Source organism: Lactuca saligna, chromosome 5 (genome assembly GCF_052625555.1).
Source record: "Lactuca saligna cultivar CGN05327 chromosome 5, ASM5262555v1, whole genome shotgun sequence".
Classification (NCBI taxonomy): Eukaryota; Viridiplantae; Streptophyta; class Magnoliopsida; order Asterales; family Asteraceae; genus Lactuca; species Lactuca saligna.
In genome coordinates this window covers 139586983-139731161 of record NC_136421.1, presented here as the reverse complement: position 1 = coordinate 139731161, position 144179 = coordinate 139586983, and the positions used below count along the sequence as shown (strand labels likewise).

The window sequence follows — 144179 nt, the reverse complement described above, 5'->3', positions numbered from 1 at the left end:
CTTCATAGGACTTTTGGAGTTCAGCTGTCATTGTGGCCAGCATGATGCAAGCCACCTTGGTTGCATCTCTTTCATGAGTATGAAAGTCAGCGATCTCCTGGGGAGTTGCAGTGGACTCATCAATTTCCTTAAGCTCCTTGTCAAGACATATTCTTTGTCCTCGTAGCGGGTAATCATCCTGATGTTTCTGATCCATTTATTGAAGTTGGATCCCTCAAAGGTGACTTTCCCACACAAACTCATAAGAGTAAAGGAGCCATTAGGATTCGAGCCAGAAGCATTAAATGAAGACATTTGAAAGAGAAGAACAAGTTTTAGTTTAGATTTAAGAGAGTCCTTAATAAAACACCCAAATGTAATATTAAGGCTAGGATCCAATCACAATATAATATAACTTAGAAGAGGTACGCCGTAATCTAAGCTATACCATATTTGAAAGGTAGGTGAATGACGATTCACCAATTTCCACCACGAAAACCAAAATATTAGATATTTAGTTTTTATTGGTTTTAGAAATTCCTAGATTCTTTGAGATCCAATGAACTTTTCAAAGGCATGTTTCAATCTCGAGAGTGCCCTCCAAGTTTTGTGACTGGGATGCCGAGGATCACAAAACGAGGTGTGAAGTAACCATGCAAATCACTTGGTGCCCTTAAAGTTTATCACTCAATCGATGTGCCGGTAAACCACACACGCTCCACCGATACTATAATAAACCTTAAGTCACCCTTTACCTACCTTGTTAAGTCCAAGTTAGTGTGCCGGTTAACCACACACGCTCCACCAACGACTTAGACAAAGTGTAAAGTGTAATTTCATGGATTAGCACCTTATTCACATTTTCCTAAAGTAACTAAGATTGGGAATTTAATAAACATTTAGTTACTTTATTATATTCATCATACTTTGAATGAGAATTTATAAGTCCTTGTCTTACCCGTTCGGCTAACGACCCTCCACCAGTCAAGCGAGCGGTGGGTGAGAATATACACCCATTAAGTCACCATTTTATAGGAAACAACCTTATACCCACCTTATAGACCGGCTTCGTGAATGAGGCGTACTAGCGGTAAGACGACTTTATTCTTATACATATATATATAATTATTAAATCATCATAATATAAGTATAAAGGTTGAAGTTTAACTTTTAAAATTCTAGGGGTTGGAACTTAAAGTTTTAACTTAACTTTACTTGTTCCAAAACTTGAGGGCAAGTTTTGTAACTTTCAAAACTTTTCATTTCTTGTAACTTATGAGTTTAATAGAGTAATAAAATGAAGACTCTTCATTTTTCTAACTCTTGTATTTGTTTTAATGGTTTTAACTCAAGTGTGACTCTTGGTTTTCCATAACTTAAGGATAAGTTATGGACTCCATTAAAACACATTATGATCAAGAATTAATCTACCGAATAGGTTACAAATAATTCCTATGATCATCTAAAACATCATAAGAACAAGAACATGAATATGAACATAATCAAAAATTACATTTAAAACTTTGTAATTTTGATAACTAGTTGTTGTAAATGAATTAGCAAAGACATTACACCACCAAAAACAAGTTTTCAATTACCAAAACAGTTTAGGGTAATGTTTCTAATTCATTTCCAGCAACTGAATCGAAATTCTGCAATCAGTCGACCCTACTCGCCGAGTGCATGAACTGACTCGCCGAGTTGGTTGAAGATACTCATGAACTCGACGAGTCCCCCCTATAGACTCGACGAGTCCATTCGCAGACAGCAAGATTTCCGATTCTGTTTTCAACTTTTAAGCACAAGTAAGAACAAACAAGCCTAGGCTCTGATACCACTGATGGGTTTTGAGCATTCTAACACTTCCTAAGTGTACATGCAACCCTAATAACCTTGGATCTATGTTTGTCTAATTATCATGCAAAGTTGAATTCCAAGGTTATATTCCTATCTAGCATACATGGGGAACAATTTTAACATAAAGTATAGATAGAATAACTTACCTTGTTGTTGTTTGTGTTCCTTGAAAACTTGTGAGCCTAGCACCCCAAGTGTGATGCCTCAAATGCTTCACACAACACCAAATGCTCTTGGAAGAACTTATAAGAGAACACACACTTCTTCAAAATCGACCAAGCCCTCTTATTTCTTAGTGTAGCCGATTTTAGGTGGAGAACATGTTACTTATATAGTGTTGACACATCTAGGGTTAAACCCTAATGTGTCATGACTCTTCATTTCCATGACCCATGGGTTTGTAACTCCCATGGAGCATCCATGGAGCATCCTATGGGTGGAACCCAACTTGATAGTCCATGGAGCCTTTTAGCCCACTATACAAGATATGGATGATTTACATAATCAACCCATATATTTAATTAGTTATCTTTTGATCACATAATTAATTCTAAATTAATTCTTGATCAAACTAATCAAATAATATTATTAATATATTAGAACTTATAATATATTAATAATCTCCAAGTGTTATTTCTCTCATTTAGTCTATCCAATTGCATGGTGCCATGCAACCCAAATGGACCATGCTGGGTCGGGTCGAGTACATACCATAAATAGTTATGGACTTAGACACCTTATCCAGCAAACATTTCAACATAAAAGAGTTAGAAGAGATTACATACCTTTTGTTGAGTTTGGTTCTAAGGAGTTTGAGGGCCAAGCACCAATAGTGTGAATGCCTCAAATGGAATCACAAACACCACAAACTCTTGGAAAACTTTGAGAGAGTATAAACCTTGTATAAAATCGGCCACACACATGCACACACACACTAGTTCACTAGTTTTCTCTTTGGCTCTATTTCATGCTCCATAAGCATGCTTATATAGTGTGCATGGTTAGGGTGAAACCCTAATAACCCATGTCTTTTCCTTTCCAAGGATCCATGGGTTAAAAGCTCCATGGATCATCCATGGACTTCCACATAAGCCTAGCCCATTAACAAATGAGTATTAGCCCACACTATATAAAACAAATAGCCCATAATCTAATTAGTCTTTCTTTTAATCTCTAAATTAATTCATAATCAATTTAAGACTAAAACTAATTAAATAACGTAACTTCATATTAATATATTATAACTCATAATATATTAATAAACATATGTGTATAACTCTCATAAAATTATCCATAATAGTTTGGATGAGATACAACCCAAATGGACCATTCCGGTCGGGTCAAGTATATACCAAATAAGTTATGGACTTAGACACCTTATCCAGAGATGCAACAGTTATCCTTGCAGCTTCAGGAGCTGCTGGGGAAGGGTTTTTTTCCGGCCGAGCAGCTCGCCGTGGGGAGCGCCTATCCTGTTTGTCAAGAATAAGGATGGTTCACACCGGATGTGCATTGACTACCGGGAGTTGAACAAGCTGACGGTCAAGAACCGTTACCCGTTGTTGAGGATTGACGATCTGTTTGATCAGTTGCAGGGAGCATCTTGGTTCTCCAAGATCAATTTGAGGTCTGGATATCATCAGGTGAGGGTGCGAGATGAGGACCTCCAGAAGACAGTGTTCAGGACGCGTTATGGGCATTACGAGTTTGTGGTGATGCCCTTCGGGCTCACCAATGCCCCAGCAGTGTTCATGGATCTCATGAACCGGGTGTCCAGGCTGATATTGGATCGGTTAGTGATTGTATTCATCGACGACATCTTGGTATATTCGAGATCTAGAGAGCAACATGAGGAGCATTTGAGGGAGATCCTCGGAGTTTTGAGATCGGAGAGGCTTTATGCCAAATTCTCCAAGTGTGATTTCTGGTTGCGAGAGGTCCAGTTCTTGGTACATCTCGTTAACCAGGAAGGAATATTGGTCGACCCGGCCAAAGTTGAGGCGGTGATGAGTTGGGAGGTGCTGAGGTCACCCTCCGAGATTAGGAGTTTTCTAGGGTTGGCCGGTTATTATCGGAGATTATCACGGATTTCTCTAAGATCGCAGTGCCATTCACCAGGTTGACCCGGAAGGGTGTCTCTTTTTCATGGGGCCCCAAGTAGCAGGCCTCCTTTGAGACGCTTCGCCAAAGGTTATGCGAGGCCTCGGTGTTAGCCCTCCCGGAGGGAATGGAGGACTTTGTGGTATACTGTGTTGCGTCGATCTTGGGGTTGGGAGTGGTGTTGATGCAGAGAGGGCATGTGATAGCATATGCATCAAGGCAGCTGAAGCCTCAAGAGATGAGATATCCCACCCATGATCTAGAGTTGGGGGCAGTGGTGTTCGCTCTCAAGATTTGGCATCACTACCTGTACGGGGTTCGGTGTACGATATACACGAACCACAAGAGTTTGAAGTATTTGTTGGATCAGCCCAACCTAAATATGCGTCAGAGAAGGTGGTTGGATGTGGTCAAGGATTATGATTGTGAGATCCTGTACCACCCAGGCAAGGCTAATGTGGTAGCCGATGCACTGAGCCGTAGGGCGGAGAGCACCCCGCTGCGGGATGTATGTTTGAGATTGACCGTGATAGCTCCAGTGTTGGATGCCACTCGTGGGGCACATGCCAAGGCTGCGCAACCCGAGATGCAGAAGAAGGAGCGATTCGTTGGATTGATTTCAGAGTTTGTTACCGATGGTCGGGGGCTTATGACATTCCAGGGGCGTATCTGGGTGTCATTTGTGGGGGGAACGCATACCATTTTAATGGAGGAGGCTCATCGGTCGAAATTTTAGATTCATCCGGGGGCACTAAAATGTATTTGGACCTGAGGAAAGAGTATTGGTGGCCCTATATAAAGAGGGATGTTGCATGCTTTGTTAAGAGGTGCTTGACCTATCGTAGGGTTAAGGCCGAGCACCAGAGACCGCATGGGAAGTTGCAGCCGCTGGATGTTCCCGAATGGAAGTGGGAACAGATCACCATGGATTTTATCACCAAATTGCCAAGGACCGCTAGGGGAGTTGATGCAATTTGGGTGATTGTGGACAGATTAACGAAAAGAGCTCACTTCCTTGCTATCAGCGAGAGTTCTTCCGCAGAGAAGTTAGCAGAGATGTACGTAAGGGAAGTGGTATCTCGGCATCGGGTGCCAATCTCGATTGTCTTAGATCGGGATGTACGTTTCACTTCCAGATTCTGGAAGAAGTTTCATGAGGAGTTGGGTACTAGGCTGCATTTTAGTACCGCCTATCACCCCCAGACGGACGGACAGAGTGAGCGGACGATTCAGACGTTCGAGGACATGCTTCGGGCCTGTGTGATGGATTTCGGGGGAAATTGGGATACGTACTTGCCCTTGGCAGAGTTTTCCTACAACAACAGCCATCATTCGAGCATTGGTATGCCGCCCTTCGAGCTGTTGTATGGGAGGAGGTGCAGGACCCCCATTTTCTGGGGAGAGGTGGGTCAGCGCGTGATGGGAAGTACATAGATAGTGCTTCAGACGACAGAGCAGATCCAGCAGGTCAGAGAGAGGTTGTTGACCGCTCAGAGTCGTTAGAAGAGTTATGCGGACAGATGCCGGTCCGAGCTTGAGTTTCAGGTCGGCGACTTTGTGCTCCTGAAGGTCTCTCCTTGGAAAGGAGTGATTCGATTCAGGAAGAGGGGCTAGTTAGGACCTCGATTCATTGGTCCATTTCGAGTGATCGCGATGGTAGGTCGGGTAACCTATCGTTTAGAGTTTCCAGTAGAGTTGGGGCCGATTCACGACACTTTCCATGTGTCGCAGCTATGGAAGTGTATATTCGATGAGTCAGCGGTGGTCCCGTTGGAGGATATTCAGGTGGATGCGAGCCTAAATTATGCCGAGAGACCAGTGGCAATCAGAGATCGAAAAGTCAAGGTTCTGAGGATCAAGGAGGTACCCTTGGTTTTGGTTCAGTGGCCGCATCGAAATGGGTCCGAGATAACCTGGGAGCCGGAACATGAGATGCGTGAGCAGCATCCGGAGTTATTTGCAGAGCGAAACTTCGAGGGCGAAGTCTAGTTCTAGTGGGGGAGAATTGTAACAACCCGTATTTCCAGGTATTATTTTATTCTCGTATTTTTGGTGATTTGTAAGGGGACTCGGCGAGTTAGAGCTCAAACTCGCCGAGTAGGATCGCAGTTTGGATGCGGGTTCGCGTTTGGACTCTGCGAGTCCATGCTGTTTAATGAAACCCTAATTTCCGGGGTATGAGACCTATTTAAAGGGCCTTATGGCCGTCATTTGTGCTCACCGGTCCATAGAGAGAAACCCTAGAGTGCTTGAATGTTTTGAGAAAGAAAGGAAGCATTTCTTGACATTTGTGTGTTGTTTAGCAAAGAAGAGGGAGGTTCTAGCCAAGAGGAAGCAAAGGAGGTTGCTATATTGTGGATTTGAAGCTTAGATCATTGATCTAGATGTATGATTTCGGCTCATCTTCTGTTTTGTGAAGTATAATTGGATTTAGGGTTTCTTGTGGCCTTTGTTGGGTTGATTTGATGGCCAAATAGTCCCTTGCTAGTGATGAGGCTTTGGATCTGGATCCATAGAGGTCCAGAGGGCCTCATTCATCAAGCTTTATGAAGAACAATGGAGGTTATGACCTTGAGTTGTGGTATTTGTAGCTAATTCATCATATATGGTCATATAGAGGTTGTATGTACATCAAGATAGCGACTTTATGTGGTAAATGAGCTTGGAAGGTCTGGATCTATGAGTTAGTGGAACAGATCTGACCTTAGGAGTGAGTTTGAGTCATTGCATGGCATGAACTCACCGAGTCCGAAGAACAGACTCGGCGAGTAGCATGAAGATTTCCCAGCAGCACTCAGCGAGTGGTCTTGTCGAGTGGAGGGATTGACTCAGTGAGTCAGGGAGAGTCAGAGTGGGTTCACAGGTGGACTGAGTCAAGCTGGGACTCGCCGAGTTGTTCTTGAGACTCGCCGAGTTGAGTCGTGGAAGCCCCACAACTCATACCAGGTGACACTCGTCGAATTAGGAGAATACTCGACGTATCAGCTGAGGATTTCAGGGAAATCAGTGTATGCGCTCAGACTCGCCGAGTCGCTTTGGTGCACTCGCCGAGTCCGGTCAAAGTTGACCATTGACCATTGACCAGGGTTAACCAATGTTGACTTAGTAGGGTTAGTCAACCTTAGTCTTGAAAGTGTTACTTAGAGATATGTGTTGTATATAGGAGGATTATAGCTCGAGGGACCGAGCACGAGTGATCCAGGGATTTGCGACTTATCGAGATAAACGAGGTGAGTCTTCTCACTATACTTTACCTTGAGTAGGTAATCAGAGTTATGTGATACAGTGTTTGTATGCTATATATTTTTTATGAGTTGCACTGCATTATTCTATGTGATTTATGTTGTGCATGTTTACAGAGTTAGAACCTGAGGGTTCACAGAGTTTGGGTGCACGGACCCGTAGAGTTACAGCCTCGAATGGCTCATATTTGTTATATGTGGTATTTTGGGGAACTCACTAAGCATTGTGCTTACAGTGTTTGGTGTTATTTAGGGTAAGAGAATAATTATTAGACGAAATATCTAGATAATCATTTAGAAAATCTTCATCAGTTACATCGCTATTTGTGAAGTGCATACCAGCTATGTGTAATCTAAATTGGACAGACCTTCGAATAAGTGACCTTAATTCCAAATTCACACAGAATAGGGGTAAGGCAAAATTATCACAGATTCTAAGTCTATAACATCCTAATTACATGTAGCCTTAGTGTATCCACTTATCAACTATCAACTTAGTAATGAAGATCCCGTTTTAATTCTCAAGTATAAAGTACTTATAGTAACACCAAAATACACCTATAGTATTTTAAATTTATTGTTATGTTCTATTGTTCTCATTGTGGTAGGGTTAGTAAGATTTTAGCATTGTTGCAACCACACACTTAAACTTAGGCACATGCTAGTCAACCCTCGGATAATATAGGTGATCAGGCTATATCTTCCCAGTTTTGACCATATGTCTCTAAGCCTACTTGTGTTGTCCAACAATCATAATTCTTTTGTACTGTCCTAGTGACACTGATTTTAGTATGAATGCAGCACGTATACCTACTTAAATATTTTACTATTTAAAGTATAAACTCTTGGTCAGAGTATTTTTAATCCCTTATGTATTTATAGTTAGTATATCTTTTATGGGTTGATATACTTAATTCACTATAAACAATGCTCTGATACCAATCTGTCACACCCCAAAACCAGGAATGGCGGAAACGTTCTGGGGCGGAGGACGTCATGTATAATATCAACAACAATGTAAAGTAGTAAACAAGCAACAACATCATCCATTGCATTAATAATATAATTATTATACAAATGTGTTCTGTCAAATTTTGATAAACACTAAAGCATAAATCAAAATGAAAGATAAGCCTTGAACAAGCTCCATCTTCCTTTCTCCTTGCATCGGTACCTGTCTATGATGACCTGAGGATACAAGTAATTTTGAAAGCGAGTATCAGCTTTAAAGCTGGTGAGATCATAAGTATTTAGTGTCTTAATTTGTATGTGAGAAAATGTAAGTATATGTACTTAAAAGTATTGAAAGTGTATATGAACTGTAAGTGTTTGAAAAACCCTAGAATCCCTATGATTCCTATTAATAATAAAAGGAGTCTTCTACCAAGACCTAACTGTTTTGAATGTAGTCTTCTACCAAGACCTAACTGTTCTGAATGTGTGTGTCTCTTGTAAGAGGATGTATTTTCCAAAGTATAACTATCATTATTCAAAAATATAGTTTGTACAATAATGTTTAAGTGAGGTTATCACTAAAAATATGTAATGGAAAATCAATGTAGTACTATGGTGTAGTGTCCAACTACAACCGTAATTATTACCTTAAATCTAGGGTAATACTTCCAAGTACTGTAGTATTTAATAAAAACAACTACATCGGTACTCAACTGCCTTATTTAAGGGATAAGGTATAATGTGATGTCTAGATCCCAGACTATACGCTCCCCTATCAAAGGGATTTTGGGACCTACCCACGACCCCTGCATGAACGCAAGCCGTGAGCATCCACATTACCGAATGATCATGTATACTCGATATAACTATCACAATTGTGGTGTGATTCATTAGTATAGTTAGATCCTGAACTGGTTCCGTGCTATAGCACCTAATGACGTCTGTTCTATGTATATGTAAGTGTGATCATGTAATTGTACTCAAGTAAGAGCGATCATGTAATAGTACAGTAGTGTACTGTAACGTTCTACGTGTGCTAGCTGTAATGTGTGTTCTCTCTATCTAGCAAGTATTGTAATGTAATCGTTCTAGTATAGTTGTATATGTTCTCATCCTAGTATAGTCGTATATGTACTGTATTGAAATGTTCTAGAAAGTATTGACTCATGAATGAACTGACTCATTGTATGATATCGCGTTCTAGTAATGGTTCTAGTATCTTCCTGAACTACCCGTATGGTAGCTTTCTAGTAATCTAAGTGTACGTATGGACATGGATGTATACCCTTGCTACCCAAGGGCATAGGATGAACTGGAAGGACCTTTTATGACTATATATGTGTACATGATATATAACTAATATTTAAACGACCTTCGGATGAATACCCAAAATCCCACCAGACCACATCTCAAGGCGCGAAAAGGAAATAGGGTGGATAGCCTTCCTAAGTCTTTTAAACATTTCTTATATAAGTATACATATAGAGGAATGCAATTTATAATATAAAAGCATAAATAAGATTTGTAAGACATTTGAAATATAAGTATTATTTTAAGAAAAGATCGACTTGGTGTTAATCTATAAAACAATTTGAAGGCATAAGTTTAATAAAACAGTTTAAGTATAAGGAAACATTTGTTTGAAACACGGTTGTAAATAAGTTTGAAAGGAAATGTACGGAGTAAGCTGTACAGTGTAAAAAGGAGTTTAAAACATATAAAATGTTATAAAAAGTCATTTGAAGGAAACTGTTTGGTAAAACGGCTAATGAGTAGCCAAATCATTTGATTGCTGTATATTAATCACATGTGATTGATGTAATAAGTAATATAATCCTACTTGCTAATCACATGTGATTGACATAATAAGTAGCATGATTCTACTTGTATCCCCCCCCCCATAAAACATTTAAAAAGAGTTTAAAACATTAGTTAAGGGGTATGAACTCACCTGCGGTAAGTGATTGGAATTGAACGGACTGTTATCGTACGGAAGGATCGGACAAGTGCTTGGTGTCAAGCGGAGACTTAGACACACACAATGATCCTAATTACATATGAAAACATATGTATATAAATAATTAGTGATTATAACACTAATTATACAAGTAATAACATTTAAGCGCGAGGATAACACTTTTGGTCAAGTGCTAGGAGGCTAAAGGGTTGCAACAAAGGAGTGCAATGCCCCTAATGTGAGCTTAAGGTCAAAAGACCATATTCATTAGAGTTTACGGCCCAAGGAAGTAAGTTCCTGGCCGTAAACTCCCAACCAAGGCTTGGGATGGTACTTACAATTACTACAACCTTAGTGGGAATTATTTCAAGGCATATACAAGTGTTTGGGCACCATATTGACTCCTTTGGGGAGTTTACGGCCCAAAGACCCTTTTCCCTTGGAGTTTACGGCCGTAAACTCCCTTGGGAGGGTGATTATGGTGCTATCAAGTCCCTATAATAACTAGGAACAATTCTAGGCTTTTGTACTTGGCTTTAGGAGAGTTTATGGCACCATTTGGTACCATTTCTTGGAGTTTACGGCTATAGAACATCTTGGGCCATAAACTCCCTCAAACATGGGGTTCTAAATGTTTTAGCTAGTCCATAACTCATCTAGGTACTTGTCAAAATTGTCCCTTGGCCTTAGGAAGTGTTTAGGGTGTCATTTGACCCCTTTATGGGAGTTTACGGCACAAGAACCATTCTTGGCCGTAAACTCTTCAATACTTGTGCTTTTCTCATGTTTCTTAGGTCCTAAACACATTAAGGTAATTGCCAAAAATAGAGTCCAAGCCTTTGGGGGTCATTAGGGCACTTTTAGCACTTCAAAAAGGGGTTTACGGCCCAAGAGCTTTTCTTGGCCGTAAACTCCTAGAACTTTATGATTTTGAAGTGTTTCTAGCCTCTAATGTTCATACATAAAGTCCTTAGTTAGATGCCTAACACGGAAATGGGACTAGGTGGCCTTTAGGCTTGATTTTGGAGTTTACTCCCCAAGAACGTTTTTGGGCGGTAAACTCCCGGATCTTGTGTTTTGGACATGTAAATAATGTTATTAAGCATATAACAAGTATTAAAACACATCTAGGGAAGTAGACTCACAATCTGGGATGAAAACCCGAAGATCCGTGAGAGAGAAATGGGCTTTTCTCTAAATGGAATTCAACTAATGAACCAATTTGGTTCAGAATTCTATTTATAGTCTTGAGATTTTTGGCAGAAAATATTTCTATTCTCGGAATGGATTCTAATGATTCTAGGGTAATGGAATTTATAGTGTTTCACAAAATCCTTGTGCAACCACTCTCCTAATACCCCTTTTTGGTGTAAAACCCTAAAACTGCCAAACTTATTCCAAAAGTTTGAATTTTTACTGTAACTGCTCTACCACTATTGGATTGAAATGGTTTGATTTAGAATGGAAATTTCGGGTTGTCACATAAAGGCCAGACCTTTACGTGATTATAGTGGTTGGGAAGGCCATATCTACAGATTAGAGGAACAGATCTGACCATCAGAAGGTCGTTTTAGTGTGAGCATGGAATGTACTCGCCGAGTCCATGAGAGGACTCGACGAGTTGAGTCGGGTTGCCACGCGACTCGTGATCTGTGACGATCCGTGGAGCATAGGGTTGACTCAGTGAGTCAAGAGAGGACCAGGGGCGAAGAGGGTAGTCGTGTACTCGCCGAGTCACCCCAGTGCACTCGGTGAGTCGGGTCAAGTTGATCGTTGACTTTTGTTGACCTGATGGTTCTGGTCAGGACTAATTTAGGAGAATTCAGGAAGGGTAGAATGGCCTTCTACCTAATTATAGAGATGAGATCATGAGGGAATATTGATCAGGATGCTATTTGAATAATAGAAGGAGGCTAAGTCGGGACATTGAGCACGGGAGTTTATCCGGCTTCATTGAGGTGATTCTTCTCAGTATGCCTTACCCGATAGGGTAATTATGTGTGACTGGAAGGTCTTATGAATATGATGTATGTTGATGTATGCTATGTGTGATATGTTGTGATCTGATTATGAGATATGTTGTGATGTGATTATGATGATGTGGATCGGAAGGTCAAGGTGATATGGACCAGAACGTTAGTAGAGTTAAGAGATGGAAATCCCCTGGAACACTTGGATCGGAAGATCCTAGGGCCTATAAGGGCGTATGTGCGGTATGTGGTATTTTGGGGAACACACTAAGCATCCGTGCTTACAATGTTATGTGTTATGTGTTTTAGGTACTAGCGAGGATCGCGGAAGGCGCCAGCTTGATCAGTACACACTTGCAGATGTCATGTTTTCGAGATCTCTGGTTATGGATTATCTTATGTATTTTGTGGAAACATTGGATACTTGACTTTTGGATGATTTAATAATGAAATGTTTTATTGAAAATTAAATGAAAAATTGTTTTAAATTTTACAGTGTTACAAAAATCCTTTTATCCAAGTACCATATTGATTACTCATTATTTATGTTTCGATTAATCAACTTGATACTTGAATTGAAACAATAGTCATGCCATGCTCCAAGCATACACACTATGTCCGTCCAAACAATAGCTATGCCATACTCCAAGTATGCACACTATGTTTACATGTGGTCCTTTCTTTGTGAAACAGATCGATTGACAACATCTCAATGATGCTCATTTCACAATCCTAAATCCTTTACAATAAATGTAAGAACACCAAATTCTTGTCATTTATCGTAATCTGTTAGATTCTACACTTATATGCAATGATCCTCTTGTAATGACTATACACACCAGTCACAAAGACTTGGCAACACACATTACAAAGTATTTCCAATGGAAAGCAATTCCATAGAAATGAAGTCTCAAATTCAAAGTACATTCCTTTGAACATCCTTCTTGCATTAAGTTCTCTAATCTTACATAGATTCAAAGAATAACTTCCACCACAGAAACAATTCCATATTCCCGTTTTGACGATCACTTTTGAACAAGAGTTGCCTCTTTTCAAAACATGTCAATATGGTCCTTACCTATACTTCCAATTGTCCATGAGTAACAAATCTTTGATAAACCTCAGATTTTCCTCGACAATTGCTTAATCATTTTAATCATATCCAGTTCTAATCCCTTTTCCCTTTTTAATGCCCAAAGCATTAGGAAAATTTAGAATGGATGAATATTATAGCACATGCAATCGATCCTATATCCGAAGCATATGGGACACGATTCATGCTATAAAAAAAATTATTTGCCATGTTCTCATAATTCGAACAATGAAGAGGTAGATCGTAATCATAATCAAATTTTGAGAACGCAACATATATAGAATTTCCTTATGTTGAACCATTCCAACATAACATTCATATATATCCTTGACTAACCATGTTCTCATAATTCGAACTATGAAGAGGTATGTCGTAATCATAATCGAATTTTGAGAACGCAACATATATAGAATTTCCTTATGTTGAACCATTCCAAAATAACATCCATATATATCCTTGACTAAGTTGATTAAAATCTCAATCTAAGCTTGTAGAATTGGAATGAAGTATAAAATCCTCTCCCTTAATTATAGCTAAACAACTTTTCAACGAAAATTGAAACTTTTTTTTCTATAAATAACATTGCTTACTTGCAACACTTAACATAATAATCATGCTCCCACTAGCATAATGATTATTATCTTACTAGCATAACACTTATGCTCCCACCAGCTTTGACATGTATACAGAAATCAACTAGACTTCCAGAAATCAATACTTTATTGACTTTTTTACCAAAGTTCATATTTCTGATACTAGATTGCTTTGATAAGGCTTTGTCAAAATCATACACCTTTCCTTAGATAGCTCACATGTTTGTCTAGACCTTTTGCCATTCTCACTAGTTAGTGTGCCGGTTAACCACACATGCTCCACTAACGACATGAGAATGCAAATAGCACAACTGTTATCTACTTAAAATCTACTTAGTGAAAGTGTTTCCTTACCATCATGTCCATGAATCGAAGAGAAACCTTATGACACTTCGATCTTATGGTGTAAGTGTTCCTATCCATGTGAATTTTTCATAACCATAATCACAAGATAAGGTTAGTGACAAATCCAAACTCACATGGACTGAACTTGTTCAATCTTAATTTCTTGCCACCTGGTAGCACAATGCCCACCATTGCTTCCGGGTTGCTATGCAAACAATTAAGAATATGTCAAGATGATAGGCTACAGACCTCAAGTCGTAGGCTAGTGATTAAAAAAAACTCGTGATTAGTTCTTGAAACTATTTCAAGATCTTTTAAGACTCCCAGTGTCCTCTTGACATATAAGATTCTCTTTGTCAAGAACCATTCCTTGACAAAACAAATATTCAAGAGTTAGTGCGGATTCTTATCAAGTTAAACACTTCTCACAATTGGTCTAAGTTGGTCTTTGTTTTATCCAAAACATCACAACTTACCAATTTCAAATGTACAAGAATAGGAAATATCTTACTCTACATTTGACAAGTGTTAAAAACTAAGTGTTAAAAACTTTCTAAAGACTATGTCACTCAAGTTACAATCTTAGAGTATGACTCTAAGACTTTATTTTGGAACGAAGTATGATTTATCTTTTTATTTAACCATTTCCACAATTTACGATTCCTATCCTTAGCCAAAAATACACTAAGGTGTCCTTAGAGGATCAATTGTGACATGGTTCCATAATCACTAAGATAATCATAAAACAAGATATACAAGTACTCTCCCATCTTTTTAGATTGGAGAAACTTTTATCTTTCTGCCTTATTTGATTTTTCTTATTCATTCTGCCATACATTGAAACTTCTCCAATGTTTTAGAATTACACTTAAACTTGTAAGAATAATCATATTTACTAAACTTTAGTAAATCACAACGAATAATCTTATCAACCTTTATGTTGGACCTGATTAGTGCACAACCAAGTGTACCCAATCCATTAGTCCTTCACATGACTCACACATACATGTGAACAAGGAATTAGTCTTAATTTTACCAAAGATGAATATTCTCATTCATCACACAATATAACTTGCATGATTCCAAGTTTTTATCCAAATGAAACTTGGGTGATGAGAATCTTTCCTTATTTGATAAATTATGACACTACCACAAATGAAAGAATCAAATCCATCTTTTATTTTAAAACTTTGCGGAACAACTTATCCTTACAACCCATATGAAAACCTTGTTGTTATCTATTCCTAAGCAATATGTCTCAACTTTTAAGTAACAACTCAAAATTCTGATCATCGAACCATGCAATCAAAATCCATCTTCGTGATCAGAATCAACATATACTTCCTTTAAGTTTCTTCTCTTTTCTTTGATCCTTAAAACATCAACATGTGACCCAGTCACATCATGCAATAAGAATCTCAGAATAGAAACTTAATAGTGATAGACAATGGACTTTACCTGAAGTAGAGTCAAACTTATTGACTTTACCATCCTTAAGATCTTTCAGGTAAATTTAGCAGTTTGGCAACCAACGTCCTTGTAACGATGTAAATTTTCAAAACAAATTTTTCATTTTCAAAACAATCATTTTTCACAAAATAACATCAACATATTGTTTCAGTTGTATTTATCACAAGGACATCTCCCCAGAATCCAAAACATAAAACTCCTCAAGTGTGTACGGATCATGCCGGCGCCTTCCCATGCTCATCACTGGTACCTAAAACACATCACACAACAACTGTAAGCATAAATGCTTAGTGAGTTCCCCAAATATATCGCATACAACACATACGCCACTCAAGGCTATAATATGATCCTTCGGTCGATATGTCTCAGCGGGACCCTCTAGTGCCGTAGCTCGTTGGACCCTCTGGTCCGGTCATAGCTTGTTGGGCCCTCCAGCCCGATCTGTATCGTTGGACCCTTTGGTCTGGTCTATATCAACATACAACGTACACATAACACATAGCACATAATCTCATACATAACACACAAGACCCTCTGGTCTACACGATATATCACTCTAGGTAATGTATAGTGAGAAGACTCACCTCGATGTCTCGGTAAATATCTGTCTCGGAATAAATGTGATCTAGCCTCTGCCTAATCACACAAAGTAATACACTCATAAATACAACTGCACTCAACCCTAAAGGTCAACAAGGTCAACGGTCAACTTTGACCGGACACGGCGAGTGAACTAGGGCGACTCGATGAGTCTGTACGTGTCCATTGACTCTCTTGGATCCTCCCTTGACACGTCGAGTACTTCTCTGACTCGACGAGTTCCACCTGACATGAATCGCGGCGCCACCACGACTCAACTCGCCGAGTGTCAAGAACAACTCGGCGAGTTCCGGCTTGACTCAGTCTCCTCGACTCACCCTGACTCACTGAGTCGTTCCCTCAACTCGACAAGACCACTCACTGAGTGGTTACGGGCAAACTTCATGCTACTCGTCGATTCTGTTCTTTAGACTCGGCGAGTTCATGCCATGCATAAACTCAAACCCACTTCTGAGGTCAGATCTGTTCCATACAATCATAGATCTGGCCTCCCCAAGCATGATAATCACGTAAAGTCCAAACCCTGATGCTCAAACAACATCTATTTGCTCCTATATGATGTTTTAGCCCCATATCTCATAACCCTTGGTCAAAACTCCCATGAATCCTCATAAAGCTTAAGGAATAAGGCTTCTTTGGACCTCTATGGATCCCATATCAAGCCTCATCACAAATAGGGACGAAATGGACATCAAATCTAACCAATCAAAGGGGTCAAGACACCCTAAACCCCCATGTTCATCATAACAACAAAAAAGGGAGCCAAAATATACCTCCAAAGTGATGCTCTGAGCCCCAAATTCGAAGGATGTCTACCTTCCTTGCCTCCTCTTAGCTAGAATCTCCTTTGCCTTGCCAAACATTGCTTCGAAGGTTAACAATGGCCTCCTCTCTCTCCCAAAACGCTCAAGATCTCTTTAGGGTTTCTCTCTGGGGTTGGTGGCTGCAAATGATGGCCATAAGCCCCTTTAAATAGGTCTCAAACCCTGGAAATTAAGGTTTCATTAAATAGCATGGACTCGCCGAGTCCACTTTTGGAATCGTCGAGTCCAGACGCAAACCCGCATGCAAAACCGCGATCCTACTCGGCGAGTTTAGACTCCAACTTGCCAAGTCTGCTCACATCTCCCAAAAATAAAAGAATAAAAATAATATCTGGGAATCCGGGTGTTACAATTCTCCCCTACTACAATCAGACTTTGCCCTCGAAATCTCACTCTGCAAATAACTCCGGATGCTACTCACGCATCTCACGCTCCGGCTCCTAAGTTAACTCTGACCCTTTCCGATGCTGCCGCTGAACCTGCACCAATAGCACCTCTTTATTCCTCAGGACCTTGATCTTCCAATCTCTATTCGCCACTGGTATCTCAGCATAATTCAGGCTCGCATCTACCTGAATATCTTCTAGTGGCACTACTCTCGACTCGTCGGCTACACACTTTCAGAACTGCGACACGTGGAAGGTGTCGTAAATCTGACCCAACTTTGCTGGCAACTCCAAACGATAGGCTACCCTGCCCGCCCTCGCGACTACCCTGAAAGGACCAATATATCGGGGCCCCAACTTGCCCCTCTTCCTGAATTGAATCACTCCTTTCCAAGGAGAGACCTTCAGGAGCACAAAGTCGCCGACCTGAAACTCAAGGTCGGACCGGCATCTGTCCGCATAACTCTTCTGACGACTCTGAGCGGTCAACAACCTCTGTCTGACCTGCTGGATCTGCTATGTCGTCTGAAGCACGATCTCGGTACTACCCATCATGCGATGCCCTACTTCTCCCCAGCAGATAGGGTTCCGACACCTCCTCCTATACAACAGCTCAAAGGGCGGCATGCCAATGCTCGAATGATGGCTGTTGTTGTAAGAGAACTCTGCCAAGGGCAAAACGTGTCCCAACTTCCACCGAAATCCAACACACATGCTCGGAGCACGTCCTCGAGCGTCTGAATCGTCCACTCACTCTGCCCGTCGGTCTGGGGGTGGTATGCAGTACTAAAATGTAGTTTCATTCCCAATTCCTCATGAAACTTCTTCCAGAATCTGGAAGTGAAACATACATCTCGATCTGAGACAATCAAAATCGGCACTCCATGCCGCGATACCACCTCTCTCACGTACATCTCCACCAACTTCTCCGCGGAAGAGTTCTCACTGATGGCCAGGAAGTGAGCACTCTTTGTCAACCTATCCACAATCACCCAAATTACATCGACACCCCTTGTGGTTCTTGGCAATTTGGTGATGAAGTCCATGGTAATCTGTTCCCATTTCCACTCGGGAATCTCTAATGGTTGCAACTTACCATGTGGATGCTGATGCTCGTCCTTAACCCTGCGACAGGTCAAGCATCTCTCTACAAACCATGCGACATCCCTCTTTATACAGGGCCACCAATAATCCTTTTTCAGGTCCAAAAACATCTTAGTGCCCCCGAGATGGATCGAGAATTTCGATCGATGAGCCTCCTCCATCAAAATGGTACGCATCCCACCCACGGACGGTACCCAAATCTGACCCTGAAATGTCATAAGCCCCCGGCTATCGGTAACGAACTCCGATACCAGCTCGACAACTCGTTCCCTCTTCTGGCTCTCACGCTGCACAGCCTCAGCCTGGGCCCCTCGAATAGCATCCAAAACCGGGGTCATCACCGTTAATCGCAAACATACATCTCGCAATGGGGCGCTCTCCACCCTACGGCTCAGTGCATTGGCTACAACATTAGCCTTGCCCGGGTGGTACAGGATCTCACAATCATAATCCTTGACCACGTCCAACCACCTCCTCTGTCGCATATTTAGGTTGGCTGATCCATCAAATACTTCAAGCTCTTGTGGTCCGTGTATATCGTACATCGAACCCCGTACAGGTAGTGTCGCCAGATCTTGAGAGCGAACACTACCGCTCCCAGTTCTAAATCATGAGTGGGATATCTCGACTCATGAGGCTTAAGCTGCCTCACTGCATATGCTATCACATGCCCCCTCTGCATAAGCACCGCTCCCAATCCGGATATCGATGTGTCACAATAAACCACAAAATCCTCCATCCCTTCTGGAAGAGCTAACACTGGAGCTTCACATAACTTCATGCGAAGTGTCTCGAACGAGGTCTGCTACTCCGGACCCCACGAAAACGCAACACCCTTCCGGGCCAACTTGGTGAGGGGCACATCGATTTTGGAGAAATCCTTAATAAATCTCCGATAATAGCCAGCCAATCCCAGAAAACTCCTGATCTCGGTAGGTGATCTCGGCACCTCTCCCACCTCATAACCGCCTCAATCTTGGCCGGGTCGACTAAAATCCCTTTCTGGTTAACGAGATGCCCCAAAAACTGGACCTCTCGTAACCAGAACTCACATTTGGAGAACTTGGCATAAAGCCTCTCCAATCACAGAACTCCGAGGATCTCCCTCAAATGCTCCTCATGCTGCTCTCTGGATCTCGAATACACTAGAATGTCGTCGATAAACACGATCACCGAGCAATCCAACATTGGTCTGCACACCCTGTTCATGAGATCCATGAACACCGCTGGTGCGTTAGTGAGTCAGAAAGGCATCACCACGAATTCGTAATGCCCATAACGAGTTCGGAAGGCTGTCTTCTGTACGTCCTCCTCCCGCACCCTTACCTGATGATACCCAGACCAGAAATCGATCTTGGAGAACCAAGATGCTCCCTGCAGCTGATCAAACAAATCATCGATCCTTGGCAACGAGTAACGGTTCTTGACCGTGAGCTTATTCAGCTCACGATAATCGATGCACATCTGGAGCGAGCCATCCTTCTTCTTGAAAAAAAGGATAGGCGCTCCCCAAGGCGAACTGCTCGGCCTGATAAACCCCTTCCCCAACAGTTCTTGAAGCTACGAGGACAACTCTTGCATCTCTAGAGGCGCAAGGCAATATGGCGCCTTAGCAATAGGCGCAGCTCCTAGAACCAACTCAATACCAAAATCTACCTACCTCTCCGGAGGAACACCCGACAAGTCCTCTGGAAACACATCCAGAAACTCACGCACTATCGGAACCTCATCAACTGACTTCGGTCTCTCAATATCAGCCCTCGCATCCATCATATATGCCACAAAACCCCTACAACCCTGTTGTAGGCTCTATCTCGCTCTAGCGGCCGAACAAAATGCTGACCCCGAACACGTACCCTCGTTGTACACCGAAAGAACTCCCCCACTAGGGTCTCGAATCGACACCAATTGACGCTTGCAGTTTATCACAGCTACATAATGGCTCAGCTAATCCATACCCACTATCACACACATGTCCCCCATCGCGATCGGGACCAGATCTATCGGAAACTCCACACCGAAGATCTCAAGGACACATCCTTTAATCACATCTGAAGCATACACAGCTCGCTCATCAGCTATGGAAACTCGCAGAGGCCGGTCCAATGCCTCTCGATGGGTACTAATATGCTGACTAAATGTTATGGAAACAAACGACCGACTCGCACCCGAGTCAAATAACACCAATGCAGACACAGAATTCACAAGAAAAGTACCTACGCATATGATCATATAAGCATAAAATCACAACTCAAATAAAAAATGAAAAGAAAATACATACCAACCACAACATCAGGCGCTGCGCGGACCTCCTCCGCGGTCAACTGAAAGGCTCTCCCACGAGCCCTCGGGGCCTCTACCTTCATCGGCCGAGTCTCGGTAACCCTAGCAGTAGGCGCAAATCCCTGCGCTGATCCCTGAAGAAGCTGCAGGCACTCGGCCTTCCGATGGCCGGTCTGGTTGCAATGAAAGCAAACCGAGAATCCCTTGGGGCATTCCCTCGCGATATGCCCCTCATTCCCACACTTGTAACATACCCCAGCCCTGCACGACCCCTCATGCCTCTTACCGCACTTCCCACAAGTGCGGCCCTTCGCACCCCCAGATCTCGAATCAGTGGGTCTAGCCCGCTAAGCTGTCGGCTGAGACTAGGCCAACCGCCGATCCATCCTCTCAGACTCGGCCTCCTCCCTGGCCTGAGTCTCCAGCTAGATCTCCCTCTTCCGGGCATTTGCCTGGAGCTCAGCAAATGTCCGGTAAGTCGAGTTCGCCACGAAATCCTGTATATCTCTCCTCAGAACACCCAGATACCGGCTCATACGAGCCTGCTCAGTCGATACCTGCTCATGGCAAAACATCTCCCTCTCATGGAACTTCCTGGTGATGACTGTCACTGAATCAGTGCCCTACTTGAGGGTCAAGAACTCCTGGATCAACCGATCCCTCTCTACCGGGGGAACATACTCCTCTCGGAACATAGCGGTGAACCTCTCCCAGGTCACCTCAGAAATCTCAGCCAAAGTAAAGTTCGCCGTCACAAACTTCCACCAATCCTTCGCTCCCAGGCGGAGCTGGTTCAAGGCGAACCGAACCCTCAAGTGCTCTGGACAAGAGCACGTATAGAAACATCCCTCGATGTCAGAGATCCACCTCATAGCGGCAATCGGGTCCTGCGTCCCGTCAAACTCTGGTGGCTTCGTGTTCCTGAACTCCCGGAACAACAACGAGTCACCTCCTTGAGGTCTGGCAGCAGCAACAGCAGCAGTAGCTACAGCTGCAGCAGCCTCAGTTAACGCGGCGTACCGCTCATCAAAAGTATCGATCAATGTGGTCTTGATGTCTCTAAACATCTCAGGGATCTCAGCCCAGATGGCAGCAGCCACCTCCTCATGAATCATCTGACGGATCTCCTCGTCGCTGACACCACTAGTCTCAGGTATGTGTGTCTAGTCCTAACCATGATGTCTCTGAAATACAACAAAAATTATCAGAGATTCGATCGAACATGCTCATACTCGATGACGCAACCCTACTTGTCCTCCGTCGTCCAAAAGATTCTTACTTGAAATGCCTATAGATCCGGTGTCTTCAGTAGTATGGGCCCAATACTACTGACCACACCGCACCAGCATTCACTTCAAGTCCTCCTCCTTGGATCTTGGATTACAAGTACTCTATTCTCATGAGCTCCTAACTACTATCACTTGCCCTCAAAGCATCTCAGCAGCAGAAAACTCCTAGGCTAAGGCATCACAAATCAGGCCACTCTTGTCCTAATATGTATACTTAGCCTACTCTAGCATGCATAATATAATATATCTCATAACAGATAAACTAAGGGTACTTTTGGGGAATTCGTCACTCGGGCGCTAGCTGATCGTACACACGGCTCTGCTCTGTTTGTCTCAAAACTCTGTTACTCTTTTCAAAAAATTTATTTTATTATAAAAATTCTCCTCAATTCCTCAGTTTGAGTTCAGATACGCCCGGAGATACATCTGAATCCCTTAAACCAAGGCTCTGATACCATCTTGTAACGACGTAAATTTTCAAAACAAAATTTTCATTTTCAAAACAATAATTTTTCACAAAATAACATCAACATATTGTTTAAATTGTATTTATCACAAGGACATCTCCTCAGAATCCAAAACATAAAACTCCTCAAGTGTGTACGGATCATGCCGGCGCCTTCCTGCGCTCATCACTGGTACCTGAAACACATCACACAACAACTGTAAGCATAAATGCTTAGTAAGTTCCCCAAATATACCGCATACAACACATACACCACTCAAGGCTATAATACGACCCTCCAGTCGATATGTCTCAGCGGGACCCTCCAGTCCCGTAGCTCGTTGGACCCTCTAGTCTGGTCATAGCTCGTTGCGCCCTTCGGCCCGGTCTGTATCGTTGGACCCTTCGGTCCGGTCTATATCAACATACAACGTACACATAACACATAACATGTAATCTCATACATAACACATAAGACCCTCTGGTCTACACGATATACCACTCTAGGTAATGTATAGTGAGAAGACTCACCTCGATGTCTCGGTAAATATCTGTCTCGGAATAAATGTGATCTAGCCTCCGCCTAATCACACAAAGTAATACACTCATAAATACAACTGCACTCAACCCTAAAGGTCCACAAGGTCAATGGTCAACTTTAACCGGACTCGGCGAGTGCACCAGGGTGACTCGGCGAGTCTATACGTGTCCAATGACACTCTTGGATCCTCCCTTGACATGTCGAGTACTTCTCTAACTCGACAAGTTCCACCTGGCATGAATCGCGGGGCCACCACGACTATACTCGCCGAGTCTCAAGAACAACTCGGTGAGTTCCGGCGTGACTCACTCCCCTCGACTCACCCTGACTCACTGAGTCGTTCCCTCAACTCGACAAGACCACTCACTGAGTGGTTACGAGTAAACTTCACGCTACTCGTCGAGTCTGTTTTTCAGACTCGAAGAGTTCATGCCATGCATAAACTGAAACCCACTTCTAAGGTCAGATTTGTTCCATATAATCATCGATCTAGCCTCCCCAAGCATGATAATCATGTAAAGTCCAAACCTTGATGCTCAAACAACATCTATTTGCTCCTATATGATGTTTTAGCCCCATATCTCATAACCCTTGGTCAAAACTCCCATGAATCCTCATAAAGCTTAAGGAATAAGGCTTCTCTGGACCTCTATGGATCCCATATCAAACCTCATCACAAATAGGGATGAAATGGACATCAAATCTAACCAATCAAAGGGGTCAAGAAACCGTAAACCCCCATGTTAATCATAACAACAGAAAAGGGAGCCAAAATATACCTCCAAAGTGATGATCTGAGCTCCAAATTTGAAGGATGTCCACCTCCCTTGCCTCCTCTTAGCTAGAATCTCTTTAGGGTTTCTCTCTGTGGTTGGTGGCCGCAAATGACGGCCATAAGCCCCTTTAAATAGGTCTCAAACCCTGTAAATTAGGGTTTCATTAAACAGCATCGACTCGCCGAGTCCACTTTTGGACTCGCCCAGTCCAGACGTGAACCCACGTGCAAAACCGTGATCCTACTCGGTGAGTTTAGACTCCAACTCGTCGAGTCTCCACACATCTCCCAAAAATAAAAGAATAAAAATAATACCTAGGAATCCGGGTGTTACAGTCCTTCCTTTGGCAATAGAAACATATGGACTCCTTAGAAATGGTACATGGGACTATCACAGACTTAGCCTTTCTCTTTACCATTTGGTTAACCGAGTTAACTATGGCCAATCTCCTTCCATTGGGAAGAGAAAGTTTGTCTGGACTTCCAATGTCACCATTGTCAATGTCCAAATTGGCTTGGGAAGTAGATCTTCCAATCGAATTTGCTTTACCAATGCTCCAAATCATTGTTGATTCAACATCATCAAGCAAATAGATAAAATCATTTAAGGGTCACGTCGTGATCTGTCATCAGGGAGTGACCAAAAAACCAAGTCAATAGCTAGTTACCACGAGACTTCATCACCTGACTCTCCCGGCTTGTCAATATGTGGCTTAATCTATAAGAGCTAAGCACATTTAGATTTTGCTTGCCAATTGGGATTGAGTGACTTAGAACTTATCAAGTCTTGAAACTTGTGGGACAGGGAGAATCATTGGAGGAGGTTGAAGAAGTGAAGTATGATTTCCAGTCCCACTAATGCAGAACAAAGGGATTGATCTCTCACCTTGGTTGCCATTTGGGATATCAACTTCATTAGAAAGCCTGTTCCTAAAGATTTGGGAAGACCATAGCTGTCTAAACTAGACATCTATAATGGGATAAATTCAAGTTAGTTGATTTAAAGTCCTTAATATAACACCCAATATGAAATATTGAGGCTAGGACTTAACAACCTATTTATAATTGGAAGAGGAATGTCGTAATCCAAATTATAAAACAGTTGAAGGTAGGCAAATGGCGATTTACCAATTTCCACCATAAAAACGAAATATTTTATTATTAGGTTTTATTGGATTTGAAACTCCTAGATCTTTTGAGATACATTGAACTTTTCAATGGCATGTTTGAATCTCGATTGTGCCCTCTCAAGTTTGTGACTGGGATGTCGAGGATCTCAAACATGGTGTGAATAACCATACAAATTGACTTGGTACCCTTAATAATATTACCTAATCGATGTGCCGATTAACCACACACGCTCCACCGATCAATAATAAAGTGAAGTTACCCTTTGCCACTCTTACTAGTCCATGTTAGTGTGCCGGTTAACCACACACGCTCCACTAACGACTTGGTAAGGTACAATGTGTAATTTTATGGGCTAGCACCAATTTCACATTTTCCTAAAGTAACTAAGATTGGGAATTAATAATGTAAAGTTACTTTATAATTCATTATACTTTTAATGAGAATTTAAAGTCGTATCTTACCCGTTCGGCTTACGACCCTCCACAGATCAAGGAAGCGGTGGGTGAGAGTGGACACACATTAAGTCACCATTTTATAGGCAATAGCCTTATACCCCCCTATAGACCGGCTTCGTGAATGAGGCCTACTAACGGTAAGAATGACATATTCTTATACATATCTATATAATAAAATTATAATAATAGTATAAGTGTTGATTATTAAAAAATTTAAAAATCTAAGGTTTAATTTGGAATTAAAGTATTAAAGTGTAAGACTTTACAAATTGCAAAACTTGACGGCAAGAATTGAAACTATTCCAAGTCTCTTCAATTTGTAACTTATGAGTTTTAATGGTTTATAAAAGTGAAGACTCTTCATTTTATGAAACCTCTTTAGTTCATTAATCACAACTTAAAGAAGTGACCATTGGTTATCCATAACTTGAGGACAAGTTATGGACGCCATCATTACCAGTAAGATCATGAATTAAACACACATGGAGGTTACACATAATTCCTATGATCTTCTAAAAACTCATAAGAACACAAATTCATGTCTAGTAATTTCAAGAAATCATATAAACATATATAATACTTGAAAATTGATAACATTCATGCAAAATGGGTTAACATAATCATTACCACTTTGAAAAACAGATTTTACAAGTCCAAAACAGATTGGGATAATGATTTTAATCCATTTCCAACAACAAAACTCGAAACACTGACCAGCACGCTCCTACTGGTCTAGTGCAAGAACCTATTCGACGAGTAGGATGAATTTGTTCATGGGCTCGGCGAGTCCTCCCCATGAGCTCGGCGAGTCCAGTCGTCAGAGTGCAGAATTTCGACTTTTTCAACAGCTTTGCATCAAGTATACAGAAAACAATCCTAGGCTCTGATACCACTAATGGGTTTTCAGCATTCTAACACTTCCTAAGTGTACATGCAATGCTAATAACCTTGAATTTATGTTTTCTCTATATACATGCAAATTTCTTTTCAACAATCGTAATCCTTTACCACATCCAACCATCTCCTCTGGCGTATATTCAGGTTGGGCTGATCAATCAGGTACTTCAAGATTTTGTGGTCCGTGTATATGGTACACTGAACCCCATACAGATAGTGACGCCAGATCTTGAGGGTGAACACCACTGCCCCTAACTCCAGATTGTGGGTGGGATACCTCGACTCACGAGGTTTCAGCTGCCTCGATGCATATGCTATCACATGCCCCCTTTGCATAAGCACCGCTCCCAACCTTGATATCGATGCATCACAGTACACCACAAAATCCTCCATCCCTTCCGCGAGTGCAAGCAACGGAGCTTCGCACAATCTCTGGCGAAGTGTCTCAAATGAGGTCTGCTGCTTCAGACCCCATGAAAAAGCAACACCCTTCTGGGTCAACTTAGTGAGTGGTACGCCGATCTTAGAGAAATCCTTGATAAGTATCCGATAATAACCCGCCGACCCAAGGAAAATCCTGATCTCGGTAGGTGACCTCAGCACCTCCCAACTCATCACCGCCTCAATATTTTCCGGATCGACCAATATCCCCTTCTGGTTAACGAGGTGCCCTAGGAACTTGACCTCCTGTAACCAAAAATCACACTTGGAGAATTTGGCGTAAAGCCTCTCTAATCTCAGAACTCCGAGGATCTCCCTTAAATGCTCCTCATGCTGCTCTCTGGATCTCGAATACACCACGATATCATCGATGAATACGATCAGTGAACGGTCCAAAATCGGCCTGCACACCCTGTTCATGAGATCCATGAACACAACCGGTGCATTGGTGAGCCCGAAAGGCATCACCACGAACTCGTAATGCCCGTAACGAGTCCTGAATGCTGTCTTCTGGATATCTTCATCCCGAACCCTCATCTGGTGATATCCCGACCTCAAGTCTATCTTGGAGAACCAGGACGCTTCCTGCAACTGATCGAACAAATTGTCGATCCTCGGTAATGGAGAACGGTTCTTGACTGTCAACTTGTTCAACTCCCGGTAAACAATACACACCCGGTGTGAACCATCCTTCTTCATGACAAAAAGTATCGGCGCTCCCCAAGGTGAGAACCGGAGCTTCGCACAATCTCTGGTGAAGTGTCTCAAATGAGGTATGCTGCTTCGGACCCCATGAAAAAGCAACACCCTTCCGGGTCAACTTAGTGAGTGGCACGGCGATCTTAGAGAAATCCTTGATAAGTCTCTGCCAACCCAAGGAAACTCCTGATCTCGGTAGGTGAACTTGGTACCTCCCAACTCATCACCGCCTCAATCTTTGCCGGATCGACCAATATCCCCTTCTGGTTAACGAGGTGCCCTAGGAACTGGACCTCCCGTAACCAAAAATCACACTTGGAGAATTTGGCGTAAAGCCTCTCTAATCTCAGAACTTCGAGGATCTCCCTCAAATGCTCCTCATGCTGCTCTCTGGATCTCGAATACACCAAGATATCATTGATGAATACTATCACCGAACGGTCCAACATCGTCCTGCACACCCTGTTCATGAGATCCATGAACGCAACCGGTGCATTGGTGAGCCTGAAAGGCATCACCACGAACTCGTAATGCCCGTAACGAATCCTGAATGTTGTCTTCTGGATATCTTCATCCCGAACCCTCATCTGGTGATATCCCGACCACAAGTCTATCTTGGAGAACCAGGACGCTTCCTATAACTAATCGAACAAGTCGTCGATCCTCGGTAATGGATAACGGTTCTTGACTGTCAACTTGTTCAACTCCCGGTAATCAATACACATCCGGTGTGAACCATCCTTCTTCATGACAAAAAGTATCGGCACTCCCTAAGGTGAGCATCGAAACTTCGCACAATCTTTGGAGAAGTGTGTCCAATGAGGCCTGTTGCTTCGGACCCCATGAAAAAGCAACACCCTTCCGGGTCAACTTAGTGAGTGGCACGACGATCTTAGAGAAATCCTTGATAAGTCTCCGATAATAACCGGCCAACCCAAGGAAACTCCTGATCTCGGTAGGTGACCTCAGCACCTCCCAACTCATCACCGCCTCAATCTTTGCCGGATCGACCAATATCCCCTTCTGGTTAACGAGGTGCCCTAGGAACTGGACCTCCCGTAACCAAAAATCACACTTGGAGAATTTCGCGTAAAGCCTCTCTAATCTCAGAACTTCGAGGATCTCCCTCAAATGCTCCTCATGCTACTCTCTGGATCTCGAATACACCAAGATATCATTGATGAATACTATCACCGAATGGTCCAACATCGTCCTGCACACCCTGTTCATGAGATCCATGAACGCAACCGGTGCATTGGTGAGCCCGGAAGGCATCACCACGAACTCGTAATGCCCGTAACGAGTCCTGAATGCTGTCTTCTGGATATCTTCATCCCGAACCCTCATCTGGTGATATCCTGACCACAAGTCTATCTTGGAGAACCAGGACGCTTCCTGTAACTGATCGAACAAATCGTCGATCCTCGGTAATGGATAACGGTTCTTGACTGTCAACTTGTTCAACTCCCGGTAATCAATACACATCCGGTGTGAACCATCCTTCTTCATGAAAAAAAGTATCGACACTCCCTAAGGTGAGCATCGAAACTTCGCACAATCTCTGGAGAAGTGTGTCCAATGAGGCCTGTTGCTTCGGACCCCATGAAAAAGCAACACCCTTCCGGGTCAACTTAGTGAGTGACACGACGATCTTAGAGAAATCCTTGATAAGTCTCCGATAATAACCGGCCAACCCAAGGAAACTCCTGATCTCGGTAGGTGAGTTCGGCACCTCCCAACTCATCACCGCCTCAATCTTTGCCGGATCGACCAATATCCCCTTCTGGTTAACGAGGTGCCCTAGGAACTGGACCTCCCGTAACCAAAAATCACACTTGGAGAATTTGGCGTAAAGCCTCTCTAATCTCAGAACTTCGAGGATCTCCCTCAAATGCTCCTCATGTTGCTCTCTGGATCTCGAATACACCAAGATATCATTGATGAATACTATCACCGAACGGTCCAACATCGGCCTGCACACCCTGTTCATGAGATCCATGAACGCAACCGGTGCATTGGTGAGCCCGAAAGGCATCACCACGAACTCGTAATGCCCGTAACGAGTCCTGAATACTGTCTTATGAATATCTTCATCCCGAACCCTCATCTGGTGATATCCCGACCACAAGTCTATCTTGGAGAACCAGGACGCTTCCTATAACTAATCGAACAAATCGTCGATCCTCGGTAATGGATAACGGTTCTTGACTGTCAACTTGTTCAACTCCCGGTAATCAATACACATCCGGTGTGAACCATCCTTCTTCATGACAAAAAGTATCGGCACTCCCTAAGGTGAGCATCGAAACTTCGCACAATCTTTGGAGAAGTGTGTCCAATGAGGCATGTTGCTTCGGACCCCATGAAAAAGCAACACCCTTCCGGGTCAACTTAGTGAGTGGCACGACGATCTTAGAGAAATCCTTGATAAGTCTCCGATAATAACCGGCCAACCCAAGGAAACTCCTGATCTCGGTAGGTGACCTCGGCACCTCCCAACTCATCACCACCTCAATCTTTGCCGGATCGACCAATATCCCCTTCTGGTTAACGAGGTGCCCTAGGAACTGGACCTCCCGTAACCAAAAATCACACTTGGAGAATTTGGCATAAAGCCTCTCTAATCTCAGAACTTCGAGGATCTCCCTCAAATGCTCCTCATGCTGCTCTCTGGATCTCGAATACACCAAGATATCATTGATGAATACTATCACCAAACGGTCCAACATCGTCCTTCACACCCTGTTCATGAGATCCATGAACGCAACCGGTGCATTGGTGAGCCCGAAAGGCATCACCACGAACTCGTAATGCCCGTAACGAGTCCTGAATGCTGTCTTCTGGATATCTTCATCCCGAACCCTCATCTGGTGATATCCCGACCACAAGTCTATCTTGGAGAACCAGGACGCTTCCTGTAACTGATCGAACAAATCGTCGATCCTCGGTAATGGATAACGGTTCTTGACTGTCAACTTGTTCAACTCCCGGTAATCAATACACATCCGGTGTGAACCATCCTTCTTCATGACAAAAAGTATCGACACTCCCTAAGGTGAGCATCGAAACTTCGCACAATCTCTAGAGAAGTGTGTTCAATGAGGCCTGTTGCTTTGGACCCCATGAAAAAGCAACACCCTTCCGGGTCAACTTAGTGAGTGACACGACGATCTTAGAGAAATCCTTGATAAGTCTCCGATAATAACCGGCGAACCCAAGGAAACTCCTGATCTCGGTAGGTGACCTCGGCACCTCCCAACTCATCACCGCCTCAATCTTTGCCGGATCGACCAATATCCCCTTCTGGTTAACGAGGTGCCCTAGGAACTGGACCTCCCGTAACCAAAAATCACACTTGGAGAATTTCGCGTAAAGCCTCTCTAATCTCAGAACTTCGAGGATCTCCCTCAAATGCTCCTCATGCTGCTCTCTGGATCTCGAATACACCAAGATATCATTGATGAATACTATCACCGAACGGTCCAACATCGGCCTGCACACCCTGTTCATGAGATCCATGAATGCAACCGGTGCATTGGTGAGCCCGAAAGGCATCACCACGAACTCGTAATGCCTGTAATGAGTCCTGAATATTGTCTTATGAATATCTTCATCCCAAACCCTCATCTGGTGATATCCCGACCTCAAGTCTATCTTGGAGAACTAGGACGCTTCCTGCAACTGATCGAACAATACACATCCGGTAATCAATACACATCCGGTGTGAACTATCCTTCTTCATGAAAAAAAGTAGCGGCGCTCCCCAAGGTGAGCTACTTAGTCTGATAAACCCCTTTCCCAGCAGCTCCTGAAGCTGCGAGGATAAATCTTGCATCTCTGGCGGCGCAAGGTGATAGGGTGCCTTGGCAATTGGTGCCACCCTCGGTACCAAGTCGATACGAAACTCCACCGGCCTCTCGGTAGGCACACCCGGCAACTCCTCTGGGAAAACATCAGGGAACTCCCGTACAATTAGGACCTCATCAATCGAACTTGGCCTCCCAGCGGCCACTCGCGTGTCCATCATATAGGCCACAAAACCCCTACAGTCCTACTGTAAACTCTGCCTCGCCCTAGCAGTCGAACAAAATGCTGACTCAGGGCGGGTAGCCTCACCTTATACCGTAAGTACTCCCCCACTAGGGTCTCGAATCATCACCAACTGATGCTCGCAGTCTATAATAGCTCTAAATTGGCTCAACCAATCCATGCCCACTATGACACATACGTCCCCCATCGCAATCGGGGCTAGATTGATTGAGAACCCCACACCGAAGATCTCAAGTCTACATCCTCGAATCACCTCCATGACATACACTGGTCGCTCGTTAGCTATAGAAACTCGCAGAGGTCGACTAAAAGCCTCTCGACAAATACTGATATGACGACTAAAAGCTAACGACACAAAAGATCGACTCACTCCCGAGTCAAATAGCACTAAGGCAGGTACATAATTTACAAGAAAGGTACCTACACATAACATAATATAAGCATAATATCTCAGACTTAAGAAAATAGAGAGAAGAATACATACCAACCACAACGTCGGGTTCTGCGCGGACCTCCTCCGCTGTCAACTGGAAGGCTCTCCCGCGAGCCTTCGGTGCCTCGAACTTTGCTAGCTGAACCTTGGTAGCCCTAGCAGCAGGCGCAGATCCCTGATGTATCTGAGGGCACTCGGCCTTCCGATGGCTGGTCTGGTTGCAATGGAAGCAAACAGAAAATCCCTTGGAGCAATCCCTCGCGATATGCCCCTCATTCTTGCACTTGTAGCATACTCCCGCTCTGCACGACCCCTCGTGACTCTTGCCGCACTTCCCAAAAGTGCGGCCATTCGTGCTCCCAGATCTCGAATCAGCGGGCCTGACCCGCTTGGCTACTGGCTGAGACTGAGCCGACCGCCGATCCATCCTTTATGACTCGGCCTCCTGCCTGGCCTGAGTCTCCAACTCAATCTCTCTCTTCCGGGCATTTACCTGGAGCTCAGCAAATGTCCGGTACATCAAGTTCGATACGAACTCCCGAATGTCTCTCCTCAGAACGCACAAATACCAGCTCATGCGTGCCTTCTCGGTAGACACCTACTCAGGGCAGAACATCGCCCTCTCATGAAACTTCCTGGTAACAATTGTAACAGAATCAGTACCCTGCTTGAGGGTCAAGAACTCCTGAATCAACTGTTCCCTCTGCACCGGGGAACATACTCTTCTCTGAACATGGCAGTGAACCTCTCCCAGGTCACCTCAGAAATCTTTGCTAGAGTGAAGCTCGCCGTCACGAACTTCCACCAATCCTTCACTCCCAAGCGGAGCTGGTTCAGAGCGAACCGTACCCTAAAGTGCTCTGGACAAGAACACGTGTAGAAACATCCCTCGATATCAGAGATCCACCTGATCGCAGCAATCAGGTCCTGCATCCCATCAAACTCTGGTGGCTTCGTGTTACTGAACTCCCGAAACAACAACGAATCACCTCCCTGAGGTCTAGCAGCAGCAACAGCAGAAGTAGCTGCAGCATCCGCAGCCTCAATCACTGCTGCATACCACTCGTCAAAGGTCTCAATCAATGTGTTCTTGATGTCCCTGAACATCTCTAGAATCTCGGCCCGGATGACAACAGCCACCTCTTCATGAATCAGTCGACGAATCTCCTCATCGCTGAGACCACTGCTCCTAGGTGTGTGTCGTGTCCCAACCATGATGTCTCTGAAATACAACATAAAAATATCAGAGACTAGATCGAGCATACTCGTACTTGATAATGCAACCCTACTCATCCTATAATATCCATAGGATTCTTACTTGTACTGCTCGCTGATCCGGTGTCTTTAGTAGTACGGGCCCTATACTACTAGCCACCTCGCATCAGCATTCACCCCAAGTCTTCCTCCTTGGATCCCGAATCGCAAGTACTCTACTCTCGCTATGCATTGGCTACCCTCCGATAGACCTCTCATGAGTTCCTAACTGCTACCTACTCACTCTCAAGGCATCTCATAGCAGCAGTAATCTCCTAGGCTAAGGCATCACAAATCAGGCCACTTTATTCCTAATATGAATACCAAGCCTAATCTAGCATGCATAATATAACATATCATATCTCATAACACATAATGTAAGGGTATTTTGGGGATTCATTGTTCGGGCGCTGGCTGACCATACCTCCTGAGGTCAGATCCATTCCACTAACCCATAGATCTGGCCTCCTTAAGCAAGATAAACACGTAAAGTTTGGATCTTGATGCCCATGTAAAGACCTAATGGCTCTATTTGAAGAAATGGCCCCAATATGTCATCCCAAACTCTTATCTCTCAATGACACTCATAAAGATCGAGGAGTTAAGGTCTCTGGACCACTTTGGATCCAGATCCAAAGTCTCAACACAAGAAGGGACCAATTGCACCACAATCCATACTCTAAAGGGACTAGAAACCCTAAATCTCAATGATTAACACCAAACTGAAGAAGGATCGAAATATATACCTCATTAAGAAGTCCTTAGCATCTGAGATCCACCAAATGTCGCCCTCTTTAGTTCCCTCTTGCCTTGGTCACCTTCTTCTTGCCAAAACACCCACACAAAGATCAAAACTGACCTCTTCTTCCTCACAAACGCTCTGGATCTCTTAGGGTTCCTCTCAGGGGTCTGGTAGCCACAAATGGTGGCTATAAGCCTCTTTAAATATCTCCCAAACCTCGTGAATTAGGGTTTCATGAAACAGTGTGGACTCGCCGAGTCCGCCATTAAATCAGTCTGACCATCTGCGATCCTACTCTGTGAGTCTGAGCGACTACTCACTGAGCCTCTCTCCAAAAACTCAATATAAATGCATAAAATAGGGTACCTGGGAATCCGGATGTTACATTATGTGGGCTAACATCGAATTTGGGTTTCCCCATAAAATTTGGCATGTGGGCTATCCTTAATTCCACACACGCAAAAAGAAAAGATGAGAAAAGAGGAGTTTGGCTCCAAATGGGCTGCTTGAGATTTTATTAGGCTTGTTCGTTTAAATGACCTAGTTTTTTCAATAATAAATTAGACAATCAACCATTCAAGCATTCAAGTATTGCAATTTTATTCAACAAAATCTGATTTTGGAAGGTGTGTTGCGGTCTGCTCCATTCGGCCTTCTAAATAGGAAAAAGAAGGGAGAATACGACATGGGCTTCATATAAATTGGTATGGTCTACCTCCAAAACATCATATATGGGATAATTTTGCAAAAAACACAAGTCGCTCAAAGCTCGTGTGTTGCGAATCTGCTCAACAAGACACATTTTCAGAATACGCATTGCGGTTGGGATCACTCGACATTTTCAAAGAAGGGAGGAAGAAGAGTAGCATCCTACTACTACATCATGAAACATTTTAAAATACGAACGCGATATAAAGGATCAAGGTCTACTTTCTCTCCTTCCTCAAGTAAATTAATGTCATTTATTTGTTATCTCCATTTAGTAAAAACTAAAATATTTACTAAAATCTTTATTATGACAATCGTAGCATGCCTTTACCTTCAGTGAGTTAAGGTATTTATGCAAAATACTAATCTACTGCATAGTACATAATCTTTTTACAACATCTTGTGCAAAAATGCCACGTTTTGATAACTAAATTGACAAACAATTTTTGATACAATCAAACCATTTTGTCATCATTAGTTTGCAACTACTAATTACATACTGCTCAAGTATTTTATACAACGCACAAGTAGTTTTTCTATACAAGTTTAAACAAAGGCATATGTTTTCAACAATTTCCAAAATTGCGTGCACAAAAGCCATTTTAGCTGCCATTATCAAACATTTATTTTAGGACCGTTCACATAGTATGGAGCTAGATAACTTACTATTATTGTTTACAATAGCATGTACAAACGAATGAGGCTTGAACTATGTAGAGGTGTTATTTCTATTTCGAGAAGAGCTGAATTATATAATGAATTGACGTTATATTCGATAGTGCATCCCTGGGAAAGAGTTTGGTGGTATAAATGAAAGAGAAGCTTCATAACCCAACACCAAACATCAACCACGTTACGCAACTATCAACAGCCGCGTTGGCTGGCCTTGGGCGGTCTCACAGCTCAGGTTTCATCAGTTGTGTTGGCCGACATCCCGCAGTCACGTTGCCATGCTCTCGACAGCCACACTATCCAACTCTTGTTAGCCCTCACATCACCTAGCCCTTTCCAGTAGCTATGTATCTCAGTTTTCAGCAGCTATACATCCATCTTTCCCTTGCTTTGCCTCCTCTAAGAAAAAAAAAAGGGAGAGGGGGGAAGGGCTGATACAAGTGGAAGAGTTAAAGTACATGAAGAAGTTGACGCTATGCATGATAGTACATTGCTGAAGTGACATAAATACTCCAGATTGAAAGAGTAGACTTGTAGTTTAACCCTCGGGAGTCTCGTGGCACAACACTCAGTAATTGTGCAGCTCATCTATTGGTATTAGCTTGTTTCCCAATCCTCTGTGGTATGTTTCTTAACTTGTCACACCCCCGAACCAGACGGCGGAAACGTCCGCGGGCTTGTGCGTGACTTCATCTTGAAATATTATTGCAGTGAATATAATTGAAACATAACATCATCATCATCACACATGTAATATTACAACGTTCATTGTTTACATCGAGTATTGTATATGAATACTATATGCCAAAATAGTACGAGTATGATGAGACAAAATATAACACAATATCCATTAGTTTGTTCCGTTCATCCTACCTCAACGGTATCCTGAGAATACAAGTTATTTTGAAAACGGTCAACATAAAAATGTTGGTGAGTTCATAAGCATGTTTGTGAAAATGATTTGTATAACTTTGAAAACCACCAGAAAATCCGATATTTTCTTAAAACTGTTTAGTGTGTTTGTGTTAGATCTTGTATTAATGCATATATGTTTTTGTTTATTTGACTAAAAAGGTAAAGAGAATATAGAGAGATTGAAAGAGTATGTAAAGAGAATATTCCCAGACAACCCGATGTTGTCTGTACAAGAGAAAGTTGCCATACCAACTCCCGAGGTTGAGTACTAGTAAGAGAATGTTTCCGAGTAATCCAAGAGAAAAGAGAATGGTCTTCCGTAAACTTCATAACGTTAGTTCCTATAAGCGAGCCGTCATAACCATACTAAATAATGACAATTTCACCTGTCTTGGCATCGTTGGATGCCGACGAAAAATAGAATAAGGTTTTCGTCACCGTAGACTGAGTTAGTCTAACTGTAGCGAGTAGATCAGGTGTGGGGGTGTCATCCCCGTATAGATCTATACACAAATCCCCGTTCTCCCTCCAAGAGACTCTGGTTATAACTACAGGCTACGATCGTACACTTAATAGGTGCCAACCGATAAGAACTTGCTAGATCCTTAATCGAATTTATGCGAAGTGAAAAGGTATAAACTCATTCCAGGACCAATGATCCATGTAAGTGAACCACTAAGGCGTCGCTAAACATGTATATCATTTCAAGACCTAAAGGGAATGAGATTATATAACATGGGCCCGAAATATATATGAAAGGACAACTAAGACCCATTTCACATGTAAAGTATTTACAGGCTCAAATAGCACACAAATAGAACCCAAGGTCCGTCGCACATGTTAATGGGTCAATAAGGCCCAATAAACATATAAATAGTATACAAGACCTATCACACATAGAAATGGATCACTAAGGCCTAATAACCTAGAAAATGATCAAATTAAATCCATTTGTTGGTTTATCATTGGTTTTAGTTCAAGTATTCACTAAAATAGCATAAAAAGAAGAACACATATAAAACCCATTCCCAGGCCCAATAAACATGTAAGTGAACCACTAAGGCCCACTATACGTGTCTATTATTTCCAGGCTCAAAAGGAATGTGAATGTCTATCCTAAGCCCAATATACACGTAAAAGGACACTAAGGCCCACTAAATATGTATATTATTTCCAGGCCCAATAAGGATATGAATATCGTTTTTAATCCGTTCACTACAAGAAAATTTCTATTTAGCTACGTAAAATTCCGTAGTTAAAGCTGAATAACTACGAAATTTGTTACGCAAATTTTCAATTACACTCCGTAACTTTATTTCTTGTAGCAAATTGTTTAGCTACGGAATTATAATTCCGTGGCAATTTTGCTATGACAATTTCTACGACATATATTTTTTTGCAAATTGAGTTTCATAGCATTTTCGTAGCAAAATCCATAACAATTTTTCCGTAACAAATTTTGTTGCAATGTTTCCGTAGCAAATTTCGTAGCAACTTTTCCGTAGCAAATTCCGTAGCAGCTTTTCATAGCAAATTCCATAGCAAATTTTCCATAACTAATTCCGTAGCAATGTTTCCGTAGCAAATTCCGTAGCAGCTTTTCCGTAGCAAATTCCATAGCAATTTTTCCGTAACTAATTCCGTAGCAATTGTTCCATACCATTATTCAATAAATTTCGATTATTCAATTCGACTTATATCAATTTATATAAATACAATTAATATAAAACCACAAGTAAAAGAGTATTTCTATAGAAACTCAAAAGAAATATCAAATATATCTAAAGATACATATTTCAAAATCAAAAGTAGCTACTAATTAAATATAGAATCCTATCCGATACATAATATTCTATCATTGATTAATAAAACTTTTAACCTATTCACTCAAAGCTTATGCAAGTTTGTTCAAACTTTGCTTGAACATCCATATTTTTCTGTTGAATATCCTCATATTGTCCACGTTGCGTCTCAAATAAGGCAATTTGGTTTGAGACATAAGTCTTTCTTTTTATGATCCTACAACATTTCAATATAATCAGTAAAAACAAGAACAAATGATTAAACAAGAAATTTAATTGTTAAATATTATAAATGAGGTAAAGCACAATTTTTTTTTTACCTCAAAAGCCTTTTTCAAAAACATATGAATTTTTTTCGTATTTTTGTCTAGCAGAACCAAATCCCACTGCAATGACATTAAAAATGGACATTGCCTTTTGAACTGGCTCTTCATATGCTTCTCTCATTGCAGCTTATAGTGATTCGATAGAAGATTTTATAAAGGCTTGTACATTGGTTTATATAAAAATCAAAGAAAATAATGAATCATACTTCCACAGGTGGGCTTTATACAATTAAACATAGAGATCAGTAGCCGACTCATATACCCTTTCACACTCTGCTTCTTCAACACCCTGTAAAATGGAAATAGTTTAGTAAAACACAATAAGAATTAAAAGAAAATTATATAAAACTAACATACCATTAGAAGGTTATTATAGGCACTACACCATTATTAAGAGCATCTAATAAAGACTAGTGATACGTGCAAAATTAGGTTCAGACTATTTCTGTGGCCCCCACTTGCTTGGGCCTAGTCCTCTAAAAAAAACAAACCTTGTTAAGGCATCAAGTCCCACTTTAAACTCTGGCCTCATGTCACCCAACTATAATTCACACAACAAAATTTAATTAATTGATAAAACAAAGAATTAATTATTAACACATTTTATTGTATTAATAATGATTATGTTCAATAAAAATAATCACTGACCGGAATTTGGTCAAGTCGTTGGAGCTCATTCTCATTCTTCACAGGTCTAACAAGAGTGAAGCATTCGGTTTTGATCAGGTGTTGTTGTGTCACTTTGCATTTCGGTTTTGATCAATTCTATCAGCCCTTGGATTGCACCACTTATTATCTTTGGATTCCCTTTCTCAAAATAACACAGATTCCAATTAGTATTTATTATTTATTATTAGTGTCCTATATTATTAGTGAATTGAAGGCTTTAGTGAAAAGTTTACTACATATTTGTTGAGTATTTCAACAAAGAGAGTAACAGGGCCGCTACTACCACATGCAACATTTTCCATTTGACGTGCAACATTTGTGATCTTTAATGTGCATTTAAGGCAAAGGACAACCATGGAATCAGAATGGAATCAAGATTGTGTCAGTTCCGGCAAAAGAAGAATGGTATAGAGAAACCAAAAAGGATAGGAATGGGAATACCTTTCTCCATCCTTGATTCCATCCACCCAAAACAAATGTGAACACGCATACTGTGCTTTAAACCAATCAACTAAAACATTATATCAAACAATTTGAAGGCATGAAATGATGTTACACAATAACACATCATATAAAACCCTCCAAGTGACATAATGGTAACAATTAAGCAATAAATTGGTAAAAACCTGAGCTAAAAAAAGAATTCTTCATTTCAAAGCCTCTTTGACTGGATCCATGGAAACATCTTTGACTAAATTATTCAAACTAAGGAAAAAGAAAACACTTAATACTTAAAACAAGTAAATAAACCGTCTGATTTGTAGATACATGTTAAAAGAACAAAATACTTGGAAAATAAAAAGAATAAATAAAATATGGAAAGATTCAATGTTAAACAAGATAGTGCAATTGACAAAAGAAGCTCAATTAAGAATACCCAAACTTTAAAGATCAGTTTGGAGAAAGTTACAACAAGGCAGTCATTGTTTTATCAATTTTCATTGCCCTTATTGGTTTGATTCTTCTTAAATGTCCATTTTTAGTACTCCAGGTAATGTGATTTTCTTCTTATATATTGTTTTTTTAAGGAAATTGTTTAGTGCACGCTACCTGTTTGATGAAATGTGTGTAGTTGTGTGTAGCTTCTAGAGGTTCGTTTTACAGGGCATTGGGGCTCATGGTTGTAGCATCACCATGTGCACTTATTGTGGCTCCATTGACTTATACTACTGCAATCAGTGCATGTGCTAAAAAGGTAACATAGTCTTTTTCTTTGATAATAATATTAAATTCATAAAACTTGTGTATATATATTTAACAAATGTTATTGTGTGTATAGGGAATATTATTGAAAGGAGGACATGTATTTGATTCTCTAGCTTCCTGCCACACGATTGCTTTTGATAAAACAGGGAGATTGACTACAGGGGAGCTATGTGTAAAATAATGTTATAAGAAAGACAGAAAGAAATAAAAAAAACACATCAAATAAGTTTAGTAATCTTGATTTTGGAGAGATAGAGATCTATCTTAAAAACTCTAGTGCTAATCTCCAATTAAATTTAAACAAACAAACGTAAGTAGACATACCACGCGATACAAAAGACTAAGTGAAAGGAAGTAAAAACGGTGATGTGTTTGTCCTTTGGAAATACGAAGAGCCTAAAGTCGACGTCGCAACGCTACAATGGTGGTAGAGATCTGAAGAGGAGCAAAGATGGAGATCTAACTGCAAAATAGCAACATTAAGAACTAGTAGAAGTTAGGGTTGTATCGAAACTGTATTACCAAAAAACAATAGTATTTTGCTTGATTTAAGAAGCAAACAGAACAGTCTGAACAGGGAAGAAGGTTACCTGGTAGCGACGAAGACGATCGAGAACAAAAGCGGCGAAGAGCAGTAGGACGACGCACAACGGACATGAAGGCGATGAGGATCAGGTAAGTGTGAAGTCCGATGGATAATGGTGTAAATAGAGACCCGGGGGAACTGAGGAATGATGACGGTATGTTCAGTGGTTCACAATCTCTAATTATTCACGTTAAAAACAAAATTAGGTATTATTTATATTTAAAACCCAATTAATTTTGAGGTATTTATTTAAGGTAATAGTCTCATTAATTTATTTAAATTTAAATATTAACATTAATCTCGTTTCTTGTTTTTGATTATTTTTACTTGTCTTATGATTATGTTAAATAGGTGGAAGGCCTTATTCTTGAATCTTGATCATGGAGAGGCAAGCAAAAATTGCCACATCTTAACATGTAATAGGGTATTTTGGTAATTTCTGATGGGGATGGGTTGTAAGGGTATTTTGATAATTTCACAGATAGTTACACTTCCAAGAGGTAGATAGTTGTACTTCCAAGAGCTAAAAGGAGAAACATGGAACCTTTGGTTTAAAATTCTTAATTTAATTTCGTTTTTTTTAATGGTGATAATTGTTTTATTTTCTACTAGTATTACTGAAGGACAAAATGACCGGACAATTGCACAAACCAAAGATGTTGTTATTAGAGATGGTGTGCGATCAATAAAAACACCACTGAAATGAGGCAATTGTTAGAGCAAGAATACACTTTAACTTTTTGACTTTAATTAAATTGAGCTTTATATATGCAAAAATTATATTTTCCACTGTAACAAAACAGTTACGGAATCAAGTTCCGTAGCATAATGATTATGGAATTTCATTTTGTGGCAAAATAGCTACATAATTCATTTATGTAACTAAAATCCGTAGCAAAATAAGTATGAAATATTATGATGTAGCAAAATAGCTACGGAATTTAGATTTCTAGTAATTTCCGTAGCAAAATAGCTAAGTAGTTTAATTTCGTAGCAAATTCGGTAGCATTCTAACTACAAATTACGATTTCGTAACAACTTTCCATAATTAGTTCTAAGTTTGCTATGGATTTTTTTTTCATAGAAAATTTTGTAACACAATATCTACGATACGTTATTCCATAGTAAAATAACTACGGAATTTGATTCCGTAGCACTTTTCCGTAGCTATTCATGATTTTTCTTGTAGTGGTTTGTTATTTTTTTGTTTATTTTAGCTTGATTATTTACAAAGTTGATATAAAAAGCCAACTTTTGTAAAAATGACGTTCTTTGCCCAATAAGCCAAAAATTTAGGATTAAGGCCCAATTTTTGTAAGAATAACACTTTAGTCTCCATTTTGTTCAAAACTTGTTTTGATAACCATTTTGTAGTAAAAATAACATTTTAAAACCCATTTTTGTCAAAAATAACATTCTTGCCTTGATTTTTTTGAGAATACACATTTTCTGGTTTTTTAGCTTTTCCAACCTAGTTGTTTGAAAATTTGTAGAAATATCATCGTAAGTAGAAATTTGGATCCGTAAGCTCTCAAAGTTTAAAATTTTTGTCTAATTTCTTCACAAATTTTCTCATAATTTTTAATGGCTTCTAACAAGTGTGAAATTGCTCATCTTCACAGGTTGGTCCGAAATTATTTCAAATCTGATAGGCAGTTTTGTAAAATTCGCCAAAAATTGTAGAAAAATCGTTTGAAAATGTGCGAGTAGTAATTTTAAAGGTATAAACCTGAACTTTATCCATGTAAAACAGTTTTGAAAAATACTTCCATTTGGATGGTCAACAAAGTCCGAGATTGGACCAAAACATTTCTGTCAAGAGCTGTTTTGTGAGTGTAGTTTATAAATGATGAGATTAAGCTTTCTTTTAATCTATGAAGATCGATTAGATCTTGAACAAGTATGTAAATAATGACGATATGAACACAATAAAAGAACAGAACAAGATTGAATCAAACGTGTCGAATGATTAAAACAAAATCCTCAGAAGAGCTCGATTAAGAACATCAACTGTAGAGGATTGGAAGGTTACAAGAACGATCAAAGAAACCTTTTGTCGTCTGGAAAAATCGTATAATCAGATCTCTAAAACCTTAACCTAATATGCATGCAAGCATTAGCTTATATACAAAGCATAAAAGACTCACGGTTGGACAGGCCCAAACCGGAATATAAATAAAAGCATAAACAGATGAGCCCAAAAGACGCAATCTTCAAAGCCCAACAATCTCCCCCTTTGCGTCAATTTGGGGCGAGACCTTCACTCTCTTTTCAAAGCAGATGACTTCTTAACCGTTTCAAAAAATTTCGGTATCAAAGCCAGAATATGATGCCTGAAGGTAATATACCAACGAAGCATATCTGTAAAGTTCTTTTTATCTGTTGTTGAGTTCTGTTTGCATCGGTGAATGATATTGATGATGTGCTCGAGACACTCTGTAGAGAACAGATGCTTGTCTACCAAAGCAAACAGAAACTTGTGCTTGTCGCCCCTGGTGAACATAACCGTCAGATTGGAAGAATCGATCTGCCCCAACTTCATTTTGTGAACATCTCCAGTCTTGGAAGTGGGCTTGACAGTTGGTTTCTTGTTCATTACTTTTGCTATTTCCTGATCCATAGTGGCGAGCTCATGGACGTAGGAAGCCAACATTCTTTTAAGATGAGAAAGAATTGGTTCATATTCTCTCTGGTTGGAGAGAAGAATGTTGTATAGCAAGATCCAATCGTGAGGGTTCAGACTGGGAAGATCTGCCAGAGAAATAAGATGTTCGGTGTTGGCCGTTCCTCTGTTGATTTTGAAATTGACGTTCACAAATCTCCCAGCCTGGGTTGGTTTCAGTACCTTGACTTTAATAATTTTCTGGGCACTCCAAGTCAAGTACTGCGGTTGACCGAATTTCAGATAGAAATTGATGAGCTCTCTGTCAACCTTCGGGTTTGGATGAGGGACATTAGCAGTGACATCAAAGCAGTGAAATGTGAAGGCTTTACGCGTAATGGGCATGTCGAACTACGAGTCTCTAGAATTTTCACACTCAAAAGATGCAATCGGTTCCAACCAGTAAATAGAAGGAAACTCAATCGCTTGAGTGATGAGTGTGTCTCTGTCCCAATCTGGGAACAGAGTCTTTTTAGCTTGAATAGCCTCCTCATCCTCCCAGATTTTCCTTTCTCTGGCCTCTGCCTCACGAGCTATTTTCAAGGTTTCATCAAGCTCTCTGTGACTTTTCTTGCGTTGAAGAGCTTCAGTAATGGTTTCATCTGATTCTGATTCGCTCTCAACAAGGACTTGTTTACCAGAAACCGAAGCTACATTACCCTTCGGTTCTGTTTTGGACACACCTTCCTCTCCCCCTTGTCTCGGAAGAACAAGCTTCTCCGAGACACCCTTCATTTCACTTAAGATTGTAATTGCAGGAAGGAGTTTTGACTGGAGATGCTGACGAATAGTGAGGGTTAGGAAGGGATCATGGGAGTCAAGAACGCCTATTAACATATTTTTAACGTCACCAGCGCAACTTTGAAGAACTGCCCGCTGAGTTTGAAGGAGAGTGATTTCTTGTTGTGCCTGGGCCAGTTGAACCTTCTGTAAGTCAATAGTCGCCTGGTGTTTGATAAGTTCTTCCTTCAGGGTGCTCTCAGCTGCCAGAGAGGCAAAACGTGAATCCAAAGATTTGAGGAGAGAAGTGGATTCAGTTTTGAGGTCAGCACGTAGAGCCTCAAATTTCCTGGTTTCTCCCTGAAGAGTGGCTGAAAACGAGTCTACTGACGCTTGAAATTTGGAAGCATTAGAGTCAGCATGAGCCTTGAGAGAATCAAGAAAGATCTGAGTTGTATGAACAACCTCAGAAACTTCCTTAGTGGCTTTGGAGCACGAGGCCGCTGAATTCTCTACGGCGTTAGTAGAACGATCCAAGGCTTCGGTGTAAGTCTGGATCGCTGACTCGATAAAGGCCTTCAGCACAGCACCCCCATAGGCTTTACTGTCAGCCAGCAGACTGTCAAGTTTGGCATGAATTTCTTGAAGCTGCTGACTTGACGCAGGGGTATCTGCATCGGTGTCGGTAGGAATCCGGTAGGGGCTGTAATAGATGGAATCGAAATCTTCAGCATCACCCCCTAAGGTAGCACCGGAGTTGGAAGATGGAGAAGGGGTGGATTGAAGGTTGATGACAGGGGTTTCAACCACAGAAGCAGCCCCCGTATCAGATATGTTGACCGTTACTGGTGGTTGGGTAGTGGTGATGGTGACGGATTCGGTGATAATGGGCTTGGAGATGGAGGATGAAGGTTGAGAAACGGAGAAGGGAATAGTATGTTCGGTTGTGGTTTAGGGAATTGATGTTGGAACAGAACTTGTGACATTCTGTTTGGGTGATAGGGTTGGGGTTGGAAATTTTGGGGAAGTAGGAGGAGAAGGTGATTTGGTAATTTGGGGAGATTTAGGTGGGGTGGGTGAGTTAGGAATATGAGGAGAGACTGATGAGGATGGTTGTTGTGGAGACGAAACGGGTGTAGTTTCGGGTTGAGGAGCAGCATCTTCTGTTTCGGATGGTGCATTCGGTTCGGACTTAGAAGAGGGAGATCCTTTGGCTCTTTTAGCCATCTTCTTGATCTTTTTCGATCTGGACTGAGAAGGTGCCTCTGCCTCAGATTTGCGTTTGGAGGACCTCTTCTTTTTCTCCTTTTGGGGTGCGGTTTCTTTCTTCTCCGCCTTCTCCTTTTTGCTTACTCTCTTGCCCCGGTTAGCAGGCTGATCCAGAGCCTCAAGAGCAGCACGTTGTTCCTCAGAAAGAACCCTAGGAGGCAAGGGGGTCCTTGAGCTGTAGTCCGCCATGATCTTGCTGTGTGGCGTGACGCACCTATACATGGACTCAGGGATTAGTCCATAGTGCTGAAACTTACTTGGATCTGAGACTATTATTTTCTTGGTGTGGTAAGTGGCAATTGAAGCCGTAAGAACATCCTTCATTACTGGGATGTCGAGAGAAGTAATAGCCCTTCTGGTGATAAGGGTCCAAAACCTGGCGCAAGAAATCTCGGAGTGCCGGGCTGTAGTGTTGAGACTCTGAACTACTTGAGCCCAAATAATAGACCCATAGTCTAGATTAATGCCATTGTAAAGACCGTACAGGATTGTTAGAAATCCTTTGCTTGTGGTGTCGGAACCACCACATCTCTCCGCCAAACCCTTAATCAAAAGGGTAAGCAATCCGTTCCACTGAGATGGAAGACAGGATTTTTTGACTTTGGCAATAGATGTTAGAACATCTGTATACCCCATCTCGTACATCATCGAAAAGATCTGGGTGGTGGTGATGAAGTCCGGTGAGATGACAGAGGAGTCGACGGCAAGCCCTAGAAGAGAGCAAAACCGTGTTTTGGATACGGAAGTCTTCTTGTCATGAATAGAAAAGAAGATGCGGTCTTTGTGCCTGTCGTAGCTGGCCGTGGTGTAGACTTGGGAGAGCAGGGACATTGGGATGGCCTCCACTTGCGTAAGTGCTAATAACAATGGGGAATATTTGAGACATTCCACCACGTATAGCATGTATGAGTCATAGAGGAATGGAGACATCTCTATGATCATGTTCTGATTTGGTTTGATTGTGAGTAGAGAAGAAGATGCAGATTGATCGTGAGCGGAAGAAGAAGTCGCTATTGTTGAGTTTTGGAAGAAGATGAACAGTGGTAACTTTTTCAGAGAAGTAATGCTTTGAGAGGTAACTGCCAAAGAACACGATCACGTCTTATTTATACCGTTCTCAGGAGAGAGAAAATCGTGATGATGAGGAACCCAAAACGTCACCTGAAAAAGCGCGATTAGAAGTTATGGTGTATCCCAGGAATACGTCAGCACACGTGGGTGTGAAACGAATCCTTTGCACGCGCCCAAATCGTTTTCGTACCGTTTGAAATTCCTTGGGCCCTTGTTTGGTTACAACTGAAACTTAGAACCAGGTGCCAAACAGTAATTAGAATGTTGGGAAAAAAAAAATTTCCGTGCATAAGAGTGTGAAAGACAAGGAAATAAATCAAATGTGTTTGGAAGTGGGTGTTGTCTAGATAGAAGACAGAAAGCAGAAGATTCCGGGCAAGAGTCGCTTCCTTCAGAGCCAAGAGAGACCTGAAGTGTTTGTGTGGTTTCCCGAGAAATACGATCAGTTGTCTTTAGAGAAACAGTGAAAGGCATCTTTTGATGATGGCTAAAGGGTGGCTGAACTCAAACCAAACATTAAGTCTTGACATAAAACTGAGTGTTGGTAGAGTTACCTGTGAGACCGATGTAATCTGTTGAATAGGTAGGTAGGAAGTATTTCGTGATAGGAAGGATATAGACAGAAATCTCAAAAAAAATTAAAGTAGACCTCTTTGGGAAGAAATGTCTTAGGACGTGACAGTTTCATAAAAGATCACTCATAAAGAAAAGGAGATTTCCAAGTAAAAGCTTGAGTTAATTACTCACCGTCAATTCATTTTAGGTGTTGGATTTTGGGTTTCACTCAGAACGTGGTAAACGAATCTAAGATCATAAACACAGATGTTGTGCAACCATAAGCCTCAGTGGTAAAGACCGAGAGCATCAAGGGTTACTTCGGGGAGCGAATGCAAATGAAGAAGTTGAAGAGATGGTTAAGAGACCGAACGTACCTTCTGCTACTGAAATGGGACAAAGCAGAGCAACTCATGTTTCAAATGAGTAAAAGAAGGTAGCTCTAGACCGAGTTTGAGAATAGCCTGATTGGGAAGAAACGATAGGTATTCATCGAATCATTAAGGCATGCTCGAGGTCATAGAGGCTTGAGACAACATACAGCAGCATGCTTCTAGGGACGTTTAACTAGTCGGATAGTAATAAAATATACCTGGATGAACATTACATGAGGAGATGCTTGTATACACTCGAGAAAAAAGTACACATACTAGAAGTTTAAAATGTTTTTGTAATTTTGAAATTTATTAAGAGATAAATAAATACTGAAAAACAAAATATTTTTGTAATTTTGGAATTTTCTAAAAAAATAAAAACAGAAAGAGAAAATATTTTTGGTAATTTGGACTTTTCTGAAAAAGAAATAAAAACAGATAAATAAGTTTGTACGAACAAAAGAAGCGGAGATAGACCGAACGAACGGAGTATTTCGATGAGGGTTTCATGATCAGGAAGAACCGAGCGGTCTGTTTGAATGAGCGCCTTTATGTTGCAGAGACAGAGAGGGATCGAGCGGTCTGGTTGGTTCGGTTCTTTTATTTTACCAGAGCAGAGAGTGACCGAGCGGTCTAGTTGGTTCGGTTCTTTTATTTTACCAGAGCAGAGAGTGACCGAGCGGTCTGGTTGGTTCGGTTCTTTTATTTTACCAGAGGAGAGAGTGACCGAGCGGTCTGGTTGGTTCGGTTCTTTTATTTTACCAGAGCAGAGAGTGACCGAGCCGTCTGGTTGGTTCGGTTCCTTTATTTTGCCAGAGCAGAGAGTGACCGAGCGATCTGTTAGCTTCAGTTCCATTAAAGCGCCAGAGCAGAAAGCAACAGAGCGATCTGTTAGCTCCGTTCCTGAATCTTAACTAGAGACTTGAGGATTTGGGACCGATTCTGCAATCATCATACCTAAGCCTTGCAATATCCTATTGAATGATGCTTCAGGAAGAGCTTTTGTAAAGACATCAGCCAGTTGATCAGTGGTTCTTACAAAGTGAACTTCGATGTTTCCATCCTCCACGTGATCTTTGATGAAGTGATACCTCAGTGCTATGTGTTTGGTTTTGGAGTGCTGCACTGGGTTATGACAGATCCTAATTGCACTTTCAGAGTCACAATATAGTGGGATCTTCTTCATATTGAGTCCGTAGTCTCGAAGTTGGCTTTGGATCCAAATCACTTGTGATGTGTAGGATGCAGCTGCAATATATTCCGCTTCGGCAGTAGACAGCGACACGCATGTCTGTTTCTTGGATTGCCAGCTGACTAACTTCCCGTCAAGAAATTGACATCCACCAGTTGTGCTTTTACGGTCGAGTCCACATCCTCCAATGTCAGCATCAGAATAGGCTTGAACAAAGAAGCCTGAGTTGGATGGATACCACAGACCTAAGGAGGTGGTTCGCTTGAGATATCGTAAGATGTTCTTCACTGCAAGCATGTGAGGTTCACATGGGTTTGCCTGAAATCGAGAACAATAACACACAGAAAACATGATATCAGGCCTGCTAGCAGTTAGATACATTAACGATCCAATCATTTGACGATAGAGCGTGATATCAACAGCTGGTTCGTCTAGAGATGGGGTAAGCTTAGTGCCAAATGCCATTGGGACTTTAACTTTTGAGTCTCCCATCATACCAAACTTTGCTAGGAGAGTCTTCGTGTAAGCTTCCTGATTAATAAAGATGCCTTCGGGTCCCTGTCTTATGTTTAAACCAATGAAAAAGTTAATTGGACCCATTGAGCTCATTTCAAACTTAGTCTCCATCAGCTTTCTGAATTCAGCTGTTAAGCTGGGATTCGTGGAGCCAAAGATGATTTCATCGACGTAAATTTGAACTATCATAAGGTGGTTACCTTCCTTTTTATGAAAGAAGGTTGGGTCAACCGAACCTTGTTTGAATTTAGACATCTTTAAAAATTTTGTAAGCGTTTCATACCAGGCTCTCGGAGCTTGTTTAAGACCGTACACAACTTTATCCAAAATATAGCAATGATTTGGATGCTTTTCGTTCACGAACCCAGGAGGTTGCTCCACGTACACCGTTTCTTCAAGTTCTCCATTGAGAAATGCACACTTGACGTCCATTTGGAAAACCTCAAAGTTCTTGTGGGCAGCATAAGCCAGAATTATTCTAACAGATTCTAGCCGAGCTACTGGAGCGAAAGTCTCTTCATAGTCTATCCCTTCCTCCTGACAATATCCCTTTACAACCAGACGAGCCCTGTTCCGTATAACATTACCTTCCTTGTCCATTTTGTTCCTAAAAACCCATTTGAGACCAACAACCGAAGCATCTGGAGGAGTTGGAATTAGGCGCCAGACTTTGTTCCTTTCAAATTCATTCAGCTCGTCTTGCATTGCTTGAACCCAATCAGAGTGATCGAGAGCAGTGTTAACTGTCTTTGGTTCAACTTTTGATACGAATGAGTTGAACATGCAAAACTCAACCTTTGAAAATCAGGAAGTCTGTTTTGCCTTCAGTTGTGATCGGGTCAGAACCTTTTCAGATACATCCCCAACTACTTGAGAGACGGGATGATCTCTGGTCTATTTGATAAGAGGAGGGTAATTTGGATCAAAAGTTGGGTCTAGTTCAGCATTAGTTATTTCGTCTAGCTCAGATTGGCTGTCATAATTGAGTGTCACATCATTATGTTCCACCTCAATTGATGCACTTTGAAAGACCTGAGGTTCATGTGATTCTAGTGGTCCTGAGCTTCCTGGTGTTGAGGCCTCTTCGGTTGAAGTTGTGGGATTTTGCTCCCCCTGGACTTGAGCGTTTGGCTCCCCCTCAGCTTGAGCACTTGGCTCCCCTTCGACTTGAGCATTTGGCTCCCCCTCAGCTTGAGCACTTGGCTCCCCCTCGACTTGAGCATTTGGCTCCCCCTCGACTTGGGCATTTGGAAAAGGAGAGTCATTAGAGGTTGATGAATCTTCATGCATCCTTCTTGCAGCTTCTTCGACAATCTGCTTCATGTGATCAACTTTGTTGTCGGCTGCACCTGCTTCAGAGAGTGAAGCATTCTCCGGTTCGTCAAAGAGCTCCATGAATGTCTCGAAAAAGTTAGCGACCGAGACTGTAACTTGGCCATTGAGAGGAAAGATTTCCCCAGTGATATCTTCTTTAGCCTGTAGCTTCTTGACATAGTTGTCGTCAAAGGTCACATAATACGTCTCTTCAATCTTTCTCGAACGCTTGTTCAGGACCCTGTATGCCTTGGATGTGAGCGAGTAACCCAGAAATATTCCCTCGTCGACCTTGACATCAAACTTGTTGCGGTGTTCTTTAGAGTTGAAGATGAAACACCTTGAGCTGAAGACATGGAAAAATTTCACATTTGGCTTCCGGTTGTTCAGTATCTCATATGGAGTGAGCGCAAACCTTTTGTTGAGATATGACCTGTTCTGTGTAAAACAAGCAGCAGAAATAGCATCAGCCCAAAAATAAAGAGGTAAAGAAGCGAAACTTAGCATAGTTCGGGCAGCTTCACACAAGGATCGGTTTCGTCTTCCGACTATTCCGTTCTGTTGTGGTGTGTAGGGAGCTAAGAAATTATGACTGATTCCCTTTTCTGCAAGAAACTCTTCAAACTTCCTCTGATGTTACGAACTATCTTTTTGAGCTGTACTTAAATTTGCTTGATAAACATTTTCAGCTTTTGAGTCGCTTCAGATTTGAGCTTTAGAAAGAACACCCATGTAAATCGTGAAAAGTCATCAACAATAACAAGAATATACTTGCTACCACCAATGCTTTCAATAGATGAAGGACCACATAAATCAATATGAATTAATTCGAGTGGTTCAACAACTTTTGTGTTGATTATAGACAGATGACTTTGACGACTCTGCTTTCCCATTTCGCATGCAGCACATAGATGATCCCTGTCAAACTTGAGCAATGGAAGGCCCCTTACATAACCTCCAGTAACAAGATGGTTGATATCTTTAAAATTAAGATGAGATAATCTTCGGTGCCACAACCAGCTTTCGTCGGATTGAGCTTTTGACAACAAGCATATAGCTGGGTTTCCTTTGATGGGTTTGATGTTTAAGGGAAACATTTCACCCTTTCGCTCTGACTTGAGAATTACTTTATTTGACTTTTTCTCTATGATTTCAGAACCTTCATCATCGAATGAGACTTTGAGACCTGTACCTCCAACAAGCTGAGATACACTAATGAGGTTGTGTTGGAGTCCTTCCACATAAGCCACCTTCCTTATAGAGAAGTCCCCATTGGTTATCATCCCGTATCCCTTTATAGTGCCGAATGAATTGTTTCCAAACTTGACGTTGCCACCATTTGCAAGAGATCTGTATTCCCTAAGCTCCTCTTTCCTCCCTGTCATGTGACGCGAGCAGCCACTATCGATGTACCATTCTTCGTCGAACTGCTCGTCACTAATAACCTGCAAGAATTAGATAGATTTAGGAACCCAAACTTTCTTGGGTCCACGTGAGCTTTGCATGGGAACGGGAACAATAATAGAGACATCAACAAAATAAGTTCGTTTTATAAGAGTTGCTTCATCTTTCCTTTTAATGGTGTAAACCTTGATTTTGTTAAGATTAGGTGAGTTAGATTTGGACTCTGGTGTGGATTTATTGACCTTCCGCTTCCACTTTTGCTCAGCAGATGAACGAGATTTTCGAGAATAAGAAGAAACAGATTTAGAACGAGATTGAGATAAAACAGAGGATGAGGAGGAATTAGAAGAATGAGAAGAGTTAGGGGGAGAGGAAGACTTGGAAGGAGACTCTAGGTGACCCTTTTGTTTTTGATCATTGGAGGGACCGACCTTAGAGTTTTGTTCTCTTTTGTCTTCAGAACCGAACCTTTGCATTCGGTTGGAGCTACCTTTGGAACCGAACCTTTGGTTCTGGTTGAAATCCTTGTCAGAACCGAGCCTCTGGTTTCGGTTAATTTCTTCTTGTGAACCGAACCTTGGCTTTCGGTTTTGGTGACTTTCACTCTTTCCTCCTGGATTGTTTTCACATTTCAGATTCTTGTTTTGATGAGTGAAATATGCATTCTGGGAATGCCAGAATTGTTTCCTTTCCGAAAGGTTCTTCCGGTATCTGTTATTTCTTTCCCTCTTCATGTTCCTCATCTGAGAAGGTTGATGATGAACATTTGCTTTCGTATTCGTTGTCTCCCTAGCAAGTACCTTTTTAACTGTAGGAGTTTTACTTTGAGCTGAGGAAGCAGAGAGAACTTTTTCTTTTGCCGAATGATCCTTTTTCTGAGGAATATCTTTTGTACCACTGGTGCTCGGCTCATTGAAGTTGTTCGGTTTATTCAAGGGCTCAGGTATGTATCTTCCTTTGCTCTTCTAGGAAGTTCTTTCAGATAATCCAATGGTTTCGTCTGCATTATCAATTGGAGCTTCCCAGAAATACTCATCACAGCCATCGGCATTGTCTTCGTTTACAATGGCTGCAAGCTCAGCTGTTTGATGTTCAGTTACTCCTGTCACCTTGTAAACTTGATTTGGAGTGGTCCTGACCTTTTGATACACCACAACTTTCTCGACTAATTTTGGGGACTTTTGATGGGACAACCGAGCAAACTCTACTGAATTTTCAGAAATTAGATTCTTGTGATTTTCAGGTTCGGTTTTAACAAATTCTGAGCAGTCAACCGTGTCCTCTACAGAAATTTCACTCATGTTATCGTCCTCGTTAAGCTCAGATGCCTTTTCAACATCAATTTTGTTTTCTGAGCTTACGTTGGCGTTTAAAGAGTCAAATTTTTGCATGGTTTCGGTTCTCAGTTTAAGTTTGTCATTTTCATCCAAAAGATTTTTAAGCATGTCTTTGTGGTCTTTGGATTTAATGAAGGATTCAATTTTGTCCAGTCCATACATGTAGGTGGGATTGATATCACCAGACGATATCACACTCTCACAATTATAAGCTTCAGCATCGATTTCATCTTCCTTAAACTCTAGGAAGGGCAAAATCATGCGGTGAATCCTTTGGCCTATTTCACAATCTAAGTGAAGCTGAGTAATATTAGAGTACAAACGTTTAGCAATTAAACAAAAAACATTTCGTTGTTTTAACAATTTCAAATTGTCTCTTTGCAAATAAATGTTTTCATATTTAACTTTCACTAATTCCGACTCCTTTAACTCTATCCACATTCTCCGCTCCTCACTCTTCGATGCTGCCCTGCTCAATTGATCAGTTAGGTTAGAATTTGTTACCCGAGTTTGAGTTAAGCTACTATCTAGATGAGATATTCTTGTATTGACATTTTTTAGTTCTTTCTCATAAGAGGATGATGGTACTTTGCATGAAATAAAAACAGATTGTACCTTCTTTATCAGTTCATCAAGCTCATTGAACTGCTGGCTGAGCGGTTTGGCTGTAAAGCACATGTCCTCCTTCACTTTCTGTCCATCACAACCTCCATTGGTGTTGTATCCCCTCATTTGAGATACGTCAGAAACCATGAGGCATTTTCCACCACTGCTGTCTTTCTTAGACACGAACGCCTTTCCATGAGTAGGCTGCCTCACTTCCTCGTCTTCTGAGTCGGTGGACCAAACTTTCGTGCTACCGAACTCATCACCTAGAACAGAACCCTGCACAATAAGAGCATTAATAGGCGGGTTAGCATCAGACTTCTTCTTTCTCAACTCATCCAATCTTTTCTGCAACACAGCTTCCTCGTCGTTCCCATCATCTTTTTCAGCCATTTTCTTGAGGACACAGTCCTTAGCATAATGATTTTTCCCACCACAGTAGAAACAACTCACTCCAGAGTCGCCGTCAACCTTCGGTTCCTTCTTGTGCTCCTCAGCTCTCGGTTCATTAACCACCTTTTCAGAGCTGTAACTCCCCTGCCAGTTTCGGTTTTTGTTGCTGGGAAATTTCTTCTTTATGAACCTTTTGGGATTGGATACCATCAAGGCATAATCTTCTGATGTGAGATCATATTCTTCCAGGCTGAGGTCTTCATCCTCCATAACAGCTTTACTTTTTGACAAGAGAACCAACAAACCGAGACCGGAAACGACATTCTTTTCTTGCACCACGTTTTTCTCTTGAGACTTGAGAATTCCCACTAGTTTCGCCAAAGAGTATGATTTAAATTGCTCATGGGCTTTAACCGTGGAAACGACTGCTCTCCATTCAGATCTCAGACCATTCAGGAATGTAACCTTCTGTTCGATGAGCTTCCTTTCGATATCATGTTTGATCATCTTGTAGAGAAGATGATTGAAGCGATCGAACGTCTGGGTCACAGATTCTTCAGCCCCTTGTCTGAATTCTCCAAACTCAGATAGAAGCAGAGTTTGAATAGAATGTTCAAGATCTTCGTCTGTAGAATACAGTTCGCGAAGTCTGTCCCAAACATCCTTCGCCGTCGTGCACGAGCTAACCAATCTGAATGTATCGGACTGAAGGGCAAACCGGATCAACCTTAATGCCTTGATATTGCATTGGAACTTATCCTTTTCATCTTGTGCAATATCTTTCACGTCCTTGAGCAGATCATTGTATTCTTTTTGAGTTTTGATGATTCTGGACGTTGCAGAATGAGAAAATGGTCCGTTGGTGATGTCTTCCCAAATCAAATACCCATTTTCCTCAGATCCAATAACATAGTCTTCGAAATGATGTGCCCATACTTCATAATCGTGGGTGTATAAGATCGGAATCTTTGTCGTTGAACCAATGCTGTTGGAAATATTAATAACGTTTGATTGTGTCGCGTCCATTATGATCGAAAAAACCTGTTCAAAGATCAGACTTGTAATAAAGCAGATTAGGGCAAAGTAATAAATATCGAGATACGTCAATAAAGAGATGACGGCTCAATAAATATTAATGATTGCGGAAAAACCCTAATGGAAATCTTTTTCACAGAAAAGATGTGTATCAATTACACAGCCTCCTGCTCTGATACCAATTGATGAGATTAAGCTTTCTTTTAATCTATGAAGGTCAATTAGATCTTGAACAAGTATGTAAATAATGACGATATGAACACAATAAAAGAACAGAACAAGATTGAATCAAACGTGTCGAATGATTAAAACAAAATCCTCAGAAGAGCTCGATTAAGAACATCAACTGTAGAGGATTGGAAGGTTACAAGAACGGTCAAAGAAACCTTTTGTCGTCTGGAAAAATCGTATAATCAGATCTCTAAAACCTTAACCTAATATGCATGCAAGCATTAGCTTATATACAAAGCATAAAAGACTCACGGTTGGACATGCTCAAACCGGAATATAAATAAAAACATAAACAGATGAGCCCAAAAGATGCAATTTTCAAAGCCCAACAATAAATCTTTGAACACAACACTTATTTTTACTATATAAAGTATAGAAATCCCGGATCTACATGTTTACATGTAATACTTGTGATAAAACATACTTTTCTCAAGATTCATATGAAGATCCTAGTGATAAACTTCAAGTTTCTTAACATATTTTTAGATTATTGAAGTAATCAGCACATAATCACCAAATGTTTGAAGAAAACACACATAATCATGCATATACACATAGATCTACACATAAGACTTGTTTTCTCCCCCTAAAAACAAATGAAAACAGAAACCAAGGGGGTATGAACTCACCTTGTTTGAAGATTTCGGTTTTTGATGAAGAGATGAGTAGATCTCGGCCCTAGCAAACTCCTTAAGGATGTTTTCAAACTTAAAGGGTTCTAGAGATTATGATCCACGAAAATATGGTGTAAGAGGAGGCTTTTGAAGAGATAAAGAAGTGAAATCATAGATCTAAGGGAAAAACATACCAAAGATGGTGATCTTGTAGAAGAATCTCTTGAACACACTCACAAATCTTCGAAAATTTGAAGGGATGAATGAGGGGACTTTCTTGTGCTAGAGAGGGAGATTTGAGAGAGTTCTTGTGTTGTTTGAAGTGAAAAATATAGGGTGAAATAGGGAGGGTTCGGCCGATTTAATAGAGGAGAGGGGAGATAAGGGTGGTGCATGGAAGCATGTGAAGTCCTAGTTACATGTTGGACATTTTGCGTTGTTAACCTTTAAACAAAAGTGATGTGTCATGGTTTGGTTAAATTAGCCCTTTTCTCTCTCTCTCTTTTTTGTTTGGGCCAATAATTGGGCTAAGAAGAAGGGATTGAAGAAATTTGGGTCTTCTCTTCAGTTGTTCGAATCTATGAGGCCCAATTAGAAGGGTTTACGGCTCATTAGAGCAATTGGGATCATTTAAGGCCCAACAAGGCCTATTAGAGATAAAATGAATTATTTTAGGCCCACATGGCCCAAAATACTCTAATTTCATGATTGTGATTTCAATTAGAGTCCAATTAGTGTTCCTAGGCCCAAGATGGTGAAGTTGGAGATATATTAGTCCATTAGGTCCAATAAGAGAATCCTAGTCCAAAATGAACTTGAGTCGGGATTTCTAGGGTTTCCAACCCTTAGTTGAACATATAAGATGTATTTGAAGGATAATAGAGTATAGTATTTACTTAGAGTATAGGCTTTTACAATGGATGATGTTTACATAGGAATAGAAATTCCTAGCTAAATGCCATTTGTGACATAACTCCTAACAGCAGCCCAACAACCCTGCTCTCGATAGCCTCGCTGCATAGCTCTTGACAAAGTCATTAGAAGACGAGGCATAAATCATCGCTACAGTTAATGATATGGCAGGGCACTAGGTGTCACTACACTTCAGCTGCTCTTAATAACCTGGGCCAAACACATAGATTACTAGCCGTTGCGCCCAATCATGTAGGGTTCAGCATCCTTGTTGTGAGTCGTCTGGCTCCTCGGCCTTATGCAAAAGTGATTTTTATTCCAAAGAGACAGAGTTGAAGTGCATGAAGAGCTGATGCTATGCATGATAGTGCGTTCCCGAGGTGATGATAATATTCTAGATTGAAAGAGCTGTTGGATAAGGTGTCTAAGTCCATAACTTATTTGGTATATACTTGACCCGACCGGCATGGTCCATTTGGGTTGCATCTCATCCAAACTATTATGGATAATTTTATGAGAGTTATACACATATGTTTATTAATATATTATGAGTTATAATATATTAATATGAAGTTACGTTATTTAATTAGTTTTAGTCTTAAATTAATTATGGATTAATTTAGAGATTAAAAGGAATACTAATTAAATTATGGGCTATTTGTTTTATGTAGTGTGGGCTAATACTCATTTGTTAATGGGCTAGGCTTATGTGGAAGTCCATGGATGATCCATGGAGCTTCTAACCCATGGATCCTTGGAAAAGGAAAAGACATGTGTTATTAGGGTTTCACCCTAACCATGCATACTATATAAGCATGCTTATGGAGCATGAAATGAAGCCTAAGATAGCCAAAGAGAAAGCTAGTGATCTAGTGTGTGTGTGCATGTGTGTGGCCGATTTATACAAGGTGTATATACTCTCTCAAAGTTTTCCAAGAGTTTGTGGTGTTTGTGATTCCATTTGAGGCATTCACACTATTGGTGCTTGGCCCTCAAACTCCTAAGAACCCAACACACCAAAAGGTATGTAATCTCTTCTAACTCTTTTTATGTTGAAATGTTCCCCATGCCATGTTAGATAGGTTATAAACCTTGGAAAATTATTATTTTGCATGTATTTAGACAAACATAGATCCAAGGTTTATTAGGGTTGCATGCACACTTAGGAAGTGTTAGATTGCTCAAAACCCAACAGTGGTATCAGAGCCTAGGCTTGCTTGTTTGATACTTGATGCAAAATAGTGAAAAAAGTCGAAATCGTTGGTGTTTGCATGGTAGACTCGCCGAGTCCATTGGGGGGACTCGCCGAGTCCAAGGCAAACTTCAACCTACTCGACGAGTCCATTCGTGCACTCGGCGAGTAGGATCGAAGGAATGCAGAATCTCGACTTTTGCTGCTGGAAATGGACTAGAAACATTACCCTAAATTGTTTTGGTGTTATAAAACTTATTTTAGTTGGTGTAATGGTTGTTCTAATCCATTTACAATAGCATATATCAAAAATCCATGATTTTATGTGTTCATATAATTCTTGAATTTTTGATGATCATGTTCATGTTCTTATGAATTTAGAAAATGATAGGAATTATTTGCTGAATTGTTTAGGATTAATTCTTTATCATTTATGTGTTTTAATGGAGTCCATAATTTGTCCTCAAGTTACATGAAAATGAAGAGTCTTCATTTTTATGAACCTTTAATTCATAAGTTATGAAATGAAGAGTTTTGCAAAGTTACAAAACTTGCCCTCAAGTTTTGGAATTTGTAAAGTTTCACACACTTTAATAAACTTTAATTCCAAACCTTAGAGTTTTAATAGTTAAAATTCAACCCTTATACTATTTATAACATTAATGGTTAATTATTATATATATGTATAAGAATAATTCGTTTTACCGTTAGTAGGCCTCATTCACGAAGCCGGTCTATAAGGTGGGTATAAGGTTGTTGCCTATAAAATGGCGACTTAATGGGTGTATACTCTCACCCACCGCTTGCTTGATCGGTGGAGGGTCGTTAGCCGAACGGGTAGAACAATGACTTTAAATCCTCATTAAAAGTATAATGAATATTATAAAATAAATAAACTCTTTTAATTCCCAATATTAGTTATTTTAGGAAAATGTGAACATGGTGCTAATCCATGGAATTCACACTTTGTACCTTACCAAGTCGTTGGTGGAGCGTGTGTGGTTAACCGGCACACTAACTAGGACTAGTAAGGATCACGAAGGGTAACTTAATGTTTGTCATAGATCAATGGAGCGTGTGTGGTTAACCGGCACATTGATTAGGTGATAATATTAGGAGTACCAAGTGAGTTAGCATGGTTATTCACACCTTGTTTTGTGATCCTCGGCATCCCAGTCACAAAACTTGAAGGGCACAATCGAGATTGAAACATGCCATTGAAAAGTTCAATGAATCTCAAAAGAATCTAGGAATTTCAAATCCAATTAAACCTAATTAATGATTTCGTTTTCATGGTGGAAATTGGTGAATCGTCATTCGCCTACCTTTCAAATATATTATTACTTAGATTACGGCATCCCTCTTCTAAGTATAATATATTGTGATTGGATCCTAGCCTTAATATTACATTTGGGTGTCTTATTAAGGATCCTAAATATCTAATCTAAACTTACTTTCTTCTTTCAGATGTCTTCCAAAACTAATGCTTCAGGCTCTAACCCAACTGGTTCTTTCTCTCTCATGAATCTTTGTGGGAGGGTCATCTTTGATGGTTCCAACTTCATGGATTGGATTAGGAACATCAGGTTGGTTACTCGTTACGAGGACAAGGAATATGTCCTCGATAAGGAGTTAAAAGAACTTGATGAGTCTACTGCTACTCCTGAGGAGATCGCTGAATTCAGGACTCATGAGAGAGATGCTACTAAGGTGGCATGTATCATGATGGCCACGATGACAGCCGAGCTCCAAAAGTCGTATGAAGATTTCTACCCTTTTGAGATGCACCAAGACCTGATGGAAAGGTACCATCAGAGTGCTCGTCAGGAGCGGTATGAAATAATCTCCTCCATAATAACTACCCGCATGAAGGATGGTGAATCCGTCACGGGCCACATGCAAAAGATGCAAAGGTATGTGGACCGTTTGCTGAAGCTGAATGTTAACATCCCCGAGGAGTTGGCAATTGACATCATTTTGCACTCCTTGCCTTCTTGTTATGATCATTTTCGAATGACATATCATATGAACAAGGAGGAAGTTACCCTCAGCAAGCTTCAAGGACTCTTGAAGACCGCTGAAACCGGTCTTAAGGGTAAAGCGGTTGTTACCTCTACTACTCCTACTCCAACTTCTACCCCTGTTTTAGCTATTGGGCAAGGCAAAGGGAAAAAGAGGAAGCACCCTTCGAAGGGTACCAAGGGAAAGTCTCTTGAAGGCTCCTCATCAAAGACTAAGAACGGTTCTGTCACTCCTTCTGCCATTCCCAAGGATGCTGAATGCTTTTATTGCCATGAAAAGGCACACTGGAAGCGAAACTGCCCTAAGTACTTACAGGATCTAAAGGATGGGAAAGTGAAACCCACCTATGCAGGTATTTACACTATATTGTCTAATTACTCAACATATTCTAACTCTTGGGTGCTTGATACAGGATGTGGTATTCACATATGTTCTGATTTGCAGGGCCTAAGAAAAAGTGAGGATGTGGAGCACGGGAAGATAAACTTAATCATGGGGAATAGGAAGGCTTCACCTGTTTCCAAGATTGGAGTTTATACTTTGTTGCTTAATAATGGGTTAAAATTAGATTTGAATAAATGTGTGTACTCGTCTGAAATGGCGAGGAATATTATTTCTTTTCATGCTTTGTACAAACAAGGTTTTACCTTTTCATTTGATAATGAATGTGGTGGTATTAATGCTTTCTTTAATAATGTGTTTTATTTTAAAGCATTACCTTGTGATGGTGTGTATGAAACTGTGTCGATTGTAGACAACTTAGGAAATAATGTGTTGTATATTGATTCTTCTACTAGCCTAGATAAAGCATCATTGTGGCATTGTCGTCTTGGACATGTAAACAAGAAACGCATAGGCCAACTCCAAAAGAGTGGAGTCTTGGAATCATTTGACCTCAAATCAGATGATAGTTGTGAATCTTGTCTACTTGGAAAAATGACAAAATCACCCTTCACTGGAACTTGTGAGAGGGGTGAAGGTTTGTTGGACCTAATACATACTGATGTATGTGGGCCATTCAAAACCGCCACAAGGGACGCTAATCGGTATTATGTGACTTTTATTGATGATTTTAGTAGATATGGGTATGTCTACTTAATCAAACACAAGTCCGAAACCTTTGAAAGGTTTAAGGAATTCATGCAGGAAGTAGAAAATCAATTGGGCAGGAACATTAAGATGCTTCGATCCGATCGAGGTGGTGAGTATCTTAGTACCGAGTTCCTTGACTATCTTAAGGAGTGTGGGATTGTCTCACAATTGACTCCTCCCCGGACACCACAGCTGAATGGTGTAGCTGAGAGGCGTAATCATACCTTGTTGGACATGGTTTGCTCTATGATGAGTCGAGTTTCGTTACCAATCTCTTTTTGGGGGTATACCTTAGAGACTGCCGCCCATATCCTTAATCTAGTCCCTACAAAGAAGGTTACCAAAACACCTCATGAGATGTGGACTGGGAAGGTTCCCAATTTGGACCACATTAAAATTTGGGGTTGCGAAGCCTTCGTGAGGCGTGAAACTCATGATAAGCTTGAACCCCGAAGTGAAAGGTGTATTTTCATCGGATACCCACAGAAATCCTTCGGTTACCTTTTCTACAGACCCAGTGAGAATGTGGTCTTTGTAGCACGAAGAGGGATCTTTCGCGAGAAAGAATTTATAAGCCAAGGAGACAGTGGGAGGCAGATTGATCTTGAAGAAATTCAAGAATCAATTGGTGAAGGAACCTCAGACACTAGCAATCAACCTGAGGAGGAAACTCCTGTTGATCCAGCTGACGAGTCTGTACCTCCGAGACGTTCCACACGGGTTAGGAACACACCTTCGTTTTATTATGGTTTTCATATTACTACGGAAGGTGATACGTTTATTAGTGATAGTACACTAGTAAATTTGGATGAACCTAGCAGTGTTAAGGAAGCCATAGCAGGCCCGGAGTCTGCTAAATGGAAGGAGGCTATGGACAGTGAGATACAGTCCATGTATGACAATCAAGTTTGGAACTTCGTTGACAATGTACCGGGCCGTAAAACAGTCGGGTGCAAATGGATCTTCAAGAAGAAGACCGACATGGAAGGAAAAGTGCATACTTATAAGGCTCGACTGGTTGCGAAGGGTTTTACTCAAACTCAAGGTATTGATTATGATGAAACCTTCTCGCCGGTAGCCAAGATTAAGTCTATTAGGGTTATGTTAGCCATTGCAGCATTTCATGATTATGAAATATGGCAAATGGATGTCAAAACCGCTTTCCTTAATGGAAAGTTGGCTGAGGATGTGTACATGAATCAGCCAGAGGGTTTTGTCAATGCAGAGTACCCTAATAGAGTATTCAAGCTTGAGAAATCCATTTATGGATTAAAACAAGCATCTCGTAGCTGGAATCTTTGTTTTGATGAGAAGGTAAAAGAGTTTGGCTTCTTGAGAAGCGAAGATGAGTCTTGCGTGTATGTCAGAGCTAGTGGGAGTATAGTTAGCTTCTTGGTACTGTATGTGGATGACATACTACTCATAGGAAATGACATCCCAACCTTGCAGGAGATTAAGTCCTGGCTTGGGAAGTGCTTTGCTATGAAGGACCTAGGGGAGGCTACCTATATCCTAGGGATAAGGATATTAAGAGAAAGGAGTAGAAGACTAATTGGACTTAGTCAGAGTGTCTACTTGGATAAGGTGTTGAAAAGGTTCAACATGGAGAATTCCAAGAAAGGAGATTTACCGATCCAAAGCAATACCAAACTGAGTAAGACTCAGAGTCCGAGTACAGAGGCAGAGATAGCTGAGATGAGCCAATTACCATATGCTTCCGCAGTTGGCTCGATCATGTATGCTATGACTTGTACCCGTCCTGATGTGGCATTTGCTTTGAGCATGGTCAGTAGGTTTCAGGGGAACCCTGGCAAGGCTCATTGGACCGCGGTAAAGAACATTCTCAAGTACCTGCGGAGGACTAAGGATTGGGTCCTTACCCTTGGTGGTAGTGATTACTTGAGAATATTAGGGTATAGTGATGCTGGTTTCAGACTGATAGGGATAATTTCCGCTCTCAGTCGGGCTGGATCTTTACCTTAAATGGAGGGGCAATTTCTTGGAAGAGTTCCAAGCAGGAGACGGTGGCTGATTCGACTTGTGAATCAGAGTATATAGCAGCGAGTGAAGCAGCAAAGGAGGCGATATGGCTAAAGAACTTCCTCGGAGACCTTGGAGTTGTACCAGCTATAAAGGAACCTATAGAGATTTTCTGTGACAACAATAGTGCGGTTATCTTAGCCAAGGAACCAAGAGATCATGGCAGATCCCAACACATTGACAGAAAATATCACTTCTTAAGACACAAGATTGAAGAAGGACTCCTTGTGACAAGGAGGATATCGTCAGATGAGAATCCTGCAGATCCCCTTACGAAGGGACTGACGAGGGTTAAGCATTTTCAGCATGCGAGACGCATCGGGCTGAGGGACGATATTAGTTTTACAGATTAGATAGTTTTCCTGAAACTTGTAAAATGTAATCGACGTTTGATGATGAATAAAATTTGTGATTTATTTATGAGTAAAGTGTTACTATCATTGTCAATTATTTACTATTGTTTCAGTTTTGCATGTTTTGACTTCCAGAATAATTAATTTATTCAAACCTCCACAATCGATCATACGTCGGAAGTAGGTATGAATCAAGATTGTCATGAATTGGGTTTGTAGATGCCTTAAAGGTGTTTAGACATGGCAATGGTTGCTGCAACATTCATGAGTACTCATAAGTTATGAGTATTGGTATAAACCCACGCTCACTTGTATCACTTCATGGAATTTATCTTGAGTGATCGTGAGACGATAACATCATATAAATCTTTAAACCTAGAGATATGAGTTGTTACCTATGAGTTGGTTGTGCATTGATTGCACGTAAACGCATCAGTAACTTGATGTTATAAAACGTGCCTTTGTGTACAATTCAATGAGTAGTAGAACAAGCATATCAGTCGAAGTTTATCTGTTCCTTCTAGAAATAGAAGCGATATCTGGGCCCCTCGATGATTTTGTGTTGACCCATGTACCAGGCCTGGTCAGAACTAAACCGATGTGTTCAGTGAAGTTCTTCGTCAAACAAATCGGAAAATCGAGAAACAACTGCTAGACAATAAGCAAGACAAAGTTCCATGTGTTTGTCCGGCTGATATCATGAGAACAGAGGATTATGTGATCACTTATCTAAAATGGCGCTTCATAGTTCGACAGAGTCTTCATTGTTCGAGGGAGTTTTCGAGAGCTACGATTGTTGGTTGGTTCCTGAAGTTATAGGCAAATATAGTTATTAGACTTATCCAAGTGGGAGTCTGTTGGATAAGGTGTCTAAGTCCATAACTTATTTGGTATATACTTGACCCGACCGGCATGGTCCATTTGGGTTGCATCTCATCCAAACTATTATGGATAATTTTATGAGAGTTATACACATATGTTTATTAATATATTATGAGTTATAATATATTAATATGAAGTTACGTTATTTAATTAATTTTAGTCTTAACTTAATTATGGATTAATTTAGAGATTAAAAGGAATACTAATTAAATTATGGGCTATTTGTTTTATGTAGTGTGGGCTAATACTCATTTGTTAATGGGCTAGGCTTATGTGGAAGTCCATGGATGATCCATGGAGCTTCTAACCCATGGATCCTTGGAAAAGGAAAAGACATGGGTTATTAGGGTTTCACCCTAACCATGCATACTATATAAGCATGCTTATGGAGCATGAAATGAAGCCTAAGATAGCCAAAGAGAAAGCTAGTGATCTAGTGTGTGTGTGCATGTGTGTGGCCGATTTATACAAGGTGTATATACTCTCTCAAAGTTTTCCAAGAGTTTGTGGTGTTTGTGATTCCATTTGAGGCATTCACACTATTGGTGCTTGGCCCTCAAACTCCTAAGAACCCAACACACCAAAAGGTATGTAATCTCTTCTAACTCTTTTTATGTTGAAATGTTCCCCATGCCATGTTAGATAGGTTATAAACCTTGGAAAATTATTATTTTGCATGTATTTAGACAAACATAGATCCAAGGTTTATTAGGGTTGCATGCACACTTAGGAAGTGTTAGATTGCTCAAAACCCAACAAGAGCAGCCTCGTGTTTGAACTCCCGATAGTCTCATTGCGAACACCCAATAGTCGTGCTGGTCATCTATTGCTAGCAACTCGCTGCTTGGCCCCCGGTAACCTTGTTGATCCTCTGTCGACAACATTCTTGCTACATTGCACTTGACAACAGCTAAATTATACACCTCTAAGTAGCATCACTGCGTAACCCTCGACAAACAGCCAAGACAGTGAGGCACCAATTATAGCTATAGCTAGTGATGCAACAAAGCATCAAGTGCCATTCCACCTCGGCCCAGACTGATCCTCGAGCCAGATACATAGATTGTTGGCCGCTACGCCCAACTCTGTGAGGTTCAGTACCCTCGCCTTGAGCCGCCTGTCTTCTCAGCCCGACTCCATTATAGTGGCAAGCTCTGCATGCGAGGTTCACTACGCTCGCCTTGAGTCGCCTGGCTTCTCAGCCCGACTCCATTATAGCGGCAAGCTCCGCATGCGAGGTTCAGTTCCCTCGTCATGAGTCGTCTGGCTTCTCAGCCTGACTCCATCATAATGGCAAGCTCCGCATGCAAGGTTCAATACCCTTTCCTTAAGTTGTCTGGCTTCTCAGCCCGACTCAATCAACAACATGCTCCACTAATAAGGCACAAAGGCATACAACCATTGCCTATATGATTCTACACGACGCTCTCCCGCGTGAGGTATCTACGATCGCTGGCAGCCGAGCCCGATCCATCCTACGTGATACTCTCCTGCGTGATAAATCTGCGATCACTGGCAGTCGAGCCTGATCCATCCCATGCGATGCTCTCCTACGTGATAAATTTGCGATCGCTGGCAGCTAAGTTCGATCTATTACACACGATGCTCTCCCGCTTGACATCCCCACGATTGCTAACTGCGAGGCCCAAGCTATTCTTCTGAGTCGCGCAACATAAGATGCGTATCGCCGCGTACCATGTGCCACACATCACAGGCCTGTCCCACCTTTTACATCGCACTCTCGATGTTTACTCTCTCAAAGTCATCATGGTTCTCTTGTGCTTGGACGATCGATGAAGCGTTCTCAATACTGCGTCCTGCTATACTGAGGTTACCTTTCAGCAAGAAGATTATCACGCCAACATCCCTACTACCTACAACCCCTCAGCATCTTTGTTGTCAGGCTCCCGACAATGGTCTCGCTATGCAACCTTAACCTATAGGCTCACTGCTTACCCCAAAACGATTCTATTGTCTGGCTATTGGCAATAGTCTTACCGCATGATCCCCACTACCAACCTAATCACCCAACGCCTGGAACCTCTACCACCTGTTACATAGTCAACGACCTTACGACTCATCGGTATGACAACATCCATCTCGTACAAAGAGTTTTTCCACTTCATCACGAATTGACATAGCAACCTTGTTGGATTAGTGTCTAAGTCCATAACTATAATTGGTAAGACTTGACCCGACCCGGCATGGTCCATTTGGGTTGCATGGCATCATGCACTTGGATAGACTATAATGAGAGAAATAAGACACTTATGGTTATTAATATATTATAAGTTCTAGTATATTAATAATAAGAATAATAAGATTATTTAATTAGTATTGATCAAGAATTAATCTAGGATTAATTAAGTGATCAAAAGAAGACTAATTAAATATATGGGTTGATTGTGTAAATCATCCATACTTATATAGTGGGCTAATGCTCCATGGATTATCTAGTTGGGCCAAAACCCATATGATGCTCCATGGATGCTCCATGGTGTATTTGAACCCATGGATCCAAGGAAATGGAAAGTCATGACAATTAGGGTTTACCCTAATTGTAACACTATATAAAGATATTATTCTTCCCAAAATCGGTCACTAGATTATTCTAGAGAGGGCTAACCGATTTCATGAAGTGTTCTAGTTTCTCTCAAGTTATTCCAAGTGTATTTGGTGTTGTGTGAACCATTTGAGGTGTCACACTTGGGGCACTAAGCACTCAAGCTTCATGAAGACAAGCACTATCAAAGAGGTATGTATTCTATCTTGTTATATCCATTATTTTGTTTGCTAGATTAGGATAATACCTTGGATGTTCATATTTGCATGTATAATAGAGAAAACATAGATCCAAGGTATTTAGGGTTGCATGTACACTTAGGAGTGTTAGAATGCTCATAACCCAACAGTGGTATCAGAGCCTAGGCTTGTTTTCTTGTTATACCTGCAATAGAAGCTGAAAAATCGAGTTTTGATGCTGTCAGCCCAGCTGACTCGCCGAGTCCATAAAGGGACTCGACGAGTCCAAGGCAAAATGCATCCAACTCGCCGAGTTGAGTTCATGCACTCGACGAGTTGGACCCCAGACAGCATATCTTCGAGGTTTTTGGTTAGAAATGGACTAGGAACATTACCCTAAGTTGTTTTGAACTTATAAACTTGTTTTTAAATGTGGTAATGTTCATGCTAATCCATTTTCAAAGATAATTGTCAATAGATTCATGTTTTGTATTAGTTTAAAGGTTAGACTAATTACATGAAAAAGTTTGATTTGAATTATCTTGTTCTTATGAGTTGCTTAGATTAATAGAAAAGTTGAGTGAAAAAGTTGTTTTCAATCCAAATTAATCTAAGAGTTGAGTATAAAATGTGTTTGTGTAACTTATCCTTAAGTTACATGAAGAGTCACATTAAAGACTCATAAAATTCATAAAGGTGGCAAAGGTTACAAAAAAGATGAAGAGTCTTGTCCTTAAGTTATGGAGGTTCAAGAGTCACTTCATTAATAAATAAATAAATAAAATATGTAACCTTAATTAATTCCATAAGTTATAAAAATAAAGAAAAGATTAATTCTTTATTAGTTTAAAGTCTTCCATAATTTGTCCACAAGTTATGGAACTTGAAGAGTTTTTGGATTAAAACTACTTTAAATACATAAGTTATGGAATTAATTAGTTTTGAATAGTTTCAAAACTTGCCCTCAAGTTTTGGAATTTGTAAAGTTTTCTCTTATGAATACATTAATTCCAAGTTAGCCCTTAGAATTTTAAAAGTTAAAATTCAACCCTTATACTTTATAATATTATAAGTTAATAATATTTATATGTATAAGAGTAAAGTCGGTCTTACCGCTAGTACGCCTCATTCACGAAGCCGGTCTATAAGGTGGGTATAAGGTTGTTGCCTATAAAATGGCAACTTAATGGGTGTTCACTCTCACTCACCGCTTGCTTGACTGGTGGAGGGTCGTTAGCCGAACGGGTTTGACATGACTATAATTCTCCCTTCATTAAAAGTATTAATGATAAATACTAAGTAACTAAACTTTTAATAATTCCCAATCTTAGTTACTTAGAAAAAAATGTGAATAAGGTGCTAATCCACGAAATTACACTTTGCACTTTGTTTGAGTCGGTTAGTGGAGCGCGTGTGGTTAACCGGCACACTAACTCGTATTTAACAAGGTAGGCGAAGGGTAACTTAATGTTTATCATAGTATCGATGGAGCGTGTGTGGTTAACCGGCACATCGATTGAGGGGTAAACACTTAAGGGTACCAAGTAATTTGCATGGTTACTTCACACCATGTTTTGTGATCCTCGGCATCCCAGTCACAAAACTTGAAGGGCACACTCGAGATTGAAACATGCCATTGAACAGTTCAATGAATCTCAAAAGATCTAGGAGTTTCAAAAACCAATTAAAACCTAATAATACATTTCGTTTATCTTGGTGGAAATTGGTGAATCGTCATTCACCTACCTTCAAATTGTTTTATAGCTTGGATTACGGCATACCTCTTCCAAGTTATAAAATAATTTGTTGGGTCCTAGCCTTAATATTTCATATTGGGTGTTATATTAAGGACTCAAAGATCAACTATCTTGAATATCTCCCATAACATGTCTGAATTAGACATTTATGATCTACCCAAATCTCTTGAAACAAGCTTTCCTAATGAAGATGATGTCCCATGGATATCATACTTCTCTCTCCTCCTCCAATTATTCTCCCTAACCCACAAGTTCTTGAAAAAGTTTAAAGTCACTCGAGCCCTAATGGCAAGGCAAGGTCTAGGTGTGATCACATCTTGGAGATGTAGTCACATATTGACAAGCCGGGAGAGTTGGGTGTCAAAGTCTTGAGAAAGTTAGTGGCTCAACTACTTTCTAGGTCACATAGTGAGTTCTTTTGGAACACCTATGAAACAGACTACGACAAGACCCTCAATGATCTTATCTATTTGTTAAGATCAACTTCCTCAAAAACTTGATGGACATTGACAATAGTGACATAGGAAATCCAGAAAAGCATTCTCTTCCCAATGGAAAGGGATCGGCCATAGTCAACTCGGTTGAACAAATGGTAAAGAGAAAAGCTAAGTCTGTGAGAGTCCCGTGTACCATTATCAAAGGGTCCATATGTTTATATTGCCCAAGAAAGGGTCATTAGTTGCGAAGCTGCCTAATTTACCTAAGGATGTTAAAGTCAATAAGATTGACTCTACTTCAGGTAAAAGTCCACTACTCTAACTCTGTTAAGTTTCTATTATGAGATTCCTTACACATGATGTGACTGGGTCACATGGTGATGTTTTAAGAATCAAAGAAAAGTAAAGGAACTTAAAGAAAGAATATGCTGAATCTGATTGCATAGATGGATTTCTATCGCGTAGTTTGAAAATCGGATTCTTGAGCTACTTCTTAGGAGTTATGAGATATTGCTAAGGAATAGATAACAACAAATTTTCATATGGATTGTAAGGATAAGTTTTTCCGCATAGTTTTAAAATAAAAGAAATTTTTGATTTTATTTATTTTAAATATCCTTACAATGGCATTTGAGGAAAAATTGTTGCTTATATGATTCCATTAATAGCAAGAGTGGAAATATGAAATTGATTCTTTCATTTGTGGTAATGTCTAAATTTACCAAATAAGGAAAGATTCTCATCATCCAAAGTCTCAATTGGACCGGGACTTGGAATCATGCAAGTTGTATAGCATGATGAATGAGAAGTTTCAAGTATTGGAAAAATTAAGACTAATTACTTGTTCACATGGATGTGTGAGTCAAGTAATGGACTAAGGGATCGAGTACATAGTCATGTGCACTGATTAAGTCCACCACAAAAGATGTAAGGTATTCGTCATAGTTTACTAAAGCTCAGTAAATATGATTATACTTACAAGCTTAAGTGTAACTCTGAGACATTGGAAAAGGTTCCAATGCATGGCAGAGCGAATAAGAAGAATCAAATTAGGCAGAAGGATAAAAGTTTCTCAAATCTGAAAAGATGGGAGAGTACTTTAGTATCAGTTTTGTGATCATCTTAATGATTAAGAAACCATATCAAAATTTGTTCTCTAAGGAAGTCTTAGTGCATTCTCATGACTAAGAAGAAGGGATCTTGAATTGTTGAAATGGTTAAATCAAGAAGATGAGTCATACTTCGTTCCAATACAAGTCTTAGAGTCATACTCCAAGATTGTAATTCGAGTGACATGTCCTTAAAGAAGGTTTAAAACACTTGACAAATGTAAGAGTAAAAGTTTTCTACTCTTGTACATTTGAAATTGGTAAGTTGTGATGTTTTGGATAAAACAAAGACCAACTAAGGCCAATTGTGTGAAGTGTTTGTCTTGATTAGAATCCACACTATCTCTTGGATGTTTGACAAGGAAGTCTTATAGGTCAAGAGGACAGTGGGAGTCTTAAAGGTCTTGAAATTCTCAAGAACTAATCAAGAATGAAACCTAAAGTTCTTCACTAGCACACGACTTGAGGTTTATAACCTATCGTGTTGACATATTCTGTGCCCATTCTAGTTAAAGTTGGCTTTGCATATGAGTTCTTAGAGTTCTCAATGTGTTGCACAACAACTTGGAAGCAATGGTAGGCCCTTGAGCTGCCAGGTGGCAAGAAATTAAGATTGAGTTCAATCCATATGGTTTTGGATTTGTCATTATCCTTGTCTTGTGATTATGGTTTTGACAAATTCATATGGGTAGGAACTCATACACCATTAAATCTAAGTGTCATAAGGTTTCTCTCCGATTCATGAAAATGATGGTGAGGAAACACTTCCACTAAGTAGATTTTAGCTAGATAGCAATTGTGATCTCAAAGTCGTTAGTGGAGCGTGTGTGGTTTACCGGCACACTAACTTGGATTTGTGAGAAATGGCAAAGGTCAAAACGATCAAGACTATGATTACGGCATCCCTTTTCATAGTTCTTAAAATTGTTTTGACACACCCACAAGCTATCTAAGGAAGGTGTATGTTTTTGATATAGTTTTATCAAAACAATCTAGTATCAGTAATCTGAACTTTGGTAAGAAAGTCAATAAAGTATTGATTCCTAGAAGTCGAGCTTTCTGAGTATATGTCAAAGCTAGTGGGAGCATAAGTGTTATGCTAATAATCATCATGTTAGTGGGAGCATGATAATTACGATAAGTATTGCAAGCTAGCAATGTTAATTATAGAAAACAAAAGGTTTCAATTGGGAAAAAGTTGTTTTGCTATAATTAAGGGAGAGGAAATTATACTTCATCTCAAATCTATAAGCTTAGATCGTGAGGTTTTAATCATTTAGTCAAGGATATATATGAATTTCATGTTGGAATGGCTCAACATAAGGAAATTCTGTATATGGGTCCATTATTTGCGTTCTTAAACTCGATTATGATTACGACATCCCTTTTCATAATCTGAATTATGAGAACTTGGCAAATAGAAATGGAAATGTTATAGCAAAAGACTAGTTTAGTCTTTATGTGAGACATCATGAATCGTGTCCCATATGCTTCGGATATAGGATCGATTACATGTGCTATATTCATCCTTTCTAAAATTTTCCAAATGCCTAGGGCGTTAAGAATGGAAAAGGTTTAGAACTGGATATGACTAAAAAGGATTAAATAATTGTCGAGGACAATCTAACGTTTACCAAAGATTGGTTGCTCTAGGACAATTGGAAGTATAGTGATAATTCTGGAAGGACCATATTGACATAATCTGTAAGGAGGCAACTCTTGTTCAGAAGTGATAGTCAAAATGAATCTGGAAATGTTTCAAAGTTAGAGATTTCAATCTGTGTAAGATTAAGGAAACTTAATGCAAGAAGGATGGTTCCAAGGAGTTGATCTCCTTTGGAATGCTCTGTAATGATTGTTGTTAAGTCTTTTTGACTTTGTGCATAATCATTACAAGAGGATCGATGCATATAAGTTTAGAATCTAACAGATTTCAGTAAATGACATGAATTTGGAATTCTTGCATTTGCAGTAAGGATTTGGGAGTGTGAAAAGAGAATCATTGAAGTTATGTTCATTTGATCTAGTTCACAAAATAAAGATCATAGTCAAACATATTATGCATACTTGGTGTATGGCATGACTATTGTTTAGAAAACATAGTGTGCATGCTTGGAGCATGGGACAACTATTGTTTCAAATTCAAGAATAATGTTGATAGCTGAAACAATATACAATGAATAATGTGTAATCATATGGTGATAAATAAAAGGAGTTTTATTTATATTCATAAGTTCTGAGACCATATTGGATTCAACTATTATTGTGTTTCACTTTGCATGTTTTGACTTCCCGAATAAACTAGGTTATTCTTCCGGAATGACTAAGTTATTCAAACCATCCACAGTCGGTCATATGTTGGAAGTAGATATGAATTAAGACTGTCATGGGTTGGCTTGTAGAGGTCTAAGTTGTTGGACAAAGGGCTACAACACTCATGAGTGCTCATAAGTTCTGAGTATTGGATTCAACCCGCGCTCATTGGAATCACTTCATGGATTTTATCACGAGTGATCATGAGACGATAATATCTTCTATTCTTCAAACCTAGAGATATGAGTTGTTACTATGAGTTGGTTGTACATTGATTGCACGAAACTGCATTTGGTAACTCGGTGCTATAAAACGTGCCTTTGTGTATGATTCAACAAGTAGTAGAACAAGCCATATGAGTAGAAGTTTATCCATTCCTTTTACCTTCGGGATAAAAGCGATATCTGTGGGCCCCTCGATGATTTGATGATGACAAATGGAAGTGCTCGGCCGGGCCAGGACTGATTTGATTTGTTCAATTAGTCAGTCGTCATAAATCGGAAATCGGGAAACAACTAATGGACAGAGAGAATGATTATAATCCATGTCTCAGTCCATATGATATCTAGAATGGAGGAATATATGATCCCTTATCTAATGGACAAGTCGTTGACAAAAATCAGAGTTCATCTACAAGGTCAGAGTTCGACAGAAGCTTTTGAGAGCTACGATTGCTAGTTGGTTCCTGAAGTCATACGCAATAATAGTTTTAGACTTATCCAAGTGGGAGACTGTTGGATTAGTGTCTAAGTCCATAACTATAATTGGTAAGACTTGACCCGACCCGGCCTGGTCCATTTGGGTTGCATGGCATCATGCACTTGGATAGACTATAATGAGAGAAATAAGACACTTATGGTTATTAATATATTATAAGTTCTAGTATATTAATAATAAGAATAATAAGATTATTTAATTAGTATTGATCAAGAATTAATCTAGGATTAATTAAGTGATCAAAAGAAGACTAATTAAATATATGGGTTGATTGTGTAAATCATCCATACTTATATAGTGGGCTAATGCTCCATGGATTATCTAGTTGGGCCAAAACCCATATGATGCTCCATGGATGCTCCATGGTGTATTTGAACCCATGGATCCAAGGAAATGGAAAGTCATGACAATTAGGGTTTACCCTAATTGTAACACTATATAAAGATATTATTCTTCCCAAAATCGGTCACTAGATTATTCTAGAGAGGGCTAACCGATTTCATGAAGTGTTCTAGTTTCTCTCAAGTTATTCCAAGTGTATTTGGTGTTGTGTGAACCATTTGAGGTGTCACACTTGGGGCACTAAGCACTCAAGCTTCATGAAGACAAGCACTATCAAAGAGGTATGTATTCTATATTGTTATATCCATTATTTTGTATGCTAGATTAGGATAATACCTTGGATGTTCATATTTGCATGTATAATAGAGAAAACATAGATCCAAGGTATTTAGGGTTGCATGTACACTTAGGAGTGTTAGAATGCTCATAACCCAACAAACCTTGCCTTATTTGTAATAATCTGATCCGGCGACCTACGCTACCCACATCATAATGGGGGGAATCCAGTTAGGTATAATGTATTTTGGAGACACCTTTAGGATGGTTATTAATGTAGTCTGTGTAGATGGTTATTAACGACATTCCATATAGACTAATAACAACAACTGTATCGGATAACGGTCTTAGAGACTGTATGACGAGCCTACACTTCTTAGCTACCCTAGTCTTACATTTTCTCGATATCAGTGTTGCGCAACACTCTTTAGCAGCCCCGCTACACCTAACATTGCCAACAACAGTTATGCCACATCTCACCAATGGATCACACTCCTCTCAGTGAAGGAGTACCAAGCTAACTCAAGACGCATAAGCAGTGTTTAGCTCATCACACAACCCCACGACTCTCGTGGGTAATGTTCGGTCATTCTCTCTATTATTTAATGTGTTGGTGCTTTATCTAGTCTGATCCGATTGTCAACAACCCAATCGCATCAGACTAGGGGGATTCGCCGATGCACAACTTATATGACTAAGTCCAGTCCGATGTCATTGGCATCGTACCAATAACACCAGTCTGGGGGGACTTGATGATATATGGTCCATTAGCATGGTCTAGATTGCTCCAGTGCGCCAGCCTAGCCTGGCGCGCTCCTGCCAGCCCTGCCTTGTGTTCCCCTTGCCAACCTTGTCGGGGACTCCCTTGGCAGCCTCGCTGGGGACTCTCCTGTTGGTTTATATGAATTAGTCCAGTCCGATGTGATTGGCTGTGTACCAATAACACCAGACTGGGGTAACTTGATAATATACGGTCCACTACCATGCACTAGACTGCTCTAGCACGCCAGCCTGGCCTGACAGGCTCCTGCCAGCCTTGCTTGGGACTCTCTTGCTAGCCTTGCTGGGGACTCTCCCGCCGACCCATCCTGGTGCTCCCTTGACAGCCTTTCTTGGTGCGTGCCCTCCAGCCTTGCCTGGGGCGCTCTTTCCAGCCCTGCCCGTCGCCTCCGTGCGGCCTCGCCCAGCTCCTTGCTAGCTGGGCCTGAATTGGGCTGGCCCAAGGCTTGACGTAATTCCTCTTCACCTAGTTGTTCCCTATATAATGAATAGTTCCCCTTCCATGAAGGGATACCTCTCCCAGACCTTTTCCCTAGGACTCTTCCCCATGGTTCAGCTGCCACTATACTCCGACCTGGTGGCTCAGCTGCTACCCGCCGCCGTCAGCCACCATACACCACCAGCAGCACCAATATGGTTCTCTCTAGCTATGGAGGACCGTCTCAGATCTATCAGTTGATCTAACTTGATCGTCGAAGTTCTCTCTCGGGGCACAGTCCCTGGGACCACTCTAACGCATCTCTCTGATTGTGACTAGCAGATCTCCATCGCAGCAGAAGACCAGAAGAATCGTCGGAGGTCCAGGTCGCATCACTGGTGAAGGTCGGGGTTCCGAAGGCTTGTGGGAGAGCTTTCCAACTCACAGCGAAGGAGGTCCGTGCGGCACCTGATGTCGTGGCTGGTATGTATTTTCCTATTTATTCATTTATTTATTCTGAGCTTCTCTTTATGATTATCATGTGCTATATTTAGGTACTTTTCTTGTGAGTTTTGTACCTGCTTTAGTGTTATTTGACTTGGGTGCGAGTCGATCCTTCGTGTCTATAGCCTTTAGTCATTACATTGGCAACTAGTGTGAGGTGTTGAGTCGACCTCTGAGGGTTTCTATAGCAGATGAGCATGCGGTTTTTCTACTAAGGTATTCCTAGGATGTGTGATGGAGATTCTTGGCGTTGAGTTTCTGATTGATCTGGTACCGATCGAGATGGGTGATGTCTGTGTGATCGTGGTCATGGATTGGTTGAGCCGCTTTGGAGCAATGATCGACTGCAAGCGCCAGCTGGTGACTTTACGATACCCTAGTGGGGGAGTGCTTACATTGTATGGCGAGGGTACTAGATCTGGTTCGACTTTTTGCTCTGCCGCCAGGGCAAGGCAGAGTTTGCAGTAAGGCTGTATGGGATTCCTGGGCTATGTGATAGATTCACAAACTGTGTCGGAGAGACCGAGTTCTATCTCCGAGGTTCCGGTAGTATGCGAGTTCCCTGATGTATTACCTGATGAGTTTCTGGGTGTGCCTCCCGAGTGGTAGGTGGAGTTTCAGATTGATTTGGTTCCGGGAGCGGCACCTATCACTAAGGCACCTTATCGCCTTGCGCCGTTAGAGATGCACGAGTTATCCTCATAGCTTCAGGAGCTGCTGGGGAAGGGATTTATTCGATAGAGTATCTCTCCATAGGGAGGGACCATCCTTTTTGTCAAGAAGAAGGATGGTTCACACCAAATGTGCATTGATTACTGGGAGTTGAACAAGATAACGGTCAAGAACTGTTACCCACTTCCGAGGATTGATGATCTATTCGACTAGCTGCAGGGGGAATCTTGGTTCTCCAAGATTGATTTGAGATCCGGATATCACCAGATGAGAGTGTGCGAGGAGGATATTCAGAAGACGGCCTTTAGAACTCATTATGGGCATTATGAGTTCGTGGTGATGCCTTTTGGACTCACCAACGCACTGGCAACGTTCATGGATCTCATGAACAGGGTGTGTAGGCCTATGTTGGACTGGTATGTGATCATGTTTATTGATGATATCTTAGTGTATTCGAGATCCAGGAGCAGCACGAGGAGCATCTACGAGAGGTTCTTGGGGTTTTGAGGCGTGTGAGACTGTATGCTAAATTTTCCAAGCGTTATTTCTAGCTACAAGAGGTCCAGTTTCTAGGACACCTTTTTAGTCAGAGTGGGATATTGGTCGATCTAGCCAAGATTAAGGTGGTTATGTGATGGGAGGTGCCGAGATCCCTATACGAGATGCGGAGTTTTGTAGGCTTGGTCGGCTACTATCGGAGATTTATCAAGGATTTTGTCACACACCAAAACCGAAACGACGGAAACGTTCGGGGGGTGGAGAACGTCATGTTTAGTATCACAGGACATGCATCATAATAATAAAAGTAATAAACAACCATTTCATTAGAAAGAAAGCGTTTACAAAGTATGTGTTCACAAAACAAAGAATACATATGCAAATAAAAAAATAATACATGAAACTATACTGATGCATCTTCTGAATTCCTAGCACGAGTACCTGTCTACTAGTTTCCTGAGAATACAAGTTATTTTGAAAGAGTTGATCAACATTTAAGCTAGTGAGTTCATAAGATTTTAGTGATGTAAGTATGTTTTAAAAAGTTGTAGTACTGTTTAGAAAAGTTCGCTTGTTCCTCCAGAAAATCCTATATTTCCTGCTTTCATGAAAGATAAGTAAAAATGAATCTATAATCCTTTCTATGAGTACTAAATGGATACAGGTTATATAAAACTCAGAGTAAACAAACAATCGATTGTGTGTGTCTGCCCTAAGCCCACAACCAAACAAGGAACAGGAAATGAGGCGGATGGCAACATCCCATTGGTTGTTAGATCATCATTGTATATAACCCTGATGTATTCACTTGGTACTCATGGAGTTAACTATAATAGTTCCTTTATATTTGATGAGAAGATTCTTTAAGAAAACCCTAATTTCTTTTAATAAAATAGTAACCACAGTGGTTCCTTCTAAAATCGCTTAGTTTATACTAGCTATATATATATATATATATATATATATATATATATATATATATATATATATTCTAATATCGAACAGATAGTTAATTGTGCGGATCTGTCCTAAGCCCACAACCAAACAAGGAACAGGGAATAAGGCAGAAAGCACACATGAAACTACCTATCAAATATTAATTATATATATCCTTGATGTATAAACTATGGTATTATAGGATTAACCACGTAAGGTCCATTAAGTTATGCTGGTTTAATAAAATGAATTAAACCTTTTACTCGTAAGTTTCTAGTTTTGTATACCAAAAGTTCTGATTTGAAAAGTATGTTTTGTACTAGAAAATTGTGCATTGAATTAGTATCCTATGACCTGAACCATACCTGGTACCCCTTATGATAAATTAATGTATACGTAACATATATATAACTAAGATCGAATGGATAATAGGCTGGGTGAATCCGCTCTAAGCCCACAACGAAACAAGGAACAGGAAATGAAGCGGAAAGCACACATCCTATTACCTGTCGGATCCTAATAGTATATATCCCTTGATGTATACATTATGGAATTATATGGTTAGCATTATGGTCCCTTTCTACTGAATGTACTAGACCCGACTGTTCTATTTGTCGTTTTGAAACGATGTAAGTTTTCCCTAGTTTATAACTATTTTGACTCGAAAATAGTTTGCATTAACTTTCAAGTGGAACTGTCACTTTATGAAAGTAATGGGAATAATATAAGTACTCAGTTGTCTTTTGAATTGACATACTAGCGTACTGATTTCCTTAAAACATGTTTGTTTTATTAAGGTCATAATGTGAAGCCTAGTACCCATACTATACGCTCTCCCTGTCAAGAGATTATGGGAAGCAAACGCGACTTCAGCAAACCAGTTGCTAGGCCGTGTAATCCACATTAAAGTTATGTGATCATGTATACCTAATTTAACTATCACCTTTTGTTTAGAATGATGAGTTAGTGATTCATTGGTATAATCAGATCTTGTAGTTGTTCCATGCTATAGCATCTTAGTAAGTTTGATCTGTTATAGTATCTTAGTATGTTCTTTCTGTTATCATGTATTGTATATTCCTCCCTGTTTCTCTTTATTGTGTGTTCTCTTATGTTATCGTGTATTGTATCTAGTATGAACTGAACCTCTAAACTATACCCCTTATAGTTTACTAGTGTTTTACTTGAACTGTTATTTGAAAAGAGTCATTTTACTACTAGGTTATGCTTGTACTTTAAAAATGGAGTTTTGTTAAACTAAAAAGTAACATAACTTTAAAAGAGTTTTTGAAATGTTTTGATCACTTATAAAGGACATAAGCAATCTTTTGAAATATGTTTATAACAAACATTTACACAATTATCATTGTGTTCAACTTGTATTCCCCCCTAAAAGCATTTAAAACAGTTTAAAAGATTGATTAACGGGTATGAACTCACGTAATGTGGGTGATTCAAACGAATATGCGCGTAAGGATGAGAAGTTCCAAGAATGAATTACTAAGGCTTAACGAATCCTAAATAACATATAATGACATATATTGGAATGAATATAATTTTTAGAAGCAACCCATTGCAAGAAAACACATCACGGGACTAGGAAACACTTTGACCAAGTGTTGGAAATTGGAATCACATGTGATTCAACTAAGGGGAGTGTATAGCCACTTTGAGAAGTATGTGGCCATAGGTGTACAGCCAGGGAGTGTGCGGCCACACACTCATGGTAATGAGTGCACAATAACATTTTCCAAGGGTAGGAATACTTGTGGGACAATTGCTCTTCACATTGTGAAGCTGGAAATGCATTTTGAAGGCCCTTTAAGGGTGATTTGAAGGGTGTATGGCCACACATGGATGTGAGGCCACACACATCATATCTTCTTCATTTCTGGGCATTTCTAAGGTTTCAAACTAGTGTTCTAAACAAGATTCTGATGGGTTTTGAGCATTCTAACACTTCCTAAGTGTACATGCAACCCTAATAACCTTGGATCTATGTTTGTCTAATTTGTCATGCAAAGTTGTATTCCAAGGTTATATTCCTATCTAGCATACATGGGGAACAATTTTAACATAAAGTATAGATAGAATAACTTACCTTGTTGTTGCTTGTGTTCCTTGAAACCTTGTGAGCCTAGCACCCCAAGTGTGATGCCTCAAATGCTTCACACAACACCAAATGCTCTTGGAAGAACTTATGAGAGAATACTCACTTCACAAAATCGGCCAAGCCCTCTATTTCTTAGTGTGTAACCAATTTGGGAGGAGATCATATTACTTATATAGTGTTGACACATCTAGGGTTAAACCCTAATGTGTCATGACTCTTCATTTCCATGACCCATGGGTTTGTAACTCCCATGGAGCATCCATGGAGCATCCTATGGGTGGAACCCAACTTGATGATCCATGGAGCCTTTTAGCCCACTATACAAGATATGGATGATTTACTTAATCAACCCATATATTTAATTAGTTATCTTTTGATCACTTAATTAATTCTAAATTAATTCTTGATCAAACTAATCAAATAATATTATTAATATATTAGAACTTATAATATATCAATAATCTCCAAGCGTTATTTCTCTCATTTAGTCTATCCAATTGCATGGTGCCATGCAACCCAAATGGACCATGCCGGGTCGGGTCAAGTACATACCAGAAATAGTTATGGACTTAGACACCTTATCCAACAGTCTCCCACTTGGATAAGTCTAGTAACTATTACTGCAAGTATGACTTCAGGAACCGATCGGCAATCGTAGCTCTTTACAAGGTTTCTCGAAACTTGAGAAGATGATGGTACGCCATTTAAGATAAGTGATCATATAATCCTCTGTTCTAGATATCAGTCGGACAAATACATGGAACAATGTCTTACTTACTGTCCAACATTTGTTTCCCGATTTCCGATTTGTTTGACAAAGAACTTCATTGAACACATCAATTTAGTTCTGACCGGGCCCGGTACATAGGTCAAAACAAAATCATCGAGGGGCCCAGATATCAGCTTCTAATCCAAGAAGGAACAGATAAACTTCGACTCATATGTTTGTTCTACTACTCATTGAATTACACATAAGAGCACGATTTTATAACATCGAGTTACCAATGCGTTTTTCGTACAATCAATGCCTAACCAACTTGTAAGTAACAAATCATATCTCTAGGTTTAAAGACTTATATGATATTACCGTCTCACGATCACTCGAGATAGAATTCCATGAAGTGATTCCAGTGAGCGTGGGTTGAGTCCAATGCTCAGAACTTATGAGCACTCATGATTGTTGTAGCCTTGTCCCAGACCTCTACAATCAAACATGACAGTCTTGATTCATACCTACTTCCGACATATGACCGACTGTGGAGGTTTGAATAATATGTTATACCAAACAAAATTATTCTGGAAGTCAAAACATGCAAAAGAAATATAGTAAACGATCGACAAGAGATAGCAACACTTTACTCATAAATAAAACACTTTTATTCATCATCAAATGTCAATTACAGTTTACAAATTTCGAGATTATCTAACTACTAAATCTAATATCATCCTTCAGCCCTATGCTCCGAGCATGCTGGAGATGCTTAACCCGAGTCAGTCCCTTCGTGAGGGGATCTGCCGGATTCTCATCTGATGATACCCTCTTTGCCATGAGGAGTCCTTCTTCGATCCGATGTCTGATGAAATGGTATTTTCTGTCGATGTGTCTGGATCTCCCGTGATCCCTTGGTTCCTTGGCTAAGGCAACAGCACTTTCACTATCACAGAAAATTTCCATCGGCTCTTTAATAGCTGGTACAACTCCAAGGTCTCCAATGAAGTTCCTCAGCCATAACGCCTCCTTTGCCGCTTCGCTAGCTGCAATATACTCTGATTCACAAGTAGAATCTACCACTGTCTCTTGCTTGGAACTCTTCCAAGAAATTGCTCCTCCATTTAGGGTAAAGACCCAGCCCGACTGAGAGCGGAAGTTATACCTATCAGTCTGGAAGCTAGCATCACTATACCCTACAACTCTCAAGTCATCACTCCCACCGAGGGTAAGGACGCAGTCCTTAGTCCTTCGTAGGTACTTGAGAATATTCTTTACCGCAATCCAGTGTGCCTTGCCAGGGTTCCCCTGAAACCTGCTAACCATGCTCAAGGCAAAGGCTACATCAGGTCGAGTACACGTCATAGCATAGATGATCGAACCTACAGCCGAAGCATAAGGTATTCGACTCATTTCTGCTATCTCAGCCTCAGTGCTAGGGCTTTGTGTCTTACTCATGTTGGCGCTACTCTGGATGGGTAACTCTCCTTTCTTGGAGTCTTGCATTCTGAATCTCTTCAGAACCTTCTCCAAGTAGGTACTTTGACTAAGTCCAATTAGTCTTTTACTCCGATCTCTCAAAATCCTTATCACCAAAATATAGGCAGCTTCACCAAGGTCCTTCATAGCGAAACACTTTCCAAGCCAGGACTTTACTTCCTGCAAGGTTGGAATGTCGTTTCCTATGAGTAGTATGTCATCCACATACAATACCAAAAAGCTAACTATACTCCCACTAGCCTTGACATATACACAAGATTCATCTTCACTCCTAGAAAAGCCAAATTCCTTGACCTTTTCATCAAAGCAAAGATTCCATCTGCGAGGTGCTTGCTTTAATCCATAAATGGACTTCTCAAGCTTACACACCCTATTAGGGTACTCGTTACTGACAAAACCCTCGGGCTGACTCATGTAAACATCTTCAGCCAACTTCCCATTAAGCAAAGCGGTTTTGACATCCATTTGCCAAATTTCATAGTCATGAAATGCGGCTATGGCTAACAGAACCCGAATAGACTTAATCTTGGCTACCGGAGAAAAGGTCTCATCATAGTCCACTCCATGAATTTGAGAGAAGCCCTTTGCAACCAGTCTAGCCTCATAAGTGTGTACTTTACCATCCATGTCGGTCTTCTTCTTGAAGACCCATTTGCACCCTACAGTCTTTCGACCTGGTACATTCTCAACCAAGTTCCAAACTTGATTGTCATACATGGATTGTATCTCGCTATCCATAGCCTCTTTCCATTTGGCAGACTCGGGGCCCGCCATGGCTTCCTCGTAGCTGTTAGGGTCATCTTGACTTACTAGTGTCTCATCACTAATAAGTGTCTCACCTTCTGCAGTAATATGGAATCCATAGTAATGCTCAGGTGCACTCCTAACTCTCGTGGAACGCCTCAGAGGTACAGATTCGTCAATTGGCTCAACAGGAGTTTCCTCCTCAAGTTGAGGGCTAGAGTTTGAAGTTCCTTCACCACTTGACTCTTGAATTTCTTCAAGATCAACTTGCCTCCCACTGTCTCCTTGGCTTATAAACTCTCTTTCTCGAAAGACTCCTCTTCTTGCTACAAAGACCACATTGTCACTAGGTTTGTAGAAGAGGTAACCAAAGGATTGCTGTGGGTAGCCGATGAAAATACACCTCTCGCTTCGGGGTTCGAGCTTATCATGAGTCTCACGTCTCACGAAAGCCTCGCATCCCCAAATCTTGATGTGGTCTAGTTTAGGTACTTTACCAGTCCACATCTCGTGAGGAGTTTTGGCAACTTTCTTTGTAGGGACTAGATTAAGGATATGGGCGGCAGTCTCTAAGGCATACCCCCAGAATGAGATTGGTAACGAAGCTCAACTCATCATGGAACGAACCATGTCCAACAAGGTTCGATTACGCCTCTCAGCCACACCATTCAACTGCGGTGTCCTGGGAGGTGTCAATTGTGAGACAATCCCACATTCCTTTAGATAGTCGAGGAACTCTGAACTAAGATACTCACCACCTCGATCGGATCGAAGCATCTTAATGTTCCTGCCCAATTGATTCTTGACTTCCTGTTTAAATTCCTTAAACTTCTCGAAAGTCTCTGACTTATGCTTGATTAAGTAGACATATCCATATCTACTGTAATCATCGGTAAAAGTCAAATAATAACGATTAGCATCCCTTGTGGCATGTTTGAATGGTCCACACACATCCGTCTGTATAAGGTCCAACAAACCTTCACCCCTTTCACATGAGCCTGTGAAGGGTGACTTTGTCATTTTTCCAAGTAAGCATGATTCGCAACTATCATTTGACTTTAGGTCAAACGACTCCAAGACTCCATCCTTTTGGAGTTGGCCTATGCGTTTCTTGCTTATATGTCCAAGACGACAATGCCATAACGATGCTTTATCCAAGTTATTATTATTAGTAGAATCAATACACAAAACATTATTTCCTAAGTTATCTACAATAGATACAGCTTCATACACACCATCACAAGGTAATGCTTTAAAATAAAGTACATTATTAAAGAAAGCATTAATCGAACCAACTTCATTATCAAACGAAAAGGTGAAACCTTGTTTGTACAATGCATGAAAGGAAATAATATTTCTTGCCATTTCTGGCGAATAACAACATTTATTCAAATCTAAATTTAACCCACTACTTAGCGATAAAGTATAAACTCCAATCTTGGTGACAGGTGTAACTTTCCTATTCCCCATGATTAAGTTTATTCTTCCTTGCTCCACATTCTCACTTCTTCCTAGTCCCTGCAAGTCACAACAAATATGAATACCGCAACCTGTATCAAGGACCCAAGATTTCGAATGGGGTGAGTTATTAGAAATGATAGTGTAAATACCTGCATGGTTGGGTTTGACTTTCCCATCCTTCACATCTTGCTGGTACTTTGGGCAGTTCCACTTCCAATGAGCTTTTTCATGGCAATAGAAGCATTCAGCCTCTTTTGGGTCAGAAGAAGGAGTAATGAAACCTTTCTTGGTTCCACTTGAAGAAGAGCCATCAAGGGTCCGAGCCTTGGTACCCTTTGAAGATCTCTTTCTCTTCCTCCCTCGACTTTGCCCGATTGCCAAGACCGGAGTTGAGTCTGGAGTAGGAGTGATAGCAACCGACTTCCCCTTAAGACCTGTTTCTGCGGTCTTGAGAAGTCCCTGAAGTTTGCTGAGGGTGACCTCTTCCTTGTTCATGTGATATGTCATGCGGAATTGATCATAGCACGATGGTAAGGAGTGCAAAATGATATCTATTGCAAGCTCCTCAGGGAAGTTCACATTGAGCTTCAGCAGACGATCCACATACCTTTGCATTTTCTGCATGTGGCTCGTGACGGACTCTCCGTCCTTCATCATGGTTGTTATCATGGAGCAGATGACTTCGTACCTCTCTTGTCGTGCACTTTGATGGTATCTTTCCATCAAATCTTGGTGCATTTCATAAGGGTAGAAGTCTTCATAAGAATTTTGGAGTTCAGCTGTCATGGTGGCTAACATGATGCAAGCCACCTTGGTTGCATCTCTTTCATGAGTATGAAAGTCAGCGATCTCCTGGGGAGTTGCAGTGGACTCATCAATTTCCTTAAGCTCCTTGTCAAGGACATATTCTTTGTCCTCGTAGCGGGTAATCATCCTGATGTTTCTGATCCACTTATTGAAGTTGGATCCATCAAAGGTGACTTTCCCACATAGACTCATAAGAGTAAAGGAGCCATTAGGATTCGAGCCAGAAGCATTATTTGAAGAGATCTGAAAAAGAAGAACAAGTTTAGTTTAGATTTAAGAGAGTCCTTAATAAAACACCCAAATGTAATATTAAGGCTAGGATCCAATCACAATATAATATAACTTAGAAGAGGTATGCCATAATCTAAGCTATACCATATTTGAAAGGTAGGTGAATGACGATTCACCAATTTCCACCATGAAAACCGAAATATTAAATATTTAGTTTTTATTGGTTTTAGAAATTCCTAGATTCTTTGAGATCCAATGAACTTTTCAAAGGCATGTTTCAATCTCGGGAGTGCCCTCCAGGTTTTGTGACTGGGATGCCGAGGATCACAAAACGAGGTGTGAAGTAACCATGCAAATCATTTGGTACCCTTAAAGTTTATCACTCAATCGATGTGCCGGTAAACCACACACGCTCCACCGATACTATAATAAACCATAAGTCACCCTTTACCTACCTTGTTAAGTCCAAGTTAGTGTGCCGGTTTTGAGCATTCTAACACTTCCTAAGTGTACATGCAACCCTAATAACCTTGGATCTATGTTTGTCTAATTTGTCATGCAAAGTTGTATTCCAAGGTTATATTCCTATCTAGCATACATGGGGAACAATTTTAACATAAAGTATAGATAGAATAACTTACCTTGTTGTTGCTTGTGTTCCTTGAAACCTTGTGAGCCTAGCACCCCAAGTGTGATGCCTCAAATGCTTCACACAACACCAAATGCTCTTGGAAGAACTTATGAGAGAATACTCACTTCAGAAAATCGGCCAAGCCCTCTATTTCTTAGTGTGTAACCAATTTGGGAGGAGATCATATTACTTATATAGTGTTGACACATCTAGGGTTAAACCCTAATGTGTCATGACTCTTCATTTCCATGACCCATGGGTTTGTAACTCCCATGGAGCATCCTATGGGTGGAACCCAACTTGATGATCCATGGAGCCTTTTAGCCCACTATACAAGATATGGATGATTTACTTAATCAACCCATATATTTCATTAGTTATCTTTTGATCACTTAATTAATTCTAAATTAATTCTTGATCAAACTAATCAAATAATATTATTAATATATTAGAACTTATAATATATCAATAATCTCCAAGCGTTATTTCTCTCATTTAGTCTATCCAATTGCATGGTGCCATGCAACCCAAATGGACCATGCCGGGTCGGGTCAAGTACATACTAGAAATAGTTATGGACTTAGACACATTATCCAACAGATTCAAGATTAGGGAAAGAGTACTTACGATTCGGAGGCGTAAGAAGGCTCAAAATCACAAAGAACAAGTGTGTGTTCTTCGTGTTCTAGGTGAGATTTGAAGATCTAGCCAAAATATGATTTCCAATGGATGAAATCAGAGGGTGTTACTAGGTTAAAAGGATTAACAACAAATCAAGGGAAGAACACCTACAATCTTGAAGATCTAGGATGAAATCGGATGGTAGTTGAGAGAGAATTCAAGTGTTCTTGAGGTGAAAGTAAAAGAACGAAGGAAAACGGAAGGGATATCACTCTTATGGAGGGGTGTATGGCCCAACATGGGTGTACGGCCGTACACTCCCTTAAATGGAGTGTAGGGCTTATTTTTTGTGCTAGAAGTGTACGCGACCCAATCCTATGCTCAATGCTTGGATGTACTGAGCTTTGAAGCTTTGGACAGACTCTAAACAAGGCTAAATGATAGTAGAAGCGTGTCTGAAACTCAGTTGAGTTAACTGGCTGGGCTTTCAAGGCAAATATTTTTGGGTTGTCACATCATCCCCCCGTTAGATGGAATTTCGTTCCAAAATTAGCTTTCTTAGCAGTACTACTGGGGTTGCCCTCCTCTCATTTGCAGAATACTAACTCGAAGATTTGGCAACTTTACCCTAGTGTTCATGATAAGACTTATACTCGGTCCATCTATCATTACCTCATGTATACAAGTCACATATAATTAGGATTAGTAAGACGATCAGATGTGTGACTATACCCCAAGCCCCCAACGAAACAAGGAACAGGAGATAGGGTGGAAACACGCATACTAAATTTGCTTAATTGTGATCATATACCACCCTCACATATACACTGAATAGCGATAGGTGGGATGTATTCGTCCTTAGCCTCTGTGCTCCAACTTGGTCTGCTGGACGAGTGGTATTTCGGAAAGGTCTGCAGAACATACGACGACAAGGCTTTGGAGGACAAAGTACCCTTCGCACGAGTACTTCGGGGTTTAAAATATGAAAGACAAAATTGAGATCTAGGTCGAACTGTCGTGATGAATGACGAGGGTTTTGTGAACTGACGGTTAAGGCGATAGGAACATATGAACTTAGTATGGTGAGGACCACGCTAACTCATGAAGAATGATAGAAACAGACTCTTTACTGAACAAAAGTTTGGCCGATTTGAAAGAAATGTTTGTTATACGATGATGTACTCTTAGTGTGTTTGAAAATGTAGTCTTTGTAAATGTTCTAGTGCTTTTTGTTTTTCCCCTTGATGTTAACACTTCTACGTATCGTACCGCGATGAGCGAGTACATACAAATGAAAGTGTTTTGATAACTAGTGTCGATACTTTATACTACGATCCTTCTTGGTACCACTACGATTGCCTGTCATATACAAGTTATTAGTAATTAATATGAATAAGAAAGTCGACTGAGTAACTCTGTCTCCATTCCACAATCAAACAAGGAACAGGAATTAGGTCGGAATTACTCACTCTAAGTCTGCAACACCTTAGCCATGCACAACTCTGATGTATATGCTAAGCCATCATAGCTTCTCCGAACGGATCTTTTAGTTCTCTTGAATACTATGACTTGTTTCAATAAGTGAGTTATTATAGTTACTTTTAAGTGTTTTCCCCAAGTTTTAATATTATATAAATATAAATTAATTTTAAAAGTAAATACTATTTCGAAAACATACCGCTGCTCGCTGGCGACTCCAAGGTTGATTCTCCTGCGGTGATCATCAGAATTCGTCCATCCACTCCTAAGTTCTTTGTTATTGGGCAGTCCTTCTGGTAGTGTCCAGTCTCATCACAACCATAGTAGGCTTAGTTTTCTTCAACTCCGGGGACTTAGGAGATAGGTTGAGCGGTGCCCCACTGAAACAGACTGTGTGTCCCTTTCTGTGGTAGTTTAGACACTGCATTTCCCGTCAAACTACAGTGTGGTGGTGGTTGCACTTTCCACACTTCGAGAGGGTTCCAGCATGTAACATCTCGAGTTCAGGAGTGCAAGTTCAGGGTTCAAAGTGAAAATGTGAATGGTCAACTCGGCGAGTCCATGGGTGGACTCGGTGAGTAGGGTCGCAATTATGGTCGCGTGTTAATTGGCCAACTCGGCGAGTCGGCAGTTGGACATGACGAGTTGGTGCTGTGTGGAGAAAACCCTAATTCCAGAGGTTGAGCCCTATATAAAGGACATAATACCCTCTCCCTAGCCTCTTTACTCTCCCTTGAAGTCCAGAAACCGTAATACTCGTTTGTGAGTGAATTAGAGAGCATTTGGACCTTGGAGGAGTGTTTGTGGAAGAGATCTTTTAAGACTTAGGGGCTTGGAGCAAGGGGCTTTGCAAGGTTTTGGCTTATTTCTTGTTTTGGAGTTTTCTATTGAGGTAAGGATTCGTTGCTTGAGCTTCTATCCAGCTAGATCTATCAATTGTGGGATTTGTGGGGGTATATCTAGTGCTATCTTGAGTTTGGAGATTGGATCTGAGGTTGCTACCTCAGATCTAGTGTAATGATGATCCAAAAGAGCATAAAGTCCCTGTTCAAGAGTTGTTGATGAAGTCTTCTTGTCCCAAACCCTAGCCCTAGAGTGTATTATGCTTAGATCTCCTTGGATTCATGTAAATTTTGCCACTTTACATGATGGATGGCTTGTATTAGAGTAGATCTATGGATTGGAGACCCTGCATGGGTTGGAAAGCCTCTGTATGGGTTAAGAGCTAGTGGTACTCGGCGAGACACATAGGTGTACTCGGGGAGTTGCATGAAGATAGGTAGCAACTCGACGAGTTGTAAGAACAACTCGGCAAGTTGGTTGAAGATAGTCTTGGACTCGGCGAGTCTGGTCGTGAGGTCCTAATCTTTCCTGGTTGAGCTGTGAATCGGTGAGTCAAGGGATGACTCGATGAGTTGAGTGAGGAAGGACTTAGAGTTTGTTGGACTCGGCGAGTCTTGGGGCGACTCGGCAAGTTGAGTCGTGGATTGGGAGTTCTGAGTATAAGGACTCGACGAGTCAGCGGGTTGACTCGGCGAGTAGAGTCAGGCAGGAAGGTTGACTTTGACTTTGACCAAGTGTTGACCAGTTATCTTCCAGGGGTATTTTGATAATTGTTGGCATTATTTTGAGTTCAGTGGTTTGGTGTTGGCTGGTGGTGGACATCGTGTCAGTGACCGGAGCAGCGCGATCTTGTCTCTCCAGTCAGCTGTTGGAAGTTGAGTTATCCTCACTATATCAACATGGTCTAAGGCACCAAGGCCGACCCTTTATCGGATTGTAATCCGGGTATTGTTGATATGATATTGCTTTGCTATGTTTGCATCTTGGTAGTTAGGATGGTATATGTTAGAGACCTGGTTAAGGTCGGTATTCTGGTATATATAGGATGCTGCTATGCTAGTGACCAGTTAGGTTGGTATCCTGGTTAGGATGATGTTATGTTATGTGATCTGCTAGATCGGTTTGATTGGATGTGAATTGTTATATGATTATATGATTATGTGCACATGGTTGTTGGATTGGGGTTGGGTTGAGGCGGGTCCTGCTTTGTGCTGTAGGCCAACATACCCAGGGCGGACTGATTATTCAGAAGGCCCAACGAGCGGTCCGGATAGGCTATAGGCCCCGCAAGAGTAGACCAGATGTGCCGAGGATCGGAGAGTGGACCAGGCCGACTTAAGGCCCGGTGTAGGCGGACCAGTCATACTGTAGACTTAGAGAGTGGACCAGGTGGATTGAAGGCTTAGTGCGGGCGGACCAATCACAATGTAGACTAAATGCATATGGCTAGACTCGGAGGGCGGACCAGGTGGACTGAAGGCCCGGTACGACGGACCAGTCACACAGTAGACCCGAAGTGCATGGCTATTCTGCGTTTTGTTGCGATATGGCATGTTATTTGTATGGTATATGTGATTGGTATTTTGGGGGTATCTCACTAAGCTTTCGGGCTTACAGTTGTGGTTTAATGTTTTTCAGGTACTTCAGGAGACCGTGACAAGGCAAAGGCATGATCGTACCACTCCTCATGTTCTTGTTTTATGATATGGTTCTTGGAATACTCTGATAATAAATGTATGGAAAACCTTTTTATAATAACTTAATGAAACTGGGTGGTTTTTGAAAAGTTTAAATTGGCTTGGATTTTTAGAGTGTTACAAGTTGGTATCAGAGCCTTGGTTTGAGTGAATTGGAGGAACATTCGTGTGAATCCATTCTCAAATGAAGGAGAGTTTTCAGATGAGAATTTAAAATGGTTTTCAAAATGAGTAAAAGAAGACGCGGACGTATGATCAGTTGGAGCCAGTAAGTAACCCCAAAATACCATACAAGATAATTGTTTTTGAGATATAATAGAACAGTATGCTAGTACTAGGCAAGGGATGTTCAGGAATTTCATGATAGAGTTGCCTGATTTATGATGCCTGCTAGCCTAGGGTGTCTTTCCGTATGAGATTTCCATTGTTCCTTTAGGAGTGAGGGTTGAGTGCTTGTTATGTATGAGCATCACTAGGGTGTTGTGGTGATACTTGATATAAATATGGGTAGGTGTGGAAGGTAGTATGGTCCTGTAATACTGAAAGCACAGGACCCATATGCATATCAAGGAAGCCACAACCTCTAGGGTGGGTTGGGAGTTGGTTCCCGGGGTTTAGGGAGAGCGCCTGATGTTTTGCGATATTTTCAGTATGGTGGTTACAAGGCATGCTGGGAGCGGATCTAGATCGGGATCGGGAGCAGGAGAGGGCGGTCAGGGTGGGTCATTACCGCCCGAGGTTATTGGTCAGATGAGCACATACGAGTTCGATGCTAGGACTCATGAGATCCTGCATGATGAGGTTGCTGCGATGTTCCGGGCTGAGTTGCTGGAACTGTTTGGGTCGATCAAGACCGCTATGGTTGGGTATTTTGATGAGCGTTATGCAGCTCTTACAGAGACGGATGCCGCGGCAGCGACAGCTACTGTAGCAGCGGCAGGGGGAGGAGCCAGTAGAGGTTTTCAGTATCAGGACTTCAATAATACGAAGCCCCCTACTTTTGATGGAGTTCAGGATCCGATAGTGGCTATAAGATGGTTTTAAGATGTGGAGGGTTGTTTCTTCACATGTTCGTGTCCTGCGGATTAGAGAGTGAGGTGCACTCTAAACCTGTTAAGGCTCGGGGTGAAGGACTAGTGGAGATTGACCACGAGGTCATATTCGAATGCGCAGAGGGCTGCAGTTTCTTGGGATAGGTTCCAGGAGATGTTCAGTACCCATTATGTGTTGGATAAGGTGTCTAAGTCCATAAGTATTTCTGGTATGTACTTGACCCGACCCGGCATGGTCCATTTGGGTTGCATGGCACCATGTAATTGGATAAACTAAATGAGAGAAATAACGCTTGGAGATTATTAATATATTATAAGTTCTAATATATTAATAATATTATTTGATTAGTTTGATCAAGAATTAATTTAGAATTAATTAAGTGATCAAAAGATAACTAATTAAATATATGGGTTGATTAAGTAAATCATCCATATCTTGTATAGTGGGCTAAAAGGCTCCATGGATCATCAAGTTGGGTTCCACCCATAGGATGCTCCATGGATGCTCCATGGGAGTTACAAACCCATGGGTCATGGAAATGAAGAGTCATGACACATTAGGGTTTAACCCTAGATGTGTCAACACTATATAAGTAATATGATCTCCTCCCAAATCGGTTACACTAAGTAATAAGGGGGCTTGGCCGATTTTGAAGTGTGTGTATTCTCTCATAAGTTCTTCCAAGAGCATTTGGTGTTGTGTGAAGCATTTGAGGCATCACCACTTGAGGTGCTAGGCTCACAAGGTTTCAAGGAACACAAGCAACAACAAGGTAAGTTATTCTATCTATACTTTATGTTAAAATTGTTCCCCATGTATGCTAGATAGGATATAACCTTGGAATTCAACTTTGCATGACAAATTAGACAAACATAGATCCAAGGTTATTAGGGTTGCATGTACACTTAGGAAGTGTTAGAATGCTCAAAACCCATCAGTGGTATCAGAGCCTAGGCTTGTTTGTTCTTATTTGTTCTTAAAAGTTGAAAACAGAATCGAAAATTTGCTGTCTGCGATCGGACTCGCCGAGTCCATAGGGGGGACTCGTCGAGTCCATGTGTATCTTCAACCAACTCGGCGAGTCATGTTCATGCACTCGGCGAGTAGGGTCGAATGAGTGCAGAATTTCGATTCAGTTGCTAGAAAATGAATTAGAAACATTACCCTAAACTGTTTTAGTAAATATATACTTGTTTTTGGTGGTGTAATGTTTTGCTAATTCATTTACAACAACTAGTTATCAAAATTACAAAGTTTTATGTAATTTTTGATTATGTTCATATTCATGTTCTTGTTCTTATGATGTTTTAGATGATCATAGGAATTATTTGTAACCTATTTGGTAGTTTAATTCTTGATCATAATGTGTTTTAATGGAGTCCATAACTTATCCTTAAGTTATGGAAAACCAAGAGTCACACTTGAGTTAAAACCATTAAGAAAACACAAGAGTTATAAAAATGAAGAGTCTTCATTTTATGACTCTATTAAACTCATAAGTTACAAGAAATGAAAAGTTTTGAAAGTTACAAAACTTGCCCTCAAGTTTTGGAACAAGTAAAGTTAAGTTAAAACTTTAGTTCCAACCCCTAGAATTTTAAAAGTTAAAATTCAACCCTTATACTTATATTATGATAATTTAATAATTATATATATATGTATAAGAATAAAGTCGTCTTACCGCTAGTACGCCTCATTCACGAAGCCGGTCTATAAGGTGGGTATAAGGTTGTTGCCTATAAAATGGTGACTTAATGGGTGTATATTCTCACCCACCGCTTGCTTGACTGGTGGAGGGTTGTTAGCCGAACGGGTAAGACAAGGACTTATAAATTCTCATTCAAAGTATGATGAATATATAAAGTAACTAAATGTTTATTAAATTCCCAATCTTAGTTACTTTAGGAAAAATGTGAATAAGGTGCTAATCCATGAAATTACACTTTACACTTTGTCTGAGTCGTTGGTGGAGCGTGTGTGGTTAACCGGCACACTAACTTGGACTTAACAAGGTAGGTAAAGGGTGACTTAAGGTTTATTATAGTATCGGTGGAGCGTGTGTGGTTTACCGGCACATCGATTGAGTGATAAACTTTAAGGGTACCAAGTGATTTGCATGGTTACTTCACACCTCGTTTTGTGATCCTCGGCATCCCAGTCACAAAACCTGGAGGGCACTCCCGAGATTGAAACATGCCTTTGAAAAGTTCATTGGATCTAAAAGAATCTAGGAATTTCTAAAACCAATAAAAAACTAAATATTTAATATTTCGGTTTTCGTGGTGGAAATTGGTGAATCGTCATTCACCTACCTTTCAAATATGGTATAGCTTAGATTACGACATACCTCTTCTAAGTTATATTATATTGTGATTGGATCCTAGCCTTAATATTACATTTGGGTGTTTTATTAAGGACTCTCTTAAATCTAAACTAAACTTGTTCTTCTCTTTCAGATGTCTTCAAACAATGCTTCTGGCTCGAATCCTAATGGCTCCTTTACTCTTATGAGTCTGTGTGGGAAAGTCACCTTTGATGGATCCAACTTCAATAAGTGGATCAGAAACATCAGGATGATTACCCGCTACGAGGACAAAGAATATGTCCTTGACAAGGAGCTTAAGGAAATTGACGAGTCCACTGCAACTCCCCAGGAGATCGCTGACTTTCATACTCATGAAAGAGATGCAACCAAGGTGGCTTGCATCATGTTAGCCACCATGACAGCTGAACTCCAAAAGTCTTATGATGACTTCTACCCTTATGAAATGCACCAAGATTTGATGGAAAGATACCATCAAAGTGCACGACAAGAGAGGTACGAAGTCATCTGCTCCATGATAACAACCATGATGAAGGACGGAGAGTCCGTCACGAGCCACATGCAGAAAATGCAAAGGTATGTGGATCGGTTGCTGAAGCTCAATGTGAACTTCCCTGAGGAGCTTGCAATAGATATCATTTTGCACTCCTTACCATCGTGCTATGATCAATTCCGCATGACATATCACATGAACAAGGAAGAGGTCACCCTCAGCAAACTTCAGGGACTTCTCAAGACCGCAGAAACAGGTCTTAAGGGGAAGTCGGTTGCTATCACTCCTACTCCAGAAACAACTCCGGTCTTGGCAATCGGGCAGAGTCGAGGGAGGAAGAGAAAGAGATCTTCAAAGGGTACCAAGGCTCGGACCCTTGATGGCTCTTCTTCAAGTGGAACCAAGAAAGGTTTCATTACTCCTTCTTCTGACCCAAAAGAGGCTGAATGCTTCTATTGCCACAAAAAAGCTCATTGGAAGCGGAACTGCCCAATGTACCAGCAAGATGTAAAGGATGGGAAAGTCAAACCCAACCATGCAGGTATTTACACTATCATTTCTAATAACTCACCCCATTCGAAATCTTGGGTCCTTGATACAGGTTGCGGAATTCATATTTGTTGTGACTTGCAGGGACTAGGAAGAAGTGAGAATGTGGAGCAAGGAAGAATAAACTTAATCATGGGGAATAGGAAAGTTACACCTGTCACCAAGATTGGAGTTTATACTTTATCGCTAAGTAGTGGGTTAAATTTAGATTTGAATAAATGTTGTTATTCGCCAGAAATGGCAAGAAATATTATTTCCTTTCATGCATTGTACAAACAAGGTTTCACCTTTTCGTTTGATAATGAAGTTGGTTCGATTAATGCTTTCTTTAATAATGTACTTTATTTTAAAGCATTACCTTGTGATGGTGTGTATGAAGCTGTATCTATTGTAGATAACTTAGGAAATAATGTTTTGTGTATTGATTCTACTAATAATAATAACTTGGATAAAGCATCATTATGGCCTTGTCGTCTTGGACATATAAGCAAGAAACGCATAGGCCAACTCCAAAAGGATGGAGTCTTGGAGTCGTTTGATCTAAAGTCAAATGATAGTTGCGAATCATGCTTACTTGGAAAAATGACAAAGTCACCCTTCACAGGCTCATGTGAAAGGGGTGAAGGTTTGTTGGACCTTATACACACGAATGTGTGTGGACCATTCAAACATGCCACAAGGGATGCTAATCGTTATTATTTGACTTTTACCGATGATTACAGTAGATATGGATATGTCTACTTAATCAAGCATAAGTCAGAGACTTTCGAGAAGTTTAAGGAATTTAAACAGGAAGTCGAGAATCAATTGGGCAGGAACATTAAGATGCTTCGATCCGATCGAGGTGGTGAGTATCTTAGTTCAGAGTTCCTCGACTATCTAAAGGAATGTGGGATTATCTCACAATTGATACCTCCCAGGACACCGCAGTTGAATGGTGTGGCTGAGAGGCGTAATCGAACCTTGTTTGACATGGTTCGTTCCATGATGAGTCGAGCTTCGCTACCAATCTCATTCTGGGGGTATGCCTTAGAGACTGCCGCCCATATCCTTAATCTAGTCCCTACAAAGAAAATTGCCAAAACTCCTCATGAGATGTGGACTGGTAAAGTACCTAAACTAGACCACATCAAGATTTGGGGCTGCGAGGCTTTCGTGAGACGCGAGACTCATGATAAGCTCGAACCCCGAAGCGAGAGGTGTATTTTCATCGGCTACCCACAGCAATCCTCTGGTTACCTCTTCTACAGACCTAGTGACAATGTGGTCTTTGTAGCAAGAAGAGGAGTCTTTCGAGAGAGAGAGTTTATAAGCCAAGGAGACAGTGGGAGGCAAGTTGATCTTGAAGAAATTCAAGAGTCAAGTGGTGAAGGAACTTCAAACTCTAGCCCTCAACTTGAGGAGGAAACTCCTGTTGAGCCAATTGACGAATCTGTACCTCTGAGGCGTTCCACGAGAGTTAGGAGTGCACCTGAGCATTACTATGGATTCCATATTACAGCAGAAGGTGAGACACTTATTAGTGATGAGACACTAGTAAGTCAAGATGACCCTAACAGCTACGAGGAAGCCATGGCGGGCCCCGAGTCTGCCAAATGGAAAGAGGCTATGGATAGCGAGATACAATCCATGTATGACAATCAAGTTTGGAACTTGGTTGAGAATGTACCGGGTCGAAAGACTGTAGGGTGCAAATGGGTCTTCAAGAAGAAGACCGACATGGATGGTAAAGTACACACTTATAAGGCTAGACTGGTTGCAAAGGGCTTCTCTCAAATTCCTGGAGTGGACTATGATGAGACCTTTTCTCCGGTATCCAAGATTAAGTCTATTCGGGTTCTGTTAGCCATAGCCGCATTTCATGACTATGAAATTTGGCAAATGGATGTCAAAACCGCTTTCCTTAATGGAAAGTTGGCTGAAGATGTTTACATGAGTCAGCCAGAGGGTTTTGTCAGTAACGAGTACCCTAATAGAGTGTGTAAGCTTGAGAAATCCATTTATGGATTAAAGCAAGCACCTCGCAGATGGAATCTTTGCTTTGATGAAAAGGTCAAGGAATTTGGCTTTTCTAGGATTGAAGATGAATCTTGTGTATATGTCAAGGCTAGTGGGAGTATAGTTAGCTTTTTGGTATTGTATGTGGATGACATACTACTCATAGGAAACGACATTCCAACCCTGCAGGAAGTAAAGTCCTGGCTTGGAAAGTGTTTCTCTATGAAGGACCTTGGTGAAGCTGCCTATATTTTGGGGATAAGGATTTTGAGAGATCGGAATAAAAGACTAATTGGACTTAGTCAAAGTACCTACTTGGAGAAGATTCTGAAGAGATTCAGAATGCAAAACTCCAAGAAAGGAGAGTTGCCCATCCAGAGTAGCGCCAAGCTGAGTAAGACACAAAGCCCTAGAACTGAGGCTGAGATAGCAGAAATGAGTCGATTACCTTATGCTTCGGCTGTAGGTTCGATCATGTATGCTATGACGTGTACTCGACCTGATGTAGCCTTTGCCTTGAGCATGGTTAGCAAGTTTCAGGGGAACCCTAGCAAGGCACACTGGATTGCGGTAAAGAATATTCTCAAGTACCTACGAAGGACTAAGGACTGGGTCCTTACCCTCGGTGGGAGTGATAACTTGAGAGTTGTAGGGTATAGTGATGCTAGCTTCCAGACTGATAGGGATAACTTCCGCTCTCAGTCGGGCTGGGTCTTTACCCTAAATAGAGGAGCAATTTCTTGGAAGAGTTCCAAGCAAGAGACAGTGGCAGATTCTACTTGTGAATCAGAGTATATTGCAGCTAGCGAAGCGGAAAAGGAGGCGTTATGGCTGAGAAACTTCATTGGAGACCTTGGAGTTGTACCAGCTATTAAAGAGCCGATGGAAATTTTCTGTGATAGTGAAAGTGCAGTTGCCTTAGCCAAGGAACCAAGGGATCACGGGAGATCCAGACACATCGACAGAAAATACCATTTCATCAGACATCGGATCGAAGAAGGACTCCTCGTGGCAAAGAGGGTATCATCAGATGAGAATCCGGCAGATCCCCTCACGAAGGGACTGACTCGGGTTAAGCATCTCCAGCATGCTCGGAGCATAGGGCTGAAGGATGATATTAGATTTAGTAGTTAGATAATCTCGAAATTTGTAAAGTGTAATTGACATTTGATGATGAATAAAAGTGTTTTATTTATGAGTAAAGTGTTGCTATCTCTTGTCGATCGTTTACTATATTTCTTTTGCATGTTTTGACTTCCAGAATAATTTTTTTTGGTATAACATATTATTCAAACCTCCACAGTCGGTCATATGTCGGAAGTAGGTATGAATCAAGACTGTCATGTTTGATTGTAGAGGTCTGGGACAAGGCTACAACAATCATGAGTGCTCATAAGTTCTGAGCATTGGACTCAACCCACGCTCACTGGAATCACTTCATGGAATTCTATCTCGAGTGATCGTGAGACGGTAATATCATATAAGTCTTTAAACCTAGAGATATGATTTGTTACTTACGAGTTGGTTATGCATTGATTGTACGAAAAACGCATTGGTAACTCGATGTTATAAAATCGTGCTCTTATGTGTAATTCAATGAGTAGTAGAACAAACATATGAGTCGAAGTTTATATGTTCCTTCTTGGATTAGAAGCTGATATCTGGGCCCCTCGATGATTTTGTTTTGACCTATGTACCGGGCCCGGTCAGAACTAGATTGATGTGTTCAATAAAGTTCTTTGTCATACAAATCGGAAATCGGGAAACAAATGTTGGACAATAAGTAAGACATTGTTCCATGTATTTGTCCGACTGATATCTAGAACAGAGGATTATATGATCACTTATCTTACATGGCGTACCATCATCTTCTCAAGTTTCGAGAAACCTTGTAAAGAGCTACGATTGCCGATCGGTTCCTGAAGTCATACTTGCAGTAATAGTTACTAGACTTATCCAAGTGGGAGACTGTTGGATAAGGTGTCTAAGTCCATAAGTATTTCTGGTATGTACTTGACCCGACCCGGCATGGTCCATTTGGGTTGCATGGCACCATGCAATTGGATAAACTAAATGAGAGAAATAACGCTTGGAGATTATTAATATATTATAAGTTCTAATATATTAATAATATTATTTGATTAGTTTGATCAAGAATTAATTTAGAATTAATTAAGTGATCAAAAGATAACTAATTAAATATATGGGTTGATTAAGTAAATCATCCATATCTTGTATAGTGGGCTAAAAGGCTCCATGGATCATCAAGTTGGGTTCCACCCATAGGATGCTCCATGGATGCTCCATGGGAGTTACAAACCCATGGGTCATGGAAATGAAGAGTCATGACACATTAGGGTTTAACCCTAGATGTGTCAACACTATATAAGTAATAGGATTCTGAAGTGAGTATTCTCTCATAAGTTCTTCCAAGAGCATTTGGTGTTGTGTGAAGCATTTGAGGCATCACCACTTGAGGTGCTAGGCTCACAAGGTTTCAAGGAACACAAGCAACAACCAGGTAAGTTATTCTATCTATACTTTATGTTAAAATTGTTCCCCATGTATGCTAGATAGGATATAACCTTGGAATTCAACTTTGCATGACAAATTAGACAAACATAGATCCAAGGTTATTAGGGTTGCATGTACACTTAGGAAGTGTTAGAATGCTCAAAACCCATCATTATGTTCCACGGGTTGAGAGGGAGAGATTGGCTTAGGAGTTCCTAGAGCTGAAGTAGGATTCAGAGTCGGTGACGGAGATCACCAGGATGTTCACATAGTGGGCGATGTTTTGCCCGGAGTTTGATTCGGAGCAGGCTCAGATGTCCCGATATCTGAGTATGCTCAAGAGGGATATCAGGCAGTTTGTGTCTACACAGAGGTGCGAGACCTTGCTGGAGTTACATGAGGCCGCTTGGCGGCGTGAGTTGGAGATTGAGTTAGAGTTGAGAGAGTACAGGCAGGCCCCGATACAGTCGCAGCCGATGCCGAAATGGTCCAAGACCATTGATTCAAGGTTGGGAGATCAGAGCAGCCGCACTTGTGGGAAGTGCCGGAAGGGTCACAATGGAGTTTGTAGGTCCGGTGGTGCATGCCGGAAGTGCGGAAGGATGGGGCATTATGCGAAGGATTTTCGGCAGACAGCCCCAGTTCAGGATTTGAGGATTTGCTATCATTGCCATCAGGTTGGACACTTGAGGGTCAACTATCCACAACTTGCTGCAGGGCCGGTGCAGGCTCCAACACCGGCCACTTTAAGGATTACGGGTGGAGGTCAGGGTGGAGCGGAGCCCCCGAGGGCTCAGGGTCGTGCTTTTCAGCTTACAACAGAGGAGGTCAGGGCAGTGCCAGATGCAGTTGCGAGTATGTTTCCTTCTTGATATTTGGTTATCTTGTGATTATTATGGAATATTGTATATCTTCTAGTCTCGTTGTGTGATTTTGGTATTGTATTCGTTTGTTCCTTGAGGGTTATGCTTCGGCTAAGGGTTTTGGTATTGGGAGTTTCGTTGGTATCATCCATGAGGATTTTTGGTGGAAAATCAGGCTTTTGGCCTGAATGTCGGGTAGCATCTGCAGTCTGAGGAGTGGTTAGCTGAAGGTCGGGCTTCTTTCGAGTCCGAGATGATCAATGTTGATATGTGATTGGGTGAAGGTTGCTCGTTCTAGTGGGAATCAGTTCGCGTGTAATGGAATGTGTTGTGAAGGGTTGTTATGGGAGGTCGGTTTATGGCGAACGGTGATGGATAGTCAGTGCTCTAAGTGGGGAGAATTGGAAAATTCTCAGGAGGATTGATAAGCGTTAGAGTTTGATTAGCTGTTTGGGATCCAACAGTGTTTTAGTCAGCCAAGAGTCTGGGCTGGTATGAGTAAGTGATAGGTCGATGGGGCACAGTACAGACCAAGGATTTCGGATATGGCGATTGATTGTGGAAGGCCTAGGATCAGGCTGGGTTTGAGTATGTAGGGTGGAGTCAGAGTTCGGAGCCCTTAGAGGGCTAGAACAGTATGTATGGGCAGAATTCCTAGGATGAATAGTTCGGGTTGATACGTGATAGTTTGAGTGGTCCGGGGAGACTGAAGGCCGGAAGGCGTACCAGTTAGGCCGAAGGTTCGAAAGACGGTCCAGACAGGCTGAAGGCCCTAGCGGGCGGTCTAGACATGAGGAAGGTTTTGAGAGTGGTCCAGATTGGCTGAAGGCCTGGTAAGGCGGTCCAGTCATGCTAAAGACTCTGTACGTGTTAGTAGATCAGTATGAGGAGAATAAGGAAATGCATCTCCAGGGAATGGTGATTGATATGGTCTGGCCCCAAGTGTTGATCTAGTTAGTGGAAAGCAGTGCATGGACTCAAGAGTTCTTGCGAGCGGATTCATAGCATGTGCGATACACAGAGTAGCAGTTACTCTACAAGGGATAGTGTAGAGTGGAGTGTGTACATCGTGGCACTTGTTGTAGTGACAAGGCGGCCAAGTAGATTTCCTTGGAAAAGGAAAGGGAAAGGTATGTAGCTCCGAGAGGGAGTGTATGTTCACGGAAGTGAAATCAGTAGCACGGGAGTATGATTGTGGTGTTCCAATTATGGTTTTGAGCAAAATGTTTGCACCGAGGGTGTGGAGCACATCCGGATTGGATGTCTGCTGAGGTCATGGAAGGAATTCTGAGGGTGTAGAGCCAAGAGGCTCGGAACGGATCCAAGGATGGAGTCTTGGATTCCCAGTTTGATTTTGATCAAGGAATTATGTATGTAGTGGTAATTCATCCTCGAGGATGTTTGGAGGTGTCATCAGTGTTTCGGGTTTTCCCAACCCGAGGATGCTAGAGCCAGTTCAGCACGTGTATGTGATTGCGGAGGAGAACTCATGGGAGTTGCTCTGAAGCTGAAGGATGTGTCGTCCTGTTAGCATGAAAGGGATAGAGTTGGACTCCGGAAGAGAGCAGGTTAAGTCTTAGTAGTGAATTCGATGAAAGATATGTCTGGTGAGGAAAATGATAGTAGTGTGGTACTAGGTCGGGATCCCGGTGGTTTAGGGTTATATCTAGCTTGTATGAGTCAAGTGATTGTTGTGATCTGGAATGAGTGAAGTATCATGGAGTGGTACTCGGTTGATAAGTGTGGTTATTAGAGGATGAGGCCGGTGGCCGACTTGAGACGGTGGTCAGGACACCGCAGGGGAAGAGTTAGGTTTTTGGGTTTCGGTGGTAGTGTTTTGAGGAACCTGGTTGGTTAATGCCAGGTGGTGCATTGCGAGAGTAGTTTTTGGAGATGTGTTGCCGCAGGCTTCGAGGACGAAGCCTAATTTAAGTGGGGGAGGATTGTAACATGCCTAGTTCAGGAGTGCAAGTTCAGGGTTCAAAGTGAAAATGTGAATGGTCAACTCGGCGAGTCCATGGGTTGACTCGGTGAGTAGGGTCGCGATTCTGGTCGCGTGTTAAGTGGCCAACTCGGCGAGTCGACGGCTGGACTCGGCGAGTTGGTGCTGTGTGGAGAAAACCCTAATTCCGAAGGTTGAGCTCTATATAAAGGACATAATACCCTCTCCCCAACCTCTTTACTCTCCCTTGAAGTCCAGAAACCCTAATACTTGTTTGTGAGTGAATTAGAGAGCATTTGGACCTTGGAGGAGTGTTTGTGGAAGAGATCTTTGAAGACTAAGAGGCTTGGAGCAAGGGGCTTTGCAAGGTTTTGGCTTATTTCTTGTTTTGGAGTTTTCTATTGAGGTAAGGATTCGTTGCTTGAGCTTCTATCCAGCTAGATCTATCAATTGTGGGATTTGTGGGGGTATATCTAGTGCTATCTTGAGTTTGGAGATTGGATCTGAGGTTGCTACCTCAGATCTAGTGTAATGATGATCCAAAAGAGCATAAAGTCCCTGTTCAAGAGTTGTTGATGAAGTCTTCTTGTCCCAAACCCTATCCCTAGAGTGTATTATGCTTAGATCTCCTTGGATTCATGTAAATTTTGCCACTTTACATGATGGATGGCTTGTATTAGAGTAGATCTATGGATTGGAGACCCTGCATGGGTTGGAAAGCCTCTGTATGGGTTAAGAGCTAGTGGTACTCGGCGAGACACATAGGTGTACTCGGGGAGTTGCATGAAGATAGGTAGCAACTCGACGAGTTGTAAGAACAACTCGGCAAGTTGGTTGAAGATAGTCTTGGACTCGGCGAGTCTGGTCGTGAGGTCCTAATCTTTCCTGGTTGAGCTGTGAATCGGTGAGTCAAGGGATGACTCGATGAGTTGAGTGAGGAAGGACTCAGAGTTTGTTGGACTCGGCGAGTCTTGGGGCGACTCGGCAAGTTGAGTCGTGGATTGGGAGTTCTGAGTATAAGGACTCGACGAGTCAGCGGGTTGACTCGGCGAGTAGAGTCAGTCAGGAAGGTTGACTTTGACTTTGACCAAGTGTTGACCAGTTATCTTCCAGGGGTATTTTGATAATTGTTGGCATTATTTTGAGTTCAGTGGTTTGGTGTTGGCTGGTGGTGGAGATCGTGTCAGTGACCGGAGCAGCGCGATCTTGTCTCTCCAGTCAGCTGTTGCAAGTTGAGTTATCCTCACTATATCAACAGGGTCTAAGACACCAAGGCCGAGCCTTTTTCGGATTGTAATCCGGGTATTGTTGATATGATATTGCTTTGCTATGTTTGCATCCTGGTAGTTAGGATGGTATATGTTAGAGACCTGGTTATGGTCGGTATCCTAGTATATAGGATGATGCTATGCTAATGAACGGTTAGGTCGGTATCCTGGGTAGGATAATGTTATGTTATGTGATCTACTAGATCGGCTTGATTGGATGTGAATTGTTATATGATTGTATGATTATGTGCACATGGTTGTTAGATTGAGGCGGGTCCTACTTTGTGCTGTAGGCCAACATACCTAGGGCGGACCAGACGTGCTGAGGCTCGGAGAGTGGACCAGGCAGACTGAAGGACCGGTGCGGGCGGACCAGCCATACTGTAGACTCAGAGAGTGGACCAGGTGGATTGAAGGCCCGGTGCAGGCGGACCAATCACATTGTAGACTAAATGCATATGGCTAGACTCGGAGGGTGGACCACGTGGACTGAAGGCCCGGTATGGCGGACCAGTCACACAGTAGATCCGAAGTGCATGGCTGTTCTGAGTTCTGTTGCGATATGGCATGTTTTGTGTATGGTATATGTGATTGGTATTTTGGGGGTATCTCACTAAGCTTTCGGGCTTACAGTTGTGGTTTAATGTTTTTCAGGTACTTTAGGAGACCGTCGCAAGGCAAAGGCATGATCGTACCGCTCCTCATGTTCTTGTTTTATTTTATGGTTCTGAGAATACTCTGATAATAAATGTATGGAAAACCTTTTTGTAATAACTTAATGAAACTGGGTGGTTTTTGAAAAGGTTAAATTGGCTTGGATTTTTAGAGTGTACACAACATATTGATTGGTAGGTGCTGGAGCAGCAGGTGTTGTAGTGGTGTACATGGTACTCATTTGTTACTCTTGCGAGGGTTCCTGTGTTGTTCACTTCTTCCTCTTCTTGTTCCCTGACTTCTGTTTATAGTCCTCTCCCTTTCATGGCTCGGGCACTGGGACTTCTACACCATGGCGGACTCCATGCTTGACGAGTCGTTGAGCCAGGCGTTTGGCGCTATCAAATGTGGTTGGGTTAGAAGACAACACATCTCCTTGGATTGGGGCAGTTAGACCCTAGATGTATCTTTCTATCTTCTAGCTCTCCGCGGTAACCATCCTGGGGCATAGTGCTACCAGGCCGCTAAACCTGTCAGTGTAGGCCACTATGTCTGAGCCAACCATGGTATGCTCCCATAGTTCTTGTTCCAGTTTTTGAACTTCTCCCCTTGGGTAGTATTCTTCCAGCATCATCTCTTTTTGTTTCTCCTAACCTATTGAGTTAACCACTGATAGAGCCAGTGACTTAAGATGGCTATTCCACCATGTTAGGGCTCTGTCGGAGAAGGTGCAGGCAACAAACTTCACTTTGCTCCCTTTTGGGCACGAACAGATTGCAGACACCGAATCTGTTTTCTCGAACCATCGCATCAGAGTGATGACTCCACCCTTTCCATTAAAGGACTTGGGTATGTATTTCATGAAGTCCTTGTACAAACACTCCCTTGGGTGTCTGTGAGAATCTCCGGGGTTTGTTAAGTGGGTACTGCTACCAGATTCGATGGTACAACTTTCGCCGAAGTGAGCTAGAGCAGTTGCCACTACCAAGATATCGCTACTTGGAGAGCAGCAGTATCAAATTGTGGCAGAGTTAGTCGTGTTTGAGTTGGAGTTATCAGAGTAGTGCTTCTTTTTGATCTACGAGGAGGCATCTTTGATAAAAGAATACAAAGACGAGATGGAACAAGTCTATAGTAGTGGATAAAAGCCGAAAGCTGAAAGACAAGGTTATCCTAGTTCTGAGCGTATCAGGTCTTGACTTCCACAAGGTTTTGGAAAGAATTCATAAAAGAGTCTATACCTAATAAACCTTATGAATTAGAAATGGCTGCCCTCGAATGAATATTTGTGACCTGAATAACTTTTACCGGTTGCATGTAAAGTAAATAATCCTAACACTTAGGGTGAGTAGTGTTTCCACTAACTCATTAAGTTAACTAAGATTATTATTTATTAGTGTCACGTATAAAGACGTTTTGGTTATTTTTGGTTGATCCTCCTTTGAAAACTTCTCATGAACTTGCTCTTGTTCCTCCTTGACTCTTCTGTTGACCGTTATGAGGAAGTGGTTCTATCTAGGTTTGCCATGCAAGAATGGAAGTGTCTAAAGAATCTATGAGATTTAGGGTAACTTTATGTTGGATTAATGTCTAAGTCCATAACTATAATTGGTAAGGCTTGACCCGACCCGGCATGGTCCATTTGGGTTGCATGGCATCATGCATTTGGATAGACTATAATGAGAGAAATAACACCTAAGATTTGTTAATATATATAAGTTCTAATATATTAATAAGGTTATTTAATTAGTATTGATCAAGAATTAATTTGGAATTAATTAAGTGATCAAAAGGAGACTAATTAAATATATGGGTTGATTATGTAAATCATTCATTCTTATATTTGTGGGCTTGTGATCCAAGATTCCTTATGTTGGACTAAGTCCATGGGGTGAACCATGGATACTCCATGGAGGTTAAAATCCATGGAGCATAAGGAATGGGTAAAGTCATGAGTTACATGGTGTAACCCTAATAGCCACCATATAAAAGAATCCCATGGCTCAAGAAATCGTGCACTATGTGTGAGTGTGAGGGCTAGACGGTTTCAAGGATTTTTCAAGTTTCTCTCAAGTTATTCCAAGTGTATTTGGTGTAGTGTGAACCATTTGAGGTCTCACACTTGGGGCACTAGGCACTCAAGCTTCATGAAGACTTTTTACATCAAGAGATATGTACTTTATCTTGTTATATTCATTGTTTTGTATGCTAGATTAGGATAATACCTTGGATGTTCATATTTGCATGTATAATAGAGAAAACATAGATCCAAGGTATTTAGGGTTGCATATACACTTAGGAGTGTTAGAATGCTCAAAACCCAATAGTGGTATCAAAGCCACGGGTTGTTTTCTATTATATTGACGCAAATATTTTATTTTCAAAGTTGAAAATAAAGGAATAAACATGATGTTTGTCAAATTTGAAGATAATTACTTGTTCTTGTGACAAAACTAATTATTTGTAAAATTTGAATAATTTGCTTTATGAGTTGAATTATGTCAAATTTAATAAAAGATAAAATGATATGATTATTTTATTAGTTTTAAAAGTTTGATTTAAAGAGTTTTATTTTTTGAAACCTCCATAAGTAATGGATATGAAAAATCTTTAAAAAAAATTGATTCAAAGTTTTTATGGAGTTACAAAATTTGGTGTTAATGTTTTAAAGAATTCCATAACTTAAGAATAAGTTATGGATCACCAAAAGGTTTTTGTGTTACCTTGTTTTATGAGTGAATTTAGATTAATGAATAAAATTATGTGATAGTTGGTTTTAATCTAAATTAATCTAAAAGAAGTTCATAAAATATGGTTATGTAACTTATAAATCACACTTATGAATCTTAAAACTCATAAAAGTTGCCATAGGTTACAAAATGAAGAGTCTTTTTCCTCATTAAATTGTTTTATGACTCCATCACTTGTCCTCAAGTTATGGATGTTCAAGAGTCACTTCATTAAAGTTTTTAAAACTTTAATTAAACTCATAAGTTATGAAAATCCAAGAGTTTTGAATACTTTCAAAACTTGCCATCAAGTTTTGGAATTTGTAAAGTTTTCCCCATGAATACTTTAATTGCAAGTTAGCCCTTAGAATTTTAAAAGTTTAAATTCAACCCTTATACTTTATAATATTATAAGTTAATAATATTTATATATATGTATAAGAGTAAAGTCAGTCTTACCGTTAGTAGGCCTCATTCACGAAGCCGGTCTATAAGGGGGCTATAAGGTTACTGCCTATAAAATGGCAGTTTAATGGGTGTCCACTCTCACCCACCGCTTCCTTGACCGGTGGAGGGTCGTTAGCCGAACGGGTTTGACAGGACTGTAATTCTCCCTTCATTAAAAGTATTAATTATAAATACTAAGTAACTAAACTCTTAATAATACCCAATCTTAGTTACTTAGGAAAATGTGAATAAGGTGCTAATCCATGAAATTACACTTTGCACATTTTTTAAGTCGGTTAGTGGAGCGTGTGTGGTTAACCGACACACTAACTCGTATTTTACAAGGTAGGAAAAGGGTAACCTAATGTTTATCATAGTATCTATGGAGCGTGTGTGGTTAACCGACACATCGATTGAGGGGTAAACACTTAAGGGTACCAAGTAATTTGCATGGTTACTTCACAGCTTGTTTTGTGATCCTCGGCATCCCAAACACAAAACCTGAAGGGCACACTCGAGATTGAAACATGCCATTGAACAGTTCAATGAATCTCAAAGATCTAGGAGTTTCAAATCCATATAAAACCTAATAATACATTTCGTTTATCTTTCTAGAAATTGGTGAATCATCATTCACCTACCTTCAAATATTTTATAGCTTGGATTATGACATCCCTCTTCCAAGTTATAAAAATATTGTATTGGGTCCTAGCCTTAATATTTCATATTGGGTGTGATATTAAGGAGTTTAGATCAACTATCTTGAATATCTCCCAAAAGATGTCTGGTTTAGACATTTATGATCTTCCCAAATCTCTTGAAACAAGCTTCCTAAATGAAGATGATGTCCCATGGAAATCATACTTTTTTCACATCCTCTAATTATTCTACCTAACCCACAAGTTCTTGAAAAGTTTAGAGTCACTCAAGCCCTATTAGCAAGCAAAGGTTTATGTGTGATCACATCTTGGAAATGTAGTCACATATGGAAAAGCCAAGAGAGTTGGGTGTCAAAGTCTTGAGAAAGTTGGTGGCTCAACTACTTTCTAAGTCTCATAGCGAGTTCCTTTGGGACTCCTATGAAACAGACTATGACAAGACCCTTATTGATCTTATCTATTTGCTAAGATCAACTTCCTAAAACTTGTGGACATTGACAATAATGACATTGGATATCCAGTAAAGCTCTCTCTTTCCAATGGAAAGGGATCGGCCATAGTCAACTCGGTTGACCAAATGGTAAAGAAAGAGGCTATGTCTGAGATAGTCCCATTATCAAGGGTCCATAGGTAACTATTGCCAAAGGAAGGGGCATTGGTTGCGAAGCTGCCAAATTTACCTAAGGATGTTAAAGTCAATAAGTTTGGCTCTACTTCAGGTAAAGTCCATTGTGTAACTCTATTAAGTGCATGCTGATTCTGATAACGAAGATGGATTTCAATCGCATGGTTCGGTGATCAGAATTTTGGGCTATTACTTAAGAGTTATGATATTTATATTTCTTAGGAATAGATAACAACAAGGTTTTCATATGGATTGTAAGGATAAGTTTTCCGCAAAGTTTTAAAATAAAAGAAAAAGGTTTTGATTTTATTTATTTTAATTATCCTTACAATGACATTTGTGAAAAGTTGTTGCTTATAAGATTCCACTTATAGCAATATTGAGAAGTGAATTTGATTCTTTCATTTGTGGCAGTGTCTAAATTTACCAAATAAGAAAAAAATTCTCATCAGCCAAGTTTCAAGTGGACCGGAACTTGGAATCATACAAGTTGTACAGTATGATGAATGAGAACTTTCAACTTTTGAAAATTAAGACTAGTCCTTGTTCACATGTATATGTGAGTCAAGTGAAGGACTAAGGGATTGACCACACATTTGTGTGCATTGGTCAAGTCCACCACAAAAAGATCGATAAGATTATTCGTCATTATTTACTAAAGCTCAGTAAATATGGTTATACTTACAAGCTTAAGTGTAATTTTTAGACATCGAAAAAGGTTGCAATGTATGGCAGCGTGAATAAGAGGAATCAAATTAGGCAGAAGGATAAAAGTTTCTCAAATCTGAAAAGATGGGAGAGTGCTTTAGTATCATGTTATATGATCATCTTAATGATTAAGAGACCTTATCACAATTCATCCTCTATGTGCATTCTTATGACTAAGAAGAGGAATCTTGAATTGTTGGAATGGTTAAATCAAGAAGATGCGTCATACTTTGTTCCAATACAAGTCTTAGAGTTCTACTCTAAAATTGTAACTTGAGTGACATGTCTTAAAGAAGGTTTAAAACACATGTCAAATGTAAGAGTAGAAGTTTTCTACTCTCGTACATTTGAAATTGGTAAGTTGTGATGTTTTGGATAAAACAAAGACCAACTTAGGCCAATTGTGTGAAGTGTTTGTCTTGATTAGAATACACACTATCTCTTAAATATCTGACAAGAAAGTCTTACATGTCAAGAGGATAGTGGGAGTCTTCAAGGTCTTGAAAGTCTCAAGAACTAATCAAGAATAAAACCTGAAGTTCTTAACTAGCACACGACTTGAGGTTTATAACCTATCGTGTTGACATATTCTGTGCCCATTCCAATTAAAGTTGGCTTTGCATATGAGTTCTTAGAGTTCTCAATTGGTTGCACAACAACTTGGAAGCAATGGCAGGCCCTTGAGCTGCCAGATGGCAAGAAATTAAGATTGAAGTTCAGTCCATATGAGTTTGAATTTGTCATTATCCCTGTATTGTGATTATGGTTTTGACAATTCACATGGATAAGAACACATACACCATTAAATCTAAGTGTCATAAGGTTTCTCTCTGATTCATGAAAATGATGGTGAGGAAACACTTTCACTAAGTAGATTTTAGCTAGATAGCAATTATGATATTTGCATTCTCAAAGTCGTTAGTGGAGCGTGTGTGGTTAACCGGCAAACTAACATGGACTTGTAAGAAGTGGCAAAGGTCTAAAAAATCGAGACTATGATTACGACATCCCTTTTCATAGTTCTTAAAATTGTTTAGACACACCTGTGAGCTATCTAAGATAAGGTGTATGATAATGTTAATTATAGAAAACAAATGGTTTCAATTGGGAAAGAGTTGTTTTGCTATAATTAAGGGAGAGAAAATTATACTTCATCTCAAATCTAAAAGCTTAGATTGAGGTTTTAATCGTATTTAGTCAAGGATATATATATATATATATATATATATATATATATATATATATATATATATATATATATGAATTTCTTGTTGGAATGGCTCAACATAAGGAAATTCTGTATATGGGTCCATTATTTACGTTCTAAAATTCGATTATGATTACGACATCCCTTTCCATAATTTGAATTATGAGAACTTGGCAAATAGAAATGGAAATGTTATAGAAAAAGATTGGTTTAGTCTTTATGTGAGACATCATGAGTCGTGTACCATATGCTTCGAATATAGGATCGATTACATGTGCTATATTCATCCTTCTAAAATTTTCCAAATGCCTGGGGCATTAAGAAGGGAAAAGGTCTAGAATTGGATATGACTAAAAGGATTAAACAATGTCGAGGACGATCTAAGGTTTACCAAAGATTGGTTGCTCAAGGACAGTTGGAAGTATAGTGATAATTGTGGAAGGACCATATTGACATAATCTATAATGAGGCAACTCTTGTTCAGAAGTTACAGTCAAAACGGAATCTGGAAATGTTTCAAAGTTAGAAATTATTCAATCTGTGTAAGATTAGGAAACTCAATGCAAGAAGGATGTCTCCAAGGAGCTAATCTCCTTTGGAATGCTCTGTAATGGTTGTTGTCAAGTCTTTCTGACTTTATGCATAATCATTACAAGAGGATCAATGCATATAAGTTTAGAATCTAACAAATTTCAGTAAATGGCATGAATTTGGAATTCTTGCATTTGTAGTAAGGATTTGGGACTGTGAAAAGAGGATCATTGGAGTTATGTTCAATTGATCTAATTCACAAAGTAAAGATCGTAGAAAAACATAGTATGCATACTTGGTGTATGGCATGACTAGTGTTTAGAAAACATAGTGTACATGCTTGGAGCATGGGGCAACTATTCTTTTAAATTCAATAATAAAGTTGATAGTTGAAACAATATACAATGAATAATATGTAATCATATGGTGATAAATAAAAGGTGTTTTATTTATGTTCATAGGTTTTGATACCATATTAAATTCAATTATTGCTATGTTTCATTTTGCATGTTTTAACTTCCTGAATAACTAGGTCATTGTTCTGGATGACTAAGATATTCAAACCATCCACAGTCGGTTATATGTTGGAAGTAGATATGAATTAAGACCGTCATGGGTTGGCTTGTAGAGGTCTAAGATGTTGGATAAAGGGCTACAACACTCATGAGTGCTCATAAGTTCTGAGTATTGGATTCAACCCGTGCTCATTGGAATCACTTCATGGATTTTATCACGAATGATCATGAGACGATAATATCTTATATTCTTCAAACCTAGAGATATGAGTTGTTACTATGAGTTGGTTGTACATTGATTGCACGAAAACGCATTCGGTAACTCGGTGTTATAAAATGTGCCTTTGTGTATGATTCAACAAGTAGTAGAACAAGCCATATGAGTCGAAGTTTATCTATTCCTTTTACCTTCAAGATAAAAGTGATATCTGTGGGCCCCTCGATGATTTGATGATGACAAATGGAAGTGCTCGGACGGGCCAGGACTGATTTGATTGTTCAATTAGTCAGTCGTCATAAATTGGAAATCAGGAAACAACAAATGGACAGAGAGAATGATTATAATCCATGTCTCAGTCCATATGATATCTAGAATGGAGGAATATATGATCCCTTATCTAATGGACAAGTCATTGACAAAGGTCAGAGTTCATCTACAAGGTCAGAGTTCGACATAAGCTTTTGAGAGCTACGATTGCTAGTCGGTTCCTGAAGTCATACGCAATAATATTTTTAGACTTATCCAAGTGGGAGACTGTTGGACTAATGTCTAAGTCCATAACTATAATTGGTAAGACTTGACCCGACCCGGCATGGTCCATTTGGGTTGCATGGTATCATGCATTTGGATAGACTATAATGAGAGAAATAACACTTAAGATTTGTTAATATATATATATATATATATATATATATATATATATACACATATATATATATAAGTTCTAATATATTAATAAGGTTATTTAATTAGTATTGATCAAGAATTAATTTGGAATTAATTAAGTGATCAAAAGGAGACTAATTAAATATATGGGTTGATTGTGTAAATCATTCATTCTTATATATGTGGGCTTGTGATCCAAGATTCCTTATGTTGGACTAAGTCCATGGGGTGAACCATGGATACTCCATGGAGGTTAAAATCCATGGAGCATAAGGAATGGGTAAAGTCATGAGTTACATGGTGTAACCCTAATAGCCACCATATAAAAGAATCCCATGGCTCAAGAAATCGTGCACTATGTGTGAGTGTGAGGGCTAGACGATTTCAAGGAGTGTTCAAGTTTCTCTCAAGTTATTCCAAGTGTCTTTGGTGTTGTGTGAACCATTTGAGGTGTCACAATTGGGGCACTAGGCACTCAAGCTTCATGAAGACTTTTTACATCAAGAGGTATGTATTTTATCTTGTTATATTGATTGTTTTTTATGCTAGATTAGGATGATACCTTGGATGTTAATATTTGCATGTATAATAGAGAAAACATAGATCTAAGATATTTAGGGTTGCATGTACACTTAGGAGTGTTACAATGCTCAAAACCCAACACTTTATGGGGTGATCCTTACAGAGTCCTCCTATAATCGTACAATGTATACAAGTTGTATATAATTTAAGATTAAATAGACCTTCGAATAAGTGACCCTACTCCAAAACCACAACCAAACAATGAACGGGTAGTGAAGCGTAGATCACAAATTCTAAGTCTATAAAATCTCAATTATATAAAACCTTGGGAGTATACATAGCAAGATTATAGACCTATACGTAAGGGTCTCTTAAGTTATCACATAATTTATTTATATAATGCCTAAAATACTCCTATAGTATTTTAATGTAATATACTTGGTATGTTTTAAACTAGTTATCGCGTTATAGTATCATAGAATACTCCTATAGTATTCTAACTTTCATGTTCTGATCTAGAGATCCCTTGTACAGAGTTAGGTAAGTTTTAACACCGTTGCAACACCACATCACTCCGAAGCACATGTCGGTCGCATCTCAAATGAATATAATTGATCAGACTATATTTATCCTAGATACAATTACATAACTTCCCAGGTTTGACTGCAATATTCAACCTTTAAATACTTATGTTCTGTTCTTCTTGTGATACTTGTTCTAGTGTATATACATGTATAAGCAAGTAGGTATATTTTTATAACTTATCATTATTTTCTTAAAATATATTATTATCCTTAGCACTTAACCCACGTTGTATTTATAGTTGTATATCTTTTATCGGTGGATATAATTAGTTCACTATAAACAATGCTCTGATACCAATCTGTTACACCCCAAAACCGGAATGGTCGAAACGTTCGGGGGCGGAGGACGTCATGTTTAGTATCACAAGACATGCATCATAGTAATAAGAGTAATGAACAACCATTTCATTAGAAAGAAAGTGTTTACAATGTATGTATTCACAAAACATAGAATACATATGCAAATAAAAAATAAGACATGAAGCTATACTACTCTATTTTATGAATTCCCAGCGCGAGTACCTGTCTACTAGTTTCCTGAGAATACAAGTCATAAGATTTTAGTGATGTAAGTATGTTGTGAAAAGTTGTAGTTCTGTTTAGAAAAGTTTGCCTGTTCCTGCAGAAAATCCTATATTTCCTGCTTTTATGAAAGATAAGTAAAAATGACTCTAGAATCCTTTCTATGTGTACGAAATGGATAAAAGTTATATAAAACTCAGAGTAAACAAAAAATCGATTGTGTGTATCTGTCCTAATCCCAGAACCAAACAAGGAACAGGAAATGAGGCGGATGGCACACATCCCATTGGTTGTTAGATCATCATTGTATATAACCCTGATGTATTCACTTGGTACTTATGAAGTTAACTATAATAGTTCATTTATATTTGATGAAAAGATTCTTTAAGAAAACCCTTATTTCATATAATAAAAATAGTAACCACAGTGGCTCCTTCTATAATCACTTATTTTGTACTAGCTATATATAATCTAATATCGAACAGATAGTTAATTGTGTGCATCTGTCGTAAGCCTACAACCAAACAAGGAACAGGGAATAAGGCGGAAAGCACACATGAAAGTACCTCTCAGATATTAATTATATATAACCTTGATGTATAAACTAAGGTATTATAGGATTAACCACCTAAGGTCCTTTAAGTTATATTGGTTTAATAAAATGGATTAAACCTTTTACTAGTAAGTTTCTAGTTTTGTATATCAAAAGTTCTTATTTGAAAAGTATATTTTGTACTAGAAAACTGTGCATTGAATTAGTATCCTATGACCTGACCCATACCTGGTACCCCTTATGATGAATTAATGTATACAGAACATATATATATATATATATATATATATATATATATATATATATATATATATATAACTAATATCAAATGGATAACAGGGTGGGTGAATCCGCTCTAAGCCCACAACCATACAAGGAACATGAAATGAAACTGAAAGCATACATCCTATTACCTGTCGGATCCTATTAGTATATATCCCTTGATGTATACATTAAGGAATCATAAGGTTAGCATTATGGTCCCTTTCTACTGAATGTACTAGACCCGAATGTTCTATTTGTCGTTTTGAAAAGATGTAAGTTTTCCCTAGTTTATAACTATCTTGACTCGAAAATAATTTGCATTAAGTTTCAACTGGAACTGTCATTTTATGAAAGTAATGGGATTAATATAAGTACTCATTTGTCTTTTGAATTGACATCCTGGCGTACTATGCCAGAAGAATTAATAATATCTCAGGAAAAATTGCTACAAGAAGCCGTGGATGCACTTCTTGATAATGGAATCTGCGGACAACCAATGAGGGATGATCATAATAGAGTTTACAAGTCGCTTTCAGATGTAATTGAAGGCAAAGAAGGAAGAGTTCGCGAGACTCTGCTTGGTAAACGGGTCGATTATTCAGGGCGGTCCGTGATTGTCGTGGGCCCTTCACTTTCATTACATCGATGTGGATTGCCTCGCGAAATAGCAATAGAACTTTTCTAGGCATTTGTAATTCGTGACCTAATTAGAAAACATCTTGCTTCGAACATAGGAGTTGCTAAGAGTCAAATTCGGAAAAAAAACCAATTGTATGGGAAATACTTCAGGAAATTCTGGATGACCATCCTGTATTGCTGAATAGAGCGCCTACTCTGCATAGATTAGGCATACAAGCATTCCTCCCCGTTTTAGTGGAAGGGCGCGCTATTTGTTTACATCCATTAGTTTGTAAGGGCTTCAATGCAGACTTTGACGGGGATCAAATGGCTGTTCATGTGCCTTTATCTTTGGAGGCTCAAGCAGAGGCGCGTTTACTTATGTTTTCTCATATGAATCTTTTGTCTCCAACTATTGGGGATCCGATTTCGGCACCAACTCAAGATATGCTTAGTGGACTCTATGTCTTAACGAGTGGAAATCGTCGGGGTATTTGTGTAAATAGGTATAATCCATGTAATCGTAGAAACTATCAAAATGAAGATAATAACTATAAGTATACAAAAAAAAAAGAACCCTTTTTTTGTAATCCCTATGATGCAATTGGAGCTTATCGGCAAAAACGAATCAATTTAGGTAGTCCTTTGTGGCTGTGGTGGCGACTAGATCAACGCGTTATTACTGCAAGAGAAGTTCCCATCGAAATTCACTATGAATCTGTGGGGACCTATTATGAGATTTATGGACACTATCTAATAGTACGAAGTATAAAAAAAGAAATTCTTTATATATATATTCGAACCACTCTTGGTCATATTTCCCTTTATCGAGAAATAGAAGAAGCCATACAGGGGTTTTGGCAGGGCTGTTGTAATTCTATGCTACCAACGGGAATTCGAGTCTCTCCGGGTTAACTAGGACCATAAGTGCAGAATTTATACGTGAATCAAGATCTAGAAAAGGAAGTTTTCCAATCACTGACTCAAGCCCATTGTAAAATTCTACTCAGCGCAATATGGAGGTACTGATGGCAGAACGGCCCACTCAGGTCTTTCACAATAAAGTGATAGACGGAACTGCCATGAAACGACTTATTAGTCGATTTATTGATCACTATGGAATAGGATATACATCACATATCTTAGATCAAGTAAAGACTCTGGGTTTCCAACAAGCTACCGTCGCATCCATTTCATTAGGAATTGATGATCTTTTAACAATACCTTCTAAAAGATGGCTAGTTCAAGACGCTGAACAACAAAGTTTTATTTTGGAAAAACACCATCATTATGGGAATGTACACGCGGTAGAAAAATTACGTCAATCGATCGAAATATGGTATGCCACAAGTGAATATTTGCGACAAGAAATGAATCCTAATTTTCGGATGACCGATCCTTTTAATCCAGTCCATATAATGTCTTTTTTGGGAGCCAGAGGAAATGCATCTCAGGTACATCAATTAGTAGGTATGAGAGGATTAATGTCGGATCCTCAAGGGCAAATGATTGATTTACCCATTCAAAGCAATTTACACGAAGGACTGTCTTTAACAGAATACATTATTTCTTGTTACGGAGCCCGTAAAGGGGTTGTGGATACCGCTATCCGAACATCAGATGCAGGATATCTCACGCGCAGACTTGTTGAAGTAGTTCAACACATTGTTGTACGTCGAACAGATTGTGGCACCGTTCGAGGTATTTCTGTAAGTCCTCGAAATGGAATGATGACGGACATGATTTTTATCCAAACATTAATTGGCCGTGTATTAGCAGATGATATATATATAGGTTCGCGATGTATTGCTACTAGAAATCAAGATATTGGGGTTGGACTTGTCAGTAGATTCATAACTTTTAGAGCACACCCAATCTCTATTCGAACCCCCTTTACTTGTAGGAGTACATCTTGGATTTGTCAATTATGTTATGGCCGGAGTCCAGCTCATGACGACCTGGTCGAATTGGGAGAAGCCGTAGGTATTATTGTAGGTCAATCTATTGGAGAACCGGGCACTCAATTAACATTAAGAACTTTTCATACCGGCGGAGTATTTACAGGGGGTACTGCAGAACATGTGCAAGCCCCTTCTAATGGAAAAATAAAATTCAACGAGGATTTGGTTCACCCGACACGTACACGTCATGGACATCCTGCTTTTCTATGTTCTAGAGACTTGTATGTAACTATTGAGAGTGAAGATATTATACACAATGTGTGTATTCCGCCCAAAAGTTTTCTTTTAGTTCAAAACGATCAATATGTAGAATCAGAACAAGTGATTGCTGAGATTCGCGCGAGAACCTCCACTTTGAATTTGAAAGAGAAGGTTCGAAAACATATTTATTCTGACTCAGAAGGCGAAATGCACTGGAATACTGATGTGTACCATGCACCTGAATTTACGTATGGTAATATTCATCTCTTACCAAAAACAAGTCATTTATGGATATTATTAGGGGAGCCCTGGAGATACAGTCTAGGCCCTTGTTCGATCCACAAGGATCAAGATCAAATGAACGCTTATTCTCTTTCTGTCAAGCCAAGATATATTGCTAACCCCTCAGTAACTAATAATCAAGTGAGACACAAATTTTTTAGTTCGTATTTTTCTGGTAAAAATCAAAAAGGAGATAGGATTCCTGATTATTCAGAACTGAATCGAATGACATGTACGGATCATTGTAATCTCAGATATTCGGCCATTCTCGACGGTAATTCTGATTTATTGGCAAAGAGGCGAAGAAATAGATTCATCATCCCACTCGAATCGATTCAAGAAGGCGAGAACCAACTAATACCTTCTTCAGGTATCTCAATGGAAATACCCAGAAATGGTATTCTCCGTAGAAATAGTATTCTTGCTTATTTTGATGATCCTCGATATATAAGAAAGAGCTCGGGACTTACTAAATATGAGACTCGAGAACTAAATTCAATCGTCAACGAAGAGAATTTGATTGAGTATCGAGGAGTCAAGGTATTTTGGCCAAAATACCAAAAGGAAGTAAATCCATTTTGTTTTATTCCCGTGGAAGTCCACATTTTGTCCGAATCTTCTTCCATAATGGTACGGCACAATAGTATTATTGGGGCAGATACACAAATCACTTTCAATAGAAGAAGTCGGGTAGGCGGATTGGTCCTAGTGAAGAAAAAAGCAGAAAAAATGAAACTGATAATCTTTTCTGGAGATATCCATTTTCCTGGAAAGACAAATAAGGCATTCCGATTGATACCGCCAGGAGGGGGAAAACCAAATTCCAAAGAATACAAAAAATTGAAAAATTGGCTCTATATCCAACGAATGAAACTTTCCAGGTATGAAAAAAAATATTTTGTTTTGGTTCAACCTGTAGTCCCATATAAAAAAACGGATGGTATAAATTTAGGAAGACTTTTCCCGCCGGATCTCTTGCAGGAAAGTGATAATCTACAACTTCGAGTTGTCAATTATATCCTTTATTACGACCCAATTCTTGAAATTTGGGACACAAGTATTCAATTAGTTCGGACTTCTTTAGTGTTGAATTGGGACCAAAACAAAAAAATTGAAAAGGCCTGTGCTTCCTTTGTTGAAATAAGGACAAATGGTTTGCTTAGATATTTTCTAAGAATCGACTTAGCTAAGTCACCTATTTCTTATACCGGAAAAAGGAACGATCTGTCGGGTTCAGGATTGATCTCTGAGAATGGATCAGATCGCGCTAATGTCAATCCATTTTCTTCCATTTATTCCTATTCCAAGTCAAGGGATTCTAAAAACATGTTTGTATTATCAAGGTCATACTGTTAAGGCTATTACCCATACTATACGCTCTCCCAGTCAAGAGATTTTGGAACCAAACGCGACTACAACAAACCAGATGCTAGGCCGTGTAATCCACATTAAAGTTATGTGATCATATATAGCCAATTTAACTATCACCTTTTGTTTAGAACAATGAGTTAGTGATTCATTGGTATAATCAGATCCTGTAGTTGTTCCATGCTATAGCATCTTAGTAAGTTTGTTCTATTATAGTATCTTAGTATGTTCTTTCTGTTATCATGTATTGTATATTCCTCCCTGTTTCTCTTTATTGTGTGTTCTCTTATGTTATCGTGTATTGTATCTAGTATAAACTGAACCTCTAAACTATAACCGTTATAGTTTACTAGTGTTTTACTTGAACTGTTGTTTGAAAAGAGTCATTTTACTACTAGGTTATGCTTGTACTTTAAAAATGGAGTTTTGTTAAACTAAAAAGTAACATAACTTTAAAAGAGTTTTTGAAATGTTTTGATCACTTATAAAGGACATAAGCAATCTTTTGAAAGGTGTTTATAGCAAACATTTACATAATTATCATTGTGTTCAACTTGTATTCCCCCTCCCCCTTTAATAGCATTTAAAACAATTTAAAAGATTGATTACGGGGTATGAACTCACCTAATGTGGGTGATTCAAACGAATATGCCCCGTAAGGATGAGAAGTTCCATGAATGCAGTCCCGAGACCTAACGAGTTCTAAATGACTTATAATGACATATATTGGCATGAATATAGTGTTTAGAAGAAACCAATTGAAAGGAAACATCTCATGGGACTAGGAAACACTTTGACCAAGTGTTGGAATCACATGTGATTCAACTAAGGGGAGTGTATGGCCACTTTTAGGAGTGTGTGGCCATGGGTGTATAGCCAGGGAGTGTACGGCCACACACTCATGGTAATGAGTGCACAATAACATTTTCCAAGGGTAGGAATGCTTGTGGGACAATTGCTCTTCACATTGTGAAGCTGGAAATGCATTTTGAAGGCCCTTTAAGGGTGATTTGAAGGGTGTATGGCCACATATAGATGTGCGGCCACACACACCATATGTTCTTCAGTTCTGGGCATTTCTAAGGTTTCAAACTAGTCTTCTAAACAAGATTAGGGAAAGAGTACTTACGATCCGGAGGCTTAAGAAGGCTCAAAATCACCAAGAACAAGTGTGTGTTCTTCGTGTTCTTGGTGAGATTTGAAGATCTAGCCAAAATATGATTTCCAATGGATGAAATCAGAGGGTATTACTAGATTAAAAGGATTAACAACAAATCAAGGTAAGAACACTTACAATCTTGAAGATCTAGGATGAAAATCGGATGGTAGTTGAGAGACAATTCAAGTGTTCTTCAGGTGAAAGTGCAAGAATGAAGGAAAAATGAAGGGATATCACTCTTATGGAGGGGGGTACGACCCAACATGGGTGTACAGCCGTACACTCATGTGTACGGTTATACACTCCCTCAAATGGAGTGTAGTGCTTGATTTTTGGTGCTAGAAGTGTACACGAACCAATCCTATACTCAATGGTTGAATTTACTGAGCTTTGAAACCAATAACGAGTCTGACACTCATTTTAGTTAACTAGCTGGGCTTTCAAGGAAAAGATTTTCAGCTTGTTACAAATTTCTCCAAGATTTCCCTCTGACCAAGTTGATCCGGAAGGGCATTACTTTTGTTTGGGGTTTGAGTAGCAGGGATCTTTCGAGACCGTTCGCCAGAGATTGTGCGAAGCACCGGTGTTAGCCCTTCCGAAGGGAGTAGAGGACTTGGTAGTATATTATGATGCGTCTATCTCAGTGATGGGTGCGGTGTTGATGCAGAGGGGTTACGTGATTGGTTATGCATCGAGGCAGCTAAAGCCTCACGAGATGAGGTCTCCCACACATTTCTTAGAGTTAGAGGTGGTGGTGTTTTCCCTCAAGATTTGGCGCCACTATCTTTATGATGTTGGGTGTACCATCTACACGGACCACAAGAGCCTGAAGTATCTCATGGATCAGCCCAACCTAAAAATGAGACAGAGGAGGTGGTTGAATGTGGTGAAAGATTATGATTACGAGATCTTGTACCATCCGGGCAAGGATAGTATTGTAGCGGACGCCCTGAGTCGTAGAGCAGAGAGTGCTCCAATTCGAGACATGTGCATGAGGATGATAGTGATGACTCCAGTCTTAGATACCATTCGAGAGGCACAGGTGGAGGTCATATGACCGGAAAATCTCAAGAGAGAGTGGGTGATTGGGTAAGTGTCCGAGTTTTTGCCAGATAGTTGAGGGCTTATGACTTTCTGAGGGTGGTTATGGGTGACCTACACTGGTGGAGCTCCTTGTATTTTGATGGAGGAGGCATATAGATCGTGATTCTCGATCCATCCAGGAGCCACTAAGATATACATGGACCTAAAAAAGGATTATTGGTGGCCCTGTATGAAGAGGGACGTGGCTTGGGTAGTCGAGAGGTGCTTAACCTATCATCAAGTTAAGGCCGAGCACCAGCGTCCTCATGGTCCATTGCAGCTTCTGGAGATTCCCCAGTGGAAGTGGGAACAAATTTACATGGACTTTATCACCAAGTTGCCGAGGACTGTGCATCGAGTCGACGCGATTTGGGTGATTGTAGACCGGCTGTTGAAGAGCGCTCATTTCGTCGCCATTAGCAAGAGATATTCTATAAAGAGATTGGCTGAGATTTATGTGAAGGAGGTGGTAGCTTGGCGTGGCGTATTGACCTTAATAGTGTCAGATCGAGACGTGCGTTTTACTTCCAGATTCTGGAAGAAATTTCATGAGGAGTTAGGTACCTGGTTACACTTCAGTACCGCATACCATCCGCAGATAGATGAACAGAGCGAGCACACTGTTCAGATGCTTGAGGACATGTTGTGTGCATGAGTTATGGATTTTAGGGGAGGTTGGGACACTTATTTACATTTGGCTGAGTTTTCTTACAACAACAACTATCATTTGTGTATTGGTGAGCTTCTTTATGGGAGAAAGTGTCGGACTCCCATTTGTTGGGGAGAAGTGGGGTAGCGAGTGATGGGTGGCACTAAGATAGTTTTGAAGACGATTGAGCAGATACAGTAGGTCAGACAGAGGTTACTGACGGCCCAGAGTTGCTAGAAGAGTTATGGAGGTAGGCGACGATCCGAGTTGGAGTTCTAGGTCGGGGATTTTGTACTCATGATGGAATCCCCTTGGAAAAGGGGTGATCTGATTCAGGAAATAGTGCAAACTGGGGCCCCGATACATCGGTCCTTTCAAGGTGACCGCCATAGTGGGTAAGGTAGTGTACCATTTGGAGCTACCTATGGAGTTGAGTCAGATTCATAAAACCTTCCATGTGTCACAGCTGAGGAAGTGTGTAGCCGACGAGACAGAAGTGGTACCAATAGAGTACATTCAGGTGGATGCGAGCCTGAATTATATTAAGAGACAGATTGGGATCATGGATAGAAAGGTGAAGGTTCTGAGGAACAAAGACGTAGGTCCAGTGGCAACATCAGAGAGGGTCTGAGTTGACGTCCGAGCTGGAGTCTGATATGCGAGAGTAATATCCATAGTGATTTCCAGGTCATGACTTCGGGGGCGAAGTCTGATTCTAGTGGGGGAGAATTGTAACATCCGGACTTCTAGCTATATTATTGTTATTTATTTATATACTTATCTCTTGAGCTAATCGACGAGTCGGTGCTCCAATTCATCAAGCAGAGTTGCGGCGTGCCACGTGGGTTTAATGATCTACTTGACGAGCTCGAGGAGCCAACACGCCGAGTAGGCACTGGGATGAGAAACCCTAAATCCCCGGGTATGGGGCCTATTTAAAGGCACTTATAGCCTCATTTGTGGCTACCCTTCCCTAAGAGAAAACCCTAAACGACCTTTGAGCTTTGTGAGGGAGTACTTTGCTAATTGTGGGTATTTGGTGCATCTTGTGAAGAGGAGAGACGGTTTCCAAGCCAAGGGACAAGAAGGTGTTGCTAGATCGGAGGTTATTTCACTTTAGAGCTTCTGTAAAAGGTATAAAGCTTGCACCTTTCTCATTATTTTGTATGGATCTCATGATTTTGTGAATCTAGGGTTTTTCCACCCAAACATGAGGGCCTTGAGTGTTTTATGTTCATTGAGAGGGTTGAACTTCAGATCTGGACCATGTGAGGTCCTTAGAGTCCAAAAGTTCCTGCTTTATCCAACCATGATAGTGATCTTGATTGAAAAACCCTTTTTGCGGTGTATTTTGGCATTTTAAGCTCAAAATGTCATGCACGAACGTAAAGCCTATGACTTTACGTGATAGATGAGCCTCAGGAGTGTAGATCTAGAGTTTGGGAAGGTTCTCTACCTTGAAATAGACTAAGTGAGATGTGAGTCTGAATGGACTCGCCGAGTCAAAGAGCCAGCTTGATGAGTCAGATGGGGTTGTCCCGGTGGTTTTTGATCGCACAGCAACTCGGCGAGTTGACGGGTCAACTTGACGAGTTGAGCCAGACTTTTGAGTGTTTTTGTGTATGGCGAGCAGACTCGTCGAGTCTCATAAGTGCACTCGATGAGTAAGGTCAACATGAACTGTTGACTCAAGTTCGACTTCTGTTGACTTAGGGTTTGGTCAAACTTTTCTTTGGGAAAAACCATGGAGGGGTAAAATGGTCTTTTTCCGAATTAGAGAGAGAGAGAGAGATAACTTAGTAAAATGTGTGATTTAAAGAGTTAATTAGATATAGTTATCTTATGTGATAAGGAGGAGGCTAGATTTGTTGATTCATGTGCGAGGAGTATTCATTCACTTAACTTACTTACGAGGTGGGTGTTTTCACTATACTTACCACGAGTGGTATCTTTATGTGACTGAGCTGTTTTATGTGTTTATCTATGTATTTTAATATTCTGCATTATGTCTTTGTGATTTATGCTGAATATTGTTGCTATGAATTTACTGAGTTGGAACCGGAGGGTTCCACTGAGACACATTGACCAGAGGGTCTTATTGAGTTATGGCCTAGTGTGGCTAATGAGCTATGAATGGTATTTTGGAGAACTCACTAAGCTTTGTGCTTACCATGTTATATGTTATGTGTTTCAGGTACTTCTCAGGATCATAGGAAGGCACCGACTTGATTGTACACACACCGGAAATTGTTTTATGATTTAGAGGATCTTGGAATTTTATATATTGTTTTCTTTTGAACATGAGATTTGGTGAATTGACATTGTGTCATTTTATGGTTTATTTATTAAAAACAATGTGTTTTGAAATTTAAAAATTTGGTTTAAAATTTACGTTGTTACAAGGTAAATAGGAGTACCAACCATAATCATTGAGCATTTTATGTTTACATCATATTCTAAACAATATTAAATTTTAGTTCCCTACTACAAAGTCTAGTACATAACAACATAAACATCAAGTCCAAATTCATGTTGACGTCTAAATTAGATCACTGACTGTTTCCTAAAAACCATGCAAAAAGGAGGGTCAGCTATAACATAGTTGGTGAGTTCACAGGTTTATAAAGGTAGATCATTTCAGTAAGAAAATATAGATTTCTTCAACAAAAGTTCCAGCTCTAAATGAGTGTAAATGCCAAAGCACTCTGTTCACAACCAAGCCTAACAACCATTATTTCCCCATTCCATCATGTCTATGATTCCCATAATGTCAGTTCACGGAAATATGCACTCATGGTTCTTGGCGAGTGGGGGTCGTCTACCCAAAATAGCGTTATCCATAAGACCGTCGGCTCGGTTGTATTTCGGTTCTCGTGGACTTAACATACAAAGTGCATATCATAGAGTTCATATCAAAAGTTGATAGCATAAAGTTCATAACACAAAGTTCATAAAACAATATCATTCAAAGTTCAATAAGTTAATAAAACTATCTCATTCCAAGTTCAATAAGTTCATAAAACAAGATCGTTCCAAGTTTAATAAGTTCATTAAACAATATCGTTCCAAGTTCAATAAGTTCATAAAATAAAATTTAGCAAGTTCATAAAACAACACTGATAGTTCATAAGATATAGTATGATTTCGATGCTAAAACATGTAAATCGTAAAAAGGGGGCTCTGAATACTCACTAGAGAGAGCTTGCGGTTCGAGCTTCACAGTTCATTGTTTTAGAGATCGATTTATACTAGTGTCCTACGGAAAAAATAGTTTCTAGTGAGACACAATTCACTAAATCGTTATGTAATATCTACTTATCCAACTAGTGGTGTCGCAAAGTGCCCAAATTTTGTTATGTTCATTATTGGTATTATTGAATTCACAATGCCTTGTGTTTAAAAATCCATAAAGCATGAAAATGAACTCCAAAATTGTAAAAATTTATATTCTGGTTCTAACAAAAGGTATTAGTGTCTAGAATTTTGAAGGTCATTTGTTATTTATTTGCAATTTAAGTCTAAATAATAGGAAATTTCCAAAGTAAATAGCAAATAGTTGCAAAAATTCCCAAATTAATTTTTACAGGTTCTCATAATGTTAACAAAGTTGGGAAAATATTGATTCAACCCCTTGAGTCCTATGACCAGGCTTTGTGAATTCATGCTCTAATTCAATAAAAAAATATTGAATAAAATAATAAAAAGTGACCAAATTGTATAAACATTTATATGGGATCCTTATTTTGTGAATACATCGGTTCATCAATTTGTCAGATTTTTATCTTATTTGTAAATGATTATTTTGAATTTATGGCCATTAAATTCTTATTGTTGTAGAAAAATAAGGATTTGTTTAAGCACTTGGGATTTCACGTAACATCTCTTAAAAACATGACCTTTCATAAAACAATTTGTTTAAAAATAATTTCTGAGCTAAATGGGGGTATTCAACCCCCATCAAGTTTTGAGGTGTAGCACCATATGGTGCATGAGTTCCAAATGTAGCTGAAAATTCAACATTTTTTGTAGAAACTTCTATAATATTTTAGTTCATGAAGTTTTATTTGTTCTTAGATAAATGTGTAAATTATATAAAATATTTTTCTCCATATTTATTGTGGGATTTAAGGCCTTTGCTCATGTAATGCAAAATTAGTGATCATAGAAAAATTGTTGTTTGCACAACTGTTTTGTAAACAACACCAATAATCAAATTCTTAATGTTTTATAGTAATGCCACTTAGGTGTGAAAGTTAGCACAAGGAAATAGTGCTCAGAAAAAGAATATCATGATTTGGTCAAGAAATGAGTTGATTTATGACCTTTTAAAGTCGAGTAAACAAATCTGACATAATTTTTAAGAGTAAAACTCATGAAAACATAGTTCAAACTCCTATTTTCCCTAATGATATCGGTTTCTTCTGCTTAGATTGAGATAGGAAACCATTATATTAAAGATATTTTGTTGAAATATTTGTTTCTAACCATTCGATCTTACATGCAACCAAGCTAGATGAGACTAAACTTTTAAAAAATCAGTTTTTGGTGCTAGATAAGGTTTGCATGTGCTCACATTTGCTCTTGACTTTGGTTTGATCATTGGATCATCACTATTTACAGAGCATGCAACATGTTTTTGGTGATGATCTACAAAAATCAAGATCAAAGAAAGGTTCTTGGCAAGAACATGCCTTAGAAATTGAAAATAGAAGGAGAAAATGACTAAAACTCGTAGAAATTTGTTATGGGTCTTCAAAAGACGTATGATAATCAATTACTCTTTTAGGTGAAGCTTCAAAAACACCTAAAATTTGGTTGAATTTTCTTGGTTGAGGGGCTGATTTCTAGAGACAGAAAGTGAGGTTTCTAGAGAGAATTAAGAGGAAAAGTGGGATTTTTTATCTCTGGATAGACCTTCTCTCTCATCGTCTCTTTGGAGCTATACTCAACCAAAATTGGCCACAAAACTCCAGAAATGTGAGCTAGCATATGAACAATGAACTGGAAAATCTCTCCTATGGAAGTTACTTCTAACATCGGGTTTTCTCTCTCTACAATACATACAAAAATCTGACATCGGGATTTTGCATAAAGAAGCATGGTATAATGAGTTAGAGAGAGAGTGGGCATGAGGGATGTGTAAGTACAAATTTTTGGCGTGAAGAGAGACTTTATGAGGCTCTTTAAAGCTAGATTTCTTTAATAATGTTTCCTCTTAACAATTTTTATAAAAATGATATTTACTTTTTATAAATATTGTATGAATTTTTATTAACTTCCAAGAGTTTATTTATTTGTTTTTATTCCAGTATTTTTGTTTTTAGAAATAAGTCATAAACTTGCATTCTTTTGAATTAAACTATAGTAATGATAACATATGGTTTGATTTTTATAAAATCAAATTTTATATTTCATATAAATGAAACAAAGGTTCACATATGAACATTTGATTAGACAATCATTGGATTATATTTTTGGCCGATAATTCAAATTATGATATGTGCATATTATTTCCAACTTGTAAATAAATCAAATTATGATTTAATTAAATTGAGTTTGATAAGTTATCAAACTAGTTAAGCACGTTATATGTTCCAATTAAGAAATTAGGGTATTCTACATACCCGTGAGCTTTGATCTTCAGAACGTGGTTTTTGTGTTTAGTTTTGAGATTGAAGTTTGGCGCTTTACAACCTAGTTACAGTATTCACATATGAATGTGATTGCTTAGTACAAACTAAGTTACACTACTTGTTCCGAGGGATCTATTAAGTTGCGATCTAGCTCAACCTATTGCATCTAAGGCCAAGTTATGTGCACGCATTGAAATGAAAAGGTTCTTGATGAGTCCTAACCTGAGTTTTGATGGTTGTCACAGTCTCCCCAAGTTGTGGGAATTTCGTCCTAAGATTGAACTGGCGGTACCACGGGTTCATATGTAGAATATAGTCGAGGATATTTGTTCTTTATGAAATCCTTCTATTCCCATGTAAACTCAGGTATGCACTTAGAATTTTAGCAAACTTTCACAATTGGATTTTGCTTCGTTTAAGTTGCTTAACTTCCCGATCGGTAATTTCTATGGTTTCCTTTATAAATTTTAGTTGATCAATAATTTGGAGGTCCTTTACAGGTACGTCCAGGGATTACTCCACAAAGCACTTTTTGAGGTTTGATACATGGAATATGTCATGTATCGCACTAAGTTCTTCTAGTATCTTGAGCTTATATGTCACTGGACCAATCGTTACAATAATATTAATGTAGCACCTGGTTCCTGGTACGTATGACCTATCTAAGTAAGTTACATTTTTAGCCTTGGACTCGGTGATTTGTAGGCCCGACTCGCCGAGTAGAGCCGGGATATTGAGCACGCTTAAGTTGGCGACTCGGCAAGTCCCCGCTGTCTAGATGAAACCCAAATTTCAAGGGTTTGCACCCTATTTAAAGCAACCTTATGCGCCCCAAGCCTGACTCCTTCACCCTCAGAGCTCCTTATATCGACCTAACCCGTTTTCTTGTGAGATTGAAGTGTTTTGGTGTGATTTCTTGAGGATTTTGAGAGAAGAAGGAGGCCTGATATCTTGGTGATATTTCAGAGATTCATTGTTGTATAACTCAGTTTCCTTCTGTTTTTGTGCTTAAAGTCCCTTAGGGCACCATTAAAGTCCTTCTTGAACCATTTCCAAGCTTGGTTGTGGATTAGGGGTTGTAATGAGCTGATTAACCTCTAGATCTAGGCAGGCTTAAGCTCCAGAAGCTCAGATCCATGGCCTTTATGGAAATAAAGTGCTTGAATGTCCTAGATCTACCATTTTAGCCTTTATTAATCCTTAAATCCCTATCCTATGCATGTATACACGTAAAGTTGGAAACTTTACGTGTAAAACCTACCCTAAGAGCCCAGATCTATGTATGGTATGAGTTGGATTCAAGCAGAATCGAGTATATAGTAATTGCATGTGAACAACTCGGCGAGTCGTTCATCGGACTCAGCGAGTAGAGCCGTGAGTCCCTGGGTTTTCCCTTTTTTCGTGTTTTCCGAGTGGATTTGTGAGTCATAGGTGGACTCAGTGAGTCGGAAACCAGACCTATCCATGGAGGAACTCGGCGAGTCAATGCCCTGAATCGGCGAGTCCAAGGCAATCTTCTTACCTCAAGAACAGACTCGGCGAGTTGTTGATATAGTTCGGCGAGTCTCAGCATAGAGTGTTCATCGGATGAAGATGAACTCGACGAGTTGTTCATGCAACTCGGTGAGTAGGATGAAGGACTTTTAGACATTAGTTAGAAGGAGAACTCGTCGAGTCAATGCCTAACTTGACGAGTAGAGTCGAATTGAGGACAATCGAATGGGTAGGGACTCGACGAGTTGGCAAGCCAACTCGGCGAGTCGGGTCAACTGGAAGTTGACTTTGACTTGTACTTTGACTTGGTCAAGGGTAAAATGGTTATTTTACCCTATGTACAGCTAGCAGTGTTTGACTGAATGTTTTGTGGGAATTATAGCCGGAGGACTTCCGGAATAGCAGTAGCAGCAGCAGTAGACAGTTAGTTCCCGCTCAAATCAGCAGCTACTTTGAGGTGAGTTACCTTCCAGTAGCGGTGGGTCTACAGCCACTATGCCGACCCACCAGTAGGAGTTGTATGTTAGATGATCGTCTTTGTGATATCATATAGGTTTTCTACTACCTGATATGTTATATGTGATAGTGGTAGTAGGAGGGGAATAGTCCCCAAGTTCGGTTGTTAGGACCGAAGGGTAGTTCGGACACCCCAGATATATCTGATAGTATGTTTATGTTATGATATATGTGATAGTAGCAGTAGGGGGTGAAATAGTCCATGGGGATCGGTTGATAAGACTGATGGGTAGTCAGCACCCCAGAATAGCTTGACACGGGTAGGACGGCACCCCAGAATGGCCGCACGGGTAGTCGGCACCCCAGAATGGCCGCACCGGATAGTCAGGCACCCTAGAATAGCCTAGCAGTATGTATGTTATGTGATCGTATGGTATGTGGTATGATGGGGGAACTCACTAAGCTTCGTGCTTACAGTTTACAGTTTTGGTTTCAGGTACCTCTTCATCGAAGGGGAAGGAGCTGGCGCGGTAGCGGCACATCATACACACACACACACACACTGTTTTTCCGCATTCATGGGATTGTTCTGGGATTCATATTTTGGTATTTTGATAGTTCACATGTTTTGGTTTTCAGACATAGTATATGTTTATGAAATAGTTTGATCGGACAATGTTTATTTGCAAAAGATTTTACTAAATATTAATTGAAAAATGAAATTTTTGGACGTGAAAAATGGGTCGTTACAAGTTGGTATCAGAGCCCTGGTTTGAGGGATTCGGGAACACCTTCGGGGGTGTCTAAACTCAAATCAAGGGATTAAAAGATTTTGAAAAATAAAAAGTTTTCTAAAAGGTTAAGTAATGAGTTTTAAGAAGGAACAAAGTTTGTGATGTGCGCGACCAGCCGAGCTCAAGTATGTATTCCCCAAAGTACCCCTACAAGCTTATGTTATGTTTCTCAGTTTCAGTAGAGCAGCATGCTAGAATAGGACTAAGGATCTAGGAGTGATGCCTTATGTGCCTGCTTTATGTGCTTCAGTGTATTAAAATTGCATGCTAGAATTAAGTAGACAGCAGTAGGATAGCCTGTTTAGGTTATGCCTGATAGTATGAGTTTAGCACTGTATGCTAGTTTAGTTCCTCTCTATGAGAGTGGATTCGCTTGAGATCGTTTCCTTTGTCTGAATGCTGCTTGCTTTGTGCTTCGTGGGACCCTGAGTGATGGGAGTTAGCCATTAGGTGAATACGTCACTTCACATGTGATCTGGGCCGACTAATCTTAGAGTGTCGGATTTGGCCCTATTGCGCAGCTCTTGTTTGAGTCTAACCATTGTAGGGATGAGTCTGTTACTCAAAGGATTATCTGAGCCTCATCACATGTGATGTTATTCAGGTAAAGGCTAATTGGCATTACAAGAAGGCCTTCAACAGCTGAGGATCAGGTAGGGTAGAGTCAATGATTTCCCTAGGGCAAGCCTAGGATGAGTATAACAGTGATCAGCAGTAGTGAAAGGGATCTGGTTGAGTCAAGACAGTCCTTGAAGAAGGTACGGATAGATGTGGAAGGTAGTATGGGCCCGTACTACTGAAAGCATAGGATTCGTACCCGAACCGAGGAAGGCCAAGATAAGACCAGGGAACTTGTAGTAGATGTGATCCCTCAAGAAGTATCAGTATCGCCAACGGTTGTTATTTATGTATTCCAAAATGGTGGTACTACGCTCGAGGCCAGCAGTTCGCAGTTCAGGGGAGGGATCGGGTTCGGGATCAAGTGCCAAGCCAGTAGATGAGAGGCTACGCGAGTTCATCGCGTCAGAGATCACCAGGGGCATCCTTGAGTCAACCCCCATTATCTTCGGGTCGATCACGGAAGGGATAGTCGAGTTGATGGAGGATCGCCTCAGGGCATTCAGGAGCGACATGGCATCTAGCCAGTCGAGATCTCTCACACTATCCTTTAAGGACTTTAAGGGCAGTGGTGCGCTGGATTTTCATGGGGCGAAGGACCCCATAGTTTCCAGGCGATGGATTGAAGACATTGAGTGTTCACAGTTGACTAGCTTCTTCCGTGAGGGGTTGAAGGTGAGGTTTGCAGCAGGGTGTTTACGAGATTGAGCTAGGGATTGGTGGGAGTCCGTTGGTGACTCGTTGGGAGCCTCGACTGTCGAGGCTATGACATGGTAGGACTTCGTGACCAGGTTCAGGGCAGAGTTTGCGCCGGCTGTCGAGCTTCAGCAACTGGCCAAGGAGTTCTTAGGTATGAGGCAGACGACGGAGACTTTGGCGGAGATCACCGCCAAGTTCCAGGAGAGGGCATTGTTGGTGCCCCAGTACGCGGGTGATGAGGATATGAGGAGGACCTACTACCATGACATGCTCCGAGTTGATATTCGGGAGCATGTCAGTTTTTCAGCTTACCTTACCTTGGACTCTATGATTGCCAGGGCGAGGGAGAGTGAGATAGATCTGGAGCACATCCGGAAGAGGAAGGCAGAGGAGGGACATACAGGAGGGGCTTCGGGGAAGAAGCCCAACGGATCAGATGGTAGGCCGAAAGTCCAGTCAGGACCGAGCCGCTGCAGGAAATACAACAGGCCTCATTAGGGGACATGTAGACTGGGATCGTCGAGCTGCTATAAGTGCAGCAAGACGGTGCATTTCAGCAGGGATTCTACCGCCCCTGCACCTGTGATACAGACGTCTGAGTTGCTGTGTTTCCACTGCAACCAAAGGTGGCACAAGAAGGCCAATTGCCCCCAGTTGACAGCAGCAATGCCAGTGAAGGCGCCAACTCCAGCGACCCTGCGGATCACTGATCGCCAGCAGGGCTAGGCAGAGGCTCTAGTGGTGAGGAGCCGGGCATTTCAGTTGACTACCGAGGAGGCATGCGCCGCACCGGATGTGGTGACGGGTATGATTCTTTCCCTCTATTTTATTTATAAGATGTTATGTTATTGATATGTGCTCTATGTATATGTGTTAGGATCGTTCCATGTGAACGGTATCCCTGTTCAGGTGTTGTTCGACTCGGCTGCCACCCGATCGTTTATTTCTCTTGCGCTTAGCAAGAAGTTTACTGAGTCTTCAGGCATGTTGGATTACCCTTTAGAGGTAGAGATTGCCGATGATCGATCGGTGCGGGCATCAGCAGTGTTCAGAGATTTTGTTTTGAGGTTATTCGAGGAGCCCTACTTGGTGGATTTGGTTCCCATTCCGTTGCGTGGGAACAAGTGATAATAGGCATGGATCGGTTGAGTCCTAATGGGGCGGTAATAGATTGTGCACAACAGCTAGTGCAGATAAGGACCCCAGGTGGGGGAGAGTTGGTGATCCACAGCGTAGACCCACAGTATGTTCAGCAGTGAGGGCTAGGCGCTACCTTCAACAGGGTTGCGCGGGATATGTCATGTATGTTATGGATACCCGGGAGGCGGGTAGAGCCACAGTAGGCAAGGTGCCCGTAGTTCGAGATTTCACGGATGTATTCCTCGAGGAGATACCTGGGATACCTCCGGAGCGTCAGGTGGAGTTCAGGATCGACCTAGTCCCTGGTGCGGCTCCGATAGCCAAGGCACCCTATCGATTGGCTCCACCCGAGATGCAGGAGTTGTCTACGCAACTACAGGAGCTGCTAGACAAGGGATTTATTAGACCGATCAGTTCACCCTGGGGAGCCCCGATTCTGTTTGTAAAGAAGAAGGATGGGTCACATCAGATAAGTATATATTATCGGGAGCTGAATAAGGTAACGGTGAAGAACCGTTACCCACTCCCGAGGATTGACGACCTCTTTGACCAGCTTCAGGGAGCATCTTGGTTCTCCAAGATTTATCTGCGTTTAGGATATCATCAGATGAGGGTCATGGAGGAGTATGTGCAGAAGACTGCATTTCAGATGCACTATGGCCACTACGAGTTTGTGGTGATGCCCTTCGGGCTCACCAATACCCCTGCCACGTTCATGGATCTCATGAACCGCGTGTGTAGACCGATGTTAGACCGGTCAGTGATAGTGTTTATTGATGATATCTTGGTTTATTCCAAGATGCAGGAGGAGCATGAGGAGCACCTGCGGGAGGTACTGGAGACCTTGAGGAGGGAGAGCTTGTACGCCAAGTTCTCCAAATGTGAGTTTCAGTTGCGCGAGGTGCAGTTTCTTGGGCACCTTGTCAACCAAAACGTGATTTCAGTAGACCCGCCCAAGGTGGAGGCCATGATGAGATGGGAGATTCCAAAGTCTCCATCTGAGATTTGGAGTTTCCTAGGATTAGCGGGCTACTATCGGAGATTCATTCAGGACTTCTCCAAGATAGCCGTACCCTTGACACGGTTGACCAAGAAAGCCGTGGTCTTTCGATGGGGACCTGAGCAGCAGGCAGTGTTTGAGATTTTGAGACAGAGATTGTGCGAGGTGCCAATCTTAGCCCTGCCCGAGGGTGTAGAGGACTTTATGGTATACTGTGACGCATCCATTTCGGGGTTGGGCGCAATACTGATGCAGAGACGGCATGTCACTGCCTACACTTCGAGGCAATCTTCTTACCTCAAGAACAGACTCGGCGAGTTGTTCATACAGCTCGGCGAGTCTTAGCATAGAGTGTTCATCGGATGAAGATGAACTCTACGAGTTGTTCATGCAACTCGGCGAGTAGGATGAAGGACTTTTGAACATTAGTTAGAAGAAGAACTCATTGAGTCAATGCCTACCTCGATGAGTAGAGTCGGATTGAGGACAATCGAATCGGTAGGGACTCGATGAGTTGGCAAGCCAACTCGGTGAGTCGGGTCAACTAGAAGTGGACTTTGACTTGTACTTTGACTTGGTCAAGGGTAAAATGGTTATTTTACCCTATGTACAGCTAGCAGTGTTTGACTGAATGTTTTGTGGGAATTATAGCCGGAGTACTTCCGGAATAGCAGTAGCAGCAGCAGTAGACAGTTAGTTCCCGCTCAAATCAGCAGCTAGTTTGAGGTGAGTTACCTTCCAGTAGCGGTGGGTCTACAGCCACTATGCCGACCCACCAGTAGGAGTTGTATGTTAGATGATCGTCTTTGTGATATCATATAGGTTTTCTACTACCTGATATGTTATATGTGATAGTGGTAGTAGGAGGGGAATAGTCCCCAAGTTCGGTTGTTAGGACCGAAGGGTAGTTCGGACACCCCAGATATATCCGATAGTATGTTTATGTTATGATATATGTGATAGTAGCAGTAGGGGGTGAAATAGTCCCTAGGGATCGGTTGATAAGACTGATGGGTAGTCAGCACCCCAGAATGGCTTGACACGGGTAGGACGGCACCCCAGAATGGCCGCACGGGTAGTCGGCACCCCAGAATGCCCGCAACGGGTAGTCAGGCACCCCAGAATAGCCTAGCAGTATGTATGTTATGTGATCGTATGGTATGTGGTATGATGGGGGAACTCACTAAGCTTTGTGCTTACAGTTATAGTTTTGGTTTCAGGTACCTCTTCGTCGAAGGGGAAGGACCTGGCGCGGTAGCGGCACGTCATACACACACACTGTTTTTCCGCATTCATGGGATTGTTCTGGGATTCGTACTCTGATATTTTGATAGTTCACATGTTTTGGTTTTCAGACATAGTATATGTTTATGAAATAGTTTGATCGGACAATGTTTATTTGCAAATGATTTTACTAAATATTAATTGAAAAATGAAATTTTTAGTCGTGAAAAATGGGTCGTTACAATTTAAGGGTCCTACATTGCGAGGAATTAGTTTTCCTCTTTTTTCCAAAGCGTACAATTTATTTCCATGGCGATACTTTTAAAATTACTTTATCTCCCGCCTGAAATTCTAAGGGTTTCCTACACTTATCAACATAGCTCTTCTTACGATTGCAAGCACCTTCCCATCTATCATGTATATAATGATTTTATTAATGGTTTCTTGAATTATATCAAGCCTCATTGATTGGTATCGCCAATTTCCAACCAACAAAGAGGTGATCCACACTTAAGCCCGTACAGTGCTTCATAAGGGAGCACATTTAACACTAGCATTATAGTTTTTGTTATAGGAAAACTCAACTAATAGTAAATGGGTGTTCCAACTACCTCCTATACTGATCATATGGGCTCAAAGTATGTCTTCCTAACTCAAAAACTGGTGCAAGTGACTACAAGGCGGAAGCCGACATCATGGACTCCCCATGAAGAGCTAGTGTTAACAAAAGCTTGAGTTGACATTTCAAAGGATTCAGTGAAGGGAAACGCAAAATCTCTATTTTTTTCGGATTTGCATTCTTGAGAGATTTCGCAAGGAGTTAGGTAAATAAGATGAAGAGTACTGTACCAAACACCAACTAAATTCAAAGTTTCGAGAAATAACGAAAGTCGTTTAAAAACTGAACGAGTTGTACAACAACCTAAAAACTAAAAGGATGATCAGTCAAGGAGATCAAGAAATTCTTGAAGAGGTTTTGCATTTTTTTCTCGAGGAAACGAGAAAAGCATTCACATTGCACAAGTGTTGGGAAATGTTAGTTCTTAGTCCAAGGTGGACAAAATACGAACAAGATTTTCTACTACGAGAAGAAGGCCAATCAAAAATAACAAAAATGGGGTCAAGTGGATAAACAACGTCTTCTGATGCTCATGTCAAGCTAGATTTCTATGAAGAGAACAAATTGGAGCTAGAATAAATTGTTTGACTGATTGGTAGTTATGACACCTTGTTTCGAGCCGTTTCATAATTCAAGGCCATGAACCAAAGATCAATTATCATAAGGCTTTGGCCCTTAGGTAACATTGGTTTAGACCCATTTGGATGTGGGTAATGTAGGTAATGGGATCCAAGAGTTTGGTTGTGCTTTGGAGCCTAAGGGTATAATGGTAAAAAGTGATGCTTCGGGTCATTCATAAATTAAGAATTTAAATTTGGAAGGTTTTCAAGCGAAGGAGAGTTGATGGGAGTGTACTACTTCTGATTACCTTTCCAAGCAAATAAAGAATGTCGAAATCGGAGTTGGTATGCATAAGTTATGGCCTTTGGAAGTTAGAATGGTAAAGGGGCTTGCCGAGTACATTGGGTGTACAAGGAATGTATCATGGGCGTACTTAACTTTTAGTGATCGTGAAAGCTCCTTCCCATATTGTGGATGTACCAGGAGTACGTTGGGCGTACGCGACCTAGAAAACCCTAATTTTGGGTCTTCTACCTTATTTAAAGGCCTTAAATCATTTCCAACCATCCTTATCTTCAGTCACCATCCCCTCTAACCCTAAATTGAAACCCTAGCCCCATTCGGAATTATTTTGAGCATTTGAGTGATTTTGGTGGATTCTTGGTACATTTGGAAGAAGAAGAACTATTGGAGAAATGTTGGTTATCTTGGAGCTTGTAGATCTAGGGCTTGTTCACCTTGATCTAGCTTCTAGAGGTATAAAGCTTTAATCTTGATGGTCCTCTCATGTAGATCTAGTTTGGGTTATGATTTGTCATGTTTTGGTCCCATGGTTGTTGTTCCTATGATTAGAAGTTACTCTAAAACCTTTAAGCCTCATATTTGGTCTTTTTTGAGGTCATTAATTCATAAAAATAGGATCTTGATGAGTAGAATCCTTCGATGCATGATTTGGTGATCTTTTGATGAAATTATAGATTTAGGACTTTGGTTTGGACCTCGTTAAGCCATCCAAATCATAATTTCAGGAACTTTATGATTTACGACACCCCTTAGAGGTTAGATCTGTGTTTTGAACATTTTGATCTTAAGCATTAAGGGCTTAAAGTAAGTTTTAGCCCTCAAGGGAGTACGTTGGGCATAGGTATGCATACGCCCAACGTAGTGCTTTGTTTTCCCGATTCCTCGCGATGACGGGTTGTACATTTGGCTTTATCATGTAGTACATGAGGCGTATTGGTCTGGTATGCATGGCGTACTTGCGAGATAATATTAAGGGTCATTTTTGGACTTTGGGTCATTTGGGCTGTAGGCTACATACTGTTGGGTCAAGTATGGGAAGGGTAAAACGGTCTTTTACCCATTGGTTTGATAGAATATGATTTTGGACCTTGGATTATAGGAATTTTCCTTAATTATTGATTAATGATAATTTGGATGTGTTATGTGTAAGGAGTCTGGTAGCCGCAACGCATGTGATTCGGTTATCTGTAGGTTGAAGTGAGTCTCCTCACTGTATTGTGGGTCGAAGGCACCAGTGTCGACCTACTAAGGTTTGTTATAGTCTAGTAGTTTTTGTTACTCTTGCGTGGTATGTTGGGCTAGCCCATTGTATCTTGGGCTAGGACTATAGTATGAAGGGCTAGGCTCATTTGTATGATGGGATTTTCCCATTAATAAGGAAAGGCTACGCCCATTGATATGTGTTAGGCCTAATGTGAGGTCTAGGCCCTAGGATATGTATGGTATGTGGTATTTTGAGGAACTCACTACGCTTTGTGCTTACAGTTTTATAATTATGGTTTTAGGTACTTCCAATTTGAAAGGAAAGGGACCGGCTTGACCGCAGCGCATCCACCCATGTTTCCGCAACTTTATGATTTTGGGATTTAACTTTGATAACTATTTTTACTCTGATATACTTTTGAATGGTTGAAAATGATAAATGGTGTTTATGGTTGAATTAAAAATGAAATGTTTACCATACAATTTTGGGGATGTTTCAAGTTGGTATCAGAGCCTTAGTTTGAGGGATTCGGGCACAATCTCGGGTGTGACTGAAGTCAAGTTATGGAGTTGGTAATCTTTTAAAAGAAAACAAATTTCTAAAAATAGTTTTGTAAAGAAAAAGGATGGTGTGATGCCAGCAATCGGTCGAGCTCAGGTAAGTTTCTTCCAGAATACTCATATGTGTTGATATGTTATATGGTATGAATGCTTGTATGCTAGGATAAGGCTAAGGATACTTTTAGGAAGTGCATGATAAATGGCCTGATATGTGATTCCTTGTAGCCTAAGAAGCATTGGATGCTACACTAGATTGGGAATATGTATTGGTAGAAGTAATTGCGAAGTGTATGCTTTAAAAATTATATACGATTAGGATGATATAGCCACATAATGACTGATTCATCCTTATTTCATGTTGCTTGTTTGGTCGTGGTGCTAGGGTAGGTATTTTATTTGACAGTCTATCTGATCCTGTATTGTGTATAATTTGCATGCATATGGAAACTGGAAGTGAGAGTGGGAGTTCCTAGCATGGGATGTAGTAAGTGAGCTTGGGATGTCCTTTGTTTGTTCTATAGCTTGTAGTGTTACTGCACGAATGTTACTTGGTTTGTGCTTTGTGGGAACCCTGGTGATGTAATTTAACTATTAACTGAATACGTTAAGTTGCATGCTGCAAAGGCTAAATAATATCATAGTGATGGATTTGACCGTATTGCTAAACTCTTATTTGAGTCTAACCGTTGTAGTGTTGAGTCTTTTACTCAAAGGATTATCGAAGTTTTGTTGCACTTGATTGTATTCATGAAGTAGTTAGATGACATTAGTGGGAATTCTTCATCAGCTGATGGAAGGGTGAGGATGAGGAACTCAAGAGAGCCTAAAAAGTGCTTTAGTTGGTTTAGTTGCGCTATTTAGTAGGTACTTGGGGTATCAGTTTTAGAAGGTGACTTGGAGGATTCGGGGTAACTCTTGAGGAAAGCATGGATAGGTATTGAAGGTAGTATTAGGTCCGTACTACTGAAAGCACATGATCCTTACTCGAATCTAGGGGAGTCATAGAGAATCCAGAAAACCTATGGGATGAGGATTCTTTGAGTATTTTCTAACCATTTTTATGATTGCTTTTTAGAATGGTAATGATCATGTGTGGAGGAGGGTCAGGTTTTTACTCAGGCTCAGGTGTTAGCACTGAGCTGATAGATGAGCGGATGTAGGAGTTCATTTCTTCAAAGATCACCCGATGTGTGTTGTGGTAGACTCTTTTGATTTTTGGTACGGTCAAGGAAGGGAACATGGAGATTATAGATGATCGTTACGATGCATGCCATTATGGGATTATAGAGCTACTGGACGAATGACTCGTGGCCTTTCGAGCCAAGATTGCAGTAGTATAGTTCGGAGCGTGGACTCCCTCCTTTTGGGAATTCGTGGCTTGTGGAGCTCCGGAGTTCTTTTGGGCGAAGGACCCCATTTCTAGCCGCCAATGGATCTCTGACATGAAGAATGCTCAGAGGATGAGCTTTTTCCCTTAAGGGGGAATATGGGATTTCCATCTTATCCTTTGAGGGACCGAGCTCTTGATTAGTAGGAGGAGGTCGGTAGTGTATTGGGATCTGCGATCATGGTGGCCATGTCTTGGGGGGAGTTTGACATGAGATTCGAAGAGGAGTTTGCACTAGCAATTGAGGTGTAGCAGCTTGCAAGGTAGTTTTGGGACCTTCTCCAGACTACTAAGACTGTGGCAGAGATTATTGCCAAGTTTTGGGAGAGGGCTTTGTTTGTTCTACAATATGTAGCGAACGAGGAGATGAAGAAGGTGAGGTATCATGATATGCTGAGGGATGACATCAGAGAGTTTGTAAGCTTATCACGGTGCAAGAACCTGAATGATATGATTGCTAGAGCGTGAGAGCGGGAGATTGATTTGGAGCACCTCAGAAAGAGGAAGTCAGGGCAAATTCAGATCGCAGTGGGCCAGGAAAAGAGGCCGAAGACTCACAAATCGCATCTGGGAGGCTATCCGAGTCAGGGCCATTATGCCAAGTGTGGGAGGACCCATGAGTGAGGCTGTTGGGAGATCGAAAAGGGATGCTTCAGTTGTGGTTATATGGGTCATTTTAGTAGGGATTGCCTTCGTGGATCGGTTCCGAAGTGTTTTCACTACAACCAGGTGGGCCACAAGAAGGCTGTCTGAGGTTGATGGGTGGAGTAGTGAGTGCACCTGATCTAGCTACTTTAAGGATCATTGGCAGTCGTGAGGGCAGGGCCGAAGCCCCAGTAGCGAGGAGCCGAGCATTACAGCTTTAGGTAGGGGAGGCCAAAGTTTCATGAGATGATATCATGGGTATGTTATCTTTTGTTTTCCTCGTGCCTTATTATTCATATGTATGTGCTTTCTGAATCATGTGTTTGTATGTGTAAGACATTATCTTCAATTTAGTTTCTCTATAATTGCTTGGTTAGTAGTATCAACAGTCGCTATATTCCATTCTACAATCTGAAAATTATGAGTGGGCCTCATCTTGTTGAATTGGTTTTAGACTGTAGGCATTTTTTTGTGGGCCCTTGGTGGGAGCGAATTAAGGGTACCGCTTGGAAGCTTAGTAGTTAGGTTAGCATGATTTTTTAGCAATGGGGAAGAGTAAGTTGTAGTGCAAGATCATTTGACTAATGGAATTCAAGATAGTTGTGGGGTGTAGGGGATCGACCAGGATTCGAGTGCAAGAGAGTATTCGCCGTATTGACATTCGTAAGATGTGAGGGTAGTCCTCCCATCATAAGCATTAAGGAAAATAACCTGTGGCAGTTGGTTTTCCCCTCTTAAGACAATGAAGTTAGAGTTCAGATGTGCTTGCGTCGCTCCGTATGGATGGCATTTTTTTTATTGATAGACTATTTGGTCAATTCGATACCATTGTTAGGAAAGTGAAATAGTGAGTGGATGATGATGTTGGGTGCATGGGTTTATTCAGACACTATAATGATCAAAGGAATTTTGAAATGGTATTGGTTGAAGACAGTTAGAATGCACAAATCATTCAGTAAGTGGGATGTTGGGTTGGTGATCTGCCAATTCCGATAAAGGGGTTCGCTATTCGTTGTTTTTAAAAAGGTTGGTAGGGTGTAGCTAAATCCAAGTGGGGATAACCGTTTGGATTTTCGGGGATAAAATCAGGTGTAGAACCAAGAAGAGTTCCACATCCTAGTCGAGAGGGAAGCCAATTCAAGTAGTAGTCTGGATGAGGTTGCTCAAGGATGATAGGCTGTCGGGGAAGTGTTGTAAGTCTGTGATGTAGTTGTAGCATTCACCATATTAAGGTAGGCCATTAATTGTAGGAGTGGTCGTTGGGCCGAAGGAGGATCAGTGCATGCCTAGGTCGAGGCGGACAGTATTGTTAAAGGACTACTCTTTGTTTGGTTTAAGAATTGTTGGATCTGAGGCGATGATAAGTTTGTACAACATTCAATTGAGTGAGACCCATGGGTGAGGCCCGATTGGTTATGATAGTGTGGGTAAGACCCGGTGGTAATTGGTTGGAGTAAAATATTAGATCATATTCTAAAATACATCCTGCCAATGGTATCAGTTGGATAATTTAGAATTGGGAGAATGTATTTTAGTTCAGATTGAAGAGAGAGGTCCTATTTGATTGTCTTTTACAATGGTTCTGCATTTGAGGGGGCCATGGAAAGTTTTGGGTTCCTGAATTATAGTAGAGGAGTGGTTGTATCTCGTATGATTTAAGTTAGTAGATCAACAATTCGATCTCCGTTAGGGCGTGTGGCTCCTGTATGATTGGGTTTTGATGGTAGCATTGGGAGGTCATCATAAGTATGAGTCAACGTTTTTGTCAAAGCGAGGTTGGAGAGGAATTAGTCGGATCGTCTGGTCGCTTAGAAAGTGGTAAGGAGTGATTTCGAGGACGGAATCTAATTTAAGTGGGGGAAAGTTGTAACACCCTGTTTTTGAGTCGTCTCATAATTTGGAGTCGTGACCCGAAGATTAATTATCATAAGGCTTCGAGCCTTGTGGAAAAGGAGGTTTAGACCTATTTGTATGTGGGTAATGTAGGTTATAGGAACCAAGTTTTCAGTTGTTCTTTAGAGCCCAAGGGTATAATGGTAAAAAGGTGATGCCTCAGGCCTTTCATGAATTAAGGATTTAAGTTTAGAAGGTTTTAAGGGGATGGAGAGTTTATGGGAGTGTAGTACTTCTCATTACCTTTTCAAGCATATAAAGAACATCGAAATCGGAGTAGGGATGCAAAAATTATGGCCTACGGAAGTTAGAATGGTAAAGGGGCTTGCCAAGTACAATGGGCGTAAAAGGAATGTACGCTGGCAGTACTTGAATGAAGTGACCACGAAGGTCCCTTTCCATCTGTTGGGCGTACCAGGACTACGTTGGGCATACGCGACCCATATTGAAACCCTATGTTTGGGTCTTGGACCTTATTTAAAGGCCTTAACTCATTTCTAACCGTCCTTATCTTCATCCTCCATCCCCTCTAACACTAAATTCAAAACCCTAGCCCTATTCGGAAGAACTTTGAGCCTTGAAGTGCTTTTGGTGGATTTTTGGTGCATTTGGAAGAAGAAGAACTCCTTGGAGAAGTGTTGGTTGTCTTGGAGCTCATGGATCCATGCCTTGTTCACCCTGATCTAGCTTCTGGATGTATAATGTTTTAATCTCGATGGTTCTCCCAATGTACATCTAGTTTGGGTTATGATTTGTCATGTTTTGGTCCCATCGTTATTGTTCTTGTGAGTAGAAGTTACTCCAGAACCATTAAGCCTCATATTTGGTCTTTGTTGATATCATTATGCAACACGTATTTTCCTGGGAGAATCGATTTAGGGTTTTAAGGAGTCAAAAAGTTGAATTTTGGAGGAATAGGAGCCTCACGATGTGAGACATGAGAGACTCATGACGTGAGGTGGTTTAAGATGAATTTCCATGCAGGATTGGTCTCACGACATGAGACATAGAGCTCATGATGTGAGAGCTGAGGCAACCTAAGCCCATGATCATTTTAGGTTGTCCTTCGTATTTAAGCATCTCTAACCTCATTTTAGTGTTTCTTACCAGCCCCAAACCCTCTTTCACCTCAGAAAAACCCTAGTCCTCATCCTTTCTTGATCTTTAGTCATTTTGGAGCTTTTCTTAGTTTGGAAGAAAGAGAAAGGAAGAAGAAGAAGAAGGTGGTCTTTTGAATAAGCTTGCAAGGAATCATCATCATCATCACCTCACATTGTCGCTGGACCTTTGTAAATGTCCTATA

The 144179-nt window shown here is 40.6% G+C and overlaps 1 pseudogene; it reads left to right on the top strand.

The window, feature by feature from the left end:
* The first annotated feature begins 39816 nt into the window (after positions 1 to 39816).
* On the top strand, positions 39817 to 116858 carry LOC145045778 (DNA-directed RNA polymerase subunit beta'-like; annotated as a pseudogene).
* Positions 116859 to 144179: the final 27321 nt, after the last annotated feature.